Source organism: Nycticebus coucang, chromosome 6, assembly GCF_027406575.1.
Source record: "Nycticebus coucang isolate mNycCou1 chromosome 6, mNycCou1.pri, whole genome shotgun sequence".
Lineage (NCBI taxonomy): Eukaryota > Metazoa > Chordata > Mammalia > Primates > Lorisidae > Nycticebus > Nycticebus coucang.
This window is the reverse complement of record NC_069785.1, coordinates 42,692,319-42,808,264: the sequence shown is the minus strand read 5'-3', so window position 1 is coordinate 42,808,264 and position 115,946 is coordinate 42,692,319. Positions and strand designations below refer to the sequence as shown.

At 47.3% G+C, this 115,946-nt stretch overlaps 5 protein-coding genes, 1 non-coding gene and 1 pseudogene across 8 annotated transcripts; 4 read left to right on the top strand and 3 right to left on the bottom strand.

Moving 5' to 3' along the window:
* Positions 1–6,805: 6,805 nt before the first annotated feature.
* On the top strand, positions 6,806–27,626 carry PPP1R14D (protein phosphatase 1 regulatory inhibitor subunit 14D). 2 transcript variants are annotated; one of them, XM_053595904.1, is made up of 6 exons: positions 6,806–7,167; positions 11,646–11,689; positions 15,088–15,159; positions 26,809–26,892; positions 27,077–27,109; positions 27,307–27,626. In XM_053595904.1, exons 1-6 carry the CDS (start codon positions 6,913–6,915, stop codon positions 27,419–27,421), a joined length of 603 nt encoding a protein of 200 aa, XP_053451879.1. In that variant the 5' UTR covers positions 6,806–6,912; the 3' UTR covers positions 27,422–27,626. The 2 variants fall into 2 exon arrangements, with proteins under 2 accessions (XP_053451879.1, XP_053451878.1); XM_053595903.1 differs by lacking the exons at positions 11,646–11,689; positions 15,088–15,159.
* A 1,158-nt stretch (positions 27,627–28,784) lies between these two features.
* Positions 28,785–34,637, bottom strand: ZFYVE19 (zinc finger FYVE-type containing 19). 2 transcript variants are annotated; one of them, XM_053595883.1, is made up of 11 exons: positions 34,442–34,637; positions 33,088–33,209; positions 32,902–32,955; positions 32,385–32,503; positions 32,145–32,290; positions 31,684–31,792; positions 30,152–30,361; positions 29,744–29,823; positions 29,338–29,436; positions 29,079–29,206; positions 28,785–29,000 (listed from the first exon to the last, which is right to left on the bottom strand). In XM_053595883.1, exons 1-11 carry the CDS (start codon positions 34,493–34,495, stop codon positions 28,931–28,933), a joined length of 1,191 nt encoding a protein of 396 aa, XP_053451858.1. In that variant the 5' UTR covers positions 34,496–34,637; the 3' UTR covers positions 28,785–28,930. The 2 variants fall into 2 exon arrangements, with proteins under 2 accessions (XP_053451858.1, XP_053451857.1); XM_053595882.1 differs by having other exon boundaries at positions 30,152–30,370; positions 34,442–34,626.
* Positions 34,638–34,800: 163 nt separating this feature from the next.
* On the top strand, positions 34,801–86,157 carry DNAJC17 (DnaJ heat shock protein family (Hsp40) member C17). The gene is made up of 11 exons (XM_053595887.1): positions 34,801–34,925; positions 71,037–71,106; positions 72,297–72,355; positions 72,519–72,606; positions 76,727–76,812; positions 77,054–77,150; positions 77,710–77,753; positions 78,174–78,251; positions 79,180–79,260; positions 79,788–79,898; positions 85,928–86,157. The coding sequence occupies exons 1-11, from the start codon at positions 34,848–34,850 to the stop codon at positions 86,048–86,050; spliced, it is 915 nt and encodes a 304-aa protein (XP_053451862.1). The 5' UTR covers positions 34,801–34,847; the 3' UTR covers positions 86,051–86,157.
* On the top strand, positions 35,413–35,550 carry LOC128589493 (small nucleolar RNA SNORA2/SNORA34 family). The gene has a single exon (XR_008381059.1). It is a non-coding gene; the product is annotated as a small nucleolar RNA SNORA2/SNORA34 family (small nucleolar RNA).
* On the top strand, positions 49,743–51,504 carry LOC128589002 (zinc finger protein 512-like; annotated as a pseudogene).
* Positions 80,359–85,501, bottom strand: C6H15orf62 (chromosome 6 C15orf62 homolog). Its single transcript, XM_053595900.1, has 2 exons — positions 83,444–85,501; positions 80,359–83,186 (listed from the first exon to the last, which is right to left on the bottom strand). Exon 2 carries the CDS (start codon positions 83,127–83,129, stop codon positions 82,602–82,604), a length of 528 nt encoding a protein of 175 aa, XP_053451875.1. The 5' UTR covers positions 83,130–83,186; positions 83,444–85,501; the 3' UTR covers positions 80,359–82,601.
* Positions 86,158–86,270: 113 nt separating the features above from the next.
* GCHFR (GTP cyclohydrolase I feedback regulator) lies at positions 86,271–92,345 on the bottom strand. The gene is made up of 3 exons (XM_053595905.1): positions 91,764–92,345; positions 88,257–88,351; positions 86,271–86,767 (listed from the first exon to the last, which is right to left on the bottom strand). Exons 1-3 carry the CDS (start codon positions 91,797–91,799, stop codon positions 86,644–86,646), a joined length of 255 nt encoding a protein of 84 aa, XP_053451880.1. The 5' UTR covers positions 91,800–92,345; the 3' UTR covers positions 86,271–86,643.
* Positions 92,346–115,946: the final 23,601 nt, after the last annotated feature.

Here is a 115,946-nt window from a genome sequence, read left to right as displayed (position 1 = left end):
CACACATTACCCTATATTCAAAACAAACCAAGGGAGGTACTATTTTTATCCCCATTTTATAAATGAGCAAACAAGCTCAGAGTGGTCAACTAATGTGTCAGGTCATATATCAGTTAAGTGGCAGAGTGAGACCAAGCAGGCCAATCCCATTGCTTCAGTACCTACACACTGAGCTTTAGGCACTTGAAATTCTGCAAGTTCTACCCTCACCTCAGACTCAACGTGCCTGAATCAAAAACTCAACATTTATTGAGATGTCTACTGTGTTCCCTCCAGTCACTTGACATATATGATTGCTAATGAGCAGGATAACTCTAAGAATTGTTTCCACTTTGCAGAGAGGTTTACTAACTCCATCAAGGTCAGATTGTGAAGAGTAGGAGACAGGTTGGGTAGGGGTGGAGCTCAGACTTTTGGGTTTAATGCTTGCATTTGCCCTTTTACTGTCAGTGTGGCCCTGGGGAAGTTATTTGACTATCTGTGCCTTAGTCTCCTTCCAAGAGAGGTGAGGTTTCATAGGTTTTGTTATGAAAATAGAATGAGTTAATATGGACAAAGCATTTGATGCCCTGAGTGCACGATAAATGTTGCATGTAAAAAATGACAAAGAATTAGGGATTTTATCACAAGCCTTGCTTTCCATACTTCCTTATATTGCTTCTTATATACTAAAAAGAAAAACTACACATGAAGGGAAAAAGGACTGTCAGGTATTCCATCAAAGAGGTGAAAGTGGCCATTGGGGGCCCAGAAGCCATCCCAACAGGAACTGCCCCTGGGGGTGGGGGCACTGGCCCTAGACAAAGCCACAAAAAAGGGTGTGTGTGAAAATGATGGTATTTTATTTATTTATTTATTGAGACAGAGTCACTATCACCCTGGGTAGAGTGCCGTGGCATCCAGCTCACAGCAACCTCAAACTCTTGGGCCTAAGCAATTCTCTTGCCTCAGCCTCCCAAGTTGCTGGGACTACAGGCACCCATCACAACACCCAGCTAAATGATGGTATTTTAATAGTGGGATACAGGGTAACATTTTCTTCTTTCTAGCTTTTAAAATATTTTCCAAGTTCCTTTTATTTTATTTGTTTTTTATTTTTGAGACAGAGTCTCACTATGTCGCCCTCAGTAGAGTGCTGTGCTATGGTATCACAGCTCACAGCAACCTCAAACTCTTGAGCTTAAGTGATTCTCTTGCCTCTGTCTCCCAAATAGCTGGGACTACAGGTACCCACCACAACTCCCAGCTACTTTTTTGTTGTTTTTTAGTTATTTAGCAGGCCCAGCTGTGCTTAAACCAGCCAGCCTTGGTGTATGTGGCCGACGCCCTAACCACTGACCTACGGGCGCCAAGCCTATTTATTTATTTTTAGAAACAGGGCCTCGGCGGCGCCTGTGGCTCAGCAGGTAGGGCGCCAGCCCCATATGCCGAGGGTGACGGGTTCAAACCCGGCCCCGGCCAAAACTGCAACAAAAAAATAGCCGGGCGTTGTGGCGGGCGCCTGTAGTCCCAGCTACTTGGGAGGCTGAGGCAAGAGAATCGCGTAAGCCCAAGAGTTAGAGGTTGCTGTGAGCCGTGTGACGCCACGGCACTCTACCAAGGGCGGTACAGTGAGACTCTGTCTCTACAAAAAAAAAAAAAAAAAGAAACAGGGCCTCACTCTGTTGCCCATGCTGGAGTACAATGTCGAGATAATACCACACTGTTGCCTGAAACTCCTGGACTTCAACAATCCTCCTGCCTTAGCCTTCAAAGTAGCTGGGACTACAGGTACATGGCCCCATGACCAGCTAATATTTTAATTTTTTATAGAAATGATATCTTACTGGTCTTAAACTCCCAGCTTTAAGTGATAGCCTGACATTAGAATATTTTATTTTGGGTGGTGCCTGTGGCTCAGTGGGTAGGGTGCCAGCTCCATATACTGAGGGTGGTGGGTTCAAACCCAGCCCTGGCCAAACTGCAACAAAAAAATAGCTGGGCGTTGTGGCGGGCGCCTGTAGTCCCAGCTACTCGGGAGGCTGAGGCAAGAGAATCGCCTAAGCCCAGGAGTTGAAGGTTGCTGTGAGCTATGTGACGCCATGGCACAAAGTGAGACTCTGTCTCTACAAAAAAAAAAAAGAATATTTTATTTTACTTTATTATTATTTTTTTTTAGAGACAGAGTCTCACTTTGTTGCCTTTGGAATAGTGCCATGGCATCGCAGCTCACAGTAACCTCCAGCTCTCTTGCCTCAGCTTCCAGAGTAGCTGGGACTATAGGCACCCACCACAACACCTGGCTATTTTTTGGTTGTAATTGTCATTGTTGTTTTGGCAGGCCCAGGCTGGATTTGAATCTGCTAGCTCTGGTGTATGCAGCTGGCTCCCTGAGCTACAGGTGCCAAACACCACATTCTTCTGTTATATACTCTATACTCATGAACCTGGACACACTCTTGCTGTGTCAGGTTAATTCAAGTACCTTTTTCATCAGGTTTAATTTACAAGTTATCTAAATGGGTTTCATGCACACACATATCACAAGTAAGAAAGCAATCTAATTGGCTTGTTGCCTGTAGCTCAAGTGGCTAAGGCGCCAGCCACATACACCTGAGCTGGCAGGTTCTAGACCAGCCCGGGCCTGCCAAATAACAATGACAACTACAACCAAAAAGTAGCTGGATGTTATGGTGGGCGCCTGTAGTCCCAGCTACTTGGGAGGCTGAGGCAAGAGAATCGCTTAAGCCCAGGAGTTGGAGGTTGCTGTGAGCTGTGATGCCACAGCACTTTACCCAAGGCGACAGCTTGAGGCTCTGTCTCAAAAAAAAGCAATCTCATTATAGAAGGTTTTCCTTTACATTTTTGGTAATTGACCTAAAAGAAACAAAAAATTTAAGCTTTATCAAGATAATCCCTCTGTTACCTTTAATGGGGTTTTTGGTTAACTAGAAAAATTAAACTTTAAAAGAGTTGAGGTTTACACCCACATAATTTCCTGTACTGCCTGGCTTAAAGTCTTTTGATGACTATTACTGTTGGTTAAATAAATGACTACTATTTTGCACTCTGGGAGGCCGAGGCAGGTAGACTGCTTGAGCTCAGGAGTTCGAAACTAGCCTGAGCAAAAATTGAGACCCCCGTGCCTACTAAAAATAGAAAAACTGAGGCAAGAGGATCCCTTGAACCCAAGAGTTGGTGGTTGCTGTGGCTATGCCGCCATGGCACTCTATCCAGGACAGCTTGAGACTCTGTCTCAAAAAAAAAAAAAAAAAAGGAACCATTATTTTACAGTGACTTGTGATTCTATTTTGAATAAATGTTTTGAACCTTTAATATTTGGCCAACTTTCCAAGAACAAAATTCTATATTCAGTCCTTTTAACCTCAAACTAGCTTTTTAATAATAGAGCCACTAAAAATCCAAGAGAAACTTGTTAGAGGCTTATGTGACATGTTAAAACCATACAGAAAGCATCATCAAATATGAAATGGTGTTTAACCATTTGGAGGTATTGCATTTGTTTGGTTTTTCTATTTTGTTGTTGTTGTTGTTGCTTTTTTGTTTGTTTCTTTGTTTTTTTTTTTTTGTAGAGACAGAGTCTCACTGTACCGCCCTCGGGTAGAGGGCCATGGCGTCACACGGCTCACAGCAACCTCTAACTCTTGGGCTTACGCGATTCTCTTGCCTCAGCCTCCCGAGCAGCTGGGACTACAGGCGCCCGCCACAACGCCCGCCACAACGCCCAGCTATTTTTTGTTGCAGGGGCTGGGTTTGGCCGGGGCTGGGTTTGAACCCGCCACCCTCGGCATATGGGGCCGGCGCCCTACTCACTGAGCCACAGGCGCCGCCCTGTTTCTTTGTTTTTTTTTGAGACAGAGTCTCATTCTATGGCCCTGAGTAGAGTGCCACAGTGTCATAGCTCACAGCAACCTCAAAGTCCTAGGCTCAAGAGATCCTCTTGCCTCAGCATCCTGAGTAGCTGGGACTATAGGTGTCCGCCACAATACCTGGCTACTTTTAGAGACGAGGTCTCACTCTGGCTCAGGCTGGTCTTGAACCTGTGAGGTCAGGCAATCCACCCACCTCAGCCTCCCAGAGTGCTAGGACTACAGGCGTGAGCCACTGTGTCCAGCCCATTGGCCTTCTCTTAATCCCTTGTACTCACTCTCATCTCCCTTCTGCCACAGAGACTTTTCATATCTTTTGCCTCCGGCAGGGCCCATTCTTGCTGATCCCTGTCCCTGGTTAACTCCTACTAATCCTTCAGAACTCAGTTCAAATGCCATCACTCTCTAGATTACACCTCACTAGACATTCTTATAGCAACTCCTACCCCTTTCTTCAATTCATTAAATGAAATTGCAGCTTTAGGCTCAGTGCCTGTAGCTCAGCAGCTAGGGCGCCAGCCACATACACCAGAGCTGGCAGATTTGAATCCAGCCCAGGTTTGCCAAACAATGACAACTACAACCAAAAAATAGCCTGGTGTTGTGGTGGGCGTCTGTAGTCCCAACTACTTGGGAGGCTGAGGGAAGAGAATCCCTTAAGCCCAAGAATTGGAGGTTGCTGTGAGCTGTGATGCCATAGCACTCTACCCAGGGCGACAGCAGTCTCAAAAAAAGAAAAAAAAAGAAAAGAAAAGAAAAGAAAAAAAAGAAATTGCAGCCTTATATTTACTTGATTAGTTGATTAATGTTTATTTATTTTTGCAATAGAGTATATGTTCCATGAAGGCAAGGATTATATCTCTTTTGGATCACCAATCCCTAGTACTGAGTGTAATGCTTGGCAAACTAGGAGCACTCATAAAATACTTTTTTTTTTTTTTTTGACAGAGTCTCAAGCGGTCACCCTGGGTAGAGTGATATGGCATCACAGCTCACAGCAACCTCACACTCTTGGGTTTAAGCAATTCTCTTGCCTCAGAAGCTGTTGATGAGTTTTTCTTACCAGTGGGAAGAAGAGAAAAACCATCATTTTTTTTCATTTGTTTCCCTTCTGAGCTGTTTTTTTTTTTTTTTATTGTTAAATCATAGCTGTGTACATTAGTGCAATCAAGGGGTACAATGTGCTGGTTTCATATACAATCTGAAATATTCTCATCAGACTGTTCAACGTAGCCTTCATGGCATTTTCTTAGTTATTGTATGTAGACATTTGTATTCTGCCTTTAGTAAGTTTCGCTTGTACCCATTCTAAAATGCACCATAGGTGTGGCCCCACCCACTACCCTCCCTCCCCCCTAACCTCCCCTCTCCTTGCCCCTTCCTTGGCCCTTCTGAGCTGTTTTTAAAAATTAGTGTTCTAGGGCGGCGCCTGTGGCTCAGTGAGTAGGGCGCCAGCCCCATATGCCGAGGGTGGTGGGTTCAAACCCAGCCCCGGCCAAACTGCAACCAAAAAATAGCCGGGCGTTGTGGCGGGTGCCTGTAGTCCCAGCTGCTCGGGAGGCTGAGGCAAGAAAATTGCGTAAGCCCAGGAGTTAAGAGGTTGCTGTGAGCCGTGTGACGCCACGGCACTCTACCCGAGGGCGGTACAGTGAGACTCTGTCTCTACAGAAAAAAAAAAAAAAAAATTAGTGTTCTGTTCTGCAACTTTAAAAAAAATTTAGAAATTTTTCTTACAAAGGACTGAAAGAACAAAAATAGCCTACCCTTAGAATGCAAGTATGTCCAGAAGTGTTAGTCTTTGACACCTGGGTGTAAGTTAGGTCTGTGGATTTCTTCTGTGTCAGAAAGTACCTGAATGGGGGGTGGGACTCAGGTGATAATAAATGTGGCTCCTAAGCATTTGCCTCAGGGAAACAAGCAGGCAGGTAGAACAGGGTCTTTTTTTTTTCTTAGAGTCCCACTCTGTTGCCCAGGTTAGAGTGCCAAGTGTCATATCTCACAGCAACCTCCAACTTCTGTGCTCCACTCTCAGCCTCTAGAGTAGCTGGGACTACAGGTGCCTACCACAATGCCTGGTTAGTTTTTCTTTTCTTTCTTTCTTTTTTTTTTTTTTTCCAGTAGAGACAGGGTCTTCCTCTTGCTCGGGCTGGTGTCAAACTTCTGAGCTCAGGGCAATCCATCTGCTTCAGCCTCCCAGAGTGCTAGGATTACAGGCATGAGCCACCATTCCTGGCCTAGTTTTTCTGTTTTTAGTAGAGACAGGGTCTCAGACTTGCTCAAGATGGTCTTGAACTCCTGAGCTCAAAGGATCCTCTTGCTTTGGTCTCCCAGTATGCTAGGATTACTATGCATGGCCTAGACAAGAGTCTTGATAAATTTGCCTTTACAAGCACACAGGGACAGCCTGATAGACGCTCATATTCAGACACACCCAGACATGAGGGTGCTACTGATCTCACGAGGACCATGGGTAATTACTGTCCAACTCCATCAACCAGCTGAGACTCTACCCCAGCAGGGCCGCACTCTGAGCAGGAGCTCCTACCAGTCAGGGACCCTGCTCCTGCAGGATCTATCTGGCCATGGTTTCTCCGGGGCCAGAGTGCATCTAGTCCTAGGAAGGGAGGATGCAGAGGGAACAGGGGACAGTGACCTCAGGTCTCATTCTAGAGCTGGCCGTAGAGTACTGATCAGAGTCCTGTATCCCTTAGGACCCAAGAGGCCCTTCCTCCTCCAGGGCAGGGCAGCCTCTTGATCTTTGCTCATTTGTAGTTTATGTCCCTTTGGGCCTAGTAGCTGCAAAAAAAGCTGGGCATGGCTCTGGAGTGCCGCTTGCTGGCTGGTAGAGAGGGACTGACTGGTATTCTCAGCACCAAAGCCCTATTGATCTTTGACCCTCACCCCTCCCTGGGAGCCTTGGCCCTCCTCCTGCCTTTCTTTCTTCCTGGCTGGCCTCTCCTCTGTTCCCCATCTCCTCACTTCCCTCCGTGCCTGTGCTCTGACTGGCACTTTTTCCTAGATCCTTGCCCAGGCCAATCCTTCCATGCTGTCTTCAAGCCCTGCTTCCTGCACATCTCCCAACCCAGACAGGGAGAATCCAAGTAAGAAGGTCCAGTGGGCTTCTGGGAAGAGGAGGACATCATCCACAGACTCCGAGTCCAAGTCCCACCCTGACCTCTCCAAGGTGCCCAGGTCCCGCAGACCTAGCCGACTGACGGTGAAGTACGATATGGGGCAGCTCCAGCGCTGGATGGAGATGGAGCAGTGGGTGGATGCTCAGCTTCAGGAGCTCTTCCAGGTGGGGAGCACGGGGATGCCCTGGGGACTGAGGGAGAGCTTGCTCAGGGACTTTCACAGGATCTGGAGGCTGGTTTGAGAGGCTCTTGGGGACAGAAAGCTTTTCCCAGCAGCTGGAAGGAAGAAGCATGAGAAATCTGTCCGGCTCTGAGTTTGACTGTGATTCTAACTCTCTCTGCGATCTGGGGAAGGTCTTTTCACATCCCTGAGACTTAGTTTCCTAACCTATAAAATGGGGCTATCAATGACTGTTATGTTTCTTTTGTGAGACTTTTTGAGGCTCAAATGAGATAGTAGAAGGGAAATGCTTGGTCGGGCTATTTTTCTTTATGTCTTTATTTACACTTTCCTCAGCACATCTACGTGTCTAGAACTAGATTTTCCAATCCTTTGGCTATTGGCCATGTGTAGCTATCAGTAATGTGTAGCTATTTTGACTTAAAATTAATAATAATTGGCTTGGCACCTGTGGCTCAAGCGGCTAAGGTGCCAGCCACATACACCTGAGCTGGCAGGATAGAATCCAGCCCCGACCCTCCAAACAACAATGACGGCTGCAACCAAAATATAGCCGGGTGTTGTGGTGGGCACCTGTAGTCCCAGCTACTTGGGAGGCAGAGGCAGGAGAATTGCTTGAGCCCAGGAGTTGGAGGTTGCTGTGAGCTGTGATGCCACGGCACTCTACCCAGGGCAACAGCTTGAGGCTCTGTCTCAAAAAAAAAAAAAATAATAATAATAATTAAAGGGCGGTACCTGTGGCTCAAGGAGTAGGGTGCCGGTCCCATATGCCGGAGGTGGCGGGTTCAAACCCAGCCCCGGCCAAAAACCACACACACAAAAAAATAATAATAGTAATAATAATTAAATATAATTATTCAGTTCCCCAGTCACACTAGCCACATGTCAAGTGCTAAATAGCTCCATGTGGCTACTGGCTAATATAATGTCAGCACAGATCCAAAACTATTTCCATCATCTCAGAATGGACTGTTGGAATAGAACATTAGAGTCGCCAAAGGTAAGCACCAATGCCAGGACATGACCTACCCCTGACCCTGGTGACTGACTCCCTATCAATCCTACCCTGGGAAAAGGATGAGTCTCAGCCCCTGGTCACAGGAAGTGGCACTTTCTTGCTTAGATACCTCCAAATCTGGACACTAGAATGGTAACAACTGTCACTCCAGCAACAAAAATAACATTTTCAGCATTTAACTATGTGCTAGGCACAATGCCAAGCACTGTCATGCATTATTTCATTTAATCCTCCCCACAACTCCATTAAGTAGGCACTGTTTTACAGCAGAAGGAATGGAGACTAACAGATGTTGAGTAACTTGCCCAAGGTCACAGAAATAGGAAGCCATGGGACAGGAGCTTCAGCTAGAGCTCTGGCTGCTCAGCTCAGGCACTTACTCAAGTAGTCAGTGGTACTCCACACTTCAAATACTTAAGGAAAAAAGCTGGGCGGCCCCTATGGCTCAGTCGCTAAGGCGCCGGCCCCGTATACCGAGGGTGGCGGGTTCAAACTCGGCCCCGGCCAAACTGCAACCAAAAAATAGCCGGGCGTTGTGGCGGGTGCCTGTAGTCCCAGCTACTTGGGAGGCTGAGGCAAGAGAATCGCTTAAGCCCAGGAGTTGGAGGTTGCTGTGAGCTGCGTGAGGCCACGGCACTCTACCGAGGGCCATAAAGTGAGACTCCATCTCTACAAAAAAAAAAAAAAAAAAAAAGCTGATGCCCCAACTCCACCTTAACTGAATTTAAATCTGCTATGGTGGGGTCCAGAATTGTACTTTTAAAAAATCTCTCTAACACATAGTCAAGCTGAAAACCAGTGCACCAAACCAGAGTATTGGAATCCACCTTGTCTACAATATGTGATCATTGCTTCTGCTCCTTGTTGACTCAGGTCTTATCTTTTCTTTTGGGGCAGCAAAGGCCTGTGATTCTCGTGGGTAAGAGCTGTCAGCATCCTGTGGTTGCTTGTGGGAAGAATGATAGATATGACCCAGTCTATCTTGAAGCTCCCTGGGTCATGTGTCGGTTTGGTCCAGGTTAACCACATCCCTTGCAGCATTGTAAGCTGCTGGGGGGTGGTGGGGTGGGGGGAGATACCCTGGAGCTGGGAGCAGGAGAGGCAGACTTTCTTGGCCTGTCTCTACTTTGACCTTGTGGGATACCTCCATGACCCTTCCTTAATTCCAGCACTCTCCACTGGATCAGTTTCAATTCCAGATGGTTTATTGTGCACTTGCATTAAAAGTCTCATACTTCAGACACCCCAGGCAAAATGCTTCCAGGGATTTTGAAAGACAGCAGCTAAAAGATGAAAGTGGAGGGCGGGAAGGTATACAATATAATAAACCCATAACATTGGAAAACAAGACATGTCACTGCTCCCAGGCAGTGACTGGAATAAACAGCCTGCCCTGCGGTTGCCATGGCAATTGTCCAAAGGTGTCAGGTGGCAGTTCCTCTTCCAATCCCTACTCTTTTCAGCAGGAAGCTCTGAAGTGTCTGGGGAAGCCCCAGGTGGCTGGTTATCTAAGGCAGAGATCAAGGCAACACCGTTTACTGTGCTCCAGTTCTACCCCACAGAGCCCCACCTCACCCAGCAGTGATCTACCCCATACTCCCCGCCTTGGACAGCCTCACTGGGAGTGGTTCTAATGATGCATCACTTTACTTGGTTAGCTTAACAGAATCAACCTTTCTTTGTTGGAGGGCCCTACCTATTCTTACTGGATGTACAGCCTGGTTTGAAGTCTTCAGAGGAACTAAGTCTGGGAACACAAATGGACTTGGGGCTCTGGAGCTCCTATTGTCCCGAAGTGGAGTATGGATTCAGCTTCTAAGCAGGAACTTAAACACGCATGAATTTTTCCTATTTTAAGACCTGCACGCCACAATTTACCTCTCATTACCATCTCCTATTTTCTTCTTAGAGCCAGACTGCTTAAAGGATTTGTCTACATTCACAACCTTTACTTTTTTTTTTTTTTTTTTTGTGGTTTTTGGCCAGGGCTAGGTTTGAACCCACCACCTCCGGCATATGGGACCGATGCCCTACTCCTTGAGCCACAAGCGCCACCCTCACAACCTTTACTTTTTTCCCTTCCCATCACCACTCAGTCCATTGAAATCTGGCCTTTGCTCCCAACACTCTAGCTGAAAAGCTCTGGTTGAGGTCACCAAACACTGCACCGGGGCTAAATCTAATGTTCCCATCAGCAGGGCACTGTTAACCATCCAGAGTTTTGAAACATTTCTTTCTTGTAGCTTCCATGACACTATCTTTTTCTGGTGGCAGCTGGCATTTTGATATAACTCTTTTGATGTGATGATATTTTCTTTTTTTTTTTTTGAGATGGGTCTCACTTTGTCACTCAGGCTGAAGTGCATTCATATTATCATGGCTCATTGCAGCCTCAATCTCTTGGAATCAAAGAAGCCTCACAACTCAGCTTTCCAAGTAGTTGAGAATACAGGGGTGTGCCACACCTGGGTAATTAAAATTTTTTTTAAAATACAGAGGGCTGTGCATGATGGCTCATGCCTGTAATCCTAGTACTTTGAGAGGCCAAGGCAGGTGGATCACCTGAGCTCAGGAGTTTGAGACCAGCCTGAGTAAGAGCAAGACCTCATCTCTATTAAAATAGAAAAACTAGCTGAGTGTAGCAGTGGACACCTATAGTCTCAGCTCCTTAGGAAGCTGAGGCAAGAGGATTGCTCAAGCCTAGGAGTTTGAGGTTGCTGTGGGCTATGATACCACAGTACTTTACCCAGGGTGACAGAGTGATATTCTCTCTGTCTCAAAAAAAGAAAAAAAAAAAAAATAAGCCGGGCATGGCGGCTCATGCCTGTAATCCTAGCACTCTGGGAGGCCGAGGAAGGTGGCTCGCTTGAGCTCACAGGTTTGAGACCAGCCTGAGCAAGACACACCCATAATAGCCGGGTATTGTGGAGGGCACCTGTAGTCTCAGCTACTTCGGAGGCTAAGGCAAGAGAATCACTTGAGCCCAAGAGTTTAAGATTGCTGTGAGCTATGACACCATAGCACTCTATCAAGGGTGACAAAATGAGACTCTGCCTAAAAAAAAAAAATACAGACAGTCTTGCTATGTTACCCCTAGGCTGATATCAAACTTAAGTGATTCTCCCACCTAGGCACCCAAAGTGCTGGGATCATAGGCATGAGCCACTGCACCTAGCCTGATGCAGTGACATTTTAAGTAATGATCTATCAAACTTTCTTTTTTTTTTGAGACAGAGTCTCAGTTTGTCACCCTCAGTAGAGGGCTGTGGCATCATAGCTGACAGCAACCTCCAACTCTTGGGCTTAAGTGATTCTCTTGCCTCAGCCTCCCAAGTAGCTGGGACTACAGGAGCCTACCACAAAGCCCTGCTATATATATATATATTTGTTTGTTTGTTTGTTTTAGAGACGGGGTCTTGCTCTTTTTTTTTTTGTAGAGACAGAGTCTCACTTTATGGCCCTCGGTAGAGTGCCGTGGCCTCACACAGCTCATAGCAACCTCCAACTCCTGGGCTTAAGTGATTCTCTTGCCTCAGCCTCCCAAGTAGCTGGGACTACAGGCGCCCGCCACAACGCCCGGCTATTTTTTGGTTGCAGTTTGGCCGGGGCCGGGTTTGAACCCGCCACCCTCGGTATATGGGCCGGCGCCCTACCGACTGAGCCACAGGCGCTGCCCCGGGGTCTTGCTCTTGCTCAGGCTGGTCTTGAACCTGTGAGCTTAGGGCAATCCACCTGCCTTGGCCTCCCAGAGTGCTAGGATTACAGTCAAAGTTTCAGTTATAAAATATATTGGGTTTTTTTTTTTTTTTTTGCAGTTTTTGGCCGGGGCTGGGTTTGAACCTGCCAACTCCAACATATGGGGCCAGCGCCCTACTCCTTTGAGCCACAGGCGCTGCCCTATAAAATATATTGTTAATGAATGTGTGAAACAAACATTTGTTAACTCATCATGGAAAGATCAGGAGGAAGGGGACTTATATGGAATGGAGGTAAGAAAAGGGGTCAAGGCTGGGCGTGGTGGCTCATGCCTGTAATCCTAGCACTCTGGGAGGCAGAGGCAGGTGAATTGCTTGAGCTCATGAGTTGGAGACCAGCCTGAGCAAATACAGGAGACCCCGTCTCTACTAAAAATAGCAAAACTGAGGCAAGTGGATCACTTGAGCCCAAGAGTTGAAGGTTGCTGTGAGCTATGATGCCATGGCATTCTACACAGGGTGACAGCTTGAGACTCTGTCTCAAAAATAAATAAATAAATAAATAAATAAAATAAAATAAAATAGAAAAAGAAAGAAAAGAAAAAGGATCAAATCAGGCAGCACCTAGCAGAAAAAACATTGTATGTAATACAGAGTCACAAGTTTATCACACTTGTTCATCTTTCTCTCTCTCTCTCTCTTTTTTTTTTTTGAGACAAAGTCTTGCTATGTTGCTCTAGGTAGAGAGCTGTGGTGTCAAAGCTCACAGCAACCTCCAACTCTTGGGTTCAAGTGATTCTCTTGCCTCAGCTTCCCTAGTAGCTGGGATTATAGGCATCCACCTAAAGGGCTGGCTAGTTTTCGTTGTTGTTATTATTTAGCAGGCCCCATCCGGGTTCGAACCTACCAGCCCCAAAGCATGTGGCTGGTGCCCTAACCACTGAGCAATGGGCGCCATGTTTGTTCATCTCAATAGGGATTGTTTTGTATGCCTACTTATTTACTGAGTTCACAAACTACTTGAAGGGGCGGCACCTGTGGCTCAAAGGGGTAGGGCGCTGATCCCATATGCCGGAGGTGGTGGGTTCAAACCCAGCCCTGGCCAAAAACCACAAAACAAAACTTACTTGAGGGAAAGAATATTTAGATCGTGTTTGAACTCGTAGTCTCTATACCACACTGCAGTGGCTGTCTTACCTTCAGGTATATACATACCTTCCTTATATTCAGTATATAGTCACATCATTGATTAATGAACATGGGGTACATTATAAGAAATGCATTGTTAGGTGATATTGTCATTGTGGGAACATCACAGAGGGCACTGCCACAAACCCAGCAAGGATCTAGGCTGTGTGGCCCAGCCTATTGCTCCTAGGCTACAAACCTGCACAGCAGTGTCTATGCTGAATACTGTGGGCAACTGTGACACAATGGTAAGCACTTGTGCATCTAAACATCTCTAAACATAGAAAAGGGACAGTAAAAATCGAATATAAAACATAAAAAATAGTACACCTTATATGGTGCTTACTATGAATGGAGCTTGCAGGACTAGAACTGGGTGAGTCAGTGAGTGATGAGTGAATGTGAAGGCCTAGGACATAATTAATTATACACGACTGTAAACTTTATAAAAACTGTACACTTAGCCTACACTAAGTGTATAAAAAATATATATTTTTTTGAGACAGAGTTTCACCATGTCATCCTTGGTAGAATGCTGTGGTGTCATATCTCACAGCAACTTCAAACTCTAGGGCTTAAGCGATTCTCTTGCCTCAGCCTCTCAAGCAGCTAGGACTACAGGCGTCTGCCACAATGCCTGGCTATTTTTTTTTTGGTTGTAGTTCGGCCGGGGCCGGGTTTGAACCCGCCACCCTCAGTATATGGGGCCGGCGTCTTACCAACTGAGCCACAGGCACCGCCCTGGCTATTTTTTTTGTAGAGACAGGGTCTCACTCTATCGCCCTTGGTAGAGTTCCATGGTGTCACACAGCTCACAGTAACCTCCTGCTCCTGGGTTAGGCGATTCTCTTGCCTCAGCCTCCCGAGTAGCTGGGACTACAGGCGCCCGCCACAACACCCGGCTATTTTTTTGTTGCAGTTTGACCGGGGCCATGTTTGAACCTGCCACCCTCAGTATATAGGACTGGTGCCCTACCCATTGAGCCACAAGCACCGCCCTTGCCCAGGTTTTTTTTTTTTTTTTGTAGAGACAGCGTCTCACTTTACCGCCCTGGGTAGAGTGCCATGATGCCACACAGCTCACAGCAACCTCCAGCTCTTGGGTTTATGCAATTCTCTTGCCTCAGCCTCCTGAGCAGCTGGGACTACAGGCACCCACCACACGCCATGCTATTTTTTTGTTGCAGTTTGGCAGGGGCTGGGTTTAAACCCACTACCCTCAGTATATGGGGCCAGCGCTGTATTCACTGAGCCACAGGCGCACCCCTATTTTTTTTTGTTGTTGCAGTTGTCGTTGTTTAGCTGGCCCCAGCTGGGTTCCAACCCACCAGCCTTGGTGCATGAGGCTGGCAGTGTAACCATGGGTGCCAAGCCTACAAAAAATATTTTTATTTCTTCAATAATAGATTAACCTTAGTTTACTGTGACTTTTTTACTTTATAAATGTAAATTTTGTATAACACTTAGCTTAAACCACATGTTATATAGCTGTATAAAAATACTTCCTTTCTTGGCCATTGGCTAATGCCTGTAATCTAGCACTCTGGGAGGCCAAGGCATAAGGATCCCTTGAGTTCAAAACCAGCCTAAGCAAGAGCGAGATCTTGCCTCTACAAAAAATTAGAAAAATTGGGCAGTGCCTGTGACTCAAAGGAGTAGGGCGCCAGCTCCATATGCCGGAGGTGGCAGGTTCAAACCCAGCCCCAGCCAAAAACTGCAAAAAAAAAATATAAAAGTTAAAAATAGAAAAAACAGCTGGGTGTTGTGGTGGGCGCCTGTAGTCTCAGCAACTCAGGAGGCTAAGGCAGGAGAATCTCTTGAGCTTAGGAGTTTGAGGTTGCTGTGATTTACTCTGATATTATAACACTCTAGCTTGGGCAACAGAGTGAAACTTTGTCTCAAAAAAAAAAAAATTCCTTGTTTCTTTTTTTTTTTTTTTTTTTTTTTGTAGAGACAGAGTCTCACTTTATGGCCCTCGGTAGAGTGCCGTGGCCTCACCCAGCTCACAGCAACCTCCAACTCCTGGGCTTAAGCAATTCTCCTGCCTCAGCCTCCCAAGTAGCTGGGACTACAGGCATCCGCCACAACGCCCAGCTATTTTTTGATTGCAGTTTTAGCCGGGGCCGGGTTTGAACCCGCCACCCTCAGCATATGGGGCCGGCGCCCTACTCACTGAGCCACAGGCGCCGCCCTTTATTTTTATTTTTTAATTTTCTTTCTTTTCTTTCTTTCTTTATTTTTTTGCAGTTTTTGGCCAGGGATGGGTTTGAACCCGCCACCTCCGACATATGGGGCCAGCGCCCTACTCCTTTGAGCCATAGGAACTGCCTTTAAACTTTTTAAACTTTCTTTTTGTTGGAAACAAAGATAGAAACACACACATTAGCCTAGGCCCGCACAGGGTCAGGATCATCAATATCATTGTCTTCCACCACCACATCTCGTCCCACTGGAAGGTCTTCAGGGACAATCATATTCATGAAACTGTCATCTCCTATGATAGCAGTGCCTTCCTCTGGAATACCCTTCGAAGGGCCGGCTGAGGCTTTTACAATTAACATTTTTAATGATAAAACGTATAGCAAATACGTAGATCAGTAACATAGTTGTTTATTACCATCATCAAATATTACATACTGTACATCATTGTATGTGCTATACTTTTATATGACTAGAAGTGCAGTGAGTTTGTTTACACCAGCATCACTACAAACATGTTGCTTTGAGCTAAAACATTATGACAGCTGTATCCTCACTAGGCAATAGGAATTTTTTAGCTCCATTATAATTTTATGGGATTACCATCATATACGCAGTACATTGTTGACTAAAGCATCATTATTTGGCACATGACTTTACATATATTGACAATCATAAATGATATAGCAATGGTTTTGGGAGCAGGACTGATGCTTGTTTGCAGGCAAAATTCTAATCATTAGAGTATGTCGTTATTCTTCTGCTCCTCCTCCGACCTTCTGAGGTTCCAATTGCATATATGTTAGACTATTTGACATTGTTTCACAGATCATCCATGTCCTTTTCTATTCTGTTCTTTCTCCCTAACCTCAGATTTTTTTTTGGGGGGGGGGGAGGGTCTGTGCTTCATTTTTGCTATTTCTTTCTATTTATCTTCAACTAATCTTTTTTCTACAATGTCAAATATGCTGTTTTTTAATCCAGATTTTATCAGATATTGTATTTTTTTTTTTTTTTTTTGAGACAGAGCCTCAAGCTGTTGCCCTGGGTAGAGTGCGGTGGCATCACAGCTCACAGCAACCTCCAACTCCTGGGCTGAAGCAATTCTCCTGTCTCAGCCTCCTAAGAAGCTGGGACTACAGGAGCTCGCCACAACGCCCAGCTATTTTTTGTCGCAGCCATGATTGTTGTTTGGCGGGCCCAGGCTGGATTCGAACCCACCAACTCAGATGTATGTGGCTGGAATCTTAGCCTCTTGAGCCACAGGCGCCGAGCCCAGATATTGTATTTTTCATCTATTATATTTTCCATTTCTCTCATTGCTATGTTCATGTCTTCTTCTTTTTTTTTTTTTTCCTGCAGTTTTTGACCCACCACCTCTGGTTTATAGGGCCAGAGCCCTACTCGTTGAGCCACAGGTGCTGCATGTTCAGGTCTTCTAATTCATCATCTCTGTCATTTTGGGGTCTGCTTCTATTGATTGCTTTTTTTTTTTTTTTTGCAGTTTTTTTTGGCTGGGGCTGGGTTTGAACCTGCCACCTCCAGCATATGGGGCCAGCGCCCTACTCCTTTGAGCCACAGGTGCCACTCACTATTGATTGATTTTTCTACTCATTGGCATGACTATAATTTTTTTTTCTTGAGACAGAGTCTCACTCCGTTGCCCTGGGTAGAGTGCTGTGGCATCATCATAGTTCACAGCAACCTTAAACTCCTGAGTAGCTAGAACTGTGAGTGCCAGCCACAACACCCAGCTAGTTTTTTCTATTTTTAGTAGAGACAGGGTCTTGTTCTTTTTCAGGCTGGTTTCAAACTCATAAACTCAAGGAATCCCCCCATCCTGGCCTCCCAGAGTGCTAGGATTATAGGTGTGAGCCACCACACTTGGCTTGACTACGAATTTTTGCTTGGAAACTGGGCACTATGAATTTATGTTGAGTAATCGGACTTTTAAAACATCTTCCTTTGAAGTGTTTGGCTTTGTTCTAGTAGACAGTTAAATTACTCACAGTTCAGTTTGATCTTGTTTTTTTTTTTTTTTTCTTTTTGTAGAGACAGAGTTTCACTGTACCGCCCTCAGGTACAGTGCCGTGGCATCACACGGCTCACAGCAACCTCTAACTCTTGGGCTTATACGATTCTCTTGCCTCAGCCTCCCGAGCAGGTGGGACTACAGGCGCCCGCCACAACGCCCGGCTATTTTTTTGTTGCAGTTTGGCAGGGGCTGGGTTTGAACCCGCCACCCTCAGCATATGGGGCCGGCGCCCTACTCACTGAGCCACAGGCGCCGCCCCTTGATCTTGTTTTTTAAGCTCTGTTAGGGTTAGTTTAGAGTTACCTTCAATGCAGGGAATAATTTACTTTCTTAATAAAATATGACCATTTGAGATGTGTACTAAATTTCTGCATGATCAACAATCACTGTCCACTCTGGTTCATTGGAGCGGGTATGAAGTCTTGGAATTGTTTACCTCTTTGCCTTCAGTGTCTTATAGTACCTGGTCTTGTGAAGTTTTACTACATGAATGTGCACCTTGGTGTTCAACAAAAATTTGAGAGAGCCTTTATAGAGATTTCTGGAGGTGTCTTTTTTTAATTTTTTTTGGCCAGGGCTGAACCCGCCACCTCCGGCATGTGGGACCGGCGCCCTACTCCTTGAGCCACAGGCACCACCCTCTGGAGGTGTCTTTTTGCACAATTCCCTTCTCTCCAGAACTTTTTCCAGCAGCTTCCAGCCACCTCCCACTGCCTGACCTTTGTCCCATCAATGTAGCAGGACTGTTGTGCACTGTTTGGGAGCTCCATCTCTGCTTTGTGATTTCTAGAAAGAAATACAGGGCAATTACAGAGTTTATCTCTTTTGTTATCCTCTACTGTGAGATTACACTCCTGAGATTTCTGTTGTTCAGTGTCTGAAAACATTGTTCATATATTTTGTGTAGTTTTCTAATTATTTATGTTGTAAGAATAAATCTGGTCCCTCTTCCTCCACCACGATTAACTCTTTTTTTTTTTTTTGGTTTTGTTTAGCAGGCCCTGGCTGGGTTCGACATGATTAACTCCTTTTTTTTTTTTTTTGAGACAGAGCCTCAAGCTGTCGCCCTGGGTAGAGTGCTGTGGCGTCACAGCTCACAGCAACCTCCAACTCCTGGGCTCAAGCAATTCTCCTGCATCTGCCTCCCAAGTAGCTGGGACTACAGGTGCCCACCACAATGCCTAGCTATTTTTTGTTGCAGCCATCATTGTTGTTTGGCCGGCCCAGGCTGGATTCGAACCTGCCAGCCCAGGTGTATGTGGCTGGAGCCTTAGCCACTTGAGCCACAGGCGTCAAGCCGACATGATTAACTCTTATCCAGCCTTCAGCACTCAGATTAGAGATCACTTCTTCCTGAAACCCTTTCTTGGCAACGCCTGCAGCTCAGTGGGTAGGGCGCTGGCCACATACACCTGAGCTGTGGCTGGCGGGTTCGAACCCGGCCCGGGCCAGCTAAAAAAGAACAATGACAACTGCAACAACAACAACAAAAAATAGTCTGGCATTGTGGCAGACACCTGTAGTCCCAGTCACTTGGGAGGCTGAGGAAAGAGAATTGCTTAAGCCCAAGAGTTTGAGGTCGTTGTGAGCTGTGACGCTATGGCACTCTACCCAGGGTGATATAGTGAGATTCTGTCTCAAAAAAAAAACTTTCTGAATCCTAAGCTTGGTTAGGTCCCTCTCTCACATGTTCCCATAGCATATTATCACTGCTCTGATTATCCTGCAATAACTGCTGTTTTATTTGTATCTGTCAGAAAACTGTAAGGTTTTCAAGGGTAGGATCGTGCCTGTTTGTTCTGCTGTATGTCCCCAGCACTCATCACAATGCTTGATACACAATATACACTCAATAAATAGGCATTAAATAAGTGAATACATCAAGGAGGCAAAGGGGAAAGTCTAGCTCTCGAGGTAAGAGGGCTAACTTAGGAACTATTTATTTTTAAAAAGGTATGGAAGGACCAAAAGTGTTAACAGTGATTACCTGTTGGCAGTGGGAGCAGTGAGAAGGTATGTGAGGTTTCTTTTTCTTTTTGCTCTATTTTTTTGTTCTCTTCTTTTCTTTTTATAAAAATCAACTTTATTGAAGTATAATTAATATGAATGAAATTTTCCCTTTTGAAGTGTACATTTGGATGTGTTTTGCTAGCATCCCAATCAAGATAAAGGAATTTCTAGTATCCAAGAAGTTCCTCAAATAGCACTTACTTTTATTTATTTTTATTTTTATTTATTTATTTATTTTTTATTTTTTGTAGAGACAGAGTCTCACTTTATGGCCCTGGGTAGAGTGCTGTGGCCTCACACAGCTCACAGCAACCTCCAACTCCTGGGCTTAAGCAATTCTCCTGCCTCAGCCTCCCAAGTAGCTGGGACTACAGGCATCCGCCACAACGCCCAGCTATTTTTTGATTGCAGTTTTAGCCGGGGCCGGGTTTGAACCCGCCACCCTCAGCATATGGGGCCGGCGCCCTACTCACTGAGCCACAGGCGCCGCCCTTTATTTTTATTTTTTAATTTTCTTTCTTTTCTTTCTTTCTTTATTTTTTTGCAGTTTTTGGCCAGGGCTGGGTTTGAACCTACCACCTCTGGCATATGGGGCCGGTGCCCTACTCCATGGAGCCACAGGCGCCACCCTATTTATTTTTATTTTTATTGAGACAGAGTTTCACTTTGTTGCCCAGGCTAGCAGGCCATGGGGTCAGTCTAGCTCACAGCAGCCTCAAACTCCTGGATTCAAGTGATCCTCCTGCCTCAGCCTCCCAAGTAGCTAGAACTACAGGCACCTGCCACCATACCTGGTTAGGTTATCTATTTATAGTAGAGGCAGGATCTCTCTCTTGCTCAGGCTGGTCTCAAACTCCTGAGTTCAAGTGATCCACCGGCCTTGGCCTCCCAGAGTGCTAGGATTACAGGCATGAGTCACCATGCCCCACCTAAATAGCACTTACTTTTAAACACACAGCATAACTCTATTACTTATTATATCTGTTTTTATTATATCTCCTTGACTATCACTAATATGTAGGCTCTTTGAGTGCAGGGATCTTTTTCTTGCTCACTGAAGTTCCCAAGTTCACAGTGATGAGACATATATTTGTTGAATAGATTTCAAAGAATCTTTCTTTCTATCTTTTTTTTTTTTGAGACAGTCTCAGTTTGTCGCTCTGAGGAGAGTGCTGCGGGTTATAGCTCACAGCAACCTCAAATTCTTGGGCTCAAGAGATCCTCTTGCCTCAGTCTCCTGAGTAACTGAAACTATAGGGGCCCCAAAATCCAGCTATTGTTAGAGACAGGGTCTCGCTGTTGCTCAGGCTGTTCTTGAACCCCCAGCTCAAGCAATCCACCTACCTCAGCCTCCCAGAGTGCTAGGATTGCAGGAGTGAACCACCATACATGGTCTAGGTTTTTCCATTCTTAAAATGTATATACTTTTATTGGCACCCTCTGTATTTATCCAAGTCAGTATAGGAAGAACATTAAAAAAGAAAGAAAAAGGCTGGGTGCAGTGGCTCACGCCTATAATCCTAGCACTCTGGGAGTCCAAGGTAGGTAGATTGCCTGAGCTCACAGGTTCAAGACCAGCCTGAGTCAAAGGAAGACCTCATCTCTAAAAAAATAGCCTGGCGCCCCTCCCCCCCAAAAAATAGCCGAGCATTGTGGTAGGCGCCTGTAGTCCCAGCTACTTGGGAGGCTGAGGTAAGAGAATCACTTGAGCCCAAGAGTTTGAGGCTGTTGTGAGCTGTGATGCCAAGCACTCTACTGATGGCAACAAAGTGAGACTTTGTCTCAAAAAAAAGAGGATGGTGCCTGTGGCTCAGTGATTAGGGCATCAGTCCCATATACTGGAGGTAGCGGGTTCAAATCCAGCCTGGCCAAAAACTGCAAAAAATAAAATTAAATTAAAAAAAAAAAAAGTAAAACAAGAAGCAACCAAACTGGGAAATACCATTAGATTCAACTATATAAACACATATACTTATTTCTCCAACCATACCCCCTCAACACAAAAAAACTGTTTCCACCATATGAAGAATTCTAGGATTAATCTGAATTTAATAATTTAAAAAGGAAGACTTGGCCGAGTGTGGTGGCTCATTCCTGTAATCCTAGCACTCTCGGAGGCCAAGGCAGGTGGATTGCCTGAGCTCTCAGGTTTGAGACCAGCCTGAGCAAGAGTAAGACCCCATCTCTAAAAATAGCTAGGCGTTGTGACGTGTGCCTGTAGTCCCAGATACCTGAGAGGCTGAGGCAAGAGAATTACTTCAGCCCAAGAGTTTGAGGTTGCCATGAGTTATGATGCCTCAGCATTCTACCTAGGGCAACAAAGTGAGACTCTGTCTCAAAAAAATAAATAAATAGGCAGTGCCCGTAGCTCAGTTGGTAGGGTGCCAGCCACATACACCAAGGCTGGCAGGTTTGAACCCAGCCCTGGCCAGGTAAAAGACCAATGATTACTGCAACAACAACAACAACAAAAATAGCTGGGCATTGTGGCGGGCGCCTGTAGTCCAAGCTATTTGGGAGGCTGAGGGAAGAGAATAGCTTAAACCCAAGAGTTGGAGGTTGCTGTGAGCTATGCTGCCATGGCACTCTACCCAGGGCGACAGCTTGAGACTCTGTCTCCAAAATAAATAAATAAAATAAAAAGGAAGGCATACTTAATCAGTAAGAAAAATCTGAAGAACTCAATAGAAAAATGGATAAGGTAGCAGTTCTCGAAGTGGGGTCTGGTGACCCATGAAGGTTCTGAAGACTTTCAGAGATTCTGTATTGATTTTTATGGTAATACTAAGATGTTGATTGCCTTTTTCACTATGTTGACATTTGCACTGGTGATGCAAAAGCAAGGGTGACCTTGGTGTGAATCAAGAAAGGGGCACTTGGGATGGGCGCGGTGGCTCACGCCTGTAATCCCAGCACTCTGGGAGGCCGAGGTGGGTGGATTGCTTGAGCTCAGGAGTTCGAAACCAGCCTGAGCCAGAGCGAGACCCTGTCTCTAAAAAAATAGCTGGGTGTTGTGACAGGCACCTGTAGTCTGAGCTACTTGGGAGGCTGAGGCAAGAGAATCACTTGAGCCCAAGAGTTTCAGGTTGCTGTGAGCTGTGACACCACAGCACTCAACCCCAGGGTGACTGAGTGAGACTCTGTCTCAAAAAAAAAAAAAAGGAAGGAAAGAAAGTAAGAAAGATGCACTAAATTGTACTAGTAGTTGTGTTTGTTCTTCACTGCCACATCATTTTCACTTTGGAAAGTCTTGATGAAGCAGTAAAACATTATTATTATTATTTCTGAGACAGAGTCTCACTCTCTCATCCAGGCTAGACTGCCATGGCCTCAGCCTAGCTCACAGCAACCTCAAGCTCCTGGGCTCCAATGATCCTCCTGCCTCAGCCTCTCAGATAGCTGGGACTTAACAGGTACCTGCCACAACACCTGACTAATTTTCTTTCTTTCTTTTCTTTTTTTTTTTTTTGCAGTTTTTGGCCTTGGGGCTGGGTTTGAATCTGCCACCTCCGGCATATGGGGCTGGCACCCTACTCCTTTGAGCCGCAGGCACCGCTCAATTTTCTTAGTTTTATTTTATTTATTTATTTATTTATTTATTTATTTATTTATTTTGAGACAGAGTCTTACTATATGGCCCTTGGTAGAGTGCCATGGTGTCACAGATCACAGCTCAAACTTTTGCTCCCAAGCGATTCTCCTGCCTCAGCTTCCTAAGCAGCTGGGACTATAGGTGACCAACACAACACCCAGCTATTTTTTGTTGCAGTTGTTATTGTTGTTTAGCTGGCCTGGGTCGGATTTGAAACCTGCCAGCCTGGGTGTATGTGGCCAGCACCCTATGCACTGAGCTATGGGCGCTGCCCTAATTTTTAAATTTTTAATAGGGATAGGGTCTCCCTCTTGTTCGGGCTGGTCTTGAACTCCTGAACTGAAGGGATCCTCCTGCCTTGGATTACCAGAGTACTAAGATTACAGTGCCACCGCAACCCACCTGTACCACTTTTTTTTTAATGTTTGCCTATGGAAGGCCATTTTAGTTGGATCCAAGTTTTGGTAATTATGAATAAAGCTACCATAGATCATCTGTGCGGTTTTTGTGTGGACCTGTTTTCATCTCTTTTGGGTAAATTCCACATCATGTGACCAGTGGATGGTATGGTAAGAGTATGTTTAGTTTTATAAGAAACCTGTCTTCCAAAGTAACTATACAATTTTGTATTTCCACCAGCAATGAATGAGAGTTTCTGTTCCTGCACATTCTTGCCCACATTTGGTGTCAGGGTTTTGGATTTTTGACATTCTAATAGGTGTGTAATGGTATCTTGTTTTAATATGTGATTCCCCGGGCAGCGCCTGTGGCTCAGCGGGTAGGGCGCCGGTCCCATATGCCGGAGGTGGTGGGTTCAAACCCAGCCCCGGCCAAAAAAAATCCACACACACAAAAAAAATATGTGATTCCCCAGTAACGTATGATGTTAAGCATCCTTTCAGGTGCTTATTTCCCATCTCTATATCTTCTTTGGTGAGGTGTCATGTCTATTCATGTCTTTTGCATTTTTTCTATTTTTGGAGGTGAAGTCTTGCTGTATACCCCAGGTTGGAGTACAGTAGCCTAATCATAGCTCACTGCAGGCTCAAATTACTGGGCTCAAGGAATCCTCCTGTGTCAGCCTCTCCAGTAGTTATAACTACAGGTGTGTGTCACCAGGCCCAGCTAATTACAAAAAAATTATTACAGAGATGAAGTCTTGCTATGTTGCTCAGGCTGGACCTGATCTCCTGATCTCAAGCAATCCTCCCACTTTGGCCTCCCAGTGTGAGGCCAGTGCAGATGTGAGCCAAAACACCCAGCCATTTGCCTATTTTATTTTTGAGATAGAGTCTCACTATGTCGCCCTCAGTACAGTGCCATAGCATCACAGCTCACAGCAACCTCAAACTCTTGGGTTCAAGTGATTCTCTTGCCTCAGTCTCCCACGTAGCTGGGACTACAGGCACCCGCCACAATGCCTGGCTGTCATCATCGTTTTAGCTGGCCTGAGCCGGGTTCAAATCTGTCACCCTTGGTGTATGTAGCTGGTGCCGAAACCACTGTGCTACAGGCGCTGAGCCCATTTGCCTGTTTTAAAACTGTGTTGTTCAAAGGCGGCCCTGTGGCTCAAAGAGTAGAGCGCCAGCCCTATATGTCAGAGGTGGTGGGTTCAAACCCAGCCTTGGCCAAAACTAAAAAAAAAAACAAAAAACAAAAAAACTGTGTTGTTCATCTTACTGAGTTTTAAGAATTCTTTGGGGCTGGGTGAGGTAGCTCACGCCTGTAATTCTAGCACCCTGGGAGGCTGAGGAAGGTGGATTGCTTGAGTTCACAAGTTTGAGACCAGCCTCAGCAAAAAATCGAAACCCTATCTCTACTAAAAATAGAAAAACTGAGGCAATAGTATAGATTGAGCCCAAGAGTTGGAGGTTGCTGTGAGCTATGTTGCCATGGCACTCGACCCAGGGCGACAGCTTGAGACTCTGTCTCAAAATAAATAAATAGGGGCACCCGTAGCTCAGTGGTGCTGGCCACATGCTCTGGGATTGGTGGGTTCAAATCCAGCCCAGGTCTGCTAAACAACAACAACAACAACAACAACAACAAACAGCTGGGTGTTGTGGTGGGTACCTGTAGTTCCAGCTACTAGGAAGGCTGAGGCAAGAGAATTGCTTGAGCCCAAGAGTTTGAGGTTGCTGTGGGCTATAAGGCCATAGCACTTTATGGAGGGTGACGAAGTGAGACTTCGTCTCAATTAAAAAAAAAAATAAAAGGCTGGGCGCCTGTGGCTCAAGCGGCTAAGGCACCAGCCACATACACCTGAGCTGGCAGGTTCAAATCCAGCCCAGGCCTGCCAAACAACGATGGCTGCAACCAAAAATTAGTTGGGCATTGCAGGTGCCTGTAGTCCCAGCTACTTGGGAGGCGGTGGCAGAATTGCTTGAGCCCAGGAGTTGGAGGTTGCTGTGAGCTGTGATGCCAAAGCACTCTACCCAGGGCAACAGCTTGAGGCTCTGTCTCAAAAAAAAAAAAAAAATAATAATAATAAATAAAATAAAATAAAAAATAAAAAAAAAGAATTCTTTGTATATTCTAACTAACAGTCCTTCTTGAGATATGTCTTTTGCAAATGTTTTTCTCTCAATCTGTGGTTTGTGTTTTCATTTTCTTTTTTTTTTCCAGTTTTTGGCCAGGGCTGGGTTTGAACCCACCACCTCCGGCATAGGGCCAGTGCCCTACTCCTTTGAGCCACAGGCGCCGCCCCTGAGCTTCTTTCATTTTTATAAATGCTATTGTTTTTCTCAGTAACTTTTTTTTTTTCTAGACAGAGTCTCACTTTGTTGCCCTGGATAGAGTGCCATGGTGTCATAGCTCACAACAACCTCAAACTCCTGGGCTTAAGCGATTCTCTTGCCTAAGCCTCCCAGGTAGCTGGAACTACAGGCGCCTGCCACAACACCTATTTTTAGAGACGAGGTCTCTCTCTGGCTGCTTGTAACTCTTTATAACAGTTTTATTGAAATATGATTCATGTATCATAAATTTCATGCACTTAAAATGTATAATTCAGGGTGGCACCTGTGGCTCAGTGGGTAGGGCGCCGGCCGCATATATCGAGAGTGGCGGGTTTGGACCCAGCACCGCCAAACTGCAACCAAAAAAAAAGCTGAGAGTTGTGGCAGGAGCTTTTAGTACCAGCTACTTGGGAGGCTGAGGCAAGAGGATTGCTTGTGCTGAAGAGTTTGAGTTTGCTGTGAGATATGATGCAGCAGCATTCTACCGACGGTGATGTTTCTCACTGGGAATAGACCTAGCAGTGAAATTTCTTGGTCATTTGATAACTCCATATTTAACATTTTAAGGAATGCCAAATTGTTTTTCAAATTAGCTGTTGTACCATGTTACATTTCAACCAACAATGTATATAACTTTTACATTGGCTCTGTGCCTGTAGCTCAAGTGGCTAAGGCACCAGCCATATACACCAGAGCTAGCGGGTTCAAATCCAGCCCGGGCCTGCCAAACAACAATGACAACTACAACCAAAAAATAGGGCGTTGTGGCGGTTGCCTGTAGTCCCAGCTATTTGGGAGGCTGAGGCAAGAGAATCGCTTCAGCCCAGGAGTTGGAAGTTGCAGTGAGCTGTGATGCCACGGCACTCTACCCAGCGACAGCTTGAGGCTCTGTCTCAGAAAAAAAAAAAAAAGAAAAAAAACTTTTGGATTAAACATGGACAGTCTTTAAAGAAACCCAGCACCATTTCAGGTATAACATTAGTAGAAGTTCAGCAAATGTTTGTTGCATGGAAAAACTGAATGGGTATTCCAAAGAAGATGAGGTCTGAACATGGGAAATTGGAGGGAGATAGGTTGAATCCCTGACAGTAAACTTCATTCTAGCACCAGTTGCTAAATCTCGCTGAGTCCCATGTGATTCCCAAATAGGATCAACCAGACCCTTCTGAGCCTGAGATTGACCTGGAAGCTCTCATGGAACTATCCACAGAGGAGCAGAAGACACGGTTGGAGGTAGGACAGAGCATGGAGGACAGGGACTAGAAGCTGGGCTTGGGCCAAGAGGAACCCAGAAACCCGGGCTCTGCCTCCTTGGGTGTAGAGATCTAATTCAGAGGGGAGAACTTTTGGAGACTTGACTGGAGCCTGTGGAAAAGGGCTGTGGTTCAGGGCTTATATTCTGCTCTCTCTTACCTAGGCCATTCTTCAAAACTGCCCTCACCCCACAGAGGTAAGGGATGTTCTGCTATCTGGGGATAAGAAGGGCCCAGTGGGGGGAGGGAGCTAGTGAAGAGGAGGTTTGAAAGGAAGGTTGGCTGTCCTTCTCCCTTCCCTAGCTTTGGGGAGATAGAGTTGGGGGAATCTAGGGGGTAGTAGGGTGGGTGGATGTGACCGCATGCCTTGATCTCACTCCTGTTTCTTCCTTAGCCTTTTATCTCTGAGCTGCTCAGTCAACTCAAGAAACTCCGCAGACTTAGTCGACCTCAGAAATAAGCCCAAGATACTATCTGCAGCAACATCAGCACTGCCAGGCCTGCCTTGAACCTCTGGATCCCAGCTGAGAGGGAAAACAGCTCCTCAGGACACAAAGAACCTGGAGGACAAGAAGGGACATTTTTTACACCCCTAGTGTATGTGCAGTCACAGCTGGTTTCTGACAGCTGGGCTCTCTAGGAACCAATCATGGCTGCTGCCCAGTGCTTTCCTAGGCAGCCAAATGGATAAAAGCTTTAGGAGCCCCAGCTAAATGGAACGTGGAGCCTATCTGTGCTGAGGGACAGGGTGAGGTGAAATACTAGAGGGCCAACATCCTGAGTCACTAGAGGCTATACCCACCACCCATCCATCCATCCAAACAGGCCTTGAGAATTCAAAGATGTTGGTCACAGCTCTGCTTCAGAGATCACAATCTAGCAAGGCTCAGGGGTCAAACAGAGGGCATCTAAGACACACAACATCCTAGCATCACCAACAAGAGGGACCCTGATGGCAAAACTAGTTTTTTTTTTTTTTTTTTAAGTTTTGGCCAAGGGTGGGTTTGAACCCACCACCTCTGACATATAGGGCTGGCGCTCTACTCCTTGAGCCACAAGGGCCGCCCTGCAAAACTAGTTTTGAATCCCAGAAGAGAGGTAACAGAAAGAACCTAACTGGACCTGGGGGCATCAGAGGTTAAACCCTCCTCTATCCACAAATGATGCAGAAGCTCTCAGACTGAGAACTCTTTCTGGAATTGGTTTTAGCCAGAGGCAGAAAGAAAAAGCAGAAGCTGGGCAGAGGAGTGTAGGAGTGTAAAGGGTACAGGCTGAGAAGTCAGGGGGAATTGCCAGAAGTCAGATACTGGGTCTGAATGGCAGATAGGTTGGGAGAGGAGCCCTGGGACATGGGGCTTTATGAGAAAGGCAGGAAAGCAGGGTAGGTATCCTTTGTTCCTGAATACATTGTTTGAGTAGCAGAGAGGCTGAGAAATTCAAGACGGTAGGGCCTGGTGGCTAACCTGGCCTGCCCCAAGCAGGAAGCACAGTTCAGGTAAATGCATATTCATGTTTACTTTGTATTAGGACACCAAGATTCCTGCCTGGAGAAGCTTAATGGATGGCTCAACCTTTCTTCTCATTCCATAGGACTATGCTTATAGCCTACCCTTTGCCACCTCTTGCAGGGCTCAAGCTCAGGGCCTACAGGATTCTAGAGATAAGAGAAGCTGGGCCCAATGAACCAATAAAGCAGATACTTTATTAGATCCAGTAAGTACTAGGAGAGGGTCCTGGGCCCTGAGCCAGGTTATAGGGTTCATTTCAAATTCAGTCTGGTCTTTCCCTTTTCACTTCCAGTCTGGGCTCCTACTTCTCCTTCCCACTGGTGCCTCCAGTCACTGTCTCAAATGGAGACTCTTCTCACTCCAGACCTATGGAGGCTCAGGAAGGGGTGTATCCATCATCAATATAGCCAGACATGTTCTCCCACTGGACATCCTGAGACTGGGCCCAGAGGTGGGTGCCCCAGCTCATGGGACTGCCTTGATGGAAGGCCCACAATTTTCTCAGTGCTCTCAGCTTGCATGTAGGCGGTGGTAGGCAGAGGTCTGGTGCTCCTTGAGATCAAAGGCATCATGGCCCTCCCTGTGGAGCAAAGGGATGCAGGTCAGGGATCCCAAGCTGCCCTGGAACCCTCCCACAGGACATGCTCTCTGCACCCACCGGAAGCAGCGGGCACAGTAGAGATCTCCGTCACAGCCAGCACAGCGCAGGGTGGCATCCTCATTGCAGATGCAGCACCAGGGGAGCTCCTCGTCCTCAGTGTCAGGCCTGGGGTCCACAGCCTGGGCCTTTATGGACCAGAGGGGAATGGGGGAAGTAAGACACCTGGTGGTGTTGGGAGGCTGCAGTGGGAGCAGTCGGCCAAGCAGGCAGCATGGCTATAGGCTGCCTGGCGGTCTGTGTCTGGGGCTTTTCTCACCTCAGGTTCTGCCCTGTAGGCTTGGACCCGGGGTCGGGGAGCCGGCTCCACAGGAATGTTAAAGCCACTTGACTCATCCAGGGCAGCTTCTTCAGTGAGCTGTGGATGGGGTGAAGAGGCAACACTCCCTGTTCCAGGCCAGGCCCCCTCCCAGTATCTCTATGCTCTGGCCTTAGCTTCTGAACTCATCTTCCTGGTTCTTCTGCCTGTGGCTGCTGATTCCCATCCCAAGATACCAGAGGGCAGATCTGGGCCGCAGGGACAATGTGGCCCCCACGAGAATAGAAGGTGCAGAGTGACTATCCATCTAGCCTCAAGGAAGAGGCAGGGTAAATGAGGCCAGGCCAGAGGGGGAGCAATGAGGCAGCAAGACAAGGGGTTCTTGGGCGGGTAAGCCAGAGCCAACCTGCTGGAGGACTCTCTGGATGGCTGTCTCCTCATCCTCATCATCGTCACTGTCTGGGAGGCAATAGTCCTGGAGGGTCACTTGAAGAAGAAGCAACAGGAACAGGCAGTGGAGAGAGAGTGAGATTTCACCTGAGTGGCTGCAGAACTAGTTCAGTTCTCAGAGCTGTGAAGCCTCTTCAGCCACTCGGATCAGATTCTCTCCCTCCCTGTCCCAGCCCTGAAAGGCTTGGGGGGCACCTGAATGGACTGAAGGTTTCCCTGCTGTGGCTCTGGGCAGGGCTCAACTGATCTCTGGGTACTGGGACCCCCAGCATTTAACTAAGCTCTGGGTGGAAGAGCTTGGCCTGGGGGTGAGGGGAGGCTTTGACCAATGGACATGAGTGAGTGGCTGTTTTCCAGCCTTTACCTCTATCAGGGTCCTGTCCCCGTAGTACAGCCAGTCGCTTGGCAAGTGCTAGGATCCGTTCCTGCCTTGTGTTCTCCTCTCGCAGCTCAACTGCAGCCTCAGCCAGGAGTCTGCTCTTTTCCTCCTCCAGGGACTGGCTGGCCTGCCACTTGGAATTAGTGCTGTGGCTCCCTGGGCCACCCTGGCTCAGGTCATTTTGGAGAGAGGCAGCTGAAAGGACTAATGTAGTCAGGGAGGCAGAGACAGTTCAAGATCTTTCCTCAGAAGCCATTGAACCCATATCTTAACTCTTTTCTAACCACAGTTGTTTGCTCAGCACTAGTTCCTGTGGTATGTCGTCAATAAAATTAGTTATTTCCTCCATTTTTCCAAACTAGTACTCTTAGATATGCCTTTTTCAATCACATCCATCTCCATCTAGCTGATATTCTGGCCTGCTGGCCTTTAGGAAAGTGGCCCATGGTTTGAGAATCATTGCCCTAAAGGATCAGGATATGGACAGGCCAGGATATCAACCAGTCTCTCTGCCTTTCAGATCAGGAATTCGCATTTCCTGGGAGCAGCACACAGAGGGCATGAAGGAAGCTGAAGTCTTCTATGTCACTGGGCAGAAAGAATTTTACCAGAGTAGGTGTGGCTCTGATAGCTGCCTTTAGTTTAGAGTTTCAGGGCAAGAGGCTTGAAATCACTTTAGGTTCAAGTCCTACCTCTGCTGCTTAATAGCTGTGTGACCTTGGTCAAATTCCTTAATCTCACCACGACTTAGTTTTGTCATAAGTAAGGATGATAGGCTAGACGCCCATAGCCCAATGGTTAGGGCACCGGCCACATATACCGAGGCAGGCAGGTTCAAACCTGGCAAGGGCCTGCTAAACAACAACTGCGGCTTGGCGCCTATAGCTCAGTGGCTAGGGCGCCAGGCCACATACACTGGAGCTGCTGGGTTTGAACCCAGCCCAGGCCTGCCAAACAATAATGACAACTACAACCAAAAAATAGCAAGAGAATCGCTTAAGCCCAAGAGTTTGAGGTTGCTGTGAGTTGTGATGCCATGACACTCTTATCAAGAGCGACATAGTAAGACTCTGTCTCAAAAAAAAAAAAAAAAAAAAAGTAAGGATAATAAATACCTCATGGGATTATTGAGAATTTTTTTTTTTTTTTGGTAGAGACAGAGTCATACTTTATCACCCTCTGTAGAGTGCCATGACGTCACACAGCTCACAGCAACCTCCAACTCCTGGGCGTAGGTGATTCTCTTGCCTCAGCCTCCCGAGTAGCTGGGACTACAGGCGCCCGCCACAACGCCTGGCTGGGTGATACAGCCCATACACAGAACTGGGAACCACTGTCTGATTCTAAAGCCCACACACTTAATCCAGGTTCACACTGGCTACCTTTGGAGTAAGCGCTCTTATAATATCGATCACTCTCTGATTTACGTTCATCTCCCAGATGGCTAATAGCAGAGCCTCTCCCATCTAGGGAAAGAGGTGGGGCAGATCCTGGGGGGAGTCAAGTGGAGGTGTTACCTGGGCCTTTTTGTTCTCGGCTTTCATCAATAGCCACCTCAGCCGCCAGCTGTGTTAGCAGATCCTGTGCCTGCTGTGTCTGGGTTCTAGTGTCTGGTATCTGACGTGCCTGCCCAGAGGAGGGAACCTCAGTGGGGATCAGGGTACTCCAGAGCAGTCCAGGTCAGGGATGAATGTTGAGAAGTTCTCAAAGCCCAAGAAAAGGACCCATATAATTGGTAGGTCTGACAGTCCTCAACAGGATTTGGGGGCCACTCTTTCCTGCCCCACCCATTTCTGCTGTTTGTCCCTGATTCCTTGGCCTGGCGCAGGCCTGAGGAGCAGGAGGTAGGGGCGGGAGGCTTTGCCAACTCCTGCAAAGTTCATAAAGTACAAAGTACTTTATTTACATGTACACATATCTAGGCTTCTGCCAGGTGAATGCTGTAGGACCCCCTTCCCCCCTAAGCCATAATACTCACCACCTGGGGGTTCTGAGAAGGTGGAACCCTGCCCTGCAATGTGGCAAGCCGTGCTTCCATCTCCTGGGTAGAAGGGATGGACCCTTGGGGTTCATCCTTCAGTGCAGCCAGCCGTGCCTCTATCTCTGCTTGAGAGGGTACTAACTCTGTAATTGGCATGGGAGGAGCTTTGTAAGGGAACAAGGAATCTCGGTCCCAAAAGCCCCAGTCTTTTAAGCCACCCCGTTTTCTCCCACTTACTGGGCTTATTCTCCTGGCGAAGCCGTGCTAGGCGCTCAGCTATGACCTGGTCTTGCTGGGTCAGTCCCTGATTCTGGGGAGTGGTGGGCTTCTGCTTGGTTTCCAAGGCTGCCACACGCCTGGTAGGGTATAAGATAGAGGCTCTTGAAGAAGGAAGAAGGCAGGAGGAGTGAAGGTACCCACTAACCTATGTTTCCCATTCATATCATTTCTGGGCATCTAGTGAGGCCTCCTATGGGTAAACCTTTATCACCCTTGCTTGTGTCACTCTATAGCCCAACCCAGCTGACCAGCCAGAGGGTCTGGCTGAGATGGCAAGATTTACCAAGTGCCTTTTCTGGGGAAAGGGCTGACAAGCTGCTTTCTGAGCCTAAGCAGGCAGTCAGCAACCTGAGAGGTAAGTATTCTCTTGACTGACTCTGTGCTCATGTGATCCAGAGTCTGGGAGGAGAGTCTTACCCGGTGGCTCTCTTGTGCTTTCCCCATCCCCATTTGTCTTTTTCTCTTCAGCACTTACTTCTTATAGTTCTGAGGTGGTGACCACTTGGAGGTACTGGCAGGAGAAGATCCTCTACAGAAAAGAAACCTAGTGTCAGAAGTCCTACCATCTTGTCAGTGAGTGCCCTCCACCCCAAGGCTGTGAAGAATGGCCAGGGGCCCACTGCCACACTTGGTGGAACCTTTACTCATAGCCACTCCTCACCTGGTCAGGACCTCGTGGCACTGCTTGCAGACTTTCTGTTGGGTGTTTCCAGTCCGAGGTACTGCTGCCCTGAAGCTGAGGCAGCCAGAACAGAAGGCCCGACCACAGTTCTTACAGCCACACTACAAGAAACATGAATAGGAGGATCCACCTTTCACCTACTCCTGTAGGCTGCACCCTGGGACTCTTCAAATACATACAGAAGGCTCTGAAGTTGTGACCAGTTGTTGGGAGAACGAAGAGGAGTGGGACCCCTAAGGCCTATGGAGAGGCAGGGACAGAGGGTAAAGCAATTCCTCTGTTTCCAGCCTTACTCAAATCAAATAAAAGTTTCTGCAAAATTCCAATGCTTTATATCCTGTTTGCAATTCCCCAGCACAGGGATATAAATACACATAAGTAAAGCCCATGCTGCAGCTCACTGACTCTTCAATAAAAGAGAATCAGAGAGAGAAGAGCCCATGACTTCTCTGCTCTAGCAGAGATGTCTGGGGACAAGATGAAGGGAGGCTTGGCTCAGAATGGGACAACAACAGGAACCATTTATTGAGCACACGCTATGTGCCAGGCACGAAACTCAGCACTTAACATTCACCATCTGATTTAATCCTCACACTTTACACACATTATGTTACTTAGTCCTGCTGCCTGCCATTATTATCCCTATTTGCAAAAAGAGGTTATACAACTTACCCAAACCAAGGTAACCCCTTGAATAAGACAGTAGAGCTCAAATTTGAACCCAACTCCAAAACCCAGGTTGCTAAGTCCTGCTTCCCTATGCACAGTTAATTCATCCCATCTGATTCCCATCATCTGGTCAGATGCCCTGGCCACAGGGAGGTAGAGGAAACCTGCAGTTTACCAGATGAACCTGGTAGGTCTTTGCTGAGGACGAGAGTACCTTCACCATGGTGCCCTGGGGACAAGAGGAAGTTTGTAATCTAACTCAAGAGACCTGGAAAACAGGCAGGCTACAGGCTGGGGAAGGTTTCAGCACAGAGAGAGTAATGGGACCGACACCAAGCTACAGAAGAGGAGCAAGGCAGAGAGAAGGCAATGAACAGCCTTATGCTACACCTGATCGAAAGAAAAGCACAGATCCTTCCAAAAAGGACAGCAGCGCTCTAGCTCAAGCCTGTAATTCCAGCACTTCGGGAGGCCGAGGCGGGAGGATCGCTTAAACCCAGGAGTTTAAGACCAGAAATGGAGACTGAGGCTCAATGACTTTATCAAAATCCCACAGCTGGAAAGAAGCCATAAGACCAAGTGTTGAGACCCCAAGTTCTATGCTCTTCCTTTCATTCCGTCCTCCCTGGCCCTCTATTTAGGTCTAGGGAAGAGAAAGACTCGCCTCCTTCTTGAAAAGTGTGAACTTCACAGCACAGCTGTAGCATCTGCTCTCCATGGTGGTTCCCAGTGTGGCAGGATCGGAAGAGCTGATGTCACGCCGGTCAGGACCGGGACCGCTAGGACCCTCACCCAGCCCCGCCTGCCCCACACGCCCACTCCCGCGGTCTGGCCGGGCCTGGGGCGGGGAATCCCGACGCTCCCCTACTCCCACCCCGAGAAAAAGCAGCGTCGGAAGCGGGGGCTGCTGGGAGTAGTAGTTCACTTATGACCGTCGGCCTCCCTCTTAGTCCGTCAAGCCTGACCTAGAACACAATTCCCAGGGGGCTAAGCGCCACTCGCAGCCAGCAGTCCCCAGCCACGCTTGGACTTCTGGGAGGTGTAGTGCGAATCCAATCAGTGTTGGAACCATGGCGGTGACCAAAGAGCTCTTACAGATGGACCTGTACGCGCTTCTAGGCATTGAGGAGAAGGCGGCAGATAAAGAGGTGAGAATGGTGACAAGGAAGGCTGACCTTGAGAGGCCTGACGGCCCTTCCTGTTCTGGCGCCTCGCTCGCGGCTGGCACCCGCTTTCCAGGTTCGATTCCGGCCCTGGGCTAGGAGCGAGGTTAGTCCCCATAACCTCAACAGGCGGACTCCCACCACACATTTCCTGGAAGTCTAAAGGCTTCACGAGAAAGGCCGGCACAGAACTCCTTGTGCTGGTGGCTATGCTCTCCCTGTGGTCTCCTGGTAAGGGAACCGGGCGAGCCTGTGAGGAACGCTAACCTCCTTTGCGCCTGCGCAGTCTCGGTCTCGAATTTTGCTTCTTTGAAGCAGCTGGAGGTGCTTCTCTTCGGTTTCTCTTGCAGGCCGATTTAACTCCATTTCGAGCCTAGGGCAGAAGAAAGATTATTTCTGAAGGCTCCTCCACTCCCTTTCCTGATGTGACCTGTGACCTTGCTCTCTCTCTTGTCTTTTCTGCCCTAGCCCATTGACACTTTTTAAAGTACTAGCCGTTTACTGAAGCTGTTTGTTTCAAGCAGGAGCCTAAAGAATTGTCTTTCTATGGTCTGTTGGCCATTTCAGAACTTTGGAAATGTAATGGTCAATTCATTAGAAAGAAACAGTATGAGTCATTGGTGATAGATGGAGGCTAGTATTTATTTGTAGTATTAATACTGGGGTTCCAAAATATCCATAAAATATTATATTTATCTCAGGAGGATATTTAAGTTATTCATTTAGAATTATAATGCTGGGGCTCAAGCGGCTAAGGCGCCAGCCACATACACCTGAGCTGGCCGGTTCGAATCCAGCCCAGGCCCTCCAAACAACAATGATGGCTGCAACAACAAAAAAGTAGCCAGGCGTTGTGGCAGGTGCCTGTAGTCCCAGCTACTTGGGAGGCGGAGGCAGGAGAATCGCTTGAGCCCAGGAGCTGGAGGTTGCTGTGAGCTGTGATGCCATGGTACTCTACCCAGGGCAACAGCTTGAGGCTCTGTCTCAAAAAAACAAACAAAAAAAAGAATTATAGGGGCGGTACCTGTGGCTCAGTGAGTAGGGCGCCAACCCCATGTACTGAGGGTGGTGGGTTCGAACCCGGCCCCGGCCAAACTGCAACAAAAAATAGCTGGTGGGCGCCTGTGGTCCCAGCTACTGGGGAGGCTGAGGCAAGAGAATCGCCTGAGCCCAGGAGCTGGAGGTTGCTGTGAGCTGTGATGGCACAACACTCTACCAAGGGCAATAAAGTGAGACTCTGTCTCTACAAAAAAAAAAAAAAAGAATTATAATGTTGGGTGGCGCCTGTATCTCAAGCAGCTAGGGCGCCAGCCACATACACCAGAGCTGGCGGGTTCGAATCCTGCCTGGGCCTGCTAAACAATGACAACTACAACCAAAAAATAGCTTGAGGCTCTGTCTCAAAAAAAAAAAAAGAATTATAATGTTGTTAAATCTTAATTACAGCCCCCCAAAATTACTGTGGGTTTTCACCCAAAATAAAAAGATAATTCTACAGTAAAATAAATAAATAAATAAATAAAGTAGCAGATGCTCAGGTGTTGCCCTTCTCAGCATGTGCTAGTTAGTGGGTCAAAAGCAGAAGGATCAGAGGGTAAGGCTGGCAGCCTAGAGTTCTGTGCTATCTTAGGTGTTGGAAAAGATGCTGCTGGGTGGTGACTGTGGCTCAGTGAGCAGGGTGCTGGCCCCATATACCGAGGGTGGTGGGTTCAAACCTGACCCTGGCCAAAGTGCAACAGGAAAATAGCTGGACGTTGTGGCGGGTGCCTGTAGTCCTAGCTACTCGGGAGGCTGAGGCAAGAGAATCACCTAAGCCCAAGAGCTGGAGGTTGCTGTGAGCTGTGACACCACAGCACTCTACTGAGGGTGACAAAGTGAGACTCTGTCTCTAAAAATTAAAAGAAAAGAAGAAAACAGGGTGGCGCTTGTGGCTCAAGGAGTAGGGCGCTGGTCCCATATGCCAGAGGTGGTGGGTTCAAACCCAACCCTGGCCAAGAACAAAAAAAAAAAAGGAAGAAAAGAAAAAATGCTGCTTATCAAACTGATCTTGAGATTTCTGTTATCTCTCCCTCCCTCCATCATGGCAGTAGTTATATGTAATATATGAAGGCAAGATATTCGCTGGATGAAAACTAATGTTCTCTAGTTCCTGCATACTTCTTGGATTTTCTGCTCATGGGGTGAGTGACATTTTGGGAAACAGCAGCTCTGGGGCAGAAAAGGAAAAAGATCCAGAGGGATCTTGAGGAGAAACATTGTCAACTTGAACAGAACTGTCTGCTGCAGGTGCATATGAAATCAGAAGTGGCCACCCGATGTCTACAGCACACAAAAAGCATCTGCTCCACCTCTCTCATGTCTTAATATATTAGTGTCAGTAATGCCTAATACCTATATAGTGCTTACTATGTGCTGGGCACTAATTTTAAATGCTCTACATTTTTTCAGCACCCATAGTTCAGTGGTTAGGGCACTGGCCACATAGACCAGGGCTGGCGGGTTCGACCCCAGCCCAGGTCTGCTAAACAATAATGACAACAACAACAAAAAAAAATAGCCGGGTGTTGTAGTGGGTGCCTATAGTCCCAGCTACTTGGGAGGCTGAGGCAAGAGATTTGCTTGAGCCCAAGATTTGAGGTTGCTGTGAGTTGTGACACCACGACACTCTGCCAAGGGCCATATAGTGAGACTCGGTCTCAAAAAAAAAGCTCTATATTTGTAAATTGCTTAATTAGCACTTCATTAATAATGAGAATCTATTTGGGATATTTCACGTAAGATCCAGGCAGTGCAAAATCTGGAGTTTGGAACTCTGAAGTTGAGACCTCCTGAGGAAGACAATTGGCAGCCATTAATATATATTTAATCAGGCTCAGTGTCTGTAGCTCAGCGGTTAGGGCACCAGCCACATGCATCGGAGCCGGCGGGTTCAAACCCAGCCTGGGCCTGCAAACAACAATGACAACTACAACAACAAAAAAATAGCCAGGCATTGTGGCGGGTTCCTGTAGTCCTAGCTACTTGGGAGGCTGAGGCAAGAGAATCTCTTAGCGCAAGACTTTGAGGTTGCTGTGAGCTGTGATGCCGTGGCACTCTACTGAGGGTGACATAGTGAGACTCTGTCTCAAAAGAAAAATTAATACATATTTAATCAGAGAAGTGACATAATCAGACTTTAAAGAAAAATATCCAGTGTCAATGTGCAGAATGGACACTAGTGAGGGGTGGAGGAGCTATCACTAGGGGGTTAGGTGAAGCTGGTGACAAGGCAAGAGACCAAGGTCTGAGTAGGCAAATGGTGGCTGGGATTCAGTTCTTTTTTTTTTTTTTTTTGTAGAGACAGAGTCTCACTTTATCACCCTCGGTAGAGTGCCATGGCATCACACAGCTCACAGCAACCTCCAGCTCCTGGGCCCAAGCAATTCTTTTGCCTCAGCCTCCCGAGTAGCTGGGACTACAGGCGCCCACCACAACGCCCAGCTATTTTTTGGTTTGCAGTTCAGCCGGGGCCGGGTTTGAACCCACCACCCTCGGTATATGGGGCCGGCGCCCTACCGACTGAGCCACAGGCGCCGCCCTGGGAGGCGCCCTACCGACTGAGCCACAGGCGCCGCCCTGGGATTCAGTTCTTAATTAGATGAGGTAAAGGATATATGGGAATGCTCTCTATAAAAGGTAACAGGTGTCGTTACAGCCTTTTGGGTTGAGTGACATTTTGAGAAGCAGCAGCTCTGGGGCAGAAAAGCAGAAAGATCCAGAGGGTGCTTGAGGAGAAACCCTGTCAACTTGAACAGGACTGTCTGAACAGGGGAGGCAAGATGTACACACAGCTATGATACAAGGGAAACAGGGCAAGTTCCTTAAAAGGGATACAAAGTATGTGGATGTTCAGTGTAGGCCAAGATTGCTTATAGTTTGAGAGAAGGGGTAGGAGAAGGCATTTCAGGCTTTGAAGGATGGGCAGAGTTTGAATATGTGAAGATGGAGGAAGGGCGTTCCAAGAAAGGGGAGAGTATGTATAGTCCAATTTGTTTGGAAAATAAACTAGGAAGATGGAGTAAACGAAGATAAACCTGGAAGTGTACGCAGCAGCCTCAGGCATTATGTGTCTCTCTTGTAACCAATGATTCTCTTCCTTTCCAGCACTTATTTCCATTTGTACTTGGTTACATTGGCTAGCTTCATGTAATGGACAGTTTTTTGTAGAAAGCAAGGGAGAACTAGACCCTGTTTTGCTTTCTTCATGGTTTAATATCTGACCTATTCTCTAGGGAAAACTAATACCAAAAAATATTTCAAATATATTCAAGGAAGGCCTCTTAAACTTCATTTTTATGTCTGTGTGACCTAGGAGTCCTTAATTTGGCCTCTATGGAAAGGTTCCAGGAACTGGGTGAACCCCTGAAATCATGTATAATATATATTTTTTGATGACAGAGTCTCACTTGGTCATCCTCAGTAGAGTGCTATGGTGTCACAGCTCACAGCAACCTCAAACTCCTGGGCTTAAGGAATTCCCCTGCCTCCGCCTCCCAAGTAGCTAGGACCACAGGCGCCCACCACAACGCACGGCTATTTTTTGGTTGCAGCCGTCATTGTTTGGCAAACCTGGGATTCGAACCCCCCCAGCTCAGGTGTATGTGGCTAGTGCCTTAGCTGCTTGAGCCACAGGCGCCAAGCCTGTTTTTTTTTTTTTTTTTTTTTGTAAAGACAGAGTTTCACTTTATCGCCCTCAGTAGAGTGCCGTGGCGTCACACAGTTCACAGCAACCTCCAACTCCTGGGCCTAGGCGATTCTTCTGCCTCAGCCTCCTGAGTAGCTGGGACTACAGGCGCCCGCCGCAACGCCCGGCTATTTTTTTGTTGCAGTTTGGCTGGGGCCGGGTTTGAACCCACCACCCTTGGTATATGGGGCCAGCGCCCTGCTCACTGGGCCACAGGTGCCACCCAGCCTGTTTTTTTTTGTTTTTTTTTTTAAGAAATAGGGTCTTGGGCGGTGCCTGTGGATCAGTGGGTAGGGCGCCGGCCCCATATGCCAAGGGTGGCAGGTTCAAACCCAGCCCTGGCCAAACTGCAACAACAACAAACTAACTAACTAAATAAATAAATAGCTGGGTGTTGTGACTTGCGCCTGTAGTCCCAGCTGCTCGGAAGGCTGAGGCAAGAGAATCGCCTAAGCCCAAGAACTGGAGGTTGCTGTGAGCTGTGATGCGATGGCACTCTACCCAGGGCGATAAAATGAGACTCTGTCTCTATAAAAAAAAATAGAGACAGAGTCTCACTCTTGCTCAGGCTGGTCTGGAACTCGTGAACTCAGGCAATCCACTGGCCTTGGCCTCCCAAGTGCTGTGATTATAGGCATGAGCCACCGCGCCTGGCCTATAATATTTTTATTTATTTTGGAGAAGAGGAAGTACATTTTATCCTAAAAAGACCAAAGTAGCCCCTATCTAGCCAAAGCTCCTTGTGTTACTGATGGTGAAACGGAAGCTTGGGGAGGGTAGTTAGTGACAGAACTGGAACTAGAACTCAGATCTCCTGATGCCCAGCTCAGGTCTGTGCTCCTTCCATGCATGTGTCTCCTTGGCCCAATCTAGCATGGTTTAGTGATAGTAATGAGCACCAACACTAAATTTAGCTACTTCTCTGAATTTGGAATCCATATATCCATTTGTCTATTTGATTTCTCTATTTGTGTGATTCATTGGGTCCAAATCTTACTATATCCAAAATTGAATTCTTCTTCTTCTTTTTTTTTTTTTTTTTGAGACAGAGTCTCACTTTGACACCCTCGGTAGAATGCCATGGCATCACAGCTCACAGCAACCTCAAACTCTTGGGCTCAAGCAATTCTCTTGCCTCAGCCTCCCAAGTAGCTGGGACTAGAGGTGCCTGCCACAATGTCTGGCTATTTTTAGAGACAAGGTCTCCTTCTGGCTTAGGCTGGTCTTGAACCCATGAGCTTAGGCAATCCACCGCCTCAGACTCCCAGAGTGCTAGGATTACAGATATGAGCCACCTTGCCCAGCCCCAAATTGAACTCTTGAATTTCTTTCTCCAAATCTGTTCCTTCATTGGACTTCTCCATCTTAGTAAATGGCACCACCATCCATCCACTCAAGCTAGGAACCTAGTGTCCTCCATGCCTCACTATCCTCTTACCCCTGCCCTCTAGTCCATCACTAGGTCCTAATGCGTCAACTTCCCAGTAATTCTCAAACCTGTTCACTCTCTCTATTTCCTTACCATGGCTGCAGCCCAAATCCCTGTCTACTTTCAACTGAATGTTTAGAGTAGCCTGCCAGCTTATTTCTGTGCTTCCAATCTATTCCATTCTAACCCATTGTGCCCCTCGATTCTCCTCACAGAAAAAGAAATGATCTTAGTACTTCCTTAAAACCCTATTTAACACTTTTTTTTTTTGAGACAGAGTCTCACTTTGTTGCCCCCAGTGGAGTGCTGTGGTGTCATAGCTCACAACAACCTCAAACTCTTGGGCTAGGAGATTCTCTTGCCTCAGCCTCCCATGTAGTTAGGACTACAGGCACCTACCACAACACTTGATTGTTTTTGGAGACGAGGTCTTTCTCTGGCTCAGGCTGGTCTTGAACCTGTGAGCTCAGGCAATCTACCTGCCTTGGTCTCCCAAGTGCTGGAATTACAGTCATGAGCCACCTTGCCCGGCCCTATTTAACACTTTTAATAAAATACTCAATAGAATTTCTTACCCCTTTATACAAGCTTTTCCCTCTACCAGGAATGTTCTTCCTCCTTTTCTGTTCATATGGGTTACTTTTGCTTTTTTTTCCCCTCCCAAGATAGAGTGTCACTCTGTTTCCCTCCGTAGAGTACCATGGCATCATAATAGCTCACAGCAACCTCAAACTCTTGGGCTTGAGCAGTCCCCTTGCCTCACCTTCCTAAGTAGTTGGAACTACAGGTGTGCACCACTATGCCTGGCTAGTTTTTCTATTTTTAGTAGAGACAGTGTCTCTCTCTTGCTCAGGCTGGTCTTGAACTGCTGAGCTCAAGCAATTCACCCTCCTTAGCCTCCCGAAGTGCTAGGATTACAGGCATGCACCCCTGCACTCAGCTGGCTTTTGCTTTTATTTATCCTTTAGAATTTGGTTTACAAGACACTTGTACATAGTAAGACAGCACCTCAAAGTACTGGGGAGAAAAAAGAAAAAAAATAGGGTATCCTCAGAGAGACTTTGTTATTCTCTTTCCTAGCAGCCTGTTCTCCTTTCTAACACTTACTTCAATTTGCAATTATGTATTCGTCTGTGTCATTTGTCTCATACCTTATTCCCTTCTGTATTTCTACCTGTGAGGAGCAGATCTGATCCATTTATTTCTGTAGCTTGGTGACTGGCACATAGTAGGCTTTCTCTCAATAAACATGGTTGACTGAATGAAGTAGTAGCTACAGCCACCACTGTAAGGACTTGGGCTGAAATTTCCCCAAATGTGAAATGAATAGTTGAAGGGGTCAGATGGCCCACAGCCTTTGTTTTATGATTTATGTGTTAAGAATGGTTTTTTTTTTTTGTAGAGACAGAGTCTCACTTTATGGCCCTCGGTAGAGTGCCGTGGCCTCACACAGCTCACAGCAACCTCCAACTCCTGGGCTTAAGCGATTCTCTTACCTCAGCCTCCTGAGTAGCTGGGACTACAGGCACCTGCCACAACGCCCGGCTATTTTTTGGTTGCAGTTTGGCCGGGGTCGTGTTTGAACCCGCCACTCTCGGTATATGGGGCCAGCGCCCTACTGACTGAGCCACAGGCGCCGCCCAAGAATGGTTTTTACAAGAAATACAAAAAAAAAAAAAAAACAGAACTCAATAGCCAAAACCCAAACAACTCAATTAAAAAATTAGGCTTTAGGGCGGCGCCTGTGGCTTAGTCGGTAAGGCTCAGGCCCCATATACCGAGGGTGGCGGGTTCAAACCCGGCCCCGGCTGAACTGCAACCAAAAAGTAGCTGGGCGTTGTGGCGGGCGCCTTTAGTCCCAGCTATTCGGGAGGCTGAGGCAAGAGAATCACTTAAGCCCAGGAGTTGGAGGTTGCTGTGAGCTGTGTGATGCCACAGCACTCTACCGAGGGCCATAAAGTGAGACTCTGTCTCTACAAAAAAAAGAAAGAAAAAAAATTAGGCTTTAACTTAGACATTTCTCCAAAGAAGATATACAATTGGCAAATAAATACATGAAAGATGCTCAACTTCACAAGTTATTAGGTAAATACAAATCAAAACCAGGATGAAATACTGCCTTGTATATTAAGCTACTATTAAAATAATATGTGCTGGGTGCAGTGGCTCGTACCTGTGATCCCAGCACTTGGGAGGCTGAGGTGGGCAGATTGCCTGAGCTCACAGATTCAAGACCAGCCTGAGCCAGAGTGAGACCTCATCTCTACAAAAAAAAAAGAAAAAAGGCTCAGTGCCTATAGCTCAGGGTTAGGGTGTCAGCCACATACAGTGAGGCTCACAGGTTCCAACCCGGCCTGGGCCTGCTAAACAACAATGACAACTGCAACAACAACAACAAAGTAGCTGGGCATTGTGATGGGCACCTGTAGTCCCAACTACTTGGGAGGCTGAAGCAAGAGAATCACTTAAGCCTAAGAGTTTGGGGTGGCTGTAAGCTGTGACGCCACAGCACTCTACCAAGGGTAACATAGTGAGACTCTGTCTCAGGAAAAAAAAAAGTAGCCGGGCGTTGTGTCAGGTGCCTGTGGTCCCAGCTACTTGGGAGGCTGAGGCAAGAGAATCACTTAAGCCCAGGAGTTTGAGGTTGCTGTGAGCTATGATGTCACAGCACTGTACCAAGGGTAACAAACTGAGACTCTGTCTCCCCCCCAAAAAAAAATAGTATGGTGATTCCTCCTTTAGAAAGTTAAACGTACAATTACTATATGATCTAGCAATTTCCATATGATCCATATGGAAATTAAATATAGAATTAATGTGATCTAGCAAGTGAAACAAAACAAAGAAGAATGTGGGCCCTAAAATTTTTACTTTGGGGCCCTTTACAGAAAAATTTGCTCACTCCTGTTAGAGTTAGGGACAAGACCAATTCTGTGTTTCTGTATATGGAACTAGCCCTTCCACAAATGTTTTTCACTCTTACTATCACAAACTTAGGAGGCCCAGAAATGGGCCTGCCAACCCCAGTGTATGTGGCCTTTCATGGGGATTTAGAGAATCATTCCTGTTGTTCCCTGTCCAGCCCCAGAAGAGACTGGAAGGGCAGGGTTTTTTATTTTCTTCTAGGAGAGCCTTGAGTTGACCTAGGTTTCTGGTGGATGGGCTCCTGGGGAGAGTTGCCTGCTAGAGTCTGAAGTGAGTCCAAATTCTTACACAATCATGGGGCAGGGCAACACAGCCTGCCAAGATGAAGTGTTGGTCATGAATTAATGCTGTTTGCAAACCTTCGAGAGAGATTCTGAAGTAATCTCAGGTCAAAATTCATATGTCTGGCATATAACACAAAAAATGAAACATAAAAAGAAACAGGAAAATACAACGATGATGGGGTTCTAGAAAAACTGAGCAAATGAAACTGACCCAGAACTGACAGGTGTTACAACCAGCAGACAAGAACATTACTACAGTTCTTATAATAGCATTCTTTATGTTCCAAGTTAAGTACAGACAATCGCTTAAGCCCAAGAGTTTGAGGTTGCTGTGAAGTTGCATGGCACTCTACTGAGGATGATATAGTGAGACTCTGTCTCAAAAAAAATGTAAATCCAATTTTGTCACCCTTGGTCATAACCCCCCAGTAACTTATCAGTCTTGCCCTGCCCTGTGATGCCTTTATTCCCTGTCTTCCATGTTCCCTACTATTCTTCCTGTTTTTCTTTTTTTGTAGAGACAGAGTTTCACTTTATGGCCCTCGGTAGAGTGCCGTGGTCTCACACAGCTCACAGCAACCTCCAACTCCTGGGCTCAAGCGATTCTCCTGCCTCAGCCTCCCGAGTAGCTGGGACTACAGGCACCCACCACATCGCCCGGCTATTTTTTGGTTGCAGTTTGGCCGGGGCCGGGTTTGAACCCGCCACCCTCGGCACATGGGGCCAGCGCCTTACCGACTGAGCCACAGGCGCCGCCCTATTCTTCCTGTTTTTCATTATGCTGTAGACATGTTAGTCCTCTTTGTGATTTTTAAAAATTGTGGTAAACATACGTTAATCTTTTTTGAGTATGCAATTCAGTGGCATTAAGTACATTTCCATTGCTGTGCAGCCATCACCACTGTTCGTCACTAGGACTCTTCCATCATTCCATACTGAAACTTAATAACCAATAAACAATTATTCCCCATTTCTTCCAACTCCCAGATCCTGGTAACCACTATTCTACTTTCTTTCTCTATATGAATTTGACTATTCTATGAACCTCAAATAAATAGAATCATATAATCTTTGTCCTCTTGTGCCTGGCTTATCTCACTTAACGTGTTTTCAAGGTTCATCTGTGTTGCAGCATGTGAATGATTTCCTTCCTTTTTGAGGTTGAATAATATTCCACTTTATGTATGTACCACATTTTGTTTATGTGTATATCTGTCAATGGATATTTAGGTTGTTGCCATCTTTCAGCCGTTGTGAATAGTGCTAGTATGAATGTGAATGTACAAATCTATTTGAGTCCCTACTTTCATTTCTTTTAGGTACTACATATAAACCCAGAAGTAGAACTGTTGGATCATATGGTAATTGTACATTTAATGTTTTGAGGAACTGACATACTGTCTTCCACAGTGGCTGTGTCATTTAACCTTGCTATCAGCAATCCACAAGAGTTCCAATTTCTTTCTTTTTTTTTTTTTTTGAGAAATTTTATTTACATCACTGAGGAAGGCAACGTTTATAGCTGGGGTTGCTGAGAAGGAGAAACAAGGCTCTAGCTGTCAGCATCCATCTGCCACCTTGAAGGTTGTCCTCTCTGAGAATAGAACCATTGGGGCAGTGCCTGTGGCTCAAGGAGTAGGGCGCCGGTCCCATATGCCAGAGGTGGTGGGTTCAAACCCAGCCCCGGCCAAAAACCACAAAAAAAAAAAAAAAAAGAGAATAGAACCACTGGAGCACATACCAGTGGACTGTGGAGGTCCTGGACACTGGTTGAGGTCCTGGAGTCTGTCATGTCTGAAGCCAGGAAATGCCCCAGGACTTTTCAGTATCATAAATAGAAAAAAAAAAAAAAAGAATTCCTGGTTTAACAATGTAAGCTTTAGTTAGGTTTCTGTCATTCAGAACCAAGAGTCGGTTTATTTATTAGGCAATTCTCAGTAATAGACCATCACTCTCAGCAGAGTCCATTCTAAGAAAGAAGGCTCGAATAGTGGGTTGGGTGATAAAATTAATTTGCATCACAATGAGTGGGAATCCATGCTGTGTCACTGGGCAAATGTGGACATCCCTAAGCCACTCAGCCTTGGAAGAGAGTAGCCAGCCCTACCGAGGGCTAGCAAGGTGAGTGGTATAATAACCAGATAAAGATGATCTAAGATGGCTGTCAACATAAACTTGAACCTTGCAAGAGATCAGAACTGGAGGTGAGGATTTTGTGTCATGTTAATAGAAGTGAGAGCTAAATTCTTTTTTTTTTTTTTTTTTGTAGAGACAGAGTCTCACTTTATGGCCCTCGGTAGAGTGCCGTGGCCTCACACAGCTCACAGCAACCTCCAACTCCTGGGCTTAAGCGATTCTCTTGCCTCAGCCTCCCGAGTAGCTGGGACTACAGGCGCCCGCCACAACACCCGGCTATTTTTTGGTTGCAATTTGGCCGGGGCCAGGTTTGAACCCACCACCCTCAGTATATGGGGCCGGCGCCTTACCGACTGAGCCACAGGTGCCGCCCGAGAGCTAAATTCTTAAGAGTCCTAAAAGGCTTCAGGGAGAGAAAGTAGTAAAAGAAAGTAGACAGAGGCTGAACTTTTGGAGTTACATAAATTTAGAGGGCTAGTGGAAGAGAATGGGCGTGTGGACAGAAGCTAGTGGACTGGTCAAAAGGGCAATTGTCAACATTTGTTATTTTCTGGTTTTTGGATAATAGCTATCCTAATGGGTGTGAATTGGGCCTCCTGTGATGTTTTTTTCAAACACAACCCAACATATACCTGCTTCAGGATCTTTATACTTCCTAATCCTTCTGCTAGAACATCCTTTTTCTGGGCAGTTAGCTGTATTTCTCACTCCCACACCTCATTCAGATTTCCATTCAAATATCACCCCCTTGGAGAGGCTTTCCTTGACCATCCATTTAAATTAGTTGGCTCTGAGTCTGTAGCTCAGTGGCTAGGGCGCCGGCCACATCCACCGGGGCTGGTGGGTTCAAACCTGGTCTTGGCCAGCCAAACAGCAATGACAACTACAACAGGTGTCTGTGCTCCCAGCACATGGTAGGCAGAGGCAAGAGAATCACTTAAGCCCAAGAGTCTGAGCTTGCTGTGAGCTGTGATGGCTGCACTCTATCAAGGGTGACATAGTGAAACTCTGTCTCAAAAAAATAAATAAATAAAAGTTAGGCAGGGCTTGTAGCTCAGTGAGTGGGGCGCCAGCCCCATATACTGAGGGTGGCAGGTTCAAACCTGACCCCGGCCAAACTGCAACAAAAAAATAGCTGGGCATTGTGGTGGGCACCTGTAGTCCCAGGTACTCGGGAGGCTAAGGCAAGAGAATCGCCTAAGCCCAGTAGTTGGAAGTTGCTGTGAGGTGTGATGCCACGGCACTCTACTCAGGGCGATAGAGTGAGACTCTGTCTCTAAAAAAAAAAAAGTAGCCAGGCATTGTGGCAGTACTCCAGAGGCAAGAGAATCACCTAAGCCCAAGAGCTGGAGGTTGCTGTGAGCTGTTTATGCCACTGCACTCTACCGAGGGCGACAAAGTAAGACTCTGTCTCTAAAAAAAAAAAAATAATAAAAATAAATAAACAAATTAGCTGCCCTACACCCACATCTACTGTATATTTCTAAGTAGTAGCTCTCACTATACTACACATTATATTACATGCCAATTTGCTTACCATTGGCCTCCCCATTAGAATGTAAAAAATCCAGGAAGGAAGGGATTTCCTCCCTTTTGTTTACTGCTTTGTCTCTAGTGCCAAGAACAACATCCAGCACTTGATAGATGCTCAGTAAATCTGTGTTGAATGATTGAATGAACATGTGTTATTTTTTAGGCAGTAACATTTTACAAAAAAGTGAAATTACTAGACCAAAAGTAAATATACTCTCAAACTTCAATATAATGCAAAATTGCCTTTCAGAAAGGTTGTGCTGAGGCTTGGCCTCATGGCTCATGCCTGTCATCCTGGCACCCTGGCACCCTAGAGGGCCAAGGCTGGTGGATTGCTTGAGCTCAGGATTGGAGACCAGCCTAAGCAAGAGCAAGACCCCATCTCTACTAAAAATAGAAAAAATGGCCAGGTATTATGGTGGGTGCCTGTAATCCCAGCTACTCAGTAGGCTGAGGCAAGAGGATTGCTGAAGCCCAAGAGTTTGAGGTTGCACTCTGAGAGGCTGAGGCAAGTGGATTGCCTGAGCTCATGAGTTTGAGACCAGCCTGAGCAAGAGCAAGTCCCTATCTCTTAAAAAAAAATAAAAATAAGGGCGGCGCCTGTGGCTCAACGGGTAGGGCGCCAGTCCCATATGCCGGAGGTGGCGGGTTCAAGCCCAGCCCCGGCCAAAAAAAAAAAAATAAAAATAAAAATAAAAATAAAAATAGCTACTCCGGAGGCTGAGGCAAGGGGATTTGAACCCAAGAGGTTGAGGTTGCTGTGAGCTATAATGCCATGGCACTCTACTGAGGGTGACAAAATGAGACTCTGTCTCAAAAAAATAAATAGCTCCATTGTTAATTGAGAAACTGTTTCAATAAAATATTCTTTTCTACAGTTAAAAAAAAATAAATAAATAAAAAAGGCCGGGGGCGGCGCCTGTGGCTCAAGGAGTACGGCGCCGATCCCATATGCCAGAGGTGGCGGGTTCAAACCCAGCCCAGGCCAAAAAAAAAAAGAGGAAAAAAAAATAAATAAATAAAATAAAAATAAAAAAGGCCGGGCGCGGTGGCTCACACCTGTAATCCTAGCACTTGGGAGGCTAAGGCAGGTAGATTGCCTAAGCTCACGGATTCGAGACTGCCCTGAGCCAGAGCAAGACCCCATCTCTAAAAATAGCTGAGCATTGTGGTGGGTGCCTATAGTCCCAGTTACTTGGGAGGCTGAAGCAAGAGAATTGCTTAAGCCCAAGAGTTTGAGGTTGCTGTGAGCTGTGATGCAATGGTACTCTACCTAGAGTGACATAGTGATTCTCTTGTTTAAAAAAAAAAAAAAGAAGAAGAAAGAAAGAACAAAAAATAGCTAGGCATTATAGCACACGCCTATAGTCCCAGCTATTCAGGAGGCTGAGACTGGAGGATCACTTTAACCCAAGAGTTTGAGGTAGTTGTGAGTTATGACTCCATGGCACTCTATCAAGGGTGACAAAGTGAGACTGTCTCAAAAATATATATACGTATACATATACAGTCACCTTTATACCTATTAGCAATTTACAGTTAAGAAAGCAGACTTTGGGGGCAGCTCCTGTGGCTCAGTGAATAGGGCGCCGGCCCCATATACCCAGGGTGGCGGGTTCAAACCCAGCCCTGGCCAAATTGCAACAAAAAAATAGCCAAGTGTCATGGCAGGCGCCTGTAGTCCCAGCTACTCCGGAGGCTGAGGCAAGAGAATCTCCTAAGCCCAAGAGCTGAAGGTTGCTGTGAGCTGTGGCACGGCACTCTACCAAGGGCAACAAGGTGAGAAATTGTTAGGCGTGGAGAGGGACTGATGTCTTCCAGACTTGGTGCAGTACCCGCTACTCCGGGACCCACATCCTTTAAGTAGCAGAGGAGGACGAGGATCGTGGGAGATAAGAACAATTTGGATGGAACTGGAGACCATTATCCTAATAGCAGGACCCAGTGCTCCATAAAGGATAATAGTTTCTAGTACACTATCCCTCATGATGACTCCTTACATGGTTCATCATCTGCCTCTTCATGTGAACCAGAGAGTAATTTTCCAACATCCTTCCGAAAATCTACCTACTGGATGAAGATGAGAAAGATCAAGCCAGCTGCTGCTTCTCATGTTGAAGGGTCAGGTGCAGTGTCAACCAAGGGATAAAGGAAACCCAGGCAGGAAGAAGATGAAGACTGGAGAATTTCCTCAGAAGAAGCATAAGCTTTATGGGAGGAAGCAGCGACCTAAAACTCAGCCCAGTTCCAAATCCCAGGCTCGTCATATTTGGAAGGAACCACCAGTTGATGTAGCAGGCAGTTTGGAGGAGCAGTGGTACTTAGAAATCATGGAAAAAGGCAGTGTTTCCTGCCCTACCTGCCAGGCAGTGGGGAGGAAGACCATAGAGGGTTTAAAGAAACATATGGAAAACTGCAAACAGGAAATGTTTACTTGTCATCATTGTGGGAAACAACTTCATTCAATGGCAGGAATGAAGTATCATGTCATGGCAAACCATAAAGTTTGTCCATTTTGAAAGCTGGAGATGCAATAGATGAGCCAAGTGAAAGAATGGCTCCGAACTGTTCTAAAGAGACTGAGAAAGCTCAGGTGTATGTGTGAGAGTTGCTCCAGTAGCTTTACCAGCATCATGGGATACCTGTACCATGTCAGAAAATGTGGCAAAGGGGCTGCAGAGCTGGAGAAGATGACCCTGAAATGTCACCACTGTGGAAAACCATATAGATTGAAGGCTGGACTTGCGTATCACCTGAGGTCAGAGCACAGGCCTATCTCCTTTCCAGAGTCAGGACAGCCAGAGTGCTTAAAGGAGATGAGCCTGGAGTCAAAGAGTGGGGGCTGAGTTCAGAGTCGTTCTGCCAAGATAGCTGTATACCACCTGCAGGAGCTGGCCTCTGCTGAATTGGCCAAGGAATGGCCTAAGAGGAAGGTGCTTCAGAACCTGGTACCTGATGATCAGAAGTTAAAATATACTCGCCCTAGGCTACCTACTTTCAGCCCAGAAGTACCACACAAATGGAAGTCAGATATCAAGAAGTATCATCGCATTCAGTGTCCTAACCAGGGTTGTGAGGCTGTCTACAGTGGCGTATCCGGCCTTAAAGCTCATCTGGGTTCTTGTACATTGGGAAACTTTGTGGCTGGAAACTCTGGGTCTTCTATGTCAGAAGGAATTTGTGTCAGAGAGTGGTGTCAAGTATCACATCAGCTCTGTTCATGCTGAGGATTGGTTTGTTGTAAACTCCACAACAACCAAAAGCTTTGAAAAGCTGATGAAGATAAAGCAGCAGCAGCAAGAAGAAGAAAAGCGGAGGCAGCAGCACAGGAGCAGAAGGTCTCTAAGATGGCATCAGCAGCCTGGCTTTGAGCTTCCTGAGACAGAGCTGAGTCTTAGAATAGGGAGGGATCAGAGGAGGAATAATGAGGACTTGGTAGTGTCCTCCTGTAAGGAATCAGAGCGGGAGCCAGTGCCAACACCACTCCAGAAAGTAAAGCCCCCAAAGATTAATCATAAATGAGGAAGGAAATAGGCAGTCAGCCTGAAAGTGCTCCTAGGTGACCTGATATAATGCTGTTGTCACGAGGACCTGTGCTGGGGGGACTGAGTCATGGGGCTATGTGAAGATTCTTTCAGCTGTTTGTGTAATCAAGCTGGGACTTTCTCAGCTGCTTCTCCTGTGTAAATTTCACTGTCTTCCCTACTTCATCACTTCCATTCCCCTGTCACCTTTAAGTAGGTTTTCCTGCTATTTCTCATTGGAGTCCTCTTGTTTTTCCTCTTGTCTTGCCCAAAGAGTTCCCTCTTAAGGTGAACTATAGGCCCCTCTTACCCTGTATAAGACTAAGAAATCTGTTTGGTTGTTGTTTCCTTTCTGGGGTGTAGAATGTTCTTGGAAGATCCATCAATTTAGTAGCCACTCCATCATCTAGCTTATAAAACTATTCAAACTAAATTTTTTTTTTTTTTGTAGAGACAGAGTCTCACTTTATGGCCCTCGGTAGAGTGCCGTGGCCTCACACAGCTCACAGCAACCTCCAACTCCTGGGGCTTAAGGGATTCTCTTGCCTCAGCCTCCCGAGTAGCTGGGACTACAGGCGCCCGCCATAACGCCCGGCTATTTTTTTGGTTGCAGTTTGGCTGGGACCGGGTTTGAACCCGCCACCCTCGGTATATGGGGCTGGCACCCCACCGACTGAGCCACAGGCGCCGCCCTCAAACTAATTTTTTAAAACCATAACTGATTGATCATTTTTGTATTTGTGATATAACAAGCCTAGAAGCTAGAACTGTTGTCACCCATGTAATAAAGTTCCTGTGTCTCCTTGGGAGACAAACTTTAAAAGAAAGAAAGAAAGTGGACTTTGGAGTCAGACTTCCTAGATATTCGCCCCAAGACTTACCTAGTTTGTGACATTGAGTGAATATTTAACCTGTCTGTTCCTTGGTTTCCCCATCTGCAAAATGGGGATGATGATAGTTTCTCCTTGATAACACTGTTGGGAGGCTTGATCTACATGAGCACTTGGTACAGCACTTGGCACACAAGTGAGCACTCACCACAAGTTAGGTCTTGCTGTTTTCACTGTTAGTGCATCTTCCTTACACTTCCTTCCTTCCTTACAGTCTATTGATGTAAAGTTCAGTAAGTTTTAAAGTCATATATCAGTCACCCCCAGGTTGTGTCTAAGGGTGTCCTCTACTCCTTACCCCTTCTTTACTCATTCTCATCCTCCTCATAGATCAGTGCTGTCAGCATATCAGTTATTCTCTCTCTCTCTCTCTTTTTTTTTTTTTTTTTGAGACAGTGTGTCATTATGTCGCCCTTGGTAGAGTGCTATGGTGTCACAGCTCACAGCAACCTCAAACTCTTGGGTTCAAGCAATTCTCTTGCCTCAGCCTCCCAAGTAGCTGAGACTATAGGCTCCCGCCACAACTCACGGCTATTTTTGTTGTTATTGTTGTTGTTGTCATTGCTGTTTAGCAGGCCCGGGCTGGGTTCAAACCTGAAAGCCCAGGTGTATGTGGCTGGCACCCTAACCACTGAGCTATGGGCACCAAGCCACACCAGTGATTCTCAATTGAGTGGTCAGAGTAGAAAGGAGGTGAGGAATCAAGAACAAAATTGAGGATCACCAGAGTTTACTATTTCAAATCAACAAATTAATGGAGCATATCACCATGGTTAAGGTACTCTGTGGGCATGATGCGACTTTGGAGCTGAGTAAGAAATCATTTTTGCTTTCTGACAGCTCACCCTGTATAGTACTTGGTGAACTCTGAGGTAGAATGAAAGAAGTTCGGTAGAAGTCTACAAGAAAATGCTCATCCTGGGCAATATGGCAAGATCCTATCTCTATAAAAAATATGAAAAATTAGCCTGGTCTGGTAGTGCTAATTGATCCAGCTACGCAGGAGGCAGGTAGATTACTTGAGCCCAGTAGTTCAAGGCTCCAGTGAACTATTGTACCACTGCACTTCAGCGTGGGTGACACAGCAAGACTTTATCTCTAAAAGATAAATAAACAAAAGGAAAAAAAGAAAATGTTGGAACAAAGAGGAAGACATGATTCATATGATTAATGGGAAAGCTTCCCTGAGGTGTTTTTCTGCAGGGCCTTGAGGGCAGCAGAGTTAGAGGGATCTTGGTGATCACTCATCTACACTTTTTTTTTTTTTTTTGTAGAGACAGAGTTTCACTTTATTGCCCTCGGTTGAGTGCCGTGGCATCACACAGCTCACAGCAACCTCCAACTCCTGGGCTTAAGCAATTCTCTTGCCTCAGCCTCCCAAGTAGCTGGGGCTACAGGTGCCTGCCACAACACCCAGCTATTTTTTTTGTTGCAGTTTGGCCGGGGCCGGATTTGAACCTGCCACCCTCAGTATATGGGGCCGGCGCCCTGCTCACTGAGCCACAGGCGCCGCCCCTCATCTACACTTTTTAGACAGGAAGATGGAAGTCCAGAGAGGTCTTGAAACTTGTCCAAGACCATCCAGTGAGTGAGCACTGGGCTCAGACTGGCGCCCCGGTTTAATATTCTTTTCACTCCCCTGCAGCCTACATGTGTCTTTCTCTTTCTCTATAGCAGCCTTGCCTTGCATTTGAAGCCCTTTGAAGGGTAAGTAGCTCGCTCCCTCTTGGCAGGTGTTACTTGGGGAAGCCAGGGGCTTGAAAATACCAATTGATCAACTCCTTCAAGACTCAAATTTGAAGTCTATTGATGTGAAAACTATCAGAGAAATTTAGCACTGGCATTGTCAGGGAGAGAGGTTATATTATAGTATATAACTTTAGGAAAAAGGCTATTTTATCTGTATGCTAGCTAAAACATTTATTGAAACTGCATAGCTCTCTTCTGCTTTAGAATGTAATGCATCAATAGTATTTCTTTTCTTAGCTCAGGCTAGAGTGCTGCTGTGTCAGCATAGCTCACAGCACCCTCAAACTCCTGAGTTCAAGTGATCCTCCTACCTCAGTCTCCCAAGTAGTTGCGACTATAGGCACTCTCCACAACGCCTGGCTAATTTTTCTATTTTTATTTTTATTTATTTATTTTGAGACAGAGTCTCATTTTGTCATCCTGAGTAGAGTGCTGTGCTATCATGGCTTATAGCAACCTCAAACTCTTGGGCTCAAGTGCTGCTCTTGCCTCAGCCTCCCAAGTAGCTGTGACTACAGGCGCCATCACAACACCTGGCTTTTTTTTTTTTTTTTTTAAGAGGTTCTCGTGGCTCAGTGTCCATAGCTCAGTGGTTACTGTGCCAGCTGCATGCACTGGGGCTGGTGGGTTTGAACCTGACCCAGGCCTGCTAAACAACAATAACAAAAAAATAGCCAGGCGTTGTGGTGGGCACCAGTAGTCCCAGCTACTAGGCCGGCTGAGGCAAGAGAATTGCTTGAGCCCAAGAGTTTGAGGTTGCTGTGAGCTATGAGCTATTGCTATTGCTTAGGCTGTTCTTGAACTCCTGAGCTCAAACAATCGACCCGCCTGAGCCTCTCAGAGTATTAGGGTTATAGGCATGAGCCACCATGCCTGGCTCTAATTTTTCTATTTTTGGTAGAGATGGGGACTTGCTCTTGCTTAAGCTGGTTTTGAACTCCTGAGCTCAAGGGATCCTCCTGCCCTCAGCCTCCCGGAGTGCTAGGATTATAGGCATGAGCCACCATGGCCAGCCACCATCAATAGTGTTTTTTACATATTTAAGAAGAATACGTTTTGAGGACACAAGGCAGAGAGGGGCTTGAAGGAGTAGCAGGAGCATGAAGGTGTAGAAGTAAAAGTGCTTGATGTAATAAGAAGGAATGGGCATCACCTAGGGTTTGTTGAAGATGTTGTAGAAGATGAAAATGAAGTGGTATGTTTGGCTTCTCAGTCCTAGGTTTGCTAGATGTGATTCTATGGGCATTGGAGGGCCATTTCTGGATTTGATGTATACCTGATGCAGTCCACTGCCTCCAAAGGGAGCCTTTCCTTTTATCTCCAGACCAGGCATTGAGGCCTTGAGGTTAGGCACTGAGCCACATTTCACTTGAAGACAGTCTCTCTTCAGCAAGAACCTTACCAGCTTTGTGCAGATGTAGGATAGCCTGTCCGATGCCTATTGGTATCTCTGGTGGTTAACTCACTTTTAGATGAAGATGTCTAGCTAAAGCTCTGGATTTTTGAAGTTACCTGGCTGCCTTTTAAATCAAAAAGAATGATTCATTTGTGTTTGTAAGCTGTAAGCTATTCATTAGCATTCAAGATAATACCTCACATTTATAAGACACCAAAGTGCTTTAACTTAAATTATCTCATTTGATGTGATCTTCAAAACAAGCCCGTGAGGTAGGGCAAGGACGTTTAGCTCCAATTTGTAGGTGAGAAAACCAAGACTCAAAGAGTTTAATTGATTTGCCCAGCATAAGGTGGCTAGTAAAAGTAGAAGCCCCTGCCCAAACCTGAATTTTCTACTCCTCTTTCCGAGCTTTTTCCACGACCCATACTTTAGGAGCAATTAGAGCAACAAGTGGTGGGTCTGTGGGGCTCCGAGAGCTCACTATTCCATCTTAACACAGGTAGAGCTTTGACTCTCTAAGAAAAGCTGCATGACTTGGGTAAACCAGCAGGTACTAAGCTGGTGTGAACAGCTTGAAGAACTGAGTTAAGATTTGTGTTAAAAACTACCGCAGCACAGTTTCCATTTCAGCTTAGGCAGTATTCAAAATATTTACCATTGCATAGCTGCTTTCCTAATTTTTGTTGTTCCTAAGTACTTTTATTTAGTTAGAGATGTTGGTGTGAGGTCTGGGTTTCCCCAGCATAATATCGATAGGACCAGCAGGCCCATACACTGGGAGCATTGAGCAGAGGAGGCTGGGCTGGGGGTGGCTGACTCCCTGCCTGTGCCCAGCCTTCGGAGCAACCAACAGTTTCTCCAGTGCTCAGGCACTTGGGGATTTCTCTTTAGTGCTGTAGTGCTGTGGGGCCCATAGGCTATAAAGGAATGAGAGGACCAGTCGTTCAGGCAGAGGGGACTTTTAGGTAGTGTTAGAGCTTCATGGTTCATTTCCTGCCTGTGATCAGGTAGTCCAGCAGTTCTCAACCTGTGGGTCGTGACCCCTTTGGGTCTCCTGTATATCAGATATTTACATTATGATTCATAACAGTAGCAAAATTACAGTTATGAAGTAACAACAAAAATAATTTTATGGTTGGGGGTCACCACAGCATGAGGAACTATACTAAAAGGTCTTAGCATTAGGAAAGTTGAGAACCACTGAGGTAGTCACATAGTCTGTGGTGTGGTCTGAGGGGATGAAAAAAGCTTGGGGAGAAATGACTGCCCAGGCTGTTACTCTTGACTTTGTATTACTGGAACTGGGCCTAGTAATTGACTTGTGGCTGATCAATCCGGGATGGTTTGTTCATTCAGTACCTGTTGTCACTGCCTCCCTGACTGACTCCGTATCTAAGTCTAAGCTGTTGGTCTGGCTTTTTTTTTTTTTGTACAGTTTTGGCTAGGGCTGGTCTTGAACCTGCCACCCCTGGTATATGGGGCCAGCGCCCTACTCCTTGAGCCACAGATGCCACCCTTTTTTTTATTTTTTGAGACAGAGTCTCACTTTGTTGCCCTCTGTAGAGTACTGTGGTTTCACAGCTCACAGCAACATCAAACTCTTGGGCTTAAGCGTTTCTCTTGCTTCAGCCTCCCAAGTAGCTGGGATTACAGGTGCCCACCACAACACCTGGCTATTTTTTGGTTGTAGTTGTCAGTAGTTGTCATTGTTGTTTGGCAGGCCTGGGCTGGATTTGAACCTTCCAGTCCTGGTGTATGTGGCCAGTACCCTAGCCTCTGAGCTACAGGCACCAAGCCTGGCCTGGCTTGTTGAGAACTAGGTCCCACCACTTACTTACCTGGCTCTAAGTTTTACTATGAGAAAGAACAGCAGCCTTTAAAAAAAATAATGATGCCTTCTTTGTGGGGCACCTTTTTTTAAGTTAATGATGGCTATTTTCTATTTATTAGACACTTTAGCACTTTGCTTTTTTGGATGAGTCAGGAGTGCCTTCCCCTCAAGAGGCGAAACTGGAGGCAGGTGGACTGTCAAGAGGCCCTATTTTATGCCTGGGGCAGAGCCTACTGGTGGTGGCTGGAGACCCAGCTCCCAGCCCCCTCCCCTGCTCTAGGCTCAGGTAGCTGAAAGTGCTAGAACCAGTTATGTTGCTTCTGGGGAAGGGCTGGGTGGCTGCCAGTTCCTTACTCATTCTTCCCCTCTGTGATGTGGGCTGTGGGGGGAGAACATTTAGTTCCTACTGTGGTTATCCTGGCAGTCCGCTTTAGTAATTTCTTCTCTTTCCAGGCTTGGTTTTTTTCAAGAGAGGTATTAGCAGGGAGAATGGAAAATTGTGAAATAGTGGTAAGGTCTCCTTGGGTCAGGCCAGTATCCACTTCCTTCTTCTCAGTCTGACCAAAGTAATTGACAGAGTTAAGGCTTTCTAATTGCATTTTGTCTGAGAACAAATGAATGTTTGCCCATTCATTCAGCAGGTATTTGTTGTGCCTGAGTGACAGGTGTTGTTCAGTGTACTGCTCTGGGCCCTGGGAAAAGCAGAACTCCCTGCCCTCTAAGCCAGGCGTCCTCAAACTTTTTAAACAGGGGGCCAATTCACTGTCCCTCAGACCGTTGGAGGGCCGGACTATAGTTTAAAACAAAAAACTATGAACAAATTCCTATGCACAATGCACATATCTTATTTTGAAGTAAAAAACAAAACGAGAACAAAACACCGCTTCATGTGGCCCGCGGGCAGCAGTTTGAGGACGCCTGGTACAAGCACATTCACTTTATCTATAAGGGGAACCCCATACCTTCCTACACCTGTGTTCTCATTTGAGGTACAGTTATTATCAGTTTATCTGTTTTCCCAGGCTATTCCAGAAAAGAAGCAGCAGGTTAGAAGCACTCCTAGGGAAGCACTGGCATCTGGTACAGTCTAATAGTGGCTGAGGAGAGAAGAGATAGAAATCCTTAACAAGGGGCAGCACTCTACTGAGGGCGATAAAGTGCAACTCTGTCTCTACAAAAAAAAAAAAAAAAGAGAGAAAGAGAAATACTGTAACAGGAGTAGAATTTAAGATCCTCAGCACTTAGGGAAGCATAGGAAAAGCCTGACTCTTTGCTCTCAGTAGCAGCTGAATGTGATGTACTGTTCAGTAGGTTATGTTCTGGATGATTATCCAAAGACATCAAAGACTAAACTCAGCTAGCATCCTAGGATGGAAAAAGGGAGGTGGTAGTTGGTAAGATTTTAGGATGTCAGAGAAAATGCCAAACTTCAGCAAATGGGAGTTTAAAGTATTTGTGGAGTTTACATTCATCTGAGATCTTTGTCATTCTGGGGCTTTCGAGACAGCCTGGTTCTCTGAAAAACCATGATCTGACAGGGAACGTTGGGTGAGAAGCTCGTGAACCTCCTTTGTGAATTCTCAGGAACACAAGTATTTCCATATGCTAGGGAGACCAGGGAATCTGAGAGAAACCTATGGGTAAGGAAGAGTTTTAAAGACAATCCTCAGAGCCTTTGGCAACTTGCTGTGGCTGCTGCAATCCTGCCTAAGTGATCCCAGCACCTGAAGACACAGTTTCATAGAAGAGTTTCGAACCTGGAATTTCTAGGTTTCAACAGTCCTATCTTTAGGATATCATTACATGGATAGTCTATTTCTTTGTTTTTCTGAAAGTTCCTTTTCTTCCTAACTTAATCAAGTTGAGAAAAATATTGTTTCACCTTTTTACCCGGAGTCCAGCCTATTGCTCCACTATGAGTTAGGATTATTTTATGATAAACAATAATCGAGACATGAAGCTTTTTCAAAGGCCTGCTTTAGGGGAGTTGTTTTTACCTCATGAGAAATTCTTCAGGAAGCAGTCACTCCAGGAGGGCTGGACAAAGCTGGTAATCCAGTTTGTAACACAAAGCCAACTGGTTCAAAGTCAAACTGGCCTTCCGTGGTAAAACCAAGGAATGGGCCCTGCCTACAGCAGGTTTATAGCTAAATATAGTAATAACTAATTAGGACAGATACTCAGCTGACAACCAGCATTCGTACGCCAGCTGAGGTTTTTTTTTGTTGTTTTTTTTTGAGACAGTCTCAAGCTGTTATCCTGGGTAGAGTGCAGTAGCATCATAGCTCACAGCAGCTTCCAACTCTTGGGCTTAAGTAATTCTCTTGCCTCAGCCTCCTAAGTAGCTGGCACTGCAGGCGCCCATCACAACACCCGGATATTTTTTGTCGTTGTTGTTGCAGTTTTCATTGTTGTTTGGCAGGCCCAGGCCAGGTTCAAACTCGGCAGCCTCGGTGTATGTGCGGCAGCCTCTGTGTATGTGGCTGGCGCCCTACCCACTGAGGTGCCGCCCAAGGCCAACTGAGTTTTGATTCACAACTTTCAGGCTACCTACTTATGCCCTCTACTCTTGTAAGGGTAGTATTTCAGAGTATTTCAGTATTTGATTTCTAAGAATCAAATTTTAGGACTGTCCCCTAGTATTCACAAAACTAACCTGTCCACCTGAAGAATTCAAACTAACTTAACCTGCATCCTCTGTGGACCAGGATCCATTTCTGGAGTTTCTGTCAGGTTGGTGTCCTATTGGGCCACTGTCAATAGTTTATCACCTTTCCAGGAGTAGTTGAGGGAGAGATTGGGGAACTTGTAGTGAATGTCTGGTTTTTGCCATGTGTTTCACATGGATTATTTTCTGTAATCCTTCCCACAGCCCTATGTGTAGAGGTTATTTTTTTGACTTTGTTGTTGAAGGACCTAAGGCTGAGTGACTTTCAGTATTCAGAATTTCAGTAATTCAAAGTTATGCTATTAGACCTACATCCACCTGTCTGACTCTAAAATGTTCCTTCAGTGAGCCTTACTGCCTCCTAGCTTAGAGTAGTGGAAAAAGGCTAAATAACTTTGTCTCTTAACAGTTTTTTTTTTTTGTATTATTTGAAAAATAATACAAGTTCATTGGAGAAAATAAGTATCAACTATAACCCTCTCTTTCATGGATATTTTTGTATTTTTGTATTATTTCCATCTGGCAGGGATGAAAATCCCAGCTCCCTATTTGGCCTTCTCTGACACCGCTGTGCTGGAGGTTTGGGGTGCTTGGATACAACCTTGGTCAGGGTGGAGGTCTAGACTGTCCATTTGGCCTTTGATGGAATGGATGGGGTTCAGGTGACTTTTTTCTGTGGTTTTTGGCTGGAGTAGAGTGGTTTTGTCTAAAATAATGATTGCATGGTTTTTCATTGAATGAATTTTCAGTATCATAATTATGTCAGTTTCCTCATTTGTAAAATGAGGATAATAATTTCCTTTTTTTTCTTTTTGAGACAGAGCCTCAAGCTGTCGCCCTGGGTAGAGTGTTGTGGCATCACAGCTCACAGCAACCTCCAACTCCTGGGCTCAAGTGATTCTCTTGTCTCCGCCTCCCAAGTAGCTGGGCCTACAGGCACCCACCACAACACTCGGGTATTTTTTGGTTACAGCTGTCATTGTTGTTTGGCGGGCCTGGGCTGGATTTGAACCTGCCAGCTCAGGTGTATGTGGCTGGTGCCTTAGCCGCTTGAGCCACAGGCACTGAGCCAGGATAATAATTTCTACCTCATAGGGATTTTATTTTATTTTATCTTATTTATTTTTATTTTTTTGAGACAAAGTCTCACTTTGTCTCCCTTGGTAGAGTCATAGCTCACAGCAACCTCAAACTCTTGGGCACAAATGATTCTTTTGCCTCAGCCTCCCAAGTAGCTGGGACTATAGGTGCCTGCCACAGCACCTGACTACTTTTCTTTTCTTTCTTTTTTTTTTTTTTGTCGTCCTTGGTAGAGTACCATGGTGTCACAGCTCACAGCAACCTCCAGCTCTTGGATTCTCTTGCCTCAGCCTCCCAAGTACCTGGGACTACAGGCGCCTGCCACAACACCTGGCTATTTTTTTGTTACAGTTTGGCTGGGGCCGGGTTTGAACCTATCACCCTCAGTATATGGGGCTGGCGCCCTACTCACTGAGCCACAGGCACCGCCCGCACCTGGCTATTTTTCAAGATGGAGTCTCACTCTTGCTCAGGCTGGTCTCAAACTCCAGAGCTCAGGCAATCCACCTGCCTCAGCCTCCCAAAGTGCTAGGATTATAGGCATGAGCCACTGTGCCTGGCCCCTCATAGGTATTTTATTTTATTTTAAGACAGTGTCTCACTTTGTTGCCTCTGGTAGAGTGCTATGGCATCATAGTTCACAGCAACCTCAGACTCTTGGGCTCAAGTGATTCTCTTGTCTCAGCTTCCCGAGTAGCCAGGACTACAGGTGCCTGCCACAATGCCTGGCTACCTCATGGGTATTTTAAAGGTTAAATAAATTAATGTGAGTAGCTGGGCGTTGTGGCGGGCACCTGTAGTCCCAGCTACTCAGGAGGCTGAGGAAAGAGAATCGCTTAGGTCCAGGAGTTGGAGGTTGCTGTGAGCTGTGTGATGCCATGGCACTCTACCGAGGGCCATAAAGTAAGACTCTGTCTCTACAAAAAAAAATAATAATAAAAAATAAATTAATGTGTATGAAGCACTTCAAACAGAGTTTGCCATGTGATAAACATTGTGTAAGTGCTAGCTGATATTTTTTGTTGTCATTTTGGAATTTAAATGATACCTGACTTCTATGAATAATGATATAAAAGAACAGCAGTGTTTATAAACATTGTATGAATTTCTCAATATTTCTTTAGAATAGACTTTTGTGTGTGTGTTTTTTTTTTTTTGGCTGGGGCTGGGTTTGAACCCACCATCTCCGGCATATGGGACCAGCGCCCTACTCCTTGAGGCGCTGCCCTAGAATAGACTCTTAGATAAGGCCTTGCTGGGTCAAGAATTCTTGTGTCAGTTTATTTTCACACTGCCACCAACATTAAATACTATCCTTTTTCACTTGTCAACTGGTAAATGAAGAATAGCTTTTAATTTTTGAGAGGCTAAATGTTTTTCAGGTTTTTTTTTTTCTTTTTCTGAGACAGAGTCTCACTTTGTCACCTGGGTAGAGAGCCATGGCGTCAGAACTCACAGCAACCTCAAACTCTTGGGCTCAAGCAATCCTCCTGCCTCAGCCTCCTAAGTAGCTGCAACTATAGGCATCTGCTACACATCTTGCTAGTTTTTCAGTTTTTAGTAGGGACAGTCTCACTCTTGCACAGGCTGGTCTCAAACACCTAAGCTCAAGCGATCCTCCTGCTTTGGCCTCTTAGAGTGCTAGGACTACAGGCGTGAGCCACTGCACATGGCCATCTGTTATATTCATGCAGATTCTTCCTTCAATTTTCATTCCCCCGTCTTTTAATTTTGTTTTTTTTTTTTTTTTTTTTTTTTTTTTTTTTTGTAGAGACAGAGTCTCACTTTACGGCCCTCGGTAGAGTGCCGTGGCCTCACACAGCTCACAGCAACCTCCAACTCCTGGGCTTAAGCGATTCTCCTGCCTCAGCCTCCCGAGCAGCTGGGACTACAGGCGCCCGCCACAACGCCCGGCTATTTTTTGGTTGCAGTTTGGCCGGGGCCGGGTTTGAACCCGCCACCCTCGGTATATGGGGCCGGCGCCTTACTGACTGAGCCACAGGCGCCGCCCCGTCTTTTAATTTTGTCTATGATTATTGACTTAGAAAAAATTTTCATAGTCAAATCCATTCATTGTGTATATGTGTGCATAAGAGCACATGTGCATGCAGGATTTATTCCCTTGCTCTTATTTTTAATTTCTTTTATATGACATATTATATATATATTTATATATATATAGTTTCTTTTATATGATGTATTATATATATATATATTTAATTTAGAGAGTCTCACCCTGTTGGCCATGGTGGAGTGGAGTGTTGTGATCTCACTGCAACCTCCTAGGGGGCTCAAGTGATCCTTCCATCTCCTGAGTAAAGGACTATAGGTGTGCACCACCATGCCTGGAAATTTTTCTTGTTTTTTGTAGAGATGGGGTCTTAAACTACTGGCCTCAAGCAATCTTCCCACTTTGGCCTCCCAAAGTACTGTGATTACAGGTTTGAACCACTGAGGCTGACCTCTTTTTTATATTTAATGTTTTGAACCTCTGAAACTATACGTCTTGGTATACATTGTTTGAGATGAAGATGTAGCTTTTTTTTCCATTTAGTGTAACACATTTTAATAATACCTTATACTACTTACTGAACTTTTCTACTTATTATGGCTTGGTTTTGGCCAGGTTTACATTTCCTTAATCTTGCCTGCTGCTTTTGTGTTTTATGATATGTTTTTACAGCAGACAGAGAACATTGAGGTTCAAGTTCTTTAGATTTGGAGACCCCATAAACCTTCTCAGTCATCCAGCCTGGTTTATTACCCTTGAACTCAGAAGCTCTTCCCATCTGACCCTGCTCAGAATGAACACCATGGGGCTTTCCCTTCTAATTATTCTACTCTTTGTTTTACGAATCACTTATAAACTTCTGTATATTTTTGATATTATACCTGAGTTAATGTTATTTTTAGTCCTTGTCTCCTCTTCTTGATCTGGTTTGTACTTCTTTGCCTGTACGTATATTCTCCTTCCCTAGCATTTCTTCAACCCAACTCAGGGTGTTAAAATCTGTTTGTATGGGTCAGGCATGGTGGCTCATTGCCTGTGGTCCTAGCACTCTGGAAGGCCAAGGTAGGAGGATTGCTTGAGCTCAGGAGTTCAAGACCAGCCTGAGCAAGAATAAGACACTGTCTCTACTAAAAATAGAAAAACTAGGGCGGCGCCTGTGGCTCAGTGAGTAGGGCGCCGGCCCCATATGCCGAGGGTGGCGGGTTCAAACCCAGCCTCGGCCAAACTGCAACAACAACAAAAAAAAATAGCCGGGTGCTGTGGCGGGCACCTGTAGTCCCAGCTGCTCGGGAGGCTGAGGCAAGAGAATCGCTTAAGCCCAGGAGCTGGAGGTTGCTGTGAGCTGTGTGATGCCATGGCACTCTACCAAGGGCCATAAAGTGAGACTCTGTCTCTACAAAAAAAAAAAAAAAAATAGAAAAACTAGCTGGGCATTGTGGCAGGTACCTGTAGTCGCAGCTACAGGCAAGAGGATCTCTTTTTCTTGCTGTTGTTGAGATAGAATCTCACTTTGTCCCCCTTGGTAGAGTGCCATGGCATTGTAGCTCACAGCATTGTAGCTCAAACTCTTGGGCTCAAGTGATTCTCTTGCCTCAGCCTCTCAAGTAGCTGGGACTACTACAGGTCACAATGCCCATCTGTTTTTAGAAAGGAGGTCTCAGTCTGGCTCAGACTGGTCTCAAAACTGTAAGCTCAGGCAATCCACCCACCTTGCCCTCCTGAGTGCTAGGATTACAGGCATGAGCCACCTTGCCCAGCCCTAAAGAGATCTCTTGAGCCCAAGAGTTTGAGGTTGCTGTGAGCTATGGTGCCACAGCACTCTACCCAGGATGACAGAGTGAGACTGTCTCAAAACAACAACAAAAAAAATCATTATTTTTCTCTATATTTTATTGCAGCTATGTCTCTTTTTCTTTGTTTTTTTTTTCTGTTGTCAAAATATTTTCCTCATTAAAGCAAAACTTCTCTATTTTTCCTGTGATCTTTTTTTTTTTCTTTTTGAAAGAGTCTACTTCTGTCACCTGGTGTAGAGTGTTTAAGCTCTTTTGTACCCTCTGTTTTGAGTGCCCTTTCAGGCTTCTTGCTTGGAGAACTCCTACTGACCTTAGGGGATCCAGCTCAGATTTTGCCTTGTGGGAAGCCTTTAGGGCTAACTTAGTCACGTCTTTCTTCTGTCTGTTCCCATTCTTAAGTACCACTCTAAAGCATCTTACACACTATAATTATAATTGATCATTTACCCTGGCTGCTTCTTTGCCAAATGTTGTCATTATTCTTCAGTGGCAAGGAACATGCCTACCTTTTCCCTGTGCTCCCAGTCTCTGGGCTAGCCCTGGCATCTCTTAGATGCTCCATCAATGGCCCCACAGGTGGTGTGTATTCACCTAGCCCATCCAGTGCCCTTTTATCTTGTTTTCTTACTGCTTCCTCTCACTCTTCTGTCTTCTGCTATCCCTCTCAGTTTTACACCTGGGTAGGCTGGGTGTTGGTAACACTTTTGTTTTCTCTCCTTTTTTTTATAAAGAGAATACTTTTTGCATTTTATTCTAAAGGAATGATAATGTTGTATAATTTATTTTGGATGTTCTATATTGTAAAATTGGTTTTTCACTTAAATAGAAAAATAGAATTGGGTGGCGCCTGTGGCTCAGTGGGTAGGGCGCCGGCCCCATATACCGAGGGTAGTGGATTCAAACCTGGCCCTAACCAAACTGCAACAAAAAAAAATAGCCAGGAGTTGTGGCGGGCACCTATAGTCCCAGCTGCTCGGGAGGCTGAGGCAAGAGAATCGCCTAAGCCCAGGATTTGGAGGTTGCTGTGAGCTGTGATGCTACGGCACTCTAGCCAGGGCAATAAAGTAAGACTCTGTCTCTAAAAAATAAAGAAAAATAAAATTGTTCAGACTGAAATGTAATAATTAATATATATACATTAAATATTAGAAGAGTCCCATGATATAAAAGTAAAAATAGGGCCAGCGGTTAAATGGTGCCATGGCACTCTGCCCAAGGCAACAGAGTGAGACTCTGTCTCCATAAAGTAGGGCGACATCTGTGGCAAGGAGTAGGGCGCCGGCCCCATATAGTAAGGGTGGCGGGTTCAAGCCTGGCCCCAGCCAAAACTGCTAAAAAATATAAAAAATAAAGTAATAAAATAAAATATGCTGTCTCAAGAAATACATAAGTAACAAAATAAATATAGAAATAGAAAAATTAGCCACAGATCAGTGCCCATAGCTCAGTTGTTAGGGCACCAGCCACATACACCAGGGCTAGTGGGTTTGAGCCCAGCCTGGGCCTGCTAAACAACAATGGCAACTACAACAATAACAAGAAACAATAGCTGGGCATTGTGGCGGGTGCCTGTAGTCCCAGCTACTTGGGAGGTTGAGGCAAGAGAATTGCTTAAGCCCAAGAGTTAGAGGTTGCTGTGAGGTGTGACAGCCATGGCACTCTACCAAGGGCGACAAAGTGAGACTCTGTCTCTAAAAAAAAAAAGGAAAGAAAGAAAAGAAAAATTAGCCAGGCATGGTAGTGCACGCTTGTAGTCACAGCTACTCAGGGAACTGAGGCAGGAGGATCACCTGAGCCCAGGAATTTGCAGTTGCAGTGAACCGTGATGTTGCCACTGCACTCTAGCCTAGATAACAGAGAGGAAACCCTTTCTCAAACAAACAAAAAAACCAAAAGAAAAGAAAACAAAAGAAAAAATCGGGTGGCGCCTGTGGCTCAGTCAGTAAGGTGCTGGCCCCATATACCGAGGGTGGCGGTTTCAAACCCGGCCCCGGCCAAACTGCAACCAAAAAATAGCCGGGCATTGTGGTGGGCGCCTGTAGTCCCAGCTACTCAGGAGGCTGAGGCAGGAGAATCGCCTAAGCCCAGGAGTTGGAGGTTGCTGTGAGCTGTGTGAGGCCACGGCACTCTACCCGAGGGCCATAAAGTGAGACTCTGTCTCTACAAAAAAAAAAATAATAATAATAAAGAAAAAATCTTCCACAGAATTTCCCTGTATCAGTATGGCAGCCCTGCTAGACCTAGTCCTGGGGAAGTTCATCCTGAAGTTGCTGTTGCAAGGTGAAGTCATTGACTCCCAGGATGTGGGCCGCCTCCTAGACTCTGGGTGCTTCTCTACTCCCTCCTTCCTTTCACCCATCTCAGGGAGAGGGTGGAGATGGGATCAGAGAGGTGGGCATGAAAGGCTGGTACAGAAAAACCCCAGCATTCCTGTTAGTGTGTGCAGGTGCTTATATTTTCTCGGAATGATCAAGGAGGAAGGGTTAGCAGGATCCCCCTAGACAATGCCAGAACCTTGATATTAGAGGGCGAGGGAAATGGAAAAAGAACCTTAGCTTTTTAACTTTCTCTTAAAATATTTATGGTATTGTTTTACTTATTGAAAAAGGCATATAAAGAGCCCCGAAATTTAAAAACTGTTTCATAAAGTCTTAGTTTAAAGAAAAAAGGAAATGAGGCTGGGGGCGCAATAAAGGAGGCAAAGAGAGTGAAAGGGAGAGAAGACAAAAGAGACCTAAAAGAGTAAAGTTGACATTGCAAATGCAAAATTGTCTATAAAGCTAGCCCCTCCTCTTTCCATGAATATTGTCACTTTTCACAGTGAAAACAGAGCTAGAGAGGGAGGTGAGCCTGGGGTGGGGCTCCTGCGGCCTCCTGCTCAGTCTGGAGAGCCACCCTGGGCTTGGGTTACCCTGGGAGGTGAAGGGGTGGTGCTGGCTGCAGCCCAGCAGGTGGCAGCACATCCCCAGAGGTTTTAGGCCAGATGACTGCCTCAGGAAGGTAGGAGCTGAGTCAGGTACCAGCCCTGCAAGCCATGCCCTGGTAGATGCTGGCTACTGGATGCAAGTACCTCTCACACTTGGGCACAGAAGCATCTCTTGGTTCTTTTCTAGTAAGCTTGGAAAGCCAGTCTGCTTAGCTGTTTTCCAAGAGGTTGAAGCAGCAGGTAACACATACAGAGCAGAAGTGAAGAGGCAAACGTGTTGGGAGGTGAGCGCCAGATTCTGGGATTTTGTACTGTGTTTTCACTTACAAAAGTTATGTAGGTAACACATGAAAGAGATTCTTGGTAGTTACATTTGTTTGTTTTTACTAATATAAGAGATATTAGGGTTTTTTTCTTTCTTTTTTCTTTTTTGAGACAGAGTCTCAGTCTGTCACCCTGGGTAGAATGCCTTGGCATCATCATAGCTCACAGCAATCTCAAACTCTTGGGCTCAACAAGCGATCCTCTGGTCTCAGCCTTCCAAATAGCTGGGACAATTGTTGCCCACCATGATGCCAGGCTCATTTTTCTAATTTTTTAATAGAAACGAGGTCTTGGCTCAGCACCTATAGCTCAGTGGTTAGAGTGCCGGCCACATGCACTGGGGTTGGGGTGGGGTTCGAACCTGGCTGAGGCCTGCTAAACAACAATGACAACAACAAAAAGATAGCTGGGTGTTGTGGCGGGTGTCTGCAGTCCCAGCTACTTGCGAGGCTAAGGCAAGAGAATTGCTTAAACCGAAGAGTTTGAGGTTGCTGTGAGCTATGACTCCACAGCACTCTACCAAGGGCAGCATAGTGAGACTGTCTCAAAAAGAAAGAAAGAAAGAAGGTCTTAACTTTTGCTCATGCTGGTCTCAAACTCCTGAGCTCAAATAATCCACCTCAGCCACCCAGAGTGCTAGGATTACAGGTGTGAACTACTGCACCCAGCCAGGGTTACTTTGTCACCCTCGGTAGAGTGCTGTGGTGTCACAGCTCACAGCAACCTCAAACTCTTGGGCACAAGTGATTCTCTTGCCCCAGCCTCCCAAGTAGTTGAGACCATAGGCACCTGCCACAATGCCTGGCTGTTTTTCAAGCCAGGGTCTTATTCTGCTCAGGCTGGTCTCAAACCTGTGAACTCAGGCTATCCACCCATCTGGCCTTCCAGAGTGTTAGGATCACAGGCGTGAGCCACTTTGGCTGGCCTCCAGTTTTTTTCTTTTTAATACAGAGTGTTATGAAGATGAAAATTTAAAATGGACCATAACATCCCCTCTAAGAGAAATCCTTTTGGTAATTAAAAAATGATAATAAAATAAGGCCTAAGGTTTGAAATTTTGAACTACAGAAAGTTATAAAATGAGAAATAAATGCTTGTTTCCTCCTTACCTTAATTTTCTTTAAAGGAAACCACAATTAAGATTATTAAGATTGGGCGGCGCCTGTAGGTCAAGGAGTAGGGCGCTGGCCCTATATACTGGAGGTGGTGGGTTCAAACCCGGCCCCCGCCAAAAACTGAAAAAAAAAAAAGATTATTAGGATTTTGGCTAGGCAAGGTGGCTCATGCCTGTAATCCTAGCATTCTGAGAGGCTGAGGCAGAAGGATTGCTTGAGCTTAGGGATTCAAGACCAGCCTGAGTAAGAACAAGACCCTGTTTCTGGCCGTGCCCGTGGCTCAGTCAGCAAGGACGCCAGCCACATTTACCTAGGGTGGCAGGTTCAAACTCAGCCCAGGTCTGCTAAGCAACAATGACAACTGCAACCAAAAAAAAAAAAAAAAAATAGCCTGGCATGTGGCCGGCGCCTGTAGTCCCAGCTACTTGAGAGGCTGAGGCAAGAGAATAGTTAAGCTCAAGAGTTGGAGGTTGCTGTGAGCTGTGATGCCCCGGCACTCTACCCAGGGCCACAGCTTGAGACTCTGTCTCAAAAAAAAAAAAAAAAAAAGACACTGTTTCTATTAAAAATAGAAAAGTATGGTGGGCACCTGTACTCTTAGCTACTCTGGAGGCTGAGGCAGGAGGATTGCTTGAGCCCAGGAGTTTGAGGTTGCTGTGAGCTAAACTGATGCCATGATACGCTAGCCTAGGCAACAGAGTGAGAACTCTGTGTGGAAAAAAAAAGAAAAAATAAATATAGAACAACACGTTCTACAAATATGCTTGTATATTTATTTTGGCGTACCTCTACAAGTCCAAATTCCTAGGAATGGGTCAAAAGAAAAGTACATTTTATTATTTATTTGAGACAGAGTCTCACTATGTCACCCTCAGTAGAGTGCTATGGCATCACAGCTCACAGCAACCTCAAACTCTTGGGCTTAAGCGATTCTTTTGCCTCAGGCTCCCAAATAGCTGGGACTATAGGCGCCCACCACAACACCTGGCTATTTTCCGTTCCAGTTGTCATTGTGTTTTAGCCGGCCCGGGCCAGGCTTGAACCCAGCCCGGTGTATGTGGCTGGCACCATAACCACTGTGCTTCAGGCACTGAGCCAGGAAAGTACATTTTAAAATTTGATGCTAGGGCGGTGCCTGTAGTTCAGTGGTTAGGGCACCGGCCACATACACTGAGGCTGGCAGGTTTGAGCCCAGCCCTGGCCTGCTAAACAACAATGACAACTACAACAAAAAAATAGCTGGGCATTGTGGTGGGCGCCTGTAGTCCCAGCTACTTGGGAGGCTGAGGCAAGAGAATCGCTCAAGCCCAGGAGTTTGAGGTTGCAGTGAGCTGTGATGCCACAGCACTCTACTGAGGGAGACATAGTGAGATATATAATAAATAAAATAAAATAAAATTTGATGGCTAAATTTTCCTCCAGAAAGTTTGCCCCAGTTTACCTGTCCCCTAATAATGTGTAGAGAGTAAAATGGCTGGAAAGAAACCAGAATACTATGTTGCTACCTCTTCCAGGAACCCTTTGACATCTGCAGTGGTGAGACTGAGCATTCAGCAGGAAGTAGGCCTGGCTTCTCAGCTGGGAAGCAGTCACCGGCTATCTCCATGGCCTTTGCCTCCTCTGTTGCAAATGGCTATGAAGGAGCCATCAGCTTCTCCTTATGGCGGCATGGGATTTCCCTTATCACTTGAGCGTGGTTTTTCATGTTCATCCCTGGGGTGAGAGAATAAATGAACATGTCTTCTGACTTTTCCAGGTGAAGAAGGCGTATAGACAGAAGGCCCTCTCCTGCCATCCAGACAAAAATCCAGATAATCCCAGAGCAGGTAAGACCCTACGAAGAGTATGGGGAGAAAGATACCTGGGCATTGTTTCTCAGTTTAAGCTCTGCGTTGAGTGGATGGTGCACCTAGTCTGGGCCAGTGAGTCCCAGCGCCTTCCTTCACAAGTTAGGGGGATCCAATCAGTTGCTGATATGCCCACCCATCCTTGCTGGTCTGTCATCTGCTGATGCAGGCTTTTCTGCCCACCCTGTGGCTTCTCTTTTTTTATTTTATTCATTCATTCATTCATTTATTTATTTGAAACACAGTGTCACTATGTCACCCTTGGTAGAGTGCCATAGCATCACAGCTCACACCAATCTCAGACTCTTGGCTTAAGTGATTCTTTTGCCTCAGCCTCCGAAGTAGCTGGGACTATAGGCATCCGCCACAATGCTCGGCTATTTTTTTGTTGCAGTTTGGCCTGGGCTGGGTTCGAATCCACCACCCTCGGTATATGGGGCCAATGCCCTACTCACTGAGCCACAGACCACCGCGCTTTATTTTTATTTTTTTGAGACAGTCTCACTTATTGCCCTTGGTAGAGTGCTATGGTGTCACAGATCACAGTAACCTCAAACTCTTGGGCTCAAGTGATTCTTTTGCTTCAGCCTTCCGAATAGCTGGGACTATAGGCACCTGCCATGATGCCCAGCTATTTTTAGAGATGAGGTCTCGGTCTGGCTCAGGCTGGTTTGGAACTCCTGAGCTCACTCAATCCACTGCCTCGGCCTCCCAGAATGCTAGGATTACAAGCGTGAGCCACCATGCCTGGCCACTTTTATTTTTATCTTAAGACCTTTTCCCCAAGTAGCCTGTGGCTTTGAACTTGTTGTTTAGTTTGTTTATTCTGATACAAACAGGTCTAGCTGTTGCCCAGGCTGGATGCAGTGATACAATTATAGCTCATTGCAGCCTCAAGCTCCCAGGCTCAAGTGATCCTCTCAGCTAGGGCTATAGGTACCTGCCACCATGTTTGGCTAATATTTTTTATTTTTTGTAGAGGCAGGGTCTTGCTATGTTGCCCAGGCTAGTCTCAAATATCTGGGCTCAGATGCTTCTCCCACCTCTGCCTCCCAAAGTACTGGGTTTGCAGGCATGAGCAATGTTTTTTGGGGGTGAAAGGGGAAGCACACCATCACCAGGGCTAACTTTATTTTTTTACTTTTTCTCTTTCTGATTCTTATGTGTAGCTGAACTCTTCCACCAGCTTTCTCAGGCCTTGGAGGTGCTGACTGATGCTGCAGCCAGGGTAAGTGTATCTTCCTTTACCTGAATTATCCTGCATGGTTAGAGACTACCAACTGACCTTTAACCTCAGTCCTCTGCCTTCTGCCATATGGACAGTCCTTACTGGAGGTTTGTCTTTTTTTCCTCTGGTGGATCTACTGCTCTGTGTTCCTTTCTTCTGCCAGGCTGCTTATGACAAAGTCAGGAAGGCCAAGAAGCAGGCAGCAGAAAGGACCCAGAAACTTGACGAGAGAAGGAAGAAAGTGAAGCTTGGTAGGTGACATCATAGTACCAGATGACCTGCACTTTACCTTGGCCATGTTCATTTATCTCCCTTACTTTTCTTTCTGAAGCTTTACTTCCATCATCTCAAAGCTCTTAGCTCAGGCTCTGGGCAAAACTTTGTTCTTAGAGGCTGGTTTCTAAAGACACTCTTTGGAATAATAACAGTGACTAGATTTATTATCAGCTAAGCATTATGACAATTGCTTTATTGACTCCCTTCGTTATCACAACTCTCCAAGGAAGTGGGTGTTACTAAACTTATTTTTTATAGAAAGAAGAGTTAAGGCACCAAAAAAAAAAATTTTTTTTTTTTTTTGTAGAGACAGAGTCTCATTTTATGGCCCTCGGTAGAGTGCCGTGGCATCACACAGCTCACAGCAACCTCCAACTCCTGGGCTTAAGCGATTCTCCTGCCTCAACCTCCCGAGCAGCTGGGACTACAGGCGCCCGCCACAACGCCCGGCTATTTTTTTTTTTTTTGTTGCAGTTTGGCCAGGGCTGGGTCCGAACCCGCCACCCTCGGCATATGGGGCCAGCGCCCTACTCACTGGGCCACAGGCGCCGCCCTTTTTTTTTTTTTTTTTTTTTGAGACAGTCTCACTCTGTTGTCCTCAGTAGAGTAACTTGGTGTCTACATAGCTCACAGCAACCTCGAACTATTGGGTCCAAGGGATCCTCTTGCCTCAGCCTCACAAGTAGCTGACACTACAGGCATGCACCACCATGCCCAACTAGTTTTTTCTATTTTTACTCGAGGTAGAGTCTCACTCTTGCTCAGGCTAGTCTCGAACTCCAGACCTCAAGCAATTCATCCGCCTCCTGGAGTGGCAAGGCAAAAAAGTTTAAGAACTTGTTAGAGTTGGAATTTAAAGTCATACAGTATAAGTAAAGTCAGTAGTCTTATTCATCATCCCCAGCTGGGTGTTTTTATTTGTTCGAGCCTCATTGCTGCCCAAAGCTTTCACTGTGAGAAGCTCTCTCAGAAGGATACAAAGAGGTTCAGACTTTCTCTTCTTTTTTTTTTTTTTAGAGACAATCTCACTTTGTTGCCCTCAGTAGAGTGCCCTAGCGTCACAGCTCACAGCAACCTCCAACTCCTGGGCTTAGGTGATTCTCTTGCCTCAGCCTCCCGAGTAGCTGGGACCATAGGCACCTGCCACAACGCACGGCTATTTTTTGTTGCAGTTTGGCTGGGGCCAGGTTTGAACCCACCACCCTCAGTATATGAAGCCAGCGCCCTACTCATTGAGCCACAGGTGCCACCCTTTTCTCTTCTTTTTTAACAGCATTATTGATGTATTCTTTGTATATGTCAACTCATAATGTCAGTCCATCAAGTATACACTTTAATGATTTTTAGTAAATTTACTAAATGATGCAACTGTGACTATAAATGTATTTTATTTTATTTTATTTATTTATTTATTTATTTGAGACAGAGTCTCTCTATGTCGCCCTTGGTAGAGTGCCGTAGCATCACAACTCAACAGCATCCTCAAACTCTTGAGCTTAAGCGATTCTCTTGCCTCAGCCTTCCAAGTAGCTGGGACTATAAGCACCCACCACAATGCCCGGCTATTTTTGTTGTTGTTGTTGTTCTTTAGCTATTGTTCAAACCTGGGCCAGTTTCAAACCCACCAGCCTGGAGGTATGTGGCTGGCGCCCTACCTGCTGAGCTATGGGTGCTGCCCTATTTTATTTTATTTATTTATTTATATATTTTTTTGAGACAGAGCCTCAAGCTGTTGCCCTGGGTAGAGTGCTATGACATCACAGCTCACAGCAATCTCCAACTCCTGGTTTTAAGTGATTCTCTTGCCTCAGCCTCCCAAGTAGCTGGGATTACAGGCACCCACCACAATGCCTGGCTATTTTTTGGTTGTAGTTGTCATTGTTTGGCAGGCCCGGACTGGGTTCGAACCCCCCAGCTCTGGTGTATGTGGCTGGCACCTTAGCTGCTTGAGCCACAGGTGCTGAGCCCCTATTTTATTTTATTTTATATTTTTGAGATAGAGTCTCAAGCTGTCACCCTGGGTAGAGTGCCATGGCATCATAGCTCACAGCAACCTCCAACTCTTGGGCTCAAGTGATCCTCTTGCCTCAGTTTTTCTATTTTTTTTTTTTTTGTAGAGACAGAGTCTCACTTTACTGCCTTCAGTAGAGTGCCATGATGTCACAGGACTCACAGCAACCTCTAGCTCTTGGGCTTCAGCGATTCTCCTGCCTCAGCCTCCTGAGCAGCTGGGACTACAGGCGCCCGCCACAACGCCTGGCTAATTTTTGGTTGCAGTTCAGCCGGGGCTGAGTTTGAACCCGCCACCCTCAGTATATGGGGCCGGCGCCCTACTCACTGAGCCACAGGTACCACCCAGTTTTTCTGTTTTTAATAGAGATGGGGTCTCGCTTTTTGCTCAGGCTGGTCTCAAACTCATGAGCTCAAGCAATACACCCACCTCGGCCTCCCAGAGCACTAGGATTACTGGATGAATCACCGCACCCAGCCCTATAAATCAATTGTAGAACATTTTCATCAATCCAATAAGATAGGCATTCTTTACCCAATTTTTTTTACATTTCTTCTTGCCTATTCAATATCTACATATTTTAATGTATGTGTATGCCATCTGAATTTATCCATTTCTCTATTAAAAAAATAAAGGAGGGGTGGCGTCTGTGGCTCAGTGGGTAAGGCGCCAGCCCCCATATACCAAGGGTGGTGGGTTCAAACCCGGCCCCCGCCAAACTGCAACAAAAAAATAGCTGGTGGTGCCTGTGGCTGAAGTGGCTAAGGTGCCAGCCACATACACCTGAGCTGGCGGGTTCGAATCCAGCCCGGGCCCGCCAAACAACAATGACAGCTGCAACCAAAAAATAGCCGGGCGTTGTGGTGGGTGCCTGTGGTCACTCACAGCTACTTGGGAGGCAGAGGCAGGAGAATCGCTTGAGCCCAGGAGTTAGAAGTTGCTGTGAGCTGTGATGCCATGGCACTCTACCCAGGGCGACAGCTTGAGGCTCTGTCTCAAAAAAAAAAAAAAAAAATAGCTGGGTGTTGTGGTGGGCACCTGTAGTCCCAGCTACTTGGGAGGCTGAGGCAAGAGAATTGCCTAAGCCCAGGAGTTAGAGGTTGCTGTGAGCTGTGTGAAGCCATGGCACTCTATTGAGGGCAATAAAATGAGACTCTGTGTCTACAAAAAAAAAAAAAAAAGGAGGTTCAGGCAGTGCCTGTGGCTCAGTGAGTAGGGCGCCAGCCCCATATACTGAGGATGGTGGGTTCAAACCCAGCCCCGGCCAGACTGCAACAACAAAATAGCCAGGTGTTGTGGTGGGTGCCTGTAGTCCCAGCTACTCAGGAGGCTGAGGCAAGAGACTCGCCTAAGCCCAAGAGCTGGAGGTTGCTGTGAGCTGTGATGCCCTGGCACTGTACCAAGGGTGACAAAGTGAGACTCTGTTTCTATTTAAAAAGAAAGGTTCTAGGTGAGTAAAGTGCACAATCTACAAACTTCCCAAGCCTGAGAGGAAGGTTTGTCACAGCAACTGGCATGACATTTGGCTGCAAGCAAGTTTTCTCTGGAAGACAGGAAGGGCTCCAGAACCTGGGGTGATGCCATCCCACAGTCATCACTGTAGGAGCCACTTAGCCAGTCCACAGTGAGGCTTGGCAAATGTGAATTGAGGAGGCAGGTAAAGAAGAGAGTGAGAACTTGTACTCAGTGGTGGAAAAAGAATCAAGGCCAAAGGTCAGGCTGTGGTGCCAAAACTCAGCAACAGAGTCCAGCGGCTGGGACTGGGATCCCTAACACATGGCCCTGGGCTGCTGGTATAAGTACCCAACTGTCCCCTGTGCAGTGATTGGGAAGAACCAGCTTGGTCAGTGTGAACTGTTTTAACTCTTCGGACCCCTAGCCACTCCACTGGAACCCATACTTTTGTGTTATGATTTTTCTCAGTGGAAATTAACTCAGGGGCATGTAGGCGTGGAGGAGGAGGACAGAATTACTGTATGGTCTCATCCTGTATAAGACTTTGGGGAAGCATCCAGAGCTGAGGTGGGCTGAGGCCACATAAAATTGCAAAGACTAGCAGTTAGATCATGTAACCTTGTGCCTAGACCTAGAGGCTCGGGAACAGCAGGCCCAGGCCCAGGGGAGTGAGGAGGAGGTGGAGAGCCGGACCAGCAGAACCCTCGAGCAAGAGGTAAGCATCTGGGCACACTGGCCTGAGGGCCATCTGCAGGAGAAGGCGGGGGTAGACCTGGGTGGCTCTCGTGGTTAGAGAGTATGCTCTTTCCTCCTCCTGTGGGATCTGGGTAATTTGTCCCACCCACAGGTTGCTGAGCTCTAGTTGCAGGTGGAACCTCCCAGGGACCTTTACAAGGTGAGCCAACCTGGAATTGGATCTGCACAGAATTGTCACCCCTCCACCCCCTGCTCTGCAGATTGAACGTCTACGAGAAGAAGGTTCCCGGCAATTGCAGGAACAGCAGAGACTGATCCGGGAGCAAATACGTCAGGAAAGTGACCATAGGTTGAGAGGTGAGAGTCCATCACATCCATCTAGCTCCCCTTCCAGGGCAGCTCCAGGTGGCCACACTGGTTGCTTGGTGGAGTTGCTATGGAGACTTCCACCTGCTAGAATCCTGGGGCATCCCACTCTGGCCCATGCCACCTATCCCTTCCTTCTGCCTGTTCTCTGGGGCCTATCTGCTTTTTACTCTGAGATCTCCTGGCTGCATCTGTCTTAGTTCCAAGCAGAGATGGCTCTATTTGGGACCAGATCACCAGGGATACTTTGTTTCAGTAGAACTGCATGATTTATGTGCTTCCTGCCCTCACCGGGTGTTGTAGCTCTTCCTTTAGAGAGTGCTGACAGGTGGCCCTCAGGCAGCTGGGCAGAGTGCTCCTGCGGGTGGCAGCTTCTCTGCCGGTGGGGGCATTGCATCTATTTTTCCCATCAGGTCCTCACCAGAGCCAGGCAGATAACTGTCCTTGCTCAAGAGTGACATTTTCTAGGTCCTTCTGGCTCTGGGCTGCATCTCCTTGGGGAGAACCTCTCACTCCCTCATATTCTACCCTCTTTTCCCAATATTTCTAGGAAAGGCAGAAAATACTGATGACAAAGGAACACCCAAACTAAAGGTGAGCACAGCCACCTCATACTCAAACCACCTCCTCTCAGCTAGAACAGATACATCCTGTGGCCTGAGGGGTTCTGGTGGGGCCATGGGATCTCTAAGGGGAGTCAGGGGGGACCACTGCCACATTCTTGCCATCATCCAGCTGCCTGGAGACCAGTCTGATTCCCAGAGCTTGCCTTGAAAGGCTGCTCTTAGCCCTGACGATTGCAGGGGAGCATTGCCCAGAAGCCTTCTCAGGGCTGAAAGCATTCCTGGGGCAAGCAGACTACCCTGCCTATCAGTTGCCAAGGGGAAACCATGTTTTGGTGGTGATCTCTAGATTGTAGGTGCCTTGGAGACTCAGAGATACCTGCTCAGAGTAACGCCCAGTCGTGAAGTTAGGTACCATTTGGCCAAGGGTCAGCAGTAAATATCTTTTCAGCTAAAATGGAAGTGCAAGAAAGAGGATGATCCGAAATGTGGCTACTCCAAAGACGTCCTCCTGCGGCTTTTGCAAAAGGTCTGCCTGGCTGACTTCCTTTCTTTCCTGTCACTTCAGTCCATATCTTAGCCCACACCCCAGGACTCTCTATGCCTGAACTTCCCTTAACATCTCTTCTACCTGCATTTTTTTGTCTTGACCACAGAAAAACAGCCCAGAGACTTCTCCCCAGGCCCTAGCCATGTCACTTGTGTTGCCATGTGCCGTCTCTGACCTGGTCTCTCCTTTGCTGCCTAGTCTATCCCTTACCATCCTTAGAAGCAAAGGGCTTGGCTGATTGGTTGTGGTGGGAAAGAGGAAGTGGGTGTGTGGCACAAAAACCCCATCCTCTTCACTACTTTCAACCAGCCAAGGCAGCTTTTAGATTATGCCAGTCCTTTCCTTATCTGTGCTTTGCTGTCCTGCATGCCTAGAAAAAAAACTTGATTCTTTCCCATCTCCAATGTTACTTCTCTGGGACCCTATCAATGAGAATTTATCTCCCGGGGGCGGCACCTGTGGCTCAAAGGAGTGGGGCGCCAGCCCCATATGCTGGAGGTGGCAGGTTCAAACCCAGCCCTGGCCAAAAACTGCAAAAAAAAAAAAAAAAAAAAAGGTGGCTCAAGCTTCTAAGGCGCCAGCCACATACACCTGAGCTGGCCGGTTCGAATCCAGCCCTGGCCCGCCAAACAACAATGATGGCTGCAACCAAAAAATAGCCAGGCGTTGTGGTGGGCACCTGTAATCCCAGCTACTTGGGAGGTGGAGGCAGGAGAATCGCTTGAGCCCAGGAGTTGGAGGTGCTGTGAGCTGTGATGCCATGGCACTCTACCCAGGGTGACAGCTTGAGGCTCTGTCTCATTAAAAAAAAAAAGTTTTCTCCCAGGGCAGCCAAGGCTTGTCTCTGGCATGAGCTGGGCCATCTTACAGGCCAAGCCATGCTTACTGGACTCCGTTGTCTCCACAGTATGGTGAGGTTCTCAACCTGGTGCTTTCCAGTAAGAAGGCAGGTACTGCTGTGGTGGAGTTTGCAACTGTCAAGGCTGCGGTGAGTGCTTCATGAGGCTTGGGAGCACTGCTGGCCCTGTCATTGTAGGGCAGGGATCCAATTCTGTGGTCCCTCTGAATTAGATGATCCATACTCCCTGGGGATATGTGAGCCAGCTCAGAGCCAAGGCTTCCCCAGAGGCTCCTGGCTCCTGGTGGTAGAAGTGCTGCATATGAAGGAATGGGTGGGAAAATGCCCTGGGAGTGGAGGGCATGCAGAATAACTCAGTTCCCTGCTGGCTGGCTTCATGTCCTCCACCCTGCACCCCTTGAGGTAGTGAGCCCCAGCATTGCCTTCCCACCCTTTGTGCTTCTCTTTACTCTCCTAAATCAGAAGACACAGCCCCACCATTCTCCCATAAGAAGCTCCCATAAAGCTTTAATTCCCCATCATTTGAGGATTACTGAGGTTGCCCAGCTCCACTGAGAGGACAAGAATGCTGCTTCTGTCCTTTCTGTGGGGGTAGAGAGAGCTTCTTTATAGCTGATCCAATGGATGGGCGCAGGACTGGATGCTGTATTTGGCAGGAGCTGGCTGTCCAGAATGAAGTTGGCCTGGTTGATAACCCTCTGAAGATTTCCTGGTTGGAAGGACAGCCCCAGGGCACAGCGGGCCCCAGCTACCCAGGCCTATCCAAGGTAAGGACCCAGGCCTAACCTAGCTCTTCCGGTTTGGGCTCCTCTAGGGGCCTTTTCCTTCCAGATTCAGGTCTTTGGGCATAGAGTGAGATTCATTGGTCCACCCACCTGAGTAGGCGGGGCTGTGGTTTCACATTCACCCTTTACTCTTTGAGGGCCAGAGGGACTCACCTCTATATACTATTCTTAGACCTTGCCTTTCCTTCACGTCTGGCCTCCTGTTGGGACTCTCATCCTTACCCAGGATCTTCCTGGCCTGCAGGTTGCTAGGTTCTGTATGGTGTGAAGCACTGGGAGCTGAGCTGACCTTGCACTGCAGGAAGGGGCAGTTGCTAAGGGCAGCTGATTGCTTCTTTACCTCTTCGGTGTTCCAGGTTTTGATACTGGCTGCCCCAGATGGGGCTGACTGTCAGAGGCAATATCTCCTCTTCAGAAATAATACCCTGTTTCCCCGAAAATAAGACATCCTCCGAAAATAAGACCTACTTATAGGAAAGATAAGACATCCCCTGAAAATAAGATCTAGCGCATCTTTGGGAGCACACCTTAAAATAAGACAGTCTTATTTTCGGGGAAACAGTGTACTACTGTTGGCTCGGTGCCCATAGCCTGGTTAGAGCACCGGCCACATACACCAGGCCTGACAGGTTCAAACCCAGCCCAGGCCTGCTAAACAACAATGACAACTGCAATAACAACAATAACAAAAAAAAAGCTGAGTGTTGTGGTGGGCACCTGTAATCCCAGCTATTTGGGAGGCTGGTAAGAGAATTGCTTAAGCCCAAGAGTTTGAGGTTGCTGTAAATTGTGATGCCACTGCACTCTACCAAGGGCAACATAGTAAGACACTGTTGCAAAAAAGAAAAGAAAAGAAATAATACTGCTACCCTGATGACCCTGGAGTGCTGCCTACTTCTGGTGAAGTGTAGACCTTCCAGCTGGTGCTAGGCCCTGTGCCAGCTGTTTGTCTTTGCGGCTTCATGGATGCTTATGCTCAGCCCCCCATCCTCCCACCCTGGCCCTGGTGTTTTCTGGCCTGGATGTGGAGGCTGTTGCTATAGGGTTCCTGGACACACCTGCACTCACCTTTGTGAGACAGATTGCTTCCCTTTGCTGCAGTGGTCTGGGGCCTGTCTGCAATTTCCTTGGCCAGTTGCTAGGCAGGAGGGAGTCCTCATTACCCTCAGCCATGCCACCTTATTCCCCCTGCCCCTTCACCTGCCTCCTTCCAGACCCTGAACAGGGAGGAGCACACACTCAGGATCTTGCTTTGGAGACCTCAACTCCTGCCCCACATTTAATTCCTAGCACTCACAGTCCACAGGTTGTCAGAAAGAATTTTATTCATTCTCTCCTATATCCACAGAGGAAGGAACCTTTAAGCTTAGACCTCTAACAAGAGGAAGAAAGGGGAGGCCACTGTTTTTGGTTGGGAGGTGGTGGGTATCAAAGCTTCCCTGTCCCCCTCTGCTGTTCTTGGAGAGGCCTCAGGACTAGTACTATGTGAGCCCACTACATTCCGCTAGAGCTCTTGCTTTAAGTCTTCTGGCCAGGCCATGGGGTGGGCTTGGCTTGGTTGGAAGGCCCCTTCTCAGGGGGTTCAGGCAAGGCAGAGCTCCCCAGTGCTGGTGGAAGTCTCTGGAGACCAGCTGTGCCTTTCCACCACTTGATGAGCATCATCTATCCAGTCCTCCCTTCTAGAAAGGAAATGTGCCACTGTTTTGCTGCATTTCCTAAGGGCTCCCTGATAATTCTGATAATTCTTAAAACACCCTTTTGCAAGCTATGTCTGTGCCTTCGGCTGGTATTCCCTAGAGCTGCCTTCCTCTGGCACCAGGGATTGCTCCAGGCACCTGTGTTGGGAGGTTGAGTTTCCCGTGGCCTGGCTCCTCTTCTGCTAATGGTTTATTTGGCCTTTTTCCTAACTTACACTCTGTATCTCTACCTACCTCTCTTACTACTCTACTCGCTTCTCCCTTCCCTCCCAGCCCCTGAATGCCTCCTCCTTCCCTGCCAGCTTCCCTGGCTCCAAGCTGTGGTCTAGCCAGCACTATCCAGTAGATCTTTGTCAGTGATGGTAATGTCTATTCTGTATCATCCAGTGTGGCAGCCATTAGTTATGTGGGGCCCCTGCACATTTGAAACTGAAGAAGTTAGTGTTTAATTTCAGTTTCAATTTAAATAGCCTCATGTAGCAAGTGGCCACCAGGTTGGACAGGGTAAAGCCTATCTCCCTTCTCCTCTCAGGTCTACCTACTTTCCTCATTGGCCTAGGTTGTACCACTTTTGCCCAGGCTTGTCCTGTGAGCTCTGTTGACAGTGGCTTCCAAGGGAGTTGGTGCAGGGCACCCATCTGTTCTGCTGTCTGGGTCTTCCCACTTCCTTACTCACCCATGCTGCTCTCTGGCTCTGCTGGCCTCTGCCTGGTTTCTGTGGTTACAGGGCGTGGCCTCCCTTTCCAGGCCTAGCCAGCTTCCTTCAGGGCTCTTGCCACAAGATACCCGCCCCCCATCCCCACCATTTCCAGCTTGCTTCTGTCCCTCCACTCTGGGGTAACTTGGAGAACTGTTCAGGACGTAGAGGGTAGCCAGAGCCCTGGATTCCTATTGTTGCCCATTCTTTAATCCATGATTGTCTCCTCCTTTCCTGGGTCTCAGGATCTGGCTCTTTCAGTCACCCCAGCTCTGCCTATCCTCACCCCATTCAGAAGCTGAGTTCACTGGGAAATTGTTCCCTCAGCATCTGTAGGACTTCCTCAAGAAGTGAAATCCCCAGGTCCACTTTGAAGGAGAAGAAGGGATCATGGAGGTCTGGAGCAGGTGTCCTCTGGAAGTGGGGAGTGTCCAAAAGGTCTTCCTCTGAGTACTGGTGTAGGGCATCTGCCAGAGAGAGTGCTGATGGCAGGGTGGCTGAGTAGGCAGCAGAGTAGGTGGGTGGGGGCTCCAGGATGTTGGGGCAGCTGGAGCTCTCTCGGTAAAGGCGTGGGGGCTTGGGTGGGGCCAGCAGGGTGGCCCGGGGCTGCTCGTCCCCCCATAGTGGCAGGCGCCGGCCATCTGGCCTCCCTCGCAGCTCTCGGATGACCTCTCGGTTGCTGTACTCCTCATGGTCACCACCAGCTGTGCTGGCCTGGCTAACTACACTGCCCTGTCGCCGGAGTCGCTGTGGACGTCCCAGGCTCAGCCGCTTGAAGAAGGAGGCATTGCGGAAGGAGCCTTTCCGCCAGGTCTCCATAAGGCCCAGGACAGCCAGCGGACAGGCGTTCAAGAGCAGCCAGTGAACTTTTGGTCCCTGCTGGGGCAGTGAATGCCAAGAATTAGGGAGCCAGCCCTAGTGGGCTAGAAGCAAAGGCCTCAGGGTTTCTTTCTGCTCAGTACCTTTGGCTAAGTCTTGAATGGTGAGATGGAGGTCCCAGGAAGAGGGTGCGTTTTTGACTAGGCTATCAGAGAGCTAGGAGTTCTGGCAGCAAGTTCTCCACAGGAACAGGAGTGGCCTGGTTACATGATAGGGCAGTGGAAAAAAACCCAAGAGAGAGAAGCAGCACTTACTGGAGCTGGAGTGACAAACAGCCCTGCTGGCCGCAGAGATGGGTCTTCTTGGGTCAGGCAGGAGGCAGACAGGCCCGGCCCGTGTGCCGTCTCTAGGGCAGTGTGGGGCTGTGTCCTCTGTGGCAGCAGCTCCGGACTCTGATTAGTGGCTTGGCTGTTTGTGGCCGTGGAGATGTGTTTGTGTTTTCAGCTGACTCAGTCAGGTGGGAAGCCTGGTTTCATGCTCTTAGGTAATTGCAGCATCCGCATGCAGGAATTGAGGCAGCTGTGACCAACACCCCAGGGCAATGAGGAGCTTAACATTCCTCTGGGGACTCATCTGGGGGCAGCACTGCTTTATGTGTCACCACACTGCTTCCTTTCTTATTACAACCCCAGTGCCTTGGGCTGGGCAGGTCTGGCTCTGCGGCCCACAGTGTGTCTGGGTGGGAGGAGCTCAGGGGGGTAGAAATTAATTGAAAGGCAGGTGTGTGGAACCAATGTAAGGGAGGGAAGAGACCTGCCACTGGTGCAGGTGACTCAGCCCTGGGCCCTGGTGCCGGGCCCTCATTAGCAGAGCCTACAGGAGTCGGGGGGAGCAGTCCCATACTTGTAAAGGGCTTGGCTCCTCTCAGGGTAGGGCTGGGGGCAGGCCTAGGCGACTCCAAGTGTCTTCATGTCCCCTTGGCCTGCCATCTAGTCTGGTTGTTCAGTTCCTTGTCCTCCCTCATTTTACCCAGATGGCGTCCTGGCAGGAAGAACATAATAGAGGGCTAAGGCCTTCCTCCTATTTTGCTGTACACTGATCCTCCTTTGGGGTTCCCCTTCCATGAAAGGGTGGGCCATGTGAGGATGCCATGAATTGTCATCCCTGCTCTGGGCCAAGCTTAGCAGGTGGGCCTAGCTGTGAGGGAAGCAGTGGGGAGAGGGGTGGGGCTGTCAGGAGGAGCAGGGGGAATCCAGGCTGAGTAACACTTCCTGTTTCTCTACACCCCTCACTCCAAACCAGTTGGCCAGGGCTTGGCATCTCAACCTCAGCCACTCCTTTCTTATTCCCTGGGTCACTGACCACCAAATCTTCCTCCTGCCTTGTTCGATGAGGGCAGCAGTGTAGCGTGCCACAGAACAGGGCTCAACAGCTCGGCCAGCTATGGATAGGCCACCACATCTCACAACCCCTGGCCTGGCTCATTTCTTTGCCAAGTCAGGTGGGGTTCATGCCTCTCTAAGAAGTTGTGGGTACCCCTGGACTGGATATTAAATACTACATCGGTATGTTTACTTTATAAACTTGTTTTGGTTTTTTTTTGTCACGTGGAATACTCTTTGGCCATTATAATGTAATTTTTATTTGTGTAGCTTCTTTTTTTTTTACTTTAAAATCTTCAAATAAAATGTTTAATACACACACACACACAAAAAGAAGTTGTGGGTACCACATGATTATCACACAGCTTCAGTGGCACTGAGGGAGGAAGTGATTTAATCCCACTGCAGACATTATCAGGGCATGGGGTGGCAGCTCAGGGATCTGCTGGGGCACTGCTGCTCCACACCACAGCCTTAGCCTATTGAGCTGTTGTTTATTATTCTTTTGATTATTAAAACATAGTACTCCTCAATCCTCCACACTGCTGGCAAGATCATAAAAGATTCACAGGCCCTGCCCTCCAGGAGCTCTGTTGTGTATTTTTAGGAGGGAGCTCGGCTGCACAACTGCTCTCTGCTGAGGTGAGGCCTCTGAGGCTGTGTGGAGGGCAGGGCTTCCTTCTGCATGCTCAGCAGGAGCCAGGCAGCTGGGAGCAGTGCTGAGGTTATGCCTGGAAGAGCCTAGGGTACCCCTGTACCTTAGACAGCTTCCCTTCCTTGGAAACTTATAAGAAGTAAAAGCCGGGCGGCGCCTGTGGCTCAGTGAGTAGGGCGCCGGCCCCATATGCTGAGGGTGGCGGGTTCAAACCCAGCCCTGGCCAAACTGCAACAAAAAAATAGCCGGGCGTTGTGGTGGGCGCCTGTAGTCCCAGCCGCTCGGGAGGCTGAGGAAAGAGAATCGCGTAAGCCCAGGAGTTAGAGATTGCTGTGAGCCGTGTGACGCCACGGCACTCTACCCGAGGGCGGTACAGTGAGACTCTGTCTCTACAAAAAAAAAAAAAAAAAAAAGAAGTAAAAGCCATGGCAAGAGGGAAGCAGTGTCAGATAAAGGGCTGAGAGGAAACAAAGGGAGAGCAGGCCCTGGCTAGATAAAGCACTAGAAGTGATTTGCACAGGACAGGTGAACCAGGGCCAACTGGAGGCATGAAGGGCTTGGATACAGAGAGAGGGAAAAACTGGTTGACTTAGGATGGACTGAGAAGCCAGCCTGGAGCCCAACAACCTGCCTGCTCTGGGGGGACATGGATGAGTGGCATCCCAGGATATGCCAGGGTCATTCGGTTCCTCTAAGTCTAGAGTCCATGGAGGCTGTGCCCTGCTGCCCCTAATCCCTCCCTGTCCCCTCTCTGTCCCCAGGGCTCTGTGTTGTCAGAGAGGGACTATGAGAGTCTGGTCATGATGCGCATGCGCCAGGCTGCTGAACGACAACAGCTGACTGCCCAGATGCAGCAGGAAGACCAGGAGGGGCAGCCCACGTAGCATCTAGCTCCAGCCCGCCTGCCCCCAACCCTTTCTTTAAACATCACCAATAAAATGTTTTTTAAGAGTCTACTTCTACTCCATACATACAGATAGGGTGCTGGGCTCTTGTCTCCTGGGGCTCCTCCCAGGCCTGGAGTCCCTCCTTGGGAGTGGGCAGACCCCCAGGGAAAGGCCTTGTGCCGTGAGAGTCAGGGCACAAGCAAAGCAGAGGAATAACCACTCATCACAGCTCTTTATTGGCTTGGACAAGCTACACAGGACCCACCCGCCGAGTCCTGGCATCATCCTCTACTGGAGTGCCAGTACAGCAGGGCAGCCTGCCCACAGAACACGGTCTGCCATCGGCCCTCAGGTCAGGCCTGAAGCAGGAGGGCAGCTGGGAGCACTGGGGCAAGGGGCGCTCCCCTCCCCCAGTGGCCAAGGCAGAGTTGCCAAGGCCATTCTCTACCTGTTGGGGATGGACCAAGTGCAAGGACAATCTGGGAAGATGGGGGCAAGGCAATCAGTAAGGTGAGGGCTTGAGGAAAAGACCCATGGCAGCCCCTCCAGAGAGGAGCACCCCTTGTGCAGGGGTCACTCCAGAGAGAAGGTCACTCCTTGTGCAGGCACCACACCAGTGTCTGGCCCACCCCTGTCATGCTCAACACACGGAAGCCCCTGCGTTCCAGCTTGTCCAGGACTATGCGAGGAGGGTCATTGACGTAGTACTCACAGCTGCAAAAGAGACCAGGGTGGGCGGTGTGAGGAGGGGGCACACAGAGCAAGCTCCCCACACAAAGCTAGTGTCTGCTAAAAGCTGGGCTTCGGCAGGAACGCTCATCGTGGTGACTGACATTTGCTCAGTGCCAGGCTAAGGTACATTCCCTGCCCCTCCCAGTTCCCATGAGTTTATTCTTTCCAACAACTTAGGGTGGGTATTGTTATTGTTCTCATTTATGCATAAAGAAAACGGAGAGGGTGGCTGGGTGTGGTGGCTCACGCCTGTAATCCTAGCACTCTAGGAGGCCAAGGTGCGTGGATTGCTTGAGCTCACAAGTTCGACACCAGCCTGAGCAAGAGGGAAACCCTGTCTCTAAAAATAGTCAGGCATCGTGGGGCACCTGTAATCACAGCTATGTGGGAGGCTGAGGCAAGAGAATCGCTTGAGTCCAAGAGTTTGAAGTTGCTGTGAGCTGTGACATCATAGCTCTCTACTGAGGATGACAAAGTGAGACTCTGTCGCAAAAAAAAAGAAAAACTGAGAGGGGTTAAGTAGCTTTCCCAGTGTCATACAGAGACCCCCATATTGGTCTGACAACAGCCACACCTGCCTGGAGCATTCTGCTGTCCACAAGAGTGCTCCCTGGACTTGCTCCTCACCTGGGCCTGTGGGCCTCTTGCCCTGGCTATCCTGCAGTCCTGGAGCAAAATGATTAACCCCTAATAGCTCCTAGTTCTGTGTGCCGTCCCCCAACACTGAGATGCTTGGTTTCCCTTCTTTCAGGTTTAATTGATGCTGAAGGACCATTAAGCAAAGGGCCCAAGTCCCAAACTGGGCATCCTGAGGCAAATGCCTCCTGGCAAAGGGAGGGGGTTGGCTGGCTTCTGCTCACCATCCTTTTCCCAAAGGACCAAAGGACTAGGATCAGCTAGCCTCCTCTTTCCCTTTGAACTAGACCTCACTCTGACATCTTTTCTCAGGGCTCCTGCCTATAGGTAGGAAGTGGTGAGGGAACAGAAAAGGAAGCAGTGGTCACAGTTTGGACTTGGAAATGGTGTGAAGTATGCCGAGGGAAGGGGCTAAATCCCTAGGCAGCAGCAGAGCTAGAAGTCAGAGCCCAACTTCTGTCCATTTCTAGGAGCAGAAAGTTTGTCACTCTGCCACCTCATCAAGGCAGAAACTTTCTCTGTGTGCCTGTCTTTGCTGATGAGCCTAGCTTAGAGATGAAGGCAGGACAAGGAATAGCCCACTATAGTATCCTAGGCCCAGGAGACAGATTTGGGGTTCTATTAAGGATGGGCAAGCTTTCCAGAGGAAAAGCTTTTGGAGCAAGCCTTGGGGGTTGCAGGGAGGCTGTAGATGGGACCAATCCTACAGGGAATTGAGCCCCAGGGTGCAGGCTCTGAGGCTGGGCACTGTCCTGATGTTTGGTGGTTGTATAAAGGGAATGGGTGAGTCTCTAGGGGCTGGCAGGGAGGAAGTATTGGGGATGCCCCTACTTACAAGTTGTTTCCCAGGACACTTCTTTTGGAGGCCCCCAGATGCTGCATTAGCTCTGGATCCGAATGTTCATCGCCCACCATGGTGGGGCCCACCTCCTGTAAGGTAAGCCATAGTAGCTGCTTGGCTGGCTGCCAGTTAGAGGTGGCAGGCCTCACCTTTCCTTCCTTCCCTGCCTGTTGGCTCTAAGAGCTCCAGGTAAAAGCTGGAGGGGGTGGTAAGGATCCTGGGGAAGCCCATCAGTGATTAGGAGGAGAAATGTGGAGCCTCCCTGGCCCCCTAAAACTGAACTGGGGTTTGCCTGGCTATTGGCACCTTCATGCCAGACACCACCACCCATGTGTATGTGTACCAATCAGAGAATAAGAGAAATGAAATGTGTCCATGTGCAAACTTGTACACAAATGTTCACAGTAGTATTATTTATGTAGGTTTTTTTTTTTTTTTTTTTTTTTGTAGAGACAGAGTCTCACTTTATGGCCCTTGGTAGAGTGCCGTGGCCTCACACAGCTCACAGCAACCTCCAACTCCTGGGCTTAAGCGATTCTCTTACCTCAGCCTCCCGAGTAGCTGGGACTACAGGCGCCTGCCACAATGCCCGGCTATTTTTGGGTTGCAGTTTGGCCGGGGCCGGGTTTGAACCCGCCACCCTCGGTATATGGGGCCAGCGCCCTACCGACTGAGCCACAGGCGCCGCCCCACAGTAGTATTATTTAAAATAGCTAAAAAACGCCAAGTGCAGTGGCTCATGCCTGTAATCCTAGCACTGGGAGGCCGAGGAAGGTGGATTGTTTGAGCTCACAGGTTCGAGACTGCCCTGAGCCAGAGGGAGACCCAGCCTTTAAAATAGCCACCTGAGCTAGGCGCTCATAGCACAGTGGTTACGGCACCAGCCACATACACTGAAGTTGGCAGGTTCGAACCCAGCCCGGGCCAGCTAAAACAATGACCTGTGACAATGACAATGACCTAAAACAATGACAACTGCAACAATAGCCAGGCGTTGTGGCAGGCACCTGTAGTCCCAGCTACTTGAAGTCTAAGGCAAGAGAATTGCTTAAAGCCCAAGAGTTGGAGGTTGCTGTGAGCTGTGGCACTCTACCAAGGGTGCCATAATGAGACTCTGTCTCAAAAAAAAAAAAAAATTGTTTTTTTAATCAAAAAATAGCCAGCTGTTACATGAAAGCTATAACCCAGTTACAACCTAAGAATAGGGGGAAGGGGGAAAGGGGGGGGTGGGTAGAGGGAAGGGGATTGGTGGGATTACACCAGTGGTGCATCTTACAAGGGTATATGTGAAACTTGGTAAACGGTCTGTGAAGCTAGTGAATGATGCCCCATGATCATATCAATGTACACAGCTATGATTTAATAATAAAAAAAAAGTGAAAAAAAAAAATAGCCAGCTGTTGTGGTGGGTGCATGTAGTCCAAGCTACTCTGGAGGCTGACGCAAGAGAATCACTTGAGACCAAGAGTTTGAAGTTACTGTGAGCTATGCCATGGCACTTTACCGAGGGCAACAAAGTGAGACTCTCAAAAAAAAAATATATATATATATATAGGCAACGCCTGTGGCTCAAAGGAGTAGGGCACCAGCCCCATATGCCAGAGGTGGAGGGTTCAAACCCAGCCCCGGCCAAAAACAACAACAACAAAAAAACAAATATATATGTATATAATACATAATATAAATAACAGCCAAAAGGTGGGACTAACCCAAATGTTTGTCAACTGATTAATAACAGATAAATAAAATGTCCTATAGCCACATAGTAGAATTTCATATTGGTAATAAAAAGGAATGTAGTACTAAGACATGCTATACTGTGGATGAAACTTGAAAATATTACATAAGTGAAAGAAGCCAGACACAGGAGAGCACACATTCTCACAGATGGTAAGATTAGTGGTTACCCAAGGCTGAGGGAATTGGGAGAAATGAGGATTGACTGCTAGTGGGTACAGCGTTTCTTTTGCCGGTATTGGAAATGGTCCAGAATTGAATCATGATGGTTGCACAACCCTGAATACACTTTTAGGGGAAAAGACTTGTACATTGTGAATGGTGAATTCTGTGGTATGTATATTACATAACAATAAAGCTATATTTTTTGAAAAATGAATCAACCTGGGGAGGACATTTCCAAGTGTGGATTCCTAAGCCTCGGACATAGAGTTTCAGGATATCTGAAAAGGGGCCCAGGAATCAGCATTTTAACAACTGCACAGGTGACACTGTGGAGACCTCTCCTGCCTCATGGTGAACCAGGGAGGGAAGCATCTTGCTACCCAGCTGGGGACACAGTCATCATTCTGAAGTTAAAAGGGGACTTCAGGGCAACAACAGCCTTCTTTTTACAGATGAGAAAATCTCCCAGAGGACTCTGGGATGGTACTCTAACCCCAAGGCCCCATGTCTTCTTCCTGGTCTTCTTTTCTTTAAATTTTTTTTTTTTTTGGCAGTTTTTGGCCAGTGGCTGGGTTTGAACCCACCACCTCTGGTATATGGCGCTCGCGCCCTACTCCTTTGAGCCACAGGCGCCTCCCAAGGTCGTCTTTTTTTTTTCTGTAGAGACAGAGTTTCACTTTATGGCCCTTGGTAGAGTGCCGTGGCCTCACACAGCTCACAGCAACCTCCAACTCCTGGGCTTAAGCGATTCACTTGCCTCAGCCTCCCGAGCAGCTGGGACTACAGGCGCCCGCCACAACACCCGGCTATTTTTTTTTTTTATTGTTGCAGTTCGGCCAGGGCCGGGTTTGAACCCGCCACGCTCGGTATATGGGGCCGGCTCCCTACCGACTTAGCCACAGGTGCCGCCCAGGTCGTCTTTTCTTAAACCTTCCTGGAGGGGCGCCAGCCCCATATACCGAGGGTGGCGGGTTCAGACCCGGCCCCAGCCAAACTGCAACAAAAAAATAGCCTGGACGTTGTGGTGGGCGCCTGTAGTCCCAGCTACTCGGGAGGCTGAGGCAAGAGAATCGCCTAAGCCCCAAGAGCTGGAGGTTGCTGTGAGCTGGGACGCCACAGTACTTTACGGAGGGCGACAAAGACTCTGTCTCTAAAAAAGAAAAGCTTTCAGAAGTGCCAAGTTGCAGTGGATGGGCCAGGAACTTGGCACAGATGTTTAGTGCGTTGGGACTAAACAGCTTCTCTCACGTTATTCCACCTTTTTCCTGCGGAGCGGCTCTGTGCAGGGCACTAGGTACTACACGTGTGAGATCAGGGCTTCCTGGTTCCCTCCTGCACACTGGTAGCCAGAAGCTCTGGGAGGTCGCCTAGTCCCTGGGACGCGCGCTTCTGGCCCTCTTCCCGGCCAAAGCTCCCTGAGTCCCGAGGGTCGTGCGGCGCCCGCTTCCCCAGCTCCTTCTCCGGGGCTGAGGGGGCGTGTCCGGGCGGGTTCCGGATGCAGCCGCCGGTGGGCGCTGCTGGTTAGGGAGGTGCAAAGGCGCGGTCTTAGCCCTCCTCGGGCCCGGACCGGGTCCCAAGTCGCCAGTGGCGAGTACTCACCATTCGGATCTGGGTGCTGATGAGCAGGTAGGGCATGATGCGCGTGTCCCGGTCAGGCTCCCACTCTGCGGCTCTTGGCTCCGAGCCAACACTAGCCCCTCTTGCTTCTGGACCCGCCGCCCGGAGTCCCGTTAGTTCAGCTCTCACCACGGGCGGCGCCAATCCCGCGGCTCCTGGCCCGTGACCGCAGTGGACCGCCAATCAGTAGCTGAGGCTGTGACGCGCCGGGCATTCGGCGGATCGGAGCCCGCCCCTGCCCTCCTGGCCGTAGACTTGGACCCTGGACTGACACGCGGCTTCCGTCTGGTAGTCCAGCCGCGGGAGGAGGTGTGGGGGGAGAGGCGCGCGCCCGCGGCGGGGAGGTGAAGGTGACCCGCCGGACTCGACTGACTGTGGAGGCCGTGGCGCTAGCCTGCCTGTTGACCCCGCTCCCTCTTCCTGCAACATTTCCCCATCGGGTTCCAAAGTCCTGCTCGTCCCGCCGGATTCCTGTGGGGTAGAGCTGAGAGCAAACGGCGATCTTGTCGAGGCCTCCCTAAGCTCCAGCACACCCCAACCAGGGATGCCTCTACAGCTTTGGTGGGCCCCAACTTCCCCACACCAAGACATTCTCCAGACATTCCTTAAGCGCTCGGGAGACCAGGCAGGAGCCGGGGGTAGCCCTGGGTACTATGCCGAAATACCTGAGCGCTGCGCATTCCCGCACCCGGACCCTAATCCCGAGTACTGAAGGGGATCAGTGCACCTCCGTGGCCCTGCGGGTAAACCAAGAAAGTGCGCGCTTGCCTGGGTGCCAAGTCTACCCTTCGGAGGAGATTCTTGTGCAGCTGGAGAAACGTGGCGCACGCGTGGGAGGTCACAAGGCAACACCTGTGGCAAATGAAACAACTTTCCCGGCATCAGCCACCACCGAGGAGCTCACAACCTTGCGTCCACGCCCTCATCGTGTGTTCAAAAATCTGACAGTTCACTCTTTTTATCTGCCTTGTAACTGGTTCTCTACAAAAAGCAAAGCGAAACTAAAATAGTCTGTAGCCTTTGTTAGGGCATGAGCTGGTGCACGCCGGCTTGAGAAAGCTTTCTCCAGGCAAAGATTAGGATTTTTTTTTTCTTTTGTCCCCCTCGGTGTAGTGCGATGGTGTAGTAGCTCACAGCAACCTCAAACTCTTGGCCTCAAGCGATTCTCTTGCCTCAGCTTCCCAAGTAGCTGGGATTACAGACGCCCACCACAACGCCTGGTTAGTTTTTTAGAAACCACGTCTCCCTCTGGCTCAGGCCCGTCTCCGATTCTGTGAGCTCAGGCGAGACCGACCTCGGCCTCCCAGAGTGCTAGGATTACAGGCGTGAGAAACCGCGCCCTGCTAGGGATATCAAAGCATAAAATTTATTTTCTCTTTTTAGAAGAAGACAGAGAGAGAGAAGAAAATAGAGTGGGGAAAGAGAAGAGAGCAGGGAGAAGGTGGTGTGGCATTCCAAGGAAAGAAAAGGGTAAGGCAGCCCTGAGCCCAAGTGGCTACGTCGTGGCAAAGGGAGTTGTAAATTGGCAGGGTACCCTTGAGAAACTGCTTCATGCCCTCATTTCTTTCTTCTTAGGGTCAAGTAGATAAGAAAAATAAGCTGGGGGCGGCGCCTGTGGCTCAGTGAGTAGGGCGCCGCCCCATATGCCGAGGGTGGCGGGTTCAAACCCGGCCCCGGCCAAACTGCAACCAAAAAATAGCCGGGCGTTGTGGCGGGCGCCTGTAGTCCCAGCTACTCGGGAGGCTGAGGCAAGAGAATCGCGTAAGCCCAAGAGTTAGAGGTTGCTGTGAGCCGTGTGATGCCACAGCACTCTACCGAGGGCGGTACAGTGAGACTCTGTCTCTACCAAAAAAAAAAAAAGAAAGAAAGAAAGAAAAATAAGCTGGGACAAACGTCAAAGTCCAAGAGCTGGCTTCTCTGCCTTTTGTGGGAGATGGGATTAACACAGGCCACATAACCCTGTCCTCCAGATAGGGCTGAAGCCTGAAGCTCTTTCCCTGCTGTTTACTCAAGAACTCTGCAAAAACAGATTCTTTTTTTTTTCGTAGTTTTTTTTTTTTTTTTGGCCGGGGCTGGGTTTGAACCCACCATATGGGACCGGAGCCCTACTCCTTGAACCACAGGCGCCGCCCAGATTCTTTTTTTTTTTTCTAGTTGAATTACAGCTTATTTTCTTTTTAAGAAAAGCAAAACATTTTACATGATTTCCCTCAGCTTTTGTAGTTTAACTGTACTTTTGAGCACCTTTGAATCTGTTCAGTGACAGGAAAGAATATCTTGGCATCTGTTTTTTCCTTTGTTGCTTGGTACATTTCCAAAGGTGAGTTCACCAGGCAGATTCTTTTTTTTTTTGTAGAGACAGAGTCTCACTGTACTGCCCTCGGGTAGAGTGCCGTGGCGTCACAGGGCTCATAGCAACCTCTAACTCTTGGGCTTTTGCTATTCTCTTGCCTCAGCCTCCCAAGCAGCTGGGACTACAGGCGCCCCCCACAACGCCCGGCTATTTTTTTTGCTGCAGTTTGGCCGGGGCTGGGTTTGAACCCGCCACCCTCGGTATATGGGGCCAGCGCCCTACTCACTGAGCCACAGGCGCCGCCCACCAGGCAGATTCTTTTTTTTTTGTAGAGACAGAGTCTCACTTTATGGCCCTCGGTAGAGTGCCGTGGCCTCACACAGCTCACAGCAACCTCCAACTCCTGGGCTTAAGCGATTCTCTTGCCTCAGCTTCCCGAGTAGCTGGGACTACAGGCGCCCGCCACAACGCCCGGCTATTTTTTGGTTGCAGTTTGGCTGGGGCCGGGTTTGAACCCGCCACCCTCGGTATATGGGGCCGGCGCCCTACCGACTGAGCCACAGGCGCCGCCCCTACCAGGCAGATTCTTAATCCTAAATCTAGGCAGCTGAGAGGAGACAGTGTGTGATGGTCCTGCAGACCTCTCATCCTCGCTGTTACACCTGTCTCCAAAGGACCAGTCCACATACTGGGGTCACTTTGATATCCTTTTTTTTGAGACAGAGTCTCGCTTTGTCACCCTTGGTAGAGTGCCGTGGCATCACAGCTCACAGAAACCTCCAACTCTTGGGCTTAAATGATTCTCTTGCTTCAGCCTCCCAAATAGCTGGGACTACAGACGCCTGCCACAATGCCCAGCTATTTTTTATTTTTATTTATTTTTATTTTATTTTTTGCAGTTTTTGGCCAGGGCTGGGTTTGAACCTGCCATCTCCAGTATATGGGGCTGGCACCCTACTCTTTTGAGCCACAGGTGCTGTCCATGCCCGGCTATTTTTCTGTCGTAGTTGTCATTGTTGTTTGGCAGGCCTGAGCTGGATTCGAACCCACCAGCCCTGGTCTATGTGGCTGATGCCCTGGCAGCTGAGCTATAGGTGCTGACCCTCTTTTTCTTTTTTGAGACAGAGTCTCATTATTTTTTTTTTTTTTCCAGACAGTCTTACTGTGTTCCCCTCAGTAGAGTGCTGTGGCATCACAGTCACAGCAACCTCAAACTTGGGCTTAAGCGATTCTCTTGCCTTAGCCTTCCAAGTAGCTGGGACTACAGGTGCCACAACGCCCCGCTATTTTTTGGTTGCAGTTATCATTGTTGTTTGTCTGGCCTGGGCCAGGTTCGAACCAGCCAGCCTCAGCCAGTGCTGTAACCACTGTGTACAGATGCAGAGCCAGAGTCTAATTATGTCACCATCGGTGGAGTGCTATGCTGTCACAGCTCACAGCAACCTCAAACTCTTGGGCTCAAGCAATTCTCTTGCCTCAGCCTCCCAAATAGCTGGGACTACGGAGCCCGCCATAATGCCCTGCCATTTTTTTGTTGTGCAGTTGTCATTGTTGTTTAAAAGGCCTGGGTCAGGTTCGGTGTATATGGCTGTCCCCCTAATCCCTAGGCTATGCGTGCCAAGCCTGTTCTTCCATTTCTAAAATCACAGTTTTATACGTGAAAGTTCAAAGTAAAAACCATATTAATCTTCATCTTAAACAATAATAATCAACATAACCCATAACCAGAAATAACATTCCAATTCAGAAGTTAATCTCCTAAATCAATCCACTTAAACTACTCAAAATAGGCTTCTTTAGGGTGGGAACTAAATTTATAAAACAGTAAGAATGGGAGACAGAAGGTAAAGGTCACTTAGGACATAAAGCCACCAGACCAGCTGTGTTATGTTGGCCCTAGCCTGACTGACTCCATCTTATTTTCACCACATGCACTCTTAATCTCTCTCATAATCTTTTACTGGGCCTGTCCTAAAAAAAAGATTCATGAAAACAATTTCGAAAGAGAAAGATTTACACCTCTTCCTGTTTGTCAGCCCATTTCAGAAGTAGTGCAAAATAAGGGCCGGGCGTGGTGGCTAACACCTGTAATCTCTGCACTCTGGGAGGCTGAAGTGTTTGATCACTTGAACTCACGAGTTTGAGGCCAGCCTGAACAAGAGCGAGGCCTGCCTCTAAAAAATAGCCAGGCCATTGTGGCAGGCGCCTATAATCCCAGCTTCTAGGGAGGCAAGAGGATAGCTTGAGCCCAAGAGTTTGAGGTTTCTGTGAGCTGTGACATCACAGCACTCTACTGAGGGTGACATAGTGAGACTCTGTCCCCTCCCCCCCCCAAAAAAGTAGTGCAAAATAGAACTCCCTCACGGTAGAGTGTCTGTTAGTGAAATAATTTATTTATAGGATTGATCTTTTACTATTAACACAAAACTATAGGATTAGGCATTTACCTGACTTTTTAAATTTCATGTAATATGAGGGTACAAATATTCAGGTTACACTGTTTTCAATTCTAAGATAAAGTTCAAATTGTACGTAAGCCCTTCACACAGGGGGCCAAACACCCTCACACTGTGCACATTAGGTGAGAACCCCCCAATTGTCTTATCTCCTCCCTCCTCTCCTCTTTACCTGTTTTTTTTTTTTGTAGAGACAGAGTCTCACTGTACCGCCCTCGGGTAGAGTGCCATAACGTCACACAGCTCACAGCAACCTCTTACTCTTGGGCTTCCGCGATTCTCCTTCCTCAGCCTCCAGACTGAGGGACTGGGACTACAGGCGCGCGCCACAACGCCCGGCTATTTTTTTGTTGTAGTTTGGCCGGGGCTAGGTTTGAACCCACCACCCTCAGCATATGGGGCCTGCGCCCTACTCACTGAGCCACAGGTGCCGCCCTACCTGTTATTTTTTAATTAATTAATTAATTAATTTTTTTGAGACAGAGTCTCACTATGTCACCCTGGTAGAATAGTATGGCATCACAGCTCGAAGCAACCTCCATCTCTTGGGCTTAAACAATTCTCTTGCCTCAGACTCCCGAGTAGACTACAGGCACCGGCCCCAACACCTGGCTATTTCTTTCTTTTTTTTTGGTTGCAATTTAGCCAAGGCCGTGTTCGAATCCGCCACCCTCGGTATATGGGGCCGGCGCCCTACTTATTGAGCCACAGGCGCCACCCTCATCTGGCTATTTTTTGTTGTAATTGTCATTGTTTAGCTGGCCCGGGTGGGGTTGGAACCTGCCAGCACCAGTGTATATCACCAGTGCCCTAACCACTGAACTACAGGCACTGAGCCGTTACCTGTTATTTTTGCAAGGCTGCTCCTTTCAACCTTTCCTTCCCAGCCTTGGGAAAATCTTCATTTCTTTCAGGGGGCATTTATATAGGGCGTGCTGGGTGCCTCTAACACTTTGACAAATATGGACAGAGCTATCAAAGTAGGAAGTTGTGATTTTAAAGGATTTCATTTTTTTTTTTTTTTGTAGAAACAGAGTCTCACTTTATGGCCCTCTGTAGAGTGCCGTGGCCTCACACAGCTCACAGCAACCTCCAGCTCCTGGGCTTAAGCAATTCTCTTGCCTCAGCCTCCCGAGTAGCTGGGACTACAGGCGCCCACCACAATGCCTGGCTATTTTTTGGTTGCAGTTTGGCCGGGGCTGGGTTTGAACCCGCCACCCTCGGTATATGGGGCCGGCGCCTTACGGACTGAGCCACAGGCGCTGCACATGTTTTTGTTTTTTTTTTTTTGAGACAGAGCCTCAAGCTGTCACCCTGGGTAGAGTGCTGTGGCATCACAACTCACAGCAACCTCCAACTCCTGGGCTCAAGCAATTCTCTTGCCTCTGCCTCCCAAGTAGCTGGGACTATAGGCACCCACTGCAATGCCTGGCTATTTTTTTTTAGTTTTTTGGTTTCAGCCCTCATTGTTGTTTGGCGGGCCGAGGCTGGATTCGAACTCGCCAGCTCAGGTGTATGTGGCTGGCGCTTTAGTCACTTCAGCCACAGGCGCCAAGCCAATTTTAAAGGATCTTAACTGATGTAATTTATTATTCTATGGTTCCCATCACTATCCTCTACCCAGTGGTTTAGAATTTAGCTATAGATGGGTGGCGCCTGTGCCCCAGTGAGTAGGGCTCCAGCCCCACATACCAAGGGTGTTTGTTGGGTTCAAACCCAGCCCAGCCAAACTGCAACAACAACAACAACAACAAAAATAGCCAGGTGTTGTGGCAGGCACTTGTAGTCCCAGCTACTTGGGAGGCTGAGGCAAGAGAATCGCCTAACCCAAGAATTGAGGTTGCTGTGAGCTGTGACACCATGACACTCTATAGAGGGCGACATAGTGAGACTCTGTCTCAAAAAAAAATACAGTAAAATAAAAATAGAAAAATTAGCTGAGTATAGTGAGGCACACCTATACTCCCCAACTACTTGGGAGGCTAAGGCAGAAGGATTGCTCAAGCCCAAGAGTTTGAGGTTATTGTGAGCTATGCCAGGGCACTCTACCCAGGGCAACAGAGGAAGACTCTGTCTCCCCCCCAAAAAAAGAGAGAGAGAGAGAGAGGGAGAAGGGATAGAGAAAGGGACTTCAAGGTAGATGGGAGGAAAGCCTGGTCTGCTGAACAAGAAAATCTGGAGAGCCCACAGGAATATTCAACAGTTAGATCACCACTCAGAAACTCTTCCCAAAAAAGGGAAAAGAATGTGGATATGAGGAAACCTAGATAATCAATGACTAATATAATAGGCTGGCTGGGCATCTGTGGCTCAAATGGCTAAGGCACCAACCATGTACACCTGAACTGGTGGGTTGGAATCCAGCCTGGGCCCATCAAACAACAATAACAGCTACGGGCGGTGCCTGTGGCTCGGTGAGTAGGGCGCCGGCCCCATATGCCGAGGGTGGCGGGTTCAAACCCAGCCCCGGCCAAACTGCAACAACAAAAAAATAGCCGGGTGTTGTGGCGGGCGCCTGTAGTCCCAGCTGCTCGGAGGCTGAGGCAAGAGAATCGCTTAAGCCCAAGAGCTGGAGGTTGCTGTGAGCCGTGTGACGCCCTGGCACTCTACCGAGGGCAGTAAAGTGAGACTCTGTCTCTACAAAAAAAAAAATGACAGCTGCAACCAAAAAATAGCCGGACGCTGTGGTAGATGCCTGTAGTCCCAGCTACTTGGGAGGTGGAGGCAGGAGAACCACTTGAGCCCAGAGGTTGGAGGTTGCTGTGAGCTGTGATGTCACAGCGCACTACCCAGGGCGACAACTTGAGGCTCTGTCTCAAAAAAAAAAAAATACAATAGGTTGGGTGTGGTGGCTAACGCCTATAATCCTAGCACTCTGGGAAGCTAAGGCAGGTGGATTGCCTGAGCTCACAGGTTCGAGACCAGCTTGAGCCAGAGGGAGACTAGTCTCTAAAACAATAGCCAGGTGTTGTGGTGGGTGCTTGTAATCCCAGGTACTTGGGAGGCTGAGGCAAGAGAATCGTTTAATCCCAAGAGTATGAGGTTGCTGGGAGCTATGATACCACAGCACTCTACTGAGGGCAATAATGTGAGACTCTGTCTCAAAAGAAAAGTACAATAATGACAATGACAGAGTTACACACAATTTCAACTGGAGAGAAAGAGGACTTTCATAACTACACTGGTGTCTTTGTGTCTCAGTCTTTTCTCTCCTCTGACTCCTAAGAGGGACTCACTTCCAACTTTCTTTGTTAGTTCTTGAAGCTTTCTCTGCATTCATTTTTTTTGTAGAGACAGAGTCTCACTGTACCGCCCTCGCGTAGAGTGCCGTGGTGTCACACGGCTCACAGCAACCTCCAACTCCTAGGCTTAAGCGATTCTCTTGCCTCAGCCTCCCGAGCAGCTGGGACTACAGGCGCCCGCCACAACACCCGGCTATTTTTTGTTGTTGTTGCAGTTTGGCCGGGGCTGGGTTTGAACCCGCCACCCTCGGCATATGGCGCCGGCGCCCTTACTCACTGAGCCACAGGCGCCGCCCTCTGCGTTCATTTTTTTGAGACAGAGCCTCAAGCTGTTGCCCTGGGTAGAGTGCTGTGGCATCACAGCTCACAGCAACCTCAAACTCCTGGGCTCAAGCGATTCTCCAGCCTCTGCCTCCCAAGTAGCTGGGACTACAGGCGCCCGCCACAACGCCCGGCTGTTTTTTGGTTGCAACTGTTATTGTTTGGTGGGCCTGGGCTGGATTCGAACCTGCCAGCTCAGGTGTATGTGGTTGGCACCTTAGCCACCTGAGCCACAGGCTCCGAGCCTTTCTCCTTGCTTTTAACTAGAATTTCTCCTTGTCATACTAAAGATTGTGCAAGTGATTTTTGCTTTCTTTCTATTTTGTGCTGCCTTGCTGCTGCAGTTTTACTTTCGGTTTCTACCCACTTTTGCTTTCAATTCCTGCCCTATTTTGGTTGAACTTTGTAGTTCTGCTGAGTAATCCAACCAGGTCAACTACAGTTGGGAAACTGGGACTCCCAATCTCCAACATTTATGGCTTAGAAGGAGAGAGGGAGGAAGAGAGCGGAGAGCAGGGAGATGGCGTGCCATCCCAAAGAAAGAAAGGAAGGATGCTCAGGCAGGTTGAGTGGATAGGTGAATTTAAGGGAGACAAAAAAGCAACTGTAGTCAAATTCACAAGGTATTGTGAAAGTTGGCCAACTGCTTTTCCTCTGGCAAGGTTGAAGATATATCCCATTGTTCATCCTGATCACTCAGGAACTACGGAAGGCTTTAAGGAACAAATTCTAAAAAAGAAGCAGATGAGGCTGAGAGTGGTGGCTCACGTCTGTAATCCTAGCACTGTGGGAGGCTGAGGTGGGAGAATTGATTGCTTGAGCTCAGAAGTTTGAGACTTGTCTGGATGAGACCCTGACATATTAAAAAAAAATGAAAAACCCAGCTGGGCACCTCCCCGAGCACCTATAATCCCAGCAGCTTCTGGAGGCTGAGGCAGCAGGATGCCCACAACCTGAGTCTGAGGTTGCAGTGAGCTATGACAGCACGGCACTCTACCCAGGGCAAAAGCTTTAGAGTCTGTCTCAAAAAAAAAAAAAAGAAGAAGAGACTGTAAAGGGCGGTGCCTGTGGCTCAAAGGAGTAGGCCACCGGCCCCATATGCCAGAGGTGGCGGGTTCAAACCCAGCCCTGGCCAAAAACTGCAAAAAAACAAAATAATAAATAAATAAAAATTAAAAAAAAAAAAAAAGAAGAAGAGAATGTAAAGAGAAGAATTTCTAGGTGATGCCTGTAGCTCAGTGGGTAGGGCGCTAGCCGCATACATGGAGGCTGGCACTTTGAACCTGGCCTGGGCCTGCCTGACAACTACAAAAAAAAAAAAAAAATTGCCAGGCATTGTGGTAGGTGCCTGTGGTCCCAGCTACTTGGGAGGCTGGGGCAGGAGAATTGCTTTGGCCCAAGAGTTGGAGGTTGCTGTGAGCTGTGAGGCCATGGTACTCTACCCTGGGTGACAGCTTGAGACTCTGTCCCTCCCCTGCCCCCCACAAGAGAGAAGAATTTACATTTCCTTTGGGTCTGCTGGACTCCTCAATAGTTTGTGAAACACAAGCCCACAGGAGGGATGGGGGAGGGGCTGCCAGCAGGAGAAAGAAAGCAGGCAGGTAGATTTTAGTCTTTATTGAAAAACTATGGTTGCGCCTGTAGCTCAAGTGGCTAAGGCACCGGCCACATACACCAGAGCTGGAGGGTTTGAATCTGGCCTGGGTCTGCCAGACAATGACAATTACCACCGAAAAATAGCCGGGAGTTGTGGCAGGTGCCTGTAGTCCCAGCTACTTGGGAGGCTGAAGGAAGAGAATCGCTTATGCCTAGGAGTTTGAGGTTGCTGTGAGCTGTGACACCATAGCACTCTACCCAGGGCTATAGCTTGAGGCTCTGTCTAAAAAAAAAAAAAGAAAGAAAGAAAAGAAAAGAAAAGAAAAACTATGAGTTGGCTGGACACTTTGGCTCACCACTGTCCATCCTCGCACTCTGGGAGGCCGCGGCAGGTGGATTGCCTAAACTCAGGAGTTCAAGACTAGGCTGAGCAAGAGTGAGACCCTGTCTCTAACAATAGCCAGGTGTTGTGGGCCCCTGTAGTCCCAGCTACTAGGAGGGAGGCTGAGGCAAGGGGATCATTTGAACCCAAGAATTTGAGGTTGCTGTGAGCTATGATACCCTGTATGTCACCCTACTGAGGGTGACATAAAGACTGACAATCCTTACAAAAATGCCTAGGGCCTGTAAAGAATTCCAGCAAATCAGTGAGAAAAAGATAAACCAATAGAAAAAACATGGGCAACTGACTTGAATAGACACTTCACAAAACAGCAGATAGAAATGACACCATTAAACATAGCACTATGCTAAATAGCATGAACTACATTTCAAACCACAATAAGGCACAGATTAGGAAAAAATAAAATTAAACAAGTCTGTAACTATCAAGTGTTGGTGAAGATGTCTAACTATCCCACTACTGCTGGGCTTCCAAACTGACCTGATTGATACAATCAAATGTGCATAACCCATTCAGCCAAAACCCTCCTAAATATGCCTTAGGAAAACTTACCTGCATCAGGATACACATACAAGTATGTTCACATCACCAACGTATTGTGATTACTCACACCTGTAATCCTAGCACTCTGGGAGGCCAAGGCGGGTGGATTGCTTGAGCTCAGGAGTTCTGGACCAGCCTGAGGAAGAGCAAGACCCTGTCTCCACTAAAAATAGAAAAACTATCCTAGCACTCTGGGAGGCCAGGGCGGGTAGATTGCCTGAGCTCGCGTGTTCAAGACCAAGCTGACTAAACACCAGATCCCATCTCTAAAAAATAGCTGCGGCGGCGCCTGTGGCTCATCAGGCAGGGCGCCAGTCCCATATGCCGGAGGTGGTGGGTTCAAACCCAGCCCCGGCCAAAAAAAAAAAAAAAATAAAATAAAATAAAATAAAAAATAGCTGGGCGTTGCAGCGGGTGCCTATAGTTCCAGCTACTGGGGAGGCTGAGGCAAGAGAATTGCTTGAGCCCAAGAATTTGAGGATGCTGTGAGCTATGACGCCATGGCAATCTACTGAGGGCGACAAAGTGAGGCTCTGTCTCAAAAAAAAGAAAGAAAGAAAAACTAGCCTAGCATTGTGGTGGTTTCCTATAGTCCCTGTGTAGGGATCAGGGTAAAACTTGCCTTTATCCCTTGATTTGGTTCGCTGAAAGATCAACTCACAATTATGGCAGATTAATAAGAGAAAGGTTTATTTCCAAATACCATGCGTATGAGGGGAAATCACAAGAATGATTATCCAGGGTGGCGCCTGTGGCTCAAAGGAGTAGGGCACCGGCCCCATATGCTGGACGTGGTGGGTTCAAATCCAGCCTGGGCCAAAAACTGCAAACTCCTGGTTTTAAGCTATCCTCTTGCCTCAGGTGGGACCACAGAAGCCCACCACAATGCCTGGCACTCTACCTAGGGCGACAGCTTGAGGCTCTGTCTCAAAAAAAAAATTAATTAACAATTTAAAAAATACTACTTTTTAATTAATTAACTAGTTGTTTTTTTTTTTTTTTTTTTTTTTGTGGTTTTTTTTGGCCGGGGCTGGGTTTGAACCCGCCACCTCCGGCATATGGACCGGCGCCCTACTCACTGAGCCACAAGCGCCGCCCAACTAGTTGTTTTTTGAGATAGGGTTTCAAGTGATCCTCCTGCTTCAGCCTCCCAAGTAGCTGGGATTACAGGCATGAGCCATCATGCCTGGCCAAAAGGTACCTTTTTAAATGTCAAGAACTGAGTGGCACCTGTGGCTCAGTGGGTAAGGGTGCCGGCACCATATACAGAGGGTGGTGGGTTCGAACTAGGCCCTGGCCAAATCTGCAACAAAAAAACAGTGTTGTGGTGGGCACCTATAGTCCCAGCTACTCAGGAGGCTGAGGCAAAAGAATCACTTAAGTCCAGGAGCTGTGATGCCATGGCACTCTACCAAGGGCGATAAAGTAAGACTGTTGGCTCAGCACCTGTAGCTCAAGTGGCTAAGGCACCAGCTATATACACCAGAGATGGTGGGTTGGTATCCAGGCAGGGCCTGCCAAACAATAATGACAACTACAACCAAAAAATAGTCAGGCGTTGTTTGTGGCGGGCGCCCGTAGTCCCAGCTACTTGGGAGGCTGAGGCAAGAGAATCGCTTAAGCCCAGGAGTTGTAGGTTGCTGTGAGCTGTGATACCACAGCACTCTACCCAGGGTGACAGCTTGAGGCTCTGTCTCAAAAAAAATAAAGTGAGACTGTATCGCAAATAAATAAATAAATGTCAAGAACCAGGCCAGGTGCAGGGACTCATGCTTGGAATCTATCGCTTGAGCTCATGGGTTGGAGACCAGCCTGAGCAACAGCAAGACCCTGTCTCTAAAAACTAGCTACGCATCGTGGTGGGCTTCTGTGGTCCCACCTGAGGCAAGAGGATAGCTTAAAACCAGGAGTTTGAAGTTGCTGTGAGCTATGATGCTACAGCACTCTACTGAGGGTGACAAAGTGAGACACTGTCTCACAAAAAAAGAAATATATATATGTGTGTGTGTATATATATATTTATACATATAATAAAACAAAATAAAATAAAATGTCAATAACCTTAGATGTTATACACAAGGGGTAAAGCTACAGTCCCCAGGCATTTGACTTGTCACTTCTCTTGGAAGAGCCAGGCAGTCAAGGAAGATTTTCTGGGCAGAGGACAGGACAGGAATTGGGGGTCTACTCTGCTCAACTTTCTAAGGATGGGCTGTGGAAGGGGCGGGAAGGAGTAGGGAGGGTAGAGCATACGTATCTCAGGCTGCCAGCCTTTATTGCATTTGCAGAACTGGGCTGCAGATGCAGCGTAAGATAAAGAGCTCCATCCACAACCACCTACCACAATGCTGATTGCCCTGGCAGCCACATGATGGCCAGATAACATCTTTAATATCCATGGGGAAATGAATTCCCCCATTTAGTCCACCCATCTGGCTTAGCCTCTCACTATAATCAGTTCATCTAGCAGAGCCGCCTCCCCTGGTAGAGAGAAGAGAAATTGTTCTGCAAATGAGCTTTCCATCACATCTGAGAAAGCACTGTCAAAGTGGCAGGGGCTGGGTGCTGGCTATTCCTTCTCTCCTTTCTTCCTCCATTCAGCTTTTATGGAAGGCTTCTGCATTAGAGCTATGCTAGGCACAGGGAACAGGGAGAGGAAAGAAGAATGAACCCCATCCTAGAAGAGTAAGCAGTCCAGTGGAGTAAACAGACTAAAAAGCAAATAATCACAGAGCCAAGTGTAATAGAACTAACAGAACCTCAGGAACAAATATAAAAACAATAAATTCCACCAAACTAGGGCAAGCCAGCTCACACCTGTAATCCTAACACTCCAGGAGCCTGAGGCGGGTAGATCTGAGCTTAGGAGTTTGAGACTAGCCTGAGCAGGATATACTGTCTCTACCAAAAATAGAAAAACTTGCAGTGCATTGTTGTGGGCGGTTATAGTCCCAGCTACTGGGGAGGCTGAGTCAAGAGAATCACTTGAGCCCAAGAGTGTGAGGTTGCTGTGAGCTGACACCATGGCACTCTGCCAAGGGTGACAGAGAAAAAAAGATTAATTGCATTAAGGTGCTGATTTGGAAGGATTTCTGAGAGGAAATGAGCTTTTATTTCCTAAAAAAAAGTTGGGCTCTTTTACCAAGGACCCGCCAACATGAGCCATATTTGCACCAAAATTGTGAAGAAGGCAGTCCCGGTGATCTGGGCAACCACTTCCACATGAACAAGTGCGTGTGTGAGGAGATCGCCATCATTCCCAGCAAGAAGCTCCTCAACAAGAAAGCGGCCTATGTCACACTCCTGATGAAATGGATCCAGAGGGGCCCCGTGAGGGGCATCTCCATTAAGCTGCAGGAGGAGGAGAGAGGAAAGACAACTAGGTCCCTGAGGTCTCAGCCCCGGATGAAGAGATCACTGAAGTAGATCCTGATACTAAGGAAATGCTGAAGCTTTTAGACTTTGGCAGTCTGTCCAAGCTCCACGTCACTCAGCCTACAGTTGGGATGAATTTCAAAACACTGTGTGGAACCATTTGAATCTATCTGCTGTGCTGTAACATTTTTAAGAACCTGGGGGAGCTTGGTGCAGTGGCTCGTGCCTATAATCCTAGCACTCTGGAAGACTGAGTGAGGCGGGTGGATTGCCTGAACTCACAGGTTCAAGACCACTGAGCCAGAGTGAGACCTCAACTCTAAAAATAGTCAGAGGTTGTGGTGGGTGCCTGTAGTCCCAGCTACTTGGGAGGCTGAGGCAAGAGGATCACTTGAGCCCAAGAATTTGAGGTTGCTGTGAGCTATGACGCCACAGCACTATACAAGGGGCAAGAAAGTGAGACTCTGTCTCAAAAAAAAAAAAAAACACAAAAAACCAACCAAACAAAAAAAAAACCCTGGGACAACAGCCAAAAAAAAAACTTGTATTTTTGTTGTTGTTGTTGTTGTTGTTGTTTTTAGAGACAGAGTCTCACTTTATGGCCCTTGGTAGAGTACTGTGGCATCACAGCTCACAGCAACCTTCAACTCCTGGACTTAAGCTATTCTCTTGCCTCAGCCTCCCGAGTAGCTGGGATTACAGGTGCCCGCAATAACACTGGGCTATTTTTTTGTTGCAGTTTGGCTGGGGCTGGGTTTGAACCCACTACCCTCAGTATATGGGGCCAGTGCCCTACTCACTGAGCCACAGGTACCACCCTTTTTCTTTTAAAGACAGAGTTTCACTTTGTTGCCCTCGGTAGAGTGCCATGGTGTCACAGCTCACAGCAACCTCCAGCTCTTGGGCTTAGGTGATTCTCTTGCCTCAGCCTCCCGAGTAGCTGGGACTACAGGCACCCCCCACAATGAGCGACTATTTTTTTTTGTTGTTGCAGTTTGGCTGGGGCCAGGTATGAACCAGCCACCCTTGGTATATGGGGCTGGCACCCTACTCACTGAGCCACAGGTACCGCCCAAAACTTGGTATTTTTGATTACAAAAGTGATGCATGTGGGCGGCACCTGTGGCTCAGTGAGCAGGGCTCCGGCCCCATATACTGAGGGTGGCGGGTTCAAACCCAGCCCCGGCCAAACTGCAACAAAAAAATAGCCGGGCATTGCGGCGGGCGCCTGTAGTCCCAGCTACTTGGGAGGCTGAGGCAGGAGAATCACCTAGGCCCAGGAGTTGGAGGTTGCTGTGAGCTGTGTGACACCACGGCACTCTACCAAGGGCAATAAAGTGAAACTCTGTCTCTACAAAAAAAAAAAAAAAAAAAAAAGTGATGCATGTTTCTGACAGAAAAGTGAGAAAAAAATATTGGAAAAGGATTTTAAAAATACTCTTTTCTCACCATTAAAACAATCATAGTTAATCTTAGTGTATCTCAAATGGGACAAATTGAACTGGACCTTTAAAACCTCTTTTTTTTTGCAGTTTTTAGCCGGGGCTGGGTTTGAACCCACCACCTCCAGCATATGGGGCCAGCGTCTTACCCTTTGAGCCACAGGCGCCTCCCTGAGAACTGGACCTTTAAAAATGAATAGGCAGGCTCAGTGCCTGTAGCACAGTGGTTATGGCACTGGCTATATACACCAAGGCTGGAGGGTTCAAACCCTGCCTGGGCCAGCTAAACAACAATAACAATTGCAACCAAAAAACAGCTGGGCACTGTGGCGGGTGCCTGTAGTCCCAGCTACTTGGGAGGCTGAGGCAAGAGAATCACTTAAGCCCAAGAATTTGAGATTGCTATGAGCTGTGATGCCACAGCACTCTACCGAGGGGGACATAGTGAGACTCTGTCTCAAAAAAAAAAAAAAGAAAAGCAATGTTAGGCTCAGAGCCCCGGCTCAGTGGTTAGGGTGTCAGCCACATGCACAGGAGCTGGTGGGTTCAAACTGGGCCTGCTAAACAAACAACAACAACAAAAATAGCTGGGCATTGCGGTGTGCACCTATAGTCCTAGCTACTAGGGAGGCTGAGGCAAGAAAATCACTTGAGCCCAAGAGTCTGAGGTTATGTGAGCTGTGATGCCATGGTACTCTATCGAGAATGACATAGTGAGACTCTGTCTCCGAAAAAAAAAGGGTGGCACCTGCGGCTCAGTGAGTAGAAAGCCAGCCCCATATACCAAGGGTGGTGGGTTCAAACCCGGCCCTGGCCAAACTGCAGCAAAAAAATAGGTGGGCGTTGTGATGGGCACCTGTTATCCCAGCTACTCAGGAGGCTGAGGCAAGAGTATCACTTAAGTCCAGGAGTTGGAGGTTGCTGTGAGCCATGACGCCATAGCACTCTACCGAGGGCAACAAAGTGAGACTGTCTCTAAAAATAAATAAATAAATAAAAAATAGAAATGTTAGGCCAGATGTAGTGGTTCATGTTGTAATCCAAGCATTATGAAGGGTTGAGGTAGCAAGATCAATAGAAACCAGGAGTCTGAGGCTAGCTTGAACAAAAAAGTGAGATACCATCTTTACAAAAAATTAACCAGGCATCGTGGCATGCACCTGTATTCCCAGCAAATGAGGAGACTCAGGCAGGAGGATTGTTTGAGTCCAGGAACCTGAGGTTGTAGTGAGCTATGATGACACCACTGTACTATAGCCTGTGTGACAAAGCAAGACCCTGTCTCAAAACAAAAAAACAAAAATCTTGACAATAAAATCAGAATCGTAGTCCATCATAGTCTCTTTAGTTTCTCAAAGTACAAGAAATAGCATAAAATTACAAGACTAAAAAGAATTGTAAAAGAATCTATGGGTCCCTGATGGACACAGAAAAACTGATCAACACAGATTGAAAACAGATTTTATTATTATTATTTTTTTTTTTGTAGAGACAGAGTTTCACTTTATGGCCCTCGGTAGAGTGCCATGGCATCACACAGCTCACAGCAACCTCCAACTCCTGGGCTTAAGCGATTCTCTTGCCTCAGCCTCCAGAGTACCTGGGACTACAGGCGCCAGCCACAACGCCCGGCTAGTTTTTGGTTGTAGTTCAGCCGAGGCTGGGTTTGAACTCGCCACCCTCGGTATATGGGCCCGGCGCCTTACCGACTGAGCCACAGGCGCCGCCCAAATTTTATTATTTTTTTTTATTTTATTTTTTTCTAGAGACAGAGTTTCACTTTATTGCCCTCGGTAGAGTGCCATGGCGTCACACAGCTCACAGCAACCTCCAACTCCTGGGCTTAGGCAATTCTCCTGCCTCAGCCTCCCAAGTAGCTTGGACTACAGGTGCCCGCCACAACGCCCAGCTATTTTTTTGTTGCAGTTTGGCCGGGGCTGGGTTTGAACCCGCCACCCTCGGTATATGGGGCCAGCGCCCTGCTCACTGAGCCACAGGTGCCTCCCGAAAACAAATTTTATTTTATTTCATTTTATTTTCTTTATTTATTTTCTTTGAGACAGAGTCATACTGTGTGACCTTGGGTAGAGAGCTGTGGCATCACAGCTCACAGCAACCTCAAACTCTTGGGCTTAAGCAATTCTCTTGCCTTAGCTTCCCACGTAGGTGGGACTACAGGTGCCTGCCACAATGCCCAGCTATTTTTTGGTTGCAGTTGTCATTGTTTGGCAGGCCTGGGCCAGGTTCTAAGTGGCCAGCCCCAGTTTATGTGGCCAGAGCCCTAACTGCTGAGCTATAGGCACTGAGCCAGAAAACATTTTTTTTTTTTTTTTTTCAGTTTTTGGCCGGGACTGCGTTTGAACCCACCACTTCCGGCACATTGGGCCAGCCACCCTACCCCTTTGAGCCACAGACGCTGCCCCCAGAAAACAAATTTTAAAAACCTGAAATGGTGGCTCAGTGCCCATAGCACAGTCATCACGACTCCAGCCACATGCACCAAGGCTGGAGGGTTCAAACCTGGCCTGGGCCAGCTAAACAACAAGGACAACTGCAACAAAAAAATAGCTGGGCATTGTGGCAGGTGCCTATAATCCCAGGTACTTGGAGGCTAAGGCAAGAGAATCGCTTAAGCCCAAGAGTTTGAAGTTGCTGTGAGCTGTGATGCCACAGCACTCTAGGGAGGGTGACATAGTAAGACCCTGTCTCAAAAAAAACACAAAAAACCCTGAAATGGTTCTGAACAAAATGCTAGAAATGTTATCAGATGAAGAGGGTCCAGCCCCTATCACTGTCAGCCAATACGCAGAGACAGGGATAGGTCCACCACACTGTATTTATAAGAAGGCCAGGGATTCTGGAGAATAGTGAGAGTAGCCTCTCTCTTTCATTTCCAAAAAGCACAGTTTTATATATAAAAGTTCAAAGCAAAGATCACATTAACCCTTATTTTAAATAATAATCAGCATAACTTAGTTACCTATTACAACATTCTACTTCAAAAGCTAATCACCTAAATGAATCCACTTAAACTACACAAGATAGACATCTTTAGGGTGGGAGCTAAATTCACAAAACAATAAAGGTTTTGTGAGGTAAAGGTTACTTAGGACCAAAAGCGACCAGACCAGCTGGCTCCGCCCTGACTGACTCCTTAGTCTCAATACCTGGGTTTTCATTGCCCATTCCTATTACTACATTTCATATCTATGAAATAGATTTTAAATGGCAATAATTACTACGATTTACTGTATTTGTCCAAGGATAGAACTTATTCAGGCGAGGGATAGGTTTAAAGTTGCACTGGAAACAGCATGCAGCTAAGTTAACAAAAGACAGGGGTACGCTAAATACAGCAACAAACACAGATGTCTGAGTATAACATACTTCTCCTTCTGACGACTAAAGCTTTTACCTCTAGTCTCTTCGCAGTGGTGCAGTTCACTTGCAGGCTTGAGTTTGATGGTCTTCTCAGGGGTATAAGGCTTGATGCAGGAGTAATGTAATCTGGACAACTTGACCACTTGTAAGTTGTAAGCAAGATGTCCCATGGGCCAGACCACTTTTCCTTGAGTAGTTTGTCAGGTCTTTCCCTCCATTCTAACTGGAATGTATGCAGGTTCATGAAGCAGGCGACAGGCCTCTTCTGAAGTATTTCAGAGTGTGCCAGAATGTAGCTCAGGAGGTGGCTAGGCGTGCCATGACAGAGATCAGTCATCTGCCTGAGGCCTTGAAAAGGCAGGAAAGATATTTTGGGAGGCACGTCTAAGGCCCAGTGAGTAAGTTCCTTGGTCTGTGTGGGTTGGTTACTGGAATGCAGGACCTGAAAAATATCTGAAAAACTACGCTAGGGTAAAGAAGTAAACAGAAGCCCAATCAGGCTGCTTCAAGCCCACACGGATGAAGTCAGGTTATGAAACTTGTGAGTTGAGAGATCTTTGTTGAGCCTTAAGACTTTTGCAGGTTAAGCCCAAGAGTTAGAGGTTGCTGTGAGCTGTGTGATGCCACGGCACTCTACCGAGGGTGATAAAGTGAGACTCTGTCTCTACAAAAAAAAAAAAAAAGACTTTTGCAGGTTTTTTTCCCATCAGTCTTAGACACAAATTAAATCTCCAATCACACTTCTTTTGGTATATAGTCTATAGATTGGAACTAGCATTTTAGCATGCTTTTGTAATGTTACTTCTGAGGCAGCCATCTCAATATACGTCAGAGACATGTACTTAAGGGTAAATATTTTTAATTTTGTTTTTCTTCAGTGCCCACTTTAAAAATAAAATACTTTACATGTAAAACTCAATTGGGGCTGGGTGCAGTGGCTCACGCCTGTAATGGCAGCACTCTGGGAGACCAAAGCAGTGGATTTCTTGAGCTCATGAGTTTGAGAACAGCCTGAGCAAGAGCAAGATCCCATCTTTAAAAAATAGCCGGACATTGTGGAGGGCACCTATAGTCCCAGCTACGTGGGAGGCTTAGGAGAATCACTTAAGGCCAAGAGTTTGAGGTTGCTGTGAGCTGTGACGCCCCAGCATTCTACTCAGGGTGACATAGTGAGACTCTGTCTCAAAAAAAAAAATAATAGGGCGGCACCTGTGGCTCAGTGAGTAGGGCGCCGGCCCCATATGCCGAGGGTGGCGGGTTCGGACCCAGCCCCGGCCAAACTGCAACAAAAAATAGCCGGGCGTTGTGGCGGGCGCCTGTAGTCCCAGCTACTCGGGAGGCTGAGGCAGGAGAATCGCATAAGCCCGAGAGCTGGAGGTTGCTGTGAGCCGTGTGACGCCACGGCACTCTACCCGAGGGCGGTACAGTGAGACTCTGTCTCTACAAAAAAATAAAAATAAAAAAAAAAATAATAATGACAACTGCAACAAGAAATTAGCCAGGCGTGTGGTGGGTGCCTGAGATCCCAGCTACTTGGAAGTCTGTCTCAAAAAAATAAATACAATAAAATAAAACACTATGTTGGGCTGGGCACAGTGGCTCACGCCTGTAATCCTAGCACTCTGGGAGACTGAGGTGGGTGGATCTTCTGAACTCAGGAGTTCGAGACCAGCCTGAGCAAGAGTGAGACTCTGTCTCTAAGAAAAATTATCCAGGAATTGTGGAGGGCTCTTATAATCCCAGCTACTTGGGAGGCTTAGGAAAGAGGATTGCTTGTGCCCAAGAGTTTAAGGTTGCTGTGAGCTATGACCCTGCCACAGCGCTCTACCAAAGGTGACAAAGTTGAGACTCTGTCTCAAAACAAACAAGCGAACTCAGTGTTATCTCAGGACTAAGAAGCAGAAAGAAAAAACAAATTGGAGCAAATCTGACCACGGTGTATAACTCTATACCCTTTGGCCAGTCTCTTACTCCCATGAATAGATCGGTTTGGTTAAACAGCTATGTGTCATTTTATTAACTGACATTGCAGACAGAGCTGGCATCTAATGCAAGTGGGCCATAGTTTCTTATTTTTGATCCATATTTTTCTTTAATTTCCCATTTTATTAAAGACAAATTACAGCAGGATCAATTTATTTGGCAAAATAAATTGTACTCTCAATACACTGGGTCAGATTATTTGCACAAAGTGCAGTAAGAATAATTATTAGCAATCTAGGCCTTTCTTTCTTTTAAAATTGGGATTGCTGGAACCTTTTATGAGGAATCTCACATTAGACTTGAAAGCCTCTCGAGTCAAGCCAAGGTTTCATCTGTACCATTAGATACCTGTATGCATTGGGTAAATTCCTCTTTTCTAGAGGTCCCAGAGTAACTTAGAGTTCTTGGACCTATCAGAATGAGGAAGGAGAAATCAGTCTTAAACTTATTAGTGATCCTGAGAAAGCAGCAGGCAGTTGCAGAAGAACTCCTCTAAAGATAAGAACAAACTTTACACTAAGCTAAAATAACCTGGAAAAGAAAAAGAAAAAAAATAATAAGAATAATACCCTGGTTTCTAATATCTGTAGCCATAACTATGTAGCTGATACTGGACTGAAGACAAAAAAAGTAAAAGAGTTTGGGAAAAAACTGTTCCCCAGAACTCAGCATTACACCTTGAGGCACCTGAGTTCTCACAGGCAATTAAAGGTTCCTTCCTCTATATTGTTGGTGTAAGTGTCTGTTTTAATTCACCATTTTCCTGCAACATTTTTGGTTCCCCCTGATGAGGAAAACGAGCAGATGTTGGGAGGGAGAGACTGTGGGAGTTTCCTCACTCTGGGGATAGCTCCCCTTAGGGGTACTCCCCAGCATTCTGACTCCAGTCCCTAAAAGTGCTCCTATGCGGATTACATGGGGCGGGGGGGGCCTCAGCAGAGTGGCAGGGGACCCTATGGAGGTCCTCTGCAGTGGCAGCTCACTAACAGAGGAACGAGCATATGGGGAAGAGCACATCCGGACTTAGGTAAGAACTGGATTAAAAAGGGGTATAATATTCAAAACCACTTCTCTCTTTCTTTCTTTCTTTTTTTTTTTTGTAGAGACAGTCTCATTTTGTTGCCCTTGGTAGAGTGCTGTGGCATCACACAGCTCACAGCAACTTCTAATTCCTGGGCTTAGGCGATTCTCTTGCCTCAGCCTCCCAAGGAGCTGGGACTATAGGCACCCCCACAATGCCTGGCTATATTTTTGTTGCAGTTTGGCCAGGGCCAGGTTTGAACCCGCCACCCTCGGTATATGGGGCTGGTGCCCTACCCACTGAGCCACAGGTGCCACCTTAAACCCACTTCTTTCAACCCTGAAAAAAAAATTAAATAAAAAGGGGTATGATAATAGTAAAGTCCACTCCAAGGAGCTTGATCACCTCCTTGAGGCAGGAGTCTCAGGAAAAAAGAGCAGGAATAGGAATTGACCTCCATGGAGGTAAGGGGCCTTCACAAGACAGGGGGCCTCCATGAGGCAGAGGGCCTTGGCAAAAGTAAAAGGGATTGGGAGGAATTGTTTAGCCTCTGCGAATAAGTGATGTGTGAAAGAGTGACTGTATAGCTCCATGACTGGTTACAGTTAAGGAGCTTGATTGGGCCCTAATCTGTGGTTCGGTATAGACATCATAAGACAAAACGGTGACTTGCTGCACAGCAGCAGCCATTCCTGGGGCTTATATGCATGCACCTTAGCTAAGATGCTTCTTAAAGCCTCCCGAGAGACACAGCCAGGCGGGCACCTGAGAGATCTTCACACATTCTCCCACCCCTTATTTGTCTGCATGGCAGGGCTGGGTCCTGAGCCATCTAAGGAAACTCCCCTTTGGTTAATAGTTCAGAATTTAAAAAAAAAGCTTTGTAGGGGACTATGGAGTTACTATGACCCCTAAAAGGTTGAGAAAACTTTGTGAGCTAGCATGGCCATCCTTTGGAGTAGCCTGGTCATCAGAAGGGAGTTTAGACATAAGTCTAATAGAGAAGGTATAGAGAATAGTAACTGATAAGACTGGACACCCTGATCAATTCTCATACATAGACACTTGGCTGACACTAGTGTTAGAGCCACCCCTGTGGCTGAGAGGACAGGCAGCAATTGCAATGGTAGCTAAAGCAGAAGAATAAAAGATTAAAAGACCTGGTGACAAACTACTACTAAAATTACTAGTAGATCCTAATCCAGAGGGTGCACCTGAAATGCAAATAAGGCCACAATAACATTTACTGACAAGAGGAACTGTTGATCTCAAGGTTCCTACACCACATCTATTGTTAACTGTAACTATGCCCCAGGAAGAACAGTGGAGATTATTCATGAGGCCAGAATAAGAAAATTTAGAGTCAGAGTTAATCGCCAAGTAGCCTAAGATACGAGCAGAAAACAACCCCCCTGGACTGGCCATAAATCAGGAACCTGTGTATGTGGAACTAAAGACAGGGGCACAACCTGTCCGACAAAGGCAGTATCCAACACTAAAGGTGGCACAGGAGGGAATTCAGGCCCCTTTAAACAGACCAAGTTCTTACACAACTATCTGCCCCTGCCAGTCACAGTGGAACACCCCTCTCTTACCAGTACCAAGGCTGGTACCTCAGAGTGTCACCCTGTGCAGGACTTAAGACTAGTTAATCAAGCTACTATAACTTTGCACCCGACAGTGCCAAATCCATACACTCTTCTTAGCTTGGTACCAGCAGAGGCTGCTTGGTTCACTTGTTTAGATTTTTTTTTTTTTTAAGACAGAGTCTCACTTTGTGGCTCCTGGTAGAGTGCCATGGTGCCATAGCTCACAGCAACCTCAGACTCTTGGGCTCAAGCAATTCCCTTGCCTCAGCCTCTCCAGCAGCTGGGACTGTAGGCGCCCACTATGACACCTGGCTATTTTTAGAGATGGGGTTTCCCCTCTAGTTCAGGCTGGTCTTGAACTCGTCAGCTTTGGCAATCTGCCTGTCTCGGCCTCCCAGAGTGCTGTGATTACAGGTGTGAGCCACTGTGCCTGGCCCTACTTGTTTAGATTTGACAGATGCCTTCTTTACTATCTGAGTGGCTCCAGTAAGTCAGAAGCTTTTTGCCTTCCAGTGGGAAG

Bases quoted from the DNA above. Each gene is read 5' to 3' on its own strand.
- PPP1R14D (XM_053595904.1), top strand. From the start codon at position 6,913: ATGCTGTCTTCAAGCCCTGCTTCCTGCACATCTCCCAACCCAGACAGG. The intron at 7,168-11,645 runs GTGGGGAGCACG...TTGTAGAGACAG, and splicing joins AGCTTCAGGAGCTCTTCCAG to AGTCTCACTTTATGGCCCTC. The intron at 27,110-27,306 runs GTAAGGGATGTT...TTTCTTCCTTAG, and splicing joins ACTGCCCTCACCCCACAGAG to CCTTTTATCTCTGAGCTGCT.
- ZFYVE19 (XM_053595882.1), bottom strand. From the start codon at position 34,495: ATGGAGAGCAGATGCTACAGCTGTGCTGTGAAGTTCACACTTTTCAAG. The intron at 33,210-34,441 runs GCGAGTCTTTCT...TGTTTCTTGTAG, and splicing joins TCACACTTTTCAAGAAGGAG to TGTGGCTGTAAGAACTGTGG. The intron at 32,291-32,384 runs GTAAGTGGGAGA...TGCCAATTACAG, and splicing joins TCGCCAGGAGAATAAGCCCA to AGTTAGTACCCTCTCAAGCA.
- DNAJC17 (XM_053595887.1), top strand. From the start codon at position 34,848: ATGGCGGTGACCAAAGAGCTCTTACAGATGGACCTGTACGCGCTTCTA. The intron at 72,356-72,518 runs GTAAGTGTATCT...TTCTTCTGCCAG, and splicing joins TGACTGATGCTGCAGCCAGG to GCTGCTTATGACAAAGTCAG. The intron at 78,252-79,179 runs GTCTGCCTGGCT...TTGTCTCCACAG, and splicing joins TCCTGCGGCTTTTGCAAAAG to TATGGTGAGGTTCTCAACCT.
- C6H15orf62 (XM_053595900.1), bottom strand. From the start codon at position 83,129: ATGGAGACCTGGCGGAAAGGCTCCTTCCGCAATGCCTCCTTCTTCAAG.
- GCHFR (XM_053595905.1), bottom strand. From the start codon at position 91,799: ATGCCCTACCTGCTCATCAGCACCCAGATCCGAATG. The intron at 88,352-91,763 runs GTGAGTACTCGC...CTTACCTTACAG, and splicing joins TCAGCACCCAGATCCGAATG to GAGGTGGGCCCCACCATGGT. The intron at 86,768-88,256 runs GTAAGTAGGGGC...TCTCTTTTGCAG, and splicing joins AGTGTCCTGGGAAACAACTT to CTGTGAGTACTACGTCAATG.